Here is a 144,179-nt window from a genome sequence, read left to right as displayed (position 1 = left end):
TGTGTCTGTGGCACCACTGCCACCGCCTCATAGACGCCACATTATTTGTAATGTCTGAGAAAATCAAGTATCCAAAATGCACTGTCTCTCTGCACTTTCTCTGTGAAGAAGACATTTGGGCCAACAGATTGTGTCCCCAATGGAACCCTACTCCTTTTACCAGTGGGTCCCAACTTCGCTCCTCAAGTACCCCGGACAAACATACGTGATTCAACTCATGAGGGCTTGATGATTAGTTGGTCAATTGAATCAGATGTGCTTGTCCAGGGCCACAATCAGAATGTGTACTGTTGGGGAACTGGAGTTGGTAACCACTGCCCTATGTATGAACTACTTTTGACCAGAGCTCTATGGCCCTATGGGCGCTGGTCAGAAGTAGTGCACTACATAGGGAGTAGGGTGCCATTTGGGACACAGAAGGTTTTCTGTTTATGTCAGCCAGTCAGCCAGGCAGAACCACAGTGATGTAACATGAGGACGCCACCATTGTGCAGCGATTGGGTGACGTTTGGAAGGGCTTCATCATTTTTCTTAGGGTCATTGGAATGGGTTTTTCCTGTGACGTCATCGTGGTCACAATGCCATCACACCCCGCAGACACATGCATGCACACACACACCCTGCCATCATACACAGTCTCAGGCCTGTCATCCCTGTCTTTTCATCTTTCATCAGGAATCACTTTCTGTTCCTCTCTTTTTGTCTTCTTTTCTTTCTTGTGTATTTCACAAGCTTTAGAATAAACAATAACAATAACAATACATTTCATTTGGAAGAACACCTGAAGCACTTTTCTCAGACCCAAGGCGGATTATAATATATATATATATTTTAATAATAATTAAAAACAATCCAAAACACAAAACATAGCAGCCCTAATAGTGTCTGGAAGAGACTCTGCAGCCCTAATAGTGTCTGGAGGAGACTCTGCAGCCCTAATAGTGTCTGGAGGAGACTCTGCAGCCCTAGTAGTGTCTGGAAGAGACTCTGCAGCCCTAATAGTGTCTGGAAGAGACTCTGCAGCCCTAGTAGTGTCTGGAGGAGACTCTGCAGCCCTAGTAGTGTCTGGAAGAGACTCTGCAGCCCTAATAGTGTCTGGAGGAGACTCTGCAGCCCTAGTAGTGTCTGGAGGAGACTCTGCAGCCCTAGTAGTGTCTGGAAGAGACTCTGCAGCCCTAATAGTGTCTGGAAGAGACTCTGCAGCCCTAATAGTGTCTGGAAGAGACTCTGCAGCCCTAGTAGTGTCTGGAAGAGACTCTGCAGCCCTAATAGTGTCTGGAAGAGACTCTGCAGCCCTAGTAGTGTCTGGAAGAGACTCTGCAGCCCTAGTAGTGTCTGGAAGAGACTCTGCAGCCCTAATAGTGTCTGGAGGAGACTCTGCAGCCCTAATAGTGTCTGGAAGAGACTCTGCAGCCCTAGTAGTGTCTGGAAGAGACTCTGCAGCCCTAATAGTGTCTGGAGGAGACTCTGCAGCCCTAGTAGTGTCTGGAAGAGACTCTGCAGCCCTAATAGTGTCTGGAGGAGACTCTGCAGCCCTAATAGTGTCTGGAAGAGACTCTGCAGCCCTAATAGTGTCTGGAAGAGACTCTGCAGCCCTAATAGTGTCTGGAGGAGACTCTGCAGCCCTAATAGTGTCTGGAAGAGACTCTGCAGCCCTAGTAGTGTCTGGAAGAGACTCTGCAGCCCTAATAGTGTCTGGAAGAGACTCTGCAGCCCTAGTAGTGTCTGGAAGAGACTCTGCAGCCCTAGTAGTGTCTGGAAGAGACTCTGCAGCCCTAGTAGTGTCTGGAAGAGACTCTGCAGCCCTAGTAGTGTCTGGAAGAGACTCTGCAGCCCTAATAGTGTCTGGAGGAGACTTGCAGCCCTAGTAGTGTCTGGAAGAGACTCTGCAGCCCTAGTACTGTCTGGAAGAGACTCTGCAGCCCTAGTAGTGTCTGGAAGAGACTCTGCAGCCCTAATAGTGTCTGGAATAGACTCTGCAGCCTAGTAGTGTCTGGAGGAGACTCTGCAGCCCTAGTAGTGTCTGGAAGAGACTCTGCAGCCCTAGTACTGTCTGGAAGAGACTCTGTCAGCCCTAGTGTCTGGAAGAGACTCTGCAGCCCTAATAGTGTCTGGAGGAGACTCTGCAGCCCTAGTAGTGTCTGGAAGAGACTCTGCAGCCCTAATAGTGTCTGGAGGAGACTCTGCAGCCCTAGTAGTGTCTGGAAGAGACTCTGCAGCCCTAATAGTGTCTGGAGGAGACTCTGCACCCTAGTAGTGGCTGGAAGAGACTCTGCAGCCCTAGTAGTGTCTGGAAGAGAGACTTTGCAGCCCTAGTAGTGTCTGTAAGAGACTCTGCAGCCTAATAGTGTCCTGGAAGAGACTCTGCAGTCCATAGTTTTTAGTCTGCTGTGGGGCTGCTGGAGGGAGATGGACATGGAGGAGAAAAGGCTGCTGGAGGGAGATGGACCTGGAGGAGAGAAGGCTGCTGAAGGGAGATGGACCTGGAGGAGAGAAGGCTGCTGGAGGGAGATGGACATGGAGGAGGAGAAGGCTGCTGAAGGGAGAAGGACATGGAGGGAGAAAGGCTGCTGAGGGAGATGGACCTGGAGAGGAGAATGGCTGCTGAAGGAGATAGACAGGGAGGACTCACTTCTGACTCACTGTTGCTGGATTATGTATTAATGTGATTGTGTGTGTTGTGGTGTGTGTGTACGCTTACTGTAGCGGGGAAGGTTTTAGCTGAATAGGCTCCAGAGCAGTAATAACAGCTGTGCCAACTGGGATGAGAGGTGTGTGTGTGTGTGTGTGTGTGTGTGTGTGTGTGTGTGTGTGTGGGTGTGTGTGGTGTGATGGTGTGTGTGTGTGTGTGTGTGTGTGATGTGTGTTGTGTAGTGTGTGTGTGTGTGTGTGTGTGTGGTGTGTGTGTTGTGTTGTGTGTGTGTGTGTGTGTGTGTGTGTGTGTGTGTGCACTATGCCATGAGTCAAACATTAACAGAACCCATCTTGTTCGGGCAAACACATCGGCACAATCATTCCGTTGAGTCAAGTCACATATTGGATTTGGTATGGAGTCACATAGCATTAGCAATACCGTTGTAATTTTGTTATGATAATGTAATCCTGTAATAATTCTGTTACAGTCCTGTCTGGTTTGCAACATTAAAAGCTGACGGTTGTTATGATCATACAGTATATACGGGAGCCTTTAATAGACATGGTGGGGAGATGGGGAAGAGATTCCTCTTGGAGAGAGCTGAGCCTGTTGTGCGTCATCAGAGAGGGCTTTGGAAGAGTCATGCAGTTCATTCTATTGACAGGGACTGTGGAATGAAACACACACACACACATTTGTTTTACTATCCTTGTGGGGACCCAAAATGTATTCCCATTTATTCTCCATTTTTTTCCTAACCCCTAACCCTAAACCTAACCCTAACCCTAACCCCAAAGCCCTAATCCCTAACTCCTAAACCTAACTGTAAAACTAAACCTAGCCCCTAAACTTAAACCCTAACCCTAATTGTAACCCTAATCCTTAAACCTAACCCTAAACCTAAAATATAATTTTTCCTTGTGGGGACCTGGTCCCCACTTGTCAAAATGATTCTTGCTTTACTATCCTTGTGAGGACTTCTGGTCGCCACAAGGATAATAAAACCAAACCACACACATACATGCATGCACGCAGGCACCCACACCCACACATCTCTTGTGCATGCAGGTGCAGGCACAATATACTACCTGGCACAATATACTACCGTACGGACATATACTACCAATATACTACATACGACAATATACTACCATACGCCAAATATACTACCATACGGACAATATACTACCATACGGACAATATACTACCATACGGACAATATACTACCATACGGACAATATACTACCAATATACTACCGTAAGGACAATATACTACCATACGGACATATACTACCAATATATTACCATATGGACATATACTACAATACAGACAATATACTACCATATGGACAATATACTACCAATATACTACCGTAAGGACATATACTACCATACGGACAATATACTACCAATATACTACCGTACGGACAGTATACTACATACGGACATTATACTACCATACGGACAATATACTACCAATATACTACCGTAAGGACAATACTACCATATGGACAATATACTACCAATATACTACCGTAAGGACAATATACTACATATGGACAATATACTACCATATTACTACCGTAAGGACAATATATTACCATATGGACAATATACTACAATACAGACAATATACTACCATATGGACAATATAACTACCAATATACTACCCGTACGGACAATATACTACCATATGGACAATATACTACCAATATACTACCGTACGGACAATATACTACATACAGACAATATACTACGACAATATACTACAATACACTAGCTATATACTACCATACTGCCAATATACTACGGACAATATACTACAATACACTAGCTATATACTACCATACTGACAATATACTACGGACAATATACTACCAATACACTAGCTATATACTACCATACTGACAATATACTACCATACGGACAATATACTACCATATACTACCATACGGACAATATACTACAATACAGACAATATACTACCAATATACTACCATACGGACAATATACTATTGTATGGACAATATACTACCAATATACTATCGTACGGACAATATACTATCAATATACTACCATACAGACAATATACTACCATATGGACAATATATAATACCAGTACACTACCATACGGACAATATACTACCATACAGACAATATACTACCATATGGACAATATACTACCAATATACTATCCATACGGACAATATACTACAATACAGACAATATACTACCAATATACTACCATACGGCCAATATACTACCATACGGCAATATACTACCAATATACTACCATACGGGCAATATACTACCATATGGACAATATACTACCATACGGACAATATACTAACATACGGACAATATACTACCAATATACTACCATACGGGACAATATACTACCAATATACTACCATACGGACAATATACTACCAATATACTACCATACGGACAATATACTACCAATATACTACCATACGGACAATATACTACCAATATACTACCATACGGACAATATACTACCAATATACTACCATATGGACAATATACTACCATACGGACAATATACTACCAATATACTACCATATGACAATATACTACAATACACTAGCTATATGCTACCATACGGACAATATATTACCATACGGACAATATACTACCAATATACTACCATACGGACAATATACTACAATACAGACAATATACTACCAATATACTACCAAACGGGACAATATACTACCATACAGACAATATACTACCAATATACTACCAAACGGACAATATACTACCATACAGGCAATATACTACCAATATACGACCATACGGGCAATATACTACCATATGGACAATATACTACCAGTATACTACCATATGGACAATATACTACCAATATACTACCATATGGACAATATACTACCATACGGACAATATACTACCATACGGACAATATGCTACATTACGCAAGCAAGGAACTCAAAATAGACATATTTCATACTGTTGTTTTATCCATCCCCTGAGGTTCTGGAGGTGAGTTATCATCCCCTTTCTCTTCCCCCAGGAGAGCCCCAGGTAAAGATCCCCCAGTTGGATTGACTCATCCAGCTGGGTTGACTCATCAGAAGGCCATGGGGGGCATGGTTCCTGGTTCATGCCTGGGAGTGTTAATGCAGGTAGACTTGCTGACATAGATCATGTCAGGTGAATTGGGTAGAGAAGGAAAGAGTTCCTGTAATTACAGGGAGTGTTAAAACAGGAAGATGTTACTGACACAGATAGCATCTTCACAGGTGAATTAGAATACGGATAGATTTCCAGTTAAAGGGGTGTGGTCTATAGAGGCAATGGCAGGGTACTTAAGCTGATTACAAAAAATGTTACCAGCAATGATATTGTTATCAGATTACAGATACTTTTGAAAAACTAGATGATTACTTCTTGGATTACTTTTAAATTCAGAAAGGATGTTTGCAAGAAAAAAATATCCATTATGACAAATTTCTGTTTTCTCAATGACATTCAATTCAGCATTGACAAAAGGTACAAGTTTATCCTTTATGGGATCGGTGTGTCCCCCCCCCCCCGCGGGACGGTTGAGCTAACGTAGGCTAATGTGATTAGCATGAGGTTGTAAATAACACAAAAAAATCCCAGGACATATACATATCTGATATGGGCAGAAAGCTTAAATGATTGTTCATCTAACTGCACTGTCCAATTTACAGTAGCTATTACAGTGAAAGAATACAATGCTATTGTTTGAGGAGAGTGCACAATTATGAACTTGAAAATATATTAATAAACCAATTAGGCACAATTGGGGCAGTCTTAATACAACATTTTGAACAGATATGCAATGGTTCATTGGATCAGTCTAAAACGTTGTTGCTATCTAGTGGGCAAAATCTAAATTGCGCCTGGGCTGGAATAATACATTATGGCCTTTCGCTTGCATTTCAAGACGATGGTATAAAAAAAAGCATGTTTTTTCTCTGTATTATCTTTTACCAGATCTAATGTGTTATATTCTCCTACATTCCTTCAAAGTGTTTCCTTTCAAATGGTATCAAGAATATGCATATCCTTGCTTCAGGTCCTGAGCTACAGGCAGTTAGATTTGGGTATGTCATTTTAGGTGAAAATTGAAAAAAAGGGTCAGATCTTTAAGTTTGTTCCAGCTGAATGAGTCTAACCACAAGTCAGAAACCACTATGATGACACACCACATGTGTTTGATGGATCATTTTTGTCTTCTTCTAATGTCTCTTAAGGGGAAAGTAACTGAAAGTAATCAGATTACGTAACTGAGTTTGGGCAATCCAAAAGTTACGTTACTGATTACAATTTTGGCCAGGTAGCTAGCAACTACGGATTACATTTAGAAAGTAACCTACCCAACCCGGATTGTTGACCAATGACACGCAGAAGTATGGTGGCTTAGTTGACCACAACAACAAGAAAGTCTGTCCACAGAATGTGGGTTGCAAAGATCAGTCCCTGATCCAAGTGAAGTGGTTTAGATTGTGCAAGCCTGCTTTGGACCCATATCCACCCAGGCCCACTTCTCTTCTCCACTGTGCCCCACCAGAGTGTCTCGAGGCTGGGGGAAGGAAGCCAGAGCTGGTAGTTCCATGGCCAGGAGCTCTGTGTGTGTGTGTGTGTGTGTGTGTGTGTGTGTGTGTGTGTGTGTGTGTGTGTGTGTGTGTGTGTGTGTGTGTGTGTGTGTGTGCCACTATGCCATGAGTCAAACGTTAGACAGAACCACCATCTTGTTCAGGCAAAACACATCAAACACAATCAATCCCATTGAGTCAAGTCACATATCAGAACAGAGTCACAGTGATCAAATTTGCAGCATGGCGTTGGCAATGTTATAAATGTGAAATAATAACGCAATAATGGTATAACAACATTGTAATGCCTTTGTCGTGTCTGGCTGACAACATTAAAAGCTGACAGTGTTCTGCCCATATTGGACGCGCGCACACACACACACACACACACACACACACACACACACACACACACACACACACACACACACACACACACACACACACACACACACACACACACACACACACACACACACACACACATTATCCTGTCTGGTTAACAACACTAAAACCTGACAGTGTTATGATCATATTACAGAAGAGTTCATTGGCCTCAACGGTCATCACCTACACACACACACACACGCACGCACACATATATGAGGGGCTCTTAATAAATAAGGCAGGGAGATGAGGAAGAGGTATATTACAGAGCTGAGCCTGTTGAGATGTGCGTCATCAGAGAGGGCTTTGGAGGAGTCATGCTGTCATATATTGGAGACCGCGGAATGACACACACACACATGGAAGATCACCTGTGTGAACACACAGGCGAAACCATGCAAACACACACACACATACTCTTGTGCATGCAGGTGCATTGTAGTGAATTAACTATTGTACATTGTGGATGTTACGGCCCAACCTCTTCCACCCAGCGTTCATTTTCACACTCTTCTTTAGATTTCGTCTAGTGCTAGTCATTTTGACATCTTAGTTACATTTTTGTCATTCAAATATTGATTTAGCTATTGTCAAAATGACAAAAACAGTAGGCCATTTTAGTCAACTAAATGCCCTTTCATTTGAGAGAGAGAAGCACAATCCCCAGATGGTGCTGTAAAGTATTGGCAGTAGTATGGGTTGCACCTCTGTCACTCAGTGTTGTCATTACCATTGTTATCAACGTTCCAGACCACGGCTCAGGCTAAGACCCAGAATGCAGACACAGGAGGTGGATAGTATGAGTCTCAGAGTTTATTATAGAACAAGGGCCAGGCAAAAGGGAAGTCAAGGCAGCCAAAGAGACGTAATCCAAGTCAGAGACAGGCAGGTACAGGACGGCAGGCAGGATCAGGACACGCAGAAAGGTCAGAACTGGGAAGACTAGGACAAACAGAAACTAGAGCAAAGGGACCAAAGGAACGCGCTGGTAGGACTTGATGGGACAAGACGAACTGGCAACAGACTAACAGAAAAAATTGGTATAAATAAACAGGAGATAATGGGGACAAATGGGAGACACCTGGTGGGGGGTGGAGACAAGCACAAGACAGGTGAAACAAATCAGGGTGTGACACCACAGCCGCAAGTAGTACGGGGATAATGACTTTGAATGGGAGATAAGAGATGCCTGTTTCGCCCAGTGATGTGGTCGAGGGTCCACATGAACTCAAAATAAAGTTATTTACCCAGCCAGATACATTGTAGTGGCAAGAGGAATTTAGTCAATAAATTGTTTCCTATCCATTGTCCTTTCTTTCTGTGCCGCCAAATGTCTGTATATAGGGTACTGGTAATGTTATGGCAACGTTCAGGTGCAAAACGTTCTTGAACGTTGCAGATAGAAATTCCATGAATTTCACGTTATCCCTCATTCAACATGTCAGAGAGTCATGTTAGTTCTACATAGGATATTTCTATCTGAATGTTCCAAAACGTTTTGCCAGGATGTTAGCTATAGCCAGCTAATGAGGTAACATGACTGAACAAGGTGTAGCCTAAACAAATGATTAACGGTCCGGTCAGCAAGTAACCTTGTTTTAGAACAGCCTGCGATGTGCTTTATGAACGCAAGATGTGGCCAACCAACGCACGATAGAAACAAACAAACGTAGCGCCGGTATTATGGGTCATATCTTTTGAACAGTAATGGCTAGAATCAAGCCGTTTTCCCTGAGAAAAGAAGGAAACCTGGCTAGTGTGTTGGCTACAGAACCTGGTAATGAAACGCAGTGGAGAAAGTGCGAGGGTTTAGCGAGACTACAAATTGCCAAACTTTTTTATACTCAAGGAAGAGAAAAATATAGCTAAACTGATGTTTTGCCATTAAACTTAATGCTGCTATTGTTTTTAATTCATTTGGTAAAGCAGCTTGTGTTTCTTAACCAGGTAACGGGTTTCTAGAAGGCTGGTGGTGACTGGTTAGCTACTGGGAAGCCAAATATCAAATCAAACTTTATTTGTCACATGCCCCGAATACAACAAGTATAGACTTTACTGTGAAATTCTTACTTACAAGCCCTTAATCAACAGTGCAGTTCAAGAAGAAGAAAATATTTACCAAGTAGACCAAAATAAAAAGTAATAACAAAAAGTAACACAATAAGAATAACAATAACGAGGCTATATACAGGGGGCACCGGTACAGTCAGTGTGGAGGCTATATACAGGGGGCACCGGTACCCAGTCAGTGTGGAGGCTATATACAGGGGGCACCGGTACCCAGTCAGTGTGGAGGCTATATACAGGGGGCACCGGTACAGTCAGTGTGGAGGCTATATACAGGGGGCACCGGTACCCAGTCAGTGTGGAGGCTATATACAGGGGGCACCGGTACCCAGTCAGTGTGGAGGCTATATACAGGGGGCACCGGTACAGTCAGTGTGGAGGCTATATACAGGGGGCACCGGTACCCAGTCAGTGTGGAGGCTATATACAGGGGGCACCGGTACCCAGTCAGTGTGGAGGCTATATACAGGGGGCACCGGTACCCAGTCAGTGTGGAGGCTATATACAGGGGGCACCGGTACCCAGTCAGTGTGGAGGCTATATACAGGGGGCACTGGTACCCAGTCAGTGTGGAGGCTATATACAGGGGGCACCGGTACCCAGTCAGTGTGCGGGGGTACAGGCTAATTGAGGTAGTCTGTATATGTAGGTAGGGGAGAAGTGACTATTCATAGGTAACAAACAAACAGCGAGTAACAGCAGTGTACAAAAGGGAGGGGGTCAATGTAAATTGTCCGGTGGCGACCTTATGGTTTGGGAGTAGAAGCTGTTGAGCCTTTTCGTTCTAGACTTGGCGCTCCGGTACCGCTTGCCGTGCGGTAGCAGAGAAAACAGTCTTTAACTTGGGTGACTGGAGTCTCTGACAATTTTATGGGCTTTCCTCTGACACCACCTGGTATAGAGGTCCTGGATGGCTTGACCCTAGTGATGTACTGGGCCGTATGCACTACCCTCTGAAGCGCCTTACGGTCAGATGCCGAGCAGTTGCCATATCGGAGCCAAAGTGGAGCCTGTCTGTCTGCCTGGTGCCTGTCTGTCTGGTGCCTGTCTGCCTGTCTGCCAACACTCATCACTTGCTCCCCCGCAGTTCACAAGCGGATGTAGACTAGGCTGTGTTCCGGGTGTGGTGCATCCTTCCCACTGCTGAACAGAACTGCACTGTGCTGCTAATTTTAATTGTGCTAATCACTGAAAAGCTCTCATTCTCTTGTCCAGTGCACTTAGTAGTCAGATTTGAGTCTCGTTTTAGTCAACTGAAATGAAAATCATTTTTGTTTAGTTATATGTTTTTCTGGGTCTATTTAGTCAGTTTTAGTCTTGTTAATTGGCACTGAAAAATAGGTCGTTGACAAATATTTGAGTCACCATTTTTGCTATCAGAAATGAACCCTTCTTCCACCTTCCCTGCCCAAAGCTACACAACCATAACCATTACACACACAGGAAGCTGGAAACAGCCCCTTATCTCTCTCAATGGCCCCATCATACTTCTCTATCATACTTCTCTTTTACACATCGCTGAGGGTTTGGAAATTCTCCAGGAGAGCCCAAGGTCACCAAGACGTCTCCCCCAGTTAGAGGCATCCGTCTCTGGGTTGACTCATCAGCAGGCCTGCGGGTATGGTTTGTGGATCCTGCCTGGGAATGTTAAGGCAGGTAGATGTTCTTACACATACAGCATTATCTCAGGTGAATAAATATTAAGAGAGATCTCCAGTGAAAGCGTTGTGGTCTACAGAGGCGTTGGCCAATGACACACAGAGGTAAGGCGGTTTAGTCACAGCTCTTGATTGACCACACCCACAAACAAGTCTGTCCTCGTCGTTATCCTTGCTATTGTTATCATGAATACCGGTAAGAAAACAGCCATCCAAAATGTCAGCCAGAGCACTCATTCTAATATGATTGCATGGTTTTCTCCCTGTATTTTATTCAACTACAAGTCTCTACACTGTACTTCAAATCAGCACTTTATATCCGGAGTGTTAATACACACTCCCACTTCTTCATTGTCACCCCCCCCCGTTACAGCCAAAACTCTTTCATCACATCTAGCTAACAGCCAGGCATGCTGACTGCATATGTGGCATCCTCTTCCTGCGTAACTCTCTGTTTCAGGCCAAGATATAGCCTGGTGCCAGATCTGTAGGAGCTTCAGCCAAACCCTGCCATGACACTGATAGTCAGAGCTGTTGGCTAAATCATACAGATCTGGGACCAGGCTAAATCAAACATATTATACCATTGTATGGCATGATGGTGGTCAGTTAGTTGGCTAAAGTATATAGAGATCTTGGACCAGGCTAGCTCTTGGCATGGCAACGTTGGCTAGAGCATATACTGATCTGGGACCAGGCTATATGATAGCATGAAAGGAGTTGGCTGAAACATACACAGATCTAGGACCAGGCTAACTTATTGCATGACAACGATAGCAGTTGACAACAGCACATACAGATCTGGGACCAGCCAAGCCCTGCCATGACACTCATTGTCAGAGTAGTTGACTAAAACATACAGATCTGGGACCAGCCAAACCCTGCCATGACACTGATAGCCAGAGCCATTGTATGGCGTGACGGTAGCCAGTTAGTTGACTAAAGTATATCCTGATCTGGGACCAGCCAGAACCAGGCATGACTACGTTGGCTGTAGCACAAATAGATCTGGGACCAGACTGGTTCTTGGCGTGACATTGATAGACAGAGACGGCTCAAGCAAAGGCAGATCTGGGACCAGCCAGTGCCAGGCTGATTCTTGGCAGGGCTGGGTGGCGAGTGGTAGAGCAGACGCCAAGCGACCGGGGAAACAGAACAGATTGGGGGCAGATTATTCACTGTTGGCAGCAGTCAGCAGGCAGGATGTTATTACATAAACATGGAGCTCCTGGCCCTGGACCCACCCGCTACGGCTTCCTTCCCCTAGCCTCGAGACACTCTGGTGGGGCATGGTGGAGAGAAGATGGGGACCTTGGTGGATGTGGGACATGGGACCAAAGTAGGCCTGCACAGTTTCAGACCCTTCAGTTAGATCAGGGACTGAACTACGTCACCTAAATTGAGTTTGTCCAAAGCTTCAAACGACAATATCTCTGAAGGTAAGAATGTGGTAGTCACTCATATAATATGTGTTATAGCCATTCAGGTTCAGCCAGAATTGAATAGTAGTCATATAGAATTGTCCTTAGGCGTTGATACTGAATCCCTCAGACAGTAGCACAAGGTCATAGTTAGTTATCATTTACATATGGAAATGATTTGATGTTCTACTTTGAATAAAATGCAAGTGATGGGAACTGGGAAGTCACACTCCTTCCCATTACTGAGGATATGCCTTAGCCTCAGGCCCAATACCATGATTATTCCTCATCGTAAAATCAGCATGTGTAGGCTTGTAGTCTCTCACTACTGCAGAAATAAGGGTTTCACAACACACACACAACACGCGCACACACACACAAATACCCCCTCCCCCCTCCTCTCCCCCCCACACACAACATGCGCACACACACACAAATACCTCTCCCCCCCACACACACACACACACTAAACACCACATTTGTGTCAAAGTTGCCTTACACCCCGCTTATTTCCTAAACACTTGCGTATTTCCTTTGCGCACATGAGACACACACCCCACCCAGCCCAGATATGTGAGCTTCGTGCTTTGACAAAAGCCTGTTTCGCTGCTGTGGTTTCACTCTCACTACAACCTTGGCGGATTCCACCCCTGCAGTATGCAGAAAGGGGGCTGTCCTCACACCCTACCACTCACTGACAGGCCTAATACGTGAAGATGACTCATCTTCCAGTACTTCTACATAACGTGTGTAAAGAAATATTCCAGCTATTTTGTTATGGTTTATTTTTAACCTTCTCACCTTACATCTGTAGATACAACCTGTAGAATGCAACCAGAACTATGTAGGTCAATGTACGGGCTAACTAGAATAACATGCTATATTCAAAGCTGAAATTGGCCTGAAGGACCCTGATCTAGAGGCCCAGTTGTAACGTATATGCAGGGAGTCAGGAAGCAGGTGCAGAAAGTGAGTTTCATAATAATAAACACAAAGAAAATACAAAACAGGAGAAGCGTACTGAATGTAACCAAAACCAATACTGCCTGATGACTGAGGCTTATTGAGGGCTACCATCAGGGTGGTGATGACATCCAGATGTGCTAAACGATGGGGAGCAGGTGTGCGCAATGATGGTTGCCAGGACTGGTGGTTAGCAGGAGTAGGCATAGCACCAGTTGAGTTTAAAGTATCTGCACCACAAGGTAATGTATAGAAACATACATAGACTTCAGAATGAAACAGGCCTTGAGGGGCCTTTGTCTAAACTCTAAAGGCACAGTTTAGTTTAGGTCCAGTATGTTCCAGAGGCCCAAGGCACCACAGGCTTCTCCCAGCCATTTCCTGTCCTACAGGAAGTGCTGTTGTCACTCAGCATTGCTAGGACAGGAAGTGAACAGGAAGTGTGTCCTGGGCCAACAGGAAGCAGTTTCCTCCCGCATGCCAAACATTGTCCTCTTCTTCTACAGTCGGGGAAACTGATGTTTGGACAACCTCTCTTATCACAGCCAGCGAGTTTTAGTGCTGAATCCACATTTTGTGTTGTTTTGTGTGGATTGGAAAATGTATTTAGAGTTACAGTTGGTTTCTGAGACTCCTTTTCATGGCTGGTTACGTATGGGTTGTGAAATGTATTGAGAGTGACAGTGGGTTTATAAGACATTTCTAATGTCATGCTGGTTGCACAACTTACTCAGTTTGTAGTCACTGTGATGGAAAACACCTTTCCTATAAAATGCTCTTTAACACGAACCGGCACGAACCGGCTCAAAGCCCGTAACAAAGGGAGACAACGTGGAGATAAGGAGTAACAAAATATATATTTATTAACTAAAGCAACTAAGGAAAATATACAATGGTGTGTGTAATCAGTAGTCAGTAGTGTAAGTGAGTGTTTTGCATGCATGAATGTGTTGAAAGGTGCCAAAGCAAACAAGCAAACAAACAAACAAACAAACAAACAAACAAACAAACAAACAAACAAACAAACAAACAAACAAAAGGCCACCAAGAACCACAACACAATCTACAAAGGTGTCTGCATGGAGAGAGTCTCCTCCATGAATGTGGAAGAGGTCTATTTATCCTGGGAGACACCTGGCCCGGGTGTTTCCCATGAAGCTGACGACCCTCTCAACTCCGCCCACCGGCATCCTAATAAGGAAACAAGAACAAAGACATAATACGGCAGACAGAGTGGGAGGGTCGTCACAGGAAACAACTCCAAAAAAAGAAAATCACTGTGTATGTTTCATACGGGAAGTTTAACAGGTGATCTAACCTCCCACAGAAACTAAATGTCTCTGTGTCACTTTGCATCTCAATAAAGGGGAAACACTTGTATTTTTCTCATTGGTTAACATTTTAAAGCACTGTTGAGACAAAGTAGCTTCTTAGACTACCAGCTGGTATCTTCTGCTTTCCGCCCGGTTACACCACATTAGAATCTCTCACCCTTTCACTCTCCATCCAACCAGCCTACGTGTGTTTCAGCCTGAGAAGAGGATCTCAGTAAAAAACTGCACCAGCTCAGTTCTGGTCAATTTGACCTAAAATGGGCATCGCCACTGAGGTCATCAACTTCCTCCTGATGATGGCAGCTGCTAATAAGTGTGTGTGTGTGTGTGTGTATGAGTGTGTGTGTGCGTACTTGTTTGTGCGTGCCTGTGTGCGTGCCTGCGTATGTACATGCGTGTATGTGTACTAGAGTGTGTGAATGGCTGGAAGGCCAGTGAGTCACCGCGTAAAGCCCTGGCCTGGCCAAACAAGACGTTAATGAGCCCGGCTGCTGAGGGCTGCTAACATACGCATCTCAACATTATATGGGATTGGCTGACCAAAGTTAATAGGAGGTGGGCGGGTCATGGGGAGGATAGTGGGGAGACTATCAGTAACATTTCAATTAACTATCTACTAACCCTAACCTTAACCATTATACTAACTCTAACCTTAACCATTATACTAACTCTAACCTTAACCACTATACTAACCCTAACCTTAACCATTATACTAACCCTAACCTTAACCATTATACTAACCCTAACCTTAACCATTATACTAACTCTAACCTTAACCACTATACTAACCCTAACCTTAACCATTATACTAACCCTAACCTTCACCATTATACTAACCCTAACCTTAACCATTATACTAACCCTAACCTTAACCATTATACTAACCCTAAACTGAACCCTTATACTAACCCTAACCTTAGCCATTATACTAACCCTAACCTTAACCATTATACTAACCCTAAACTGAACCATTATACTAACCCTAACCTTAACCATTATACTAACTCTAACCTTAACCACTATACTAACCCTAACCTTAACCATTATACTAACCCTAACCTTAACCATTATACTAACCCTAACCTTAACCATTATACTAACCCTAACCTTAACCATTATACTAACCCTAAACTGAACCCTTATACTAACCCTAACCTTAACCATTATACTAACCCTAACCTTAACCATTATACTAACCCTAACCTTAACCATTATACTAACCCTAAACTGAACCATTATACTAACCCTAACCTTAACCATTATACTAACCCTAACCTTAACCACTATACCTAACCTTAACCCTTAACCCTTAACCATTATACTAACCCTAACCTTAACCATTATACTAACCCTAACCTTAACCATTATACTAACCCTAAACTGAACCATTATACTAACCCTAACCTTAACCATTATACTAACTCTAACCTTAACCACTATACTAACCCTAACCTTAACCATTATACTAACCCTAACCTTAACCATTATACTAACCCTAATCTTAACCATTATACTAACCCTAACCTTAACCATTATACTAACCCTAAACTGAACCCTTATACTAACCCTAACCTTAACCATTATACTAACCCTAACCTTAACCATTATACTAACCCTAACCTTAACCATTATACTAACCCTAAACTGAACCATTATACTAACCCTAACCTTAACCATTATACTAACCCTAACCTTAACCACTATACTAACCCTAACCTTAACCCTTATACTAACCCTAACCTTAACCATTATACTAACCCTAACCTTAACCCTTACCCTAACCTTAACACTTACCCTAACCTTAACCCTTACCCTAACCTTAACACTTACCCTAACCTTAACCCTTATACTAACCCTAATACTAACCCTAATCTTAACCCTTACCCTAACCTTAACACTTATACTAACCCTCATCTTAACACTTACCCTAACCTTAACACTTGCCCTAACCTTAAACCTTACAATAACCTTAACCCTTACCCTAACCTTAACCCTTACAATAACCTTAACCCTTACCCTAAACTTAACCCTTACCTTAACCTTAGCCGTTATACTAACCCTAAACTTAACCCTTACCCTAATCTTAACCCTTACCCTAAACTTAACCCTTACCCTAAACGTAACACTTACCCTAAACTTAACACTTACCCTAACCTTAACTCTTACCCTAACCTTAACCCTTACACTAACCCTAAACTTAACCCTTATTCTAAACCTAACCGTAACCTTAGCAAGCAGTTGCTTATCAACAGATAGTTTGTTGATAGTATGACCAGAGCATCTACAAGGGAACGTTCCAGACAATCCAAATAGTGTAAGTGTAACCGCCAAGTCAATTTCAAGCCAATGAGGGATAAGAGAGCCATAACATTCAAGTCATGCAGGCAGAGTGTCCTCTTTGCTCTTGAAATTAGTTGATTCTTTAACCTTTTAGCAATGTGTAATGCTAATGCTAATAAAAATGTATCTTGCTAACCTGTTGCAGTACTTTCCAAGGTAACACTCAACCCTACCCGTGTCTTCTGAGTGAGAGAAGTCTAGCCCCTCTAATCAGCAGCCAGGGTACTTCTGAGTGAGAGAAGTCTAGCCCCTCTAATCAGCAGCCAGGGTACTTCTGAGTGAGAGAAGTCTAGCCCCTCTAATCAGCAGCCAGGGTACTTCTGAGTGAGAGAAGTCTAGCCCCTCTAATCAGCAGCCAGGGTACTTCTGAGTGAGAGAAGTCTAGCCCCTCTAATCAGCAGCCAGGGTACTTCTGAGTGAGAGAAGTCTAGCCCCTCTAATCAGCAGCCAGGGTACTTCTGAGTGAGAGAAGTCTAGCCCCTCTAATCAGCAGCCAGGGTACTTCTGAGTGAGAGAAGTCTAGCCCCTCTAATCAGCAGCCAGGGTATTTCTGAGTGAGAGAAGTCTAGCCCCTCTAATCAGCAGCCAGGGTACTTCTGAGTGAGAGAAGTCTAGCCCCTCTAATCAGCAGCCAGGGTACTTCTGAGTGAGAGAAGTCTAGCCCCTCTAATCAGCAGCCAGGGTACTTCTGAGTGAGAGAAGTCTAGCCCCTCTAATCAGCAGCCAGGGTACTTCTGAGTGAGAGAAGTCTAGCCCCTCTAATCAGCAGCCAGGGTACTTCTGAGTGAGAGAAGTCTAGCCCCTCTAATCAGCAGCCAGGGTACTTCTGAGTGAAGAGGTTTTGATGCAAAAGCAGCATTCATCTTCCTTGGTTGTAAAGACAAATAGGGCCTTTTAAGGTCAATGCTGTGAGATTTGCATATAGGAAAATACTTTATATTGGATATATACATTGCCGACTCCATCACATAATTCAGAAAACAAATGAGACATCTGTACATTCCAACACCATTCTTTAAGGGGCAAAGTTCAGACCCAGAGATTTTCCCAATCAGCTTTAGGAAAGGCCCTAATTATATGAATGAGAAACCGCTACTGTTTCTACACCTTAATGTCAGAGAAGGCAATCATCTTTACAGTAACAAAGGAACCAATCAGATGATATTCTCTGAATCAGTAGAGCACGTCGGCTAGAAACATCCGTGATTGCTCAGGGGATATTGCAGAAGCTTTCTGTGGACTTCCTCCAGACAGACCTATTGTTACATATATGATTCAGGTTTTTCAGGTTTGAAATACAGTTTGAGGTGGTTGAGTTGGTTGAGTCATACTGTTTCATTTTGATAATCTGTCATAAAAATAGCGGGTTGAAAGAAAGGACAGCTCTGTTGTTCTCGGTCTGGGAGGCAGAAAGGATTTTATTGAACTGATGCTTTGAGTAACTGTAGAAACCTTGACAGCTGATCTGATTCCATGAGGTCCACTTATGCTTGTATTTGTACTACAGTTTTGGTGCATCCTTCAGATAGCCAAAATTAGACTCGCATAGCATTCTAATTGTGATTCAATGGTTCAGACTTCCACAGATTTACAATGTGCACTACTGCTCCATTGGTGTATTTTAGCTCAGGCTCTCTCTCCCAGCCCGTCTGACCCACATGTGTCTAACACTGTCTGCTACCCTCCTACCCTGCCGATTAATGGTACTTTCTCACAGATGATAGCGCACAGGCTTAGTGGTGTAAGGGTACACACACACATGCACATATACACACAACCTTGCACTCGCACACACAGTCGCACAAACAAACACACGCACACACATATGCGTCCTCTGCCTCTGATTTGTCTCTGCCTCCCTGACAAATCCATGAGTCACCAACGGAACAGATTACAGATGTAAGATCTTAATTTGATCACTCTTTTGTGGCTGAGAATTTTGAGATACAAAAAGGCTTCTGCCGTTTCAAATATTCACTTTAATATGTCAGAATTGATTTCCCCTAACAAATAAATGTCTCAACTGCTACAAAAAAATTTCCATTATTTATAATCCACATAACAATTCACATTTCCTGTGAATTATATGTGATCAGAGAAAAAGCGAGACACTCTTATAATGGTATTTTTTTCTGTTGTGATTTCTGCTGCCATAGTTTCCATTATATGATGATTATGCTAGTAAAGCACCGGTAACTGAGAGGTTGAGACTAGAAAAGGAAAGACTGTCTGGGAGAGTTTTGGCCTGTTTGAATACTGCCTGCTTCGTAATGCATAGGGCTTTAGCTCAGCAGGCTAACAAAGTCTTGTGATGTGCATGAAACCTGGATTTGAACCCAGAAGGTTATACTATAAGCAATCACGACCAACAAACGGCACCCATGGTAAAAATAGGGGTCCTGAAAATTCAGATTTCCATTATTTATCCTCCTCATTATGATTCATAATTTAAAGAGGAGTTTAGATAACTACCTCTCTATCTCCTCCTGAGGTTTAAAGAGGAGTTTAGATAACTACCTCTCTTTCTCCTGAGGTTTAAAGAGGAGTTTAGATAGCTACCTCTCTATCTCCTGAGGTTTAACGAGGAGTTTAGATAACTACCACTCTATCTCCTGTGGTTTAAAGAGGAGTTTAGATAACTACCTCTCTATCTCCTCCTGAGGTTTAAAGAGGAGTTTAGATAACTACCTCTCTATCTCCTGAGGTTTAAAGAGGAGTTTAGATAACTACCTCTCTATCTCCTCCTGAGGTTTAAAGAGGAGTTTAGATAACTACCTCTCTATCTCCTGAGGTTTAAAGAGGAGTTTAGATAACTACCTCTCTATCTCCTGAGGTTTAAAGAGGAGTTTAGATAACTACCTCTCTATCTCCTCCTGAGGTTTAAAGAGGAGTTTAGATAACTACCTCTCTATCTCCTCCTGAGGTTTAAAGAGGAGTTTAGATAACTACCTCTCTATGTCCTGAGGTTTAAAGAGGAGTTTAGATAACTACCTCTCTATCTCCTCCTGAGGTTTAAAGAGGAGTTTAGATAGCTACCTCTCTATCTCCTGATCTTTAAAGAGGAGTTTAGATAACTACCTCTCTATCTCCTCCTGAGGTTTAAAGAGGAGTTTAGATAACTACCTCTCTATCTCCTGAGGTTTAAAGAGGAGTTTAGATAGCTACCTCTCTATCTCCTCCTGAGGTTTAAAGAGGAGTTTAGATAACTACCTCTCTATCTCCTCCTGAGGTTTAAAGAGGAGTTTAGATAGCTACCTCTCTATCTCCTGAGGTTTAAAGAGGAGTTTAGATAACTACCTCTCTATCTCCTGAGGTTTAAAGAGGAGTTTAGATAACTACCTCTCTATCTCCTGAGGTTTAAAGAGGAGTTTAGATAACTACCTCTCTATCTCCTGAGGTTTAAAGAGGAGTTTAGATAACTACCTCTCTATCTCCTCCTGAGGTTTAAAGAGGAGTTTAGATAACTACCTCTCTATCTCCTCCTGAGGTTTAAAGAGGGGTTTAGATAACTACCTCTCTATGTCCTGAGGTTTAAAGAGGAGTTTAGATAACTACCTCTCTATCTCCTCCTGAGGTTTAAAGAGGAGTTTAGATAACTACCTCTCCATCTCCTGAGGTTTAAAGAGGAGTTTAGATAGCTACCTCTCTATCTCCTCCTTAGGTTTAAAGAGGAGTTTAGATAACTACCTCTCTATCTCCTGAGGTTTAAAGAGGAGTTTAGATAACTACCTCTCTATCTCCTCTTGAGGTTTAAGGAGGAGTTTAGATAGCTACCTCTCTATCTCCTGAGGTTTAAAGAGGAGTTTAGATAACTACCTCTCTATCTCCTGAGGTTTAAAGAGGAGTTTAGATAACTACCTCTCTATCTCCTCCTGAGGTTTAAAGAGGAGTTTAGATAACTACCTCTCTATCTCCTCCTGAGGTTTAAAGAGGAGTTTAGATAGCTACCTCTCTATCTCCTGAGGTTTAAAGAGGAGTTTAGATAACTACCTCTCTATCTCCTGAGGTTTAAAGAGGAGTTTAGATAACTACCTCTCTATCTCCTGAGGTTTAAAGAGGAGTTTAGATAACTACCTCTCTATCTCCTGAGGTTTAAAGAGGAGTTTAGATAACTACCTCTCTATCTCCTCCTGAGGTTTAAAGAGGAGTTTAGATAACTACCTCTCTATCTCCTCTTGAGGTTTAAGGAGGAGTTTAGATAGCTACCTCTCTATCTCCTGAGGTTTAAAGAGGAGTTTAGATAACTACCTCTCTATCTCCTGAGGTTTAAAGAGGAGTTTAGATAACTACCTCTCTATCTCCTCCTGAGGTTTAAAGAGGAGTTTAGATAACTACCTCTCTATCTCCTCCTGAGGTTTAAAGAGGAGTTTAGATAGCTACCTCTCTATCTCCTCCTGAGGTTTAAAGAGGAGTTTAGATAACTACCTCTCTATCTCCTGAGGTTTAAAGAGGAGTTTAGATAACTACCTCTCTATCTCCTGAGGTTTAAAGAGGAGTTTAGATAACTACCTCTTTATCTCCTCCTGAGGTTTAAAGAGGAGTTTAGATAACTACCTCTCTATCTCCTGAGGTTTAAAGAGGAGTTTAGATAACTACCTCTCTATCTCCTCCTGAGGTTTAAAGAGGAGTTTAGATAACTACCTCTCTATCTCCTGAGGTTTAAAGAGGAGTTTAGATAACTACATCTCTATCGCCTGAGGTTTAAAGAGGAGTTTAGATAGCTACCTCTCTATGTCCTGAGGTTTAAAGAGGAGTTTAGATAACTACCTCTCTATCTCCTCCTGAGGTTTAAAGAGGAGTTTAGATAACTACCTCTCCATCTCCTGAGGTTTAAAGAGGAGTTTAGATAGCTACCTCTCTATCTCCTCCTGAGGTTTAAAGAGGGGTTTAGATAACTACCTTTCTATCTCCTCCTGAGGTTTAAAGAGGAGTTTAGATAACTACCTCTCTATCTCCTCTTGAGGTTTAAGGAGGAGTTTAGATAGCTACCTCTCTATCTCCTGAGGTTTAAAGAGGAGTTTAGATAGCTACCTCTCTATCTCCTCCTGAGGTTTAAAGAGGAGTTTAGATAACTACCTCTCTATCTCCTCCTGAGGTTTAAAGAGGAGTTTAGATAACTACCTCTCTATCTCCTCCTGAGGTTTAAAGAGGAGTTTAGATAACTACCTCTCTATGTCCTGAGGTTTAAAGAGGAGTTTAGATAACTACCTCTCTATCTCCTCCTGAGGTTTAAAGAGGAGTTTAGATAACTACCTCTCTATCTCCTCCTGAGGTTTAAAGAGGAGTTTAGATAACTACCTCTCTATGTCCTGAGGTTTAAAGAGGAGTTTAGATAACTACCTCTCTATCTCCTCCTGAGGTTTAAAGAGGAGTTTAGATAACTACCTCTCTATCTCCTGAGGTTTAAAGAGGAGTTTAGATAGCTACCTCTCTATCTCCTCCTGAGGTTTAAAGAGGAGTTTAGATAACTACCTCTCTATCTCCTCCTGAGGTTTAAAGAGGAGTTTAGATAGCTACCTCTCTATCTCCTGAGGTTTAAAGAGGAGTTTAGATAACTACCTCTCTATCTCCTGAGGTTTAAAGAGGAGTTTAGATAACTACCTCTTTATCTCCTCCTGAGGTTTAAAGAGGAGTTTAGATAACTACCTCTCTATCTCCTGAGGTTTAAAGAGGAGTTTAGATAACTACCTCTCTATCTCCTCCTGAGGTTTAAAGAGGAGTTTAGATAACTACCTCTCTATCTCCTGAGGTTTAAAGAGGAGTTTAGATAACTACATCTCTATCGCCTGAGGTTTAAAGAGGAGTTTAGATAGCTACCTCTCTATCTCCTGATCTTTAAAGAGGAGTTTAGATAACTACCTCTCTATCTCCTCCTGAGGTTTAAAGAGGAGTTTAGATAACTACCTCTCTATCTCCTGAGGTTTAAAGAGGAGTTTAGATAGCTACCTCTCTATCTCCTCCTGAGGTTTAAAGAGGAGTTTAGATAACTACCTCTCTATCTCCTCCTGAGGTTTAAAGAGGAGTTTAGATAGCTACCTCTCTATCTCCTGAGGTTTAAAGAGGAGTTTAGATAACTACATCTCTATCTCCTGAGGTTTAAAGAGGAGTTTAGATAACTACCTCTCTATCTCCTGAGGTTTAAAGAGGAGTTTAGATAACTACCTCTCTATCTCCTGAGGTTTAAAGAGGAGTTTAGATAACTACCTCTCTATCTCCTCCTGAGGTTTAAAGAGGAGTTTAGATAACTACCTCTCTATCTCCTCCTGAGGTTTAAAGAGGAGTTTAGATAACTACCTCTCTATGTCCTGAGGTTTAAAGAGGAGTTTAGATAACTACCTCTCTATCTCCTCCTGAGGTTTAAAGAGGAGTTTAGATAACTACCTCTCCATCTCCTGAGGTTTAAAGAGGAGTTTAGATAGCTACCTCTCTATCTCCTCCTGAGGTTTAAAGAGGAGTTTAGATAACTACCTCTCTATCTCCTCCTGAGGTTTAAAGAGGAGTTTAGATAACTACCTCTCTATCTCCTCTTGAGGTTTAAGGAGGAGTTTAGATAGCTACCTCTCTATCTCCTGAGGTTTAAAGAGGAGTTTAGATAACTACCTCTCTATCTCCTGAGGTTTAAAGAGGAGTTTAGATAGCTACCTCTCTATCTCCTCCTGAGGTTTAAAGAGGAGTTTAGATAACTACCTCTCTATCTCCTCCTGAGGTTTAAAGAGGAGTTTAGATAACTACCTCTCTATCTCCTCCTGAGGTTTAAAGAGGAGTTTAGATAGCTACCTCTCTATCTCCTGAGGTTTAAAGAGGAGTTTAGATAACTACCTCTCTATCTCCTGAGGTTTAAAGAGGAGTTTAGATAACTACCTCTTTATCTCCTCCTGAGGTTTAAAGAGGAGTTTAGATAACTACCTCTCTATCTCCTGAGGTTTAAAGAGGAGTTTAGATAACTACCTCTCTATCTCCTCCTGAGGTTTAAAGAGGAGTTTAGATAACTACCTCTCTATCTCCTGAGGTTTAAAGAGGAGTTTAGATAACTACATCTCTATCGCCTGAGGTTTAAAGAGGAGTTTAGATAGCTACCTCTCTATCTCCTGATCTTTAAAGAGGAGTTTAGATAACTACCTCTCTATCTCCTCCTGAGGTTTAAAGAGGAGTTTAGATAACTACCTCTCTATCTCCTGAGGTTTAAAGAGGAGTTTAGATAGCTACCTCTCTATCTCCTGAGGTTTAAAGAGGAGTTTAGATAACTACCTCTCTATCTCCTGAGGTTTAAAGAGGAGTTTAGATAACTACCTCTCTATCTCCTGAGGTTTAAAGAGGAGTTTAGATAACTACCTCTCTATCTCCTGAGGTTTAAAGAGGAGTTTAGATAACTACCTCTCTATCTCCTCCTGAGGTTTAAAGAGGAGTTTAGATAACTACCTCTCTATCTCCTCCTGAGGTTTAAAGAGGAGTTTAGATAACTACCTCTCTATGTCCTGAGGTTTAAAGAGGAGTTTAGATAACTACCTCTCTATCTCCTCCTGAGGTTTAAAGAGGAGTTTAGATAACTACCTCTCCATCTCCTGAGGTTTAAAGAGGAGTTTAGATAGCTACCTCTCTATCTCCTCCTGAGGTTTAAAGAGGAGTTTAGATAACTACCTCTCTATCTCCTCCTGAGGTTTAAAGAGGAGTTTAGATAACTACCTCTCTATCTCCTCTTGAGGTTTAAGGAGGAGTTTAGATAGCTACCTCTCTATCTCCTGAGGTTTAAAGAGGAGTTTAGATAACTACCTCTCTATCTCCTGAGGTTTAAAGAGGAGTTTAGATAGCTACCTCTCTATCTCCTCCTGAGGTTTAAAGAGGAGTTTAGATAACTACCTCTCTATCTCCTCCTGAGGTTTAAAGAGGAGTTTAGATAACTACCTCTCTATCTCCTCCTGAGGTTTAAAGAGGAGTTTAGATAACTACCTCTCTATCTCCTCCTGAGGTTTAAAGAGGAGTTTAGATAGCTACCTCTCTATCTCCTGAGGTTTAAAGAGGAGTTTAGATAACTACCTCTCTATCTCCTGAGGTTTAAAGAGGAGTTTAGATAACTACCTCTCTATCTCCTGAGGTTTAAAGAGGAGTTTAGATAACTACCTCTTTATCTCCTCCTGAGGTTTAAAGAGGAGTTTAGATAACTACCTCTCTATCTCCTGAGGTTTAAAGAGGAGTTTAGATAACTACCTCTCTATCTCCTCCTGAGGTTTAAAGAGGAGTTTAGATAACTACCTCTCTATCTCCTGAGGTTTAAAGAGGAGTTTAGATAACTACATCTCTATCGCCTGAGGTTTAAAGAGGAGTTTAGATAGCTACCTCTCTATCTCCTGAGGTTTAAAGAGGAGTTTAGATAGCTACCTCTCTATCTCCTCCTGAGGTTTAAAGAGGAGTTTAGATAACTACCTCTCTATCTCCTGAGGTTTAAAGAGGAGTTTAGATAGCTACCTCTCTATCTCCTCCTGAGGTTTAAAGAGGAGTTTAGATAACTACCTCTCTATCTCCTCCTGAGGTTTAAAGAGGAGTTTAGATAGCTACCTCTCTATCTCCTGAGGTTTAAAGAGGAGTTTAGATAACTACCTCTCTATCTCCTGAGGTTTAAAGAGGAGTTTAGATAACTACCTCTCTATCTCCTGAGGTTTAAAGAGGAGTTTAGATAACTACCTCTCTATCTCCTGAGGTTTAAAGAGGAGTTTAGATAACTACCTCTCTATCTCCTCCTGAGGTTTAAAGAGGAGTTTAGATAACTACCTCTCTATCTCCTCCTGAGGTTTAAAGAGGAGTTTAGATAACTACCTCTCTATGTCCTGAGGTTTAAAGAGGAGTTTAGATAACTACCTCTCTATCTCCTCCTGAGGTTTAAAGAGGAGTTTAGATAACTACCTCTCTATCTCCTGAGGTTTAAAGAGGAGTTTAGATAGCTACCTCTCTATCTCCTCCTGAGGTTTAAAGAGGAGTTTAGATAACTACCTCTCTATCTCCTCCTGAGGTTTAAAGAGGAGTTTAGATAGCTACCTCTCTATCTCCTCTTGAGGTTTAAGGAGGAGTTTAGATAACTACCTCTCTATCTCCTGAGGTTTAAAGAGGAGTTTAGATAACTACCTCTTTATCTCCTCCTGAGGTTTAAAGAGGAGTTTAGATAACTACCTCTCTATCTCCTGAGGTTTAAAGAGGAGTTTAGATAACTACCTCTCTATCTCCTCCTGAGGTTTAAAGAGGAGTTTAGATAACTACCTCTCTATCTCCTGAGGTTTAAAGAGGAGTTTAGATAACTACATCTCTATCGCCTGAGGTTTAAAGAGGAGTTTAGATAGCTACCTCTCTATCTCCTGATCTTTAAAGAGGAGTTTAGATAACTACCTCTCTATCTCCTCCTGAGGTTTAAAGAGGAGTTTAGATAACTACCTCTCTATCTCCTGAGGTTTAAAGAGGAGTTTAGATAGCTACCTCTCTATCTCCTCCTGAGGTTTAAAGAGGAGTTTAGATAACTACCTCTCTATCTCCTCCTGAGGTTTAAAGAGGAGTTTAGATAACTACCTCTCTATGTCCTGAGGTTTAAAGAGGAGTTTAGATAACTACCTCTCTATCTCCTCCTGAGGTTTAAAGAGGAGTTTAGATAACTACCTCTCCATCTCCTGAGGTTTAAAGAGGAGTTTAGATAGCTACCTCTCTATCTCCTCCTGAGGTTTAAAGAGGAGTTTAGATAACTACCTCTCTATCTCCTCCTGAGGTTTAAAGAGGAGTTTAGATAACTACCTCTCTATCTCCTCTTGAGGTTTAAGGAGGAGTTTAGATAGCTACCTCTCTATCTCCTGAGGTTTAAAGAGGAGTTTAGATAACTACCTCTCTATCTCCTGAGGTTTAAAGAGGAGTTTAGATAGCTACCTCTCTATCTCCTCCTGAGGTTTAAAGAGGAGTTTAGATAACTACCTCTCTATCTCCTCCTGAGGTTTAAAGAGGAGTTTAGATAACTACCTCTCTATCTCCTCCTGAGGTTTAAAGAGGAGTTTAGATAACTACCTCTCTATCTCCTCCTGAGGTTTAAAGAGGAGTTTAGATAGCTACCTCTCTATCTCCTGAGGTTTAAAGAGGAGTTTAGATAACTACCTCTCTATCTCCTGAGGTTTAAAGAGGAGTTTAGATAACTACCTCTCTATCTCCTGAGGTTTAAAGAGGAGTTTAGATAACTACCTCTCTATCTCCTCCTGAGGTTTAAAGAGGAGTTTAGATAACTACCTCTCTATCTCCTGAGGTTTAAAGAGGAGTTTAGATAACTACATCTCTATCGCCTGAGGTTTAAAGAGGAGTTTAGATAGCTACCTCTCTATCTCCTGAGGTTTAAAGAGGAGTTTAGATAGCTACCTCTCTATCTCCTCCTGAGGTTTAAAGAGGAGTTTAGATAACTACCTCTCTATCTCCTGAGGTTTAAAGAGGAGTTTAGATAGCTACCTCTCTATCTCCTCCTGAGGTTTAAAGAGGAGTTTAGATAACTACCTCTCTATCTCCTCCTGAGGTTTAAAGAGGAGTTTAGATAGCTACCTCTCTATCTCCTGAGGTTTAAAGAGGAGTTTAGATAACTACCTCTCTATCTCCTGAGGTTTAAAGAGGAGTTTAGATAACTACCTCTCTATCTCCTGAGGTTTAAAGAGGAGTTTAGATAACTACCTCTCTATCTCCTGAGGTTTAAAGAGGAGTTTAGATAACTACCTCTCTATCTCCTGAGGTTTAAAGAGGAGTTTAGATAACTACCTCTCTATCTCCTCCTGAGGTTTAAAGAGGAGTTTAGATAACTACCTCTCTATCTCCTGAGGTTTAAAGAGGAGTTTAGATAACTACATCTCTATCGCCTGAGGTTTAAAGAGGAGTTTAGATAGCTACCTCTCTATCTCCTGAGGTTTAAAGAGGAGTTTAGATAGCTACCTCTCTATCTCCTCCTGAGGTTTAAAGAGGAGTTTAGATAACTACCTCTCTATCTCCTGAGGTTTAAAGAGGAGTTTAGATAGCTACCTCTCTATCTCCTCCTGAGGTTTAAAGAGGAGTTTAGATAACTACCTCTCTATCTCCTCCTGAGGTTTAAAGAGGAGTTTAGATAGCTACCTCTCTATCTCCTGAGGTTTAAAGAGGAGTTTAGATAACTACCTCTCTATCTCCTGAGGTTTAAAGAGGAGTTTAGATAACTACCTCTCTATCTCCTGAGGTTTAAAGAGGAGTTTAGATAACTACCTCTCTATCTCCTGAGGTTTAAAGAGGAGTTTAGATAACTACCTCTCTATCTCCTCCTGAGGTTTAAAGAGGAGTTTAGATAACTACCTCTCTATCTCCTCCTGAGGTTTAAAGAGGAGTTTAGATAACTACCTCTCTATGTCCTGAGGTTTAAAGAGGAGTTTAGATAACTACCTCTCTATCTCCTCCTGAGGTTTAAAGAGGAGTTTAGATAACTACCTCTCCATCTCCTGAGGTTTAAAGAGGAGTTTAGATAGCTACCTCTCTATCTCCTCCTGAGGTTTAAAGAGGAGTTTAGATAACTACCTCTCTATCTCCTCCTGAGGTTTAAAGAGGAGTTTAGATAACTACCTCTCTATCTCCTCTTGAGGTTTAAGGAGGAGTTTAGATAGCTACCTCTCTATCTCCTGAGGTTTAAAGAGGAGTTTAGATAACTACCTCTCTATCTCCTGAGGTTTAAAGAGGAGTTTAGATAGCTACCTCTCTATCTCCTCCTGAGGTTTAAAGAGGAGTTTAGATAACTACCTCTCTATCTCCTCCTGAGGTTTAAAGAGGAGTTTAGATAACTACCTCTCTATCTCCTCTTGAGGTTTAAGGAGGAGTTTAGATAGCTACCTCTCTATCTCCTGAGGTTTAAAGAGGAGTTTAGATAGCTACCTCTCTATCTCCTCCTGAGGTTTAAAGAGGAGTTTAGATAACTACCTCTCTATCTCCTCCTGAGGTTTAAAGAGGAGTTTAGATAACTACCTCTCTATCTCCTCCTGAGGTTTAAAGAGGAGTTTAGATAACTACCTCTCTATGTCCTGAGGTTTAAAGAGGAGTTTAGATAACTACCTCTCTATCTCCTCCTGAGGTTTAAAGAGGAGTTTAGATAACTACCTCTCTATCTCCTCCTGAGGTTTAAAGAGGAGTTTAGATAACTACCTCTCTATGTCCTGAGGTTTAAAGAGGAGTTTAGATAACTACCTCTCTATCTCCTCCTGAGGTTTAAAGAGGAGTTTAGATAACTACCTCTCTATCTCCTGAGGTTTAAAGAGGAGTTTAGATAGCTACCTCTCTATCTCATCCTGAGGTTTAAAGAGGAGTTTAGATAACTACCTCTCTATCTCCTCCTGAGGTTTAAAGAGGAGTTTAGATAGCTACCTCTCTATCTCCTGAGGTTTAAAGAGGAGTTTAGATAACTACCTCTCTATCTCCTGAGGTTTAAAGAGGAGTTTAGATAACTACCTCTTTATCTCCTCCTGAGGTTTAAAGAGGAGTTTAGATAACTACCTCTCTATCTCCTGAGGTTTAAAGAGGAGTTTAGATAACTACCTCTCTATCTCCTCCTGAGGTTTAAAGAGGAGTTTAGATAACTACCTCTCTATCTCCTGAGGTTTAAAGAGGAGTTTAGATAACTACATCTCTATCGCCTGAGGTTTAAAGAGGAGTTTAGATAGCTACCTCTCTATCTCCTGATCTTTAAAGAGGAGTTTAGATAACTACCTCTCTATCTCCTCCTGAGGTTTAAAGAGGAGTTTAGATAACTACCTCTCTATCTCCTGAGGTTTAAAGAGGAGTTTAGATAGCTACCTCTCTATCTCCTCCTGAGGTTTAAAGAGGAGTTTAGATAACTACCTCTCTATCTCCTCCTGAGGTTTAAAGAGGAGTTTAGATAGCTACCTCTCTATCTCCTGAGGTTTAAAGAGGAGTTTAGATAACTACCTCTCTATCTCCTGAGGTTTAAAGAGGAGTTTAGATAACTACCTCTCTATCTCCTGAGGTTTAAAGAGGAGTTTAGATAACTACCTCTCTATCTCCTCCTGAGGTTTAAAGAGGAGTTTAGATAACTACCTCTCTATGTCCTGAGGTTTAAAGAGGAGTTTAGATAACTACCTCTCTATCTCCTCCTGAGGTTTAAAGAGGAGTTTAGATAACTACCTCTCCATCTCCTGAGGTTTAAAGAGGAGTTTAGATAGCTACCTCTCTATCTCCTCCTGAGGTTTAAAGAGGAGTTTAGATAACTACCTCTCTATCTCCTCCTGAGGTTTAAAGAGGAGTTTAGATAACTACCTCTCTATCTCCTCTTGAGGTTTAAGGAGGAGTTTAGATAGCTACCTCTCTATCTCCTGAGGTTTAAAGAGGAGTTTAGATAACTACCTCTCTATCTCCTGAGGTTTAAAGAGGAGTTTAGATAGCTACCTCTCTATCTCCTCCTGAGGTTTAAAGAGGAGTTTAGATAACTACCTCTCTATCTCCTCCTGAGGTTTAAAGAGGAGTTTAGATAACTACCTCTCTATCTCCTCCTGAGGTTTAAAGAGGAGTTTAGATAACTACCTCTCTATCTCCTCCTGAGGTTTAAAGAGGAGTTTAGATAGCTACCTCTCTATCTCCTGAGGTTTAAAGAGGAGTTTAGATAACTACCTCTCTATCTCCTGAGGTTTAAAGAGGAGTTTAGATAACTACCTCTCTATCTCCTGAGGTTTAAAGAGGAGTTTAGATAACTACCTCTTTATCTCCTCCTGAGGTTTAAAGAGGAGTTTAGATAACTACCTCTCTATCTCCTGAGGTTTAAAGAGGAGTTTAGATAACTACCTCTCTATCTCCTCCTGAGGTTTAAAGAGGAGTTTAGATAACTACCTCTCTATCTCCTGAGGTTTAAAGAGGAGTTTAGATAACTACATCTCTATCGCCTGAGGTTTAAAGAGGAGTTTAGATAGCTACCTCTCTATCTCCTGAGGTTTAAAGAGGAGTTTAGATAGCTACCTCTCTATCTCCTCCTGAGGTTTAAAGAGGAGTTTAGATAACTACCTCTCTATCTCCTGAGGTTTAAAGAGGAGTTTAGATAGCTACCTCTCTATCTCCTCCTGAGGTTTAAAGAGGAGTTTAGATAACTACCTCTCTATCTCCTCCTGAGGTTTAAAGAGGAGTTTAGATAGCTACCTCTCTATCTCCTGAGGTTTAAAGAGGAGTTTAGATAACTACCTCTCTATCTCCTGAGGTTTAAAGAGGAGTTTAGATAACTACCTCTCTATCTCCTGAGGTTTAAAGAGGAGTTTAGATAACTACCTCTCTATCTCCTGAGGTTTAAAGAGGAGTTTAGATAACTACCTCTCTATCTCCTCCTGAGGTTTAAAGAGGAGTTTAGATAACTACCTCTCTATCTCCTCCTGAGGTTTAAAGAGGAGTTTAGATAACTACCTCTCTATGTCCTGAGGTTTAAAGAGGAGTTTAGATAACTACCTCTCTATCTCCTCCTGAGGTTTAAAGAGGAGTTTAGATAACTACCTCTCCATCTCCTGAGGTTTAAAGAGGAGTTTAGATAGCTACCTCTCTATCTCCTCCTGAGGTTTAAAGAGGAGTTTAGATAACTACCTCTCTATCTCCTCCTGAGGTTTAAAGAGGAGTTTAGATAACTACCTCTCTATCTCCTCTTGAGGTTTAAGGAGGAGTTTAGATAGCTACCTCTCTATCTCCTGAGGTTTAAAGAGGAGTTTAGATAACTACCTCTCTATCTCCTGAGGTTTAAAGAGGAGTTTAGATAGCTACCTCTCTATCTCCTCCTGAGGTTTAAAGAGGAGTTTAGATAACTACCTCTCTATCTCCTCCTGAGGTTTAAAGAGGAGTTTAGATAACTACCTCTCTATCTCCTCCTGAGGTTTAAAGAGGACTTTAGATAACTACCTCTCTATGTCCTGAGGTTTAAAGAGGAGTTTAGATAACTACCTCTCTATCTCCTCCTGAGGTTTAAAGAGGAGTTTAGATAACTACCTCTCTATCTCCTGAGGTTTAAAGAGGAGTTTAGATAGCTACCTCTCTATCTCCTCCTGAGGTTTAAAGAGGAGTTTAGATAACTACCTCTCTATCTCCTCCTGAGGTTTAAAGAGGAGTTTAGATAACTACCTCTCTATCTCCTGAGGTTTAAAGAGGAGTTTAGATAACTACATCTCTATCGCCTGAGGTTTAAAGAGGAGTTTAGATAGCTACCTCTCTATCTCCTGATCTTTAAAGAGGAGTTTAGATAACTACCTCTCTATCTCCTCCTGAGGTTTAAAGAGGAGTTTAGATAGCTACCTCTCTATCTCCTCCTGAGGTTTAAAGAGGAGTTTAGATAGCTACCTCTCTATCTCCTGATCTTTAAAGAGGAGTTTAGATAACTACCTCTCTATCTCCTGAGGTTTAAAGAGGAGTTTAGATAACTACCTCTCTATCTCCTGAGGTTTAAAGAGGAGTTTAGATAACTACCTCTCTATCTCCTGAGATTTAAAGAGGAGTTTAAATAACTACAAAAGAGCAGAAGAAAACACAAAAACAAACATGGGGATGAGGTAGGTAGTTGGATGGGCTATTTACAGATGGTCTGTGTACAGCTGCAGCGATCAGTAAGCTGCTCTGACAGCCGATGCTTGAAGTTAGTGAGGGAGATATAAGTCTCCAACTTCAGTGATTTTGTTGGCCGGGGTTGGGGTCGTCAGGTGGAAAGCGTGGCCAGCCATAGAGAAATGCTATTGAAATTCTCGGTGGTGACAGTGTTTCCTAGCCTCAGTGCAGTGGGCAGCTGGGAGGAGGTGCTCTTATTCTCCATGGACTTTACAGTGTCCCAAAATTTGGGGGAATTAGTGCTGCAGGATGCAAATTTCTGTTTGAAAAAGCTAGCCTTTGCTTTCCTAACTGACTGTGTATATTGGTGCCTGACTTCCCTGAAAAGTTGCATATCGTGGGGACTATTCGAAGCTAGTGAGGCGCACCACAGGATGTTTTTGTGCTGGTCAAGGGCAGTCAAGTCTGGAGTGAACCAAGAGCTATATCTGTTCTTAGTTCTCCATTTTTTGAAAGGGGCATGCTTATTTAAGATGGTGAGGAAGGCACTTTAAAAGAACAACCAGGCATCCTCTACTGACGGGATGAGGTCAATATCCTTCCAGGATACCCGGGCCAGGTTGATTAGAAAGGCTAAAGTGTTTTAGGGAGCGTTTGACAGTGATGAGGGGTGGTCATTTTACCGCGGACCCATAACGGACGCAGGCAATGAGGCAGTGATCGCTGAGATCCTGGTTGAAAACAGCAGAGGTGTATTTAGAAGGCTAATCGGTCAGGATGATATCTATGAGGGTGCCCATGTTTACGGATTTGGGGTTGTACCTGGTAGGTTCCTTGATAATTTGTGTGAGATTGAGGGTATCTAGTTTAGATTGTGTTAAGCATATCCTAGTTTAGGTCACCAAACAGTACGAACTCTGATGATAGATGGGGGGCAATTATTTCACATATGGTGTCCAGGGCACAGCTGGAAGCTGAGGGGGGTCCATAACAAGCGGCAACAGTGAGAGACTTATTTCTGGAGATGGATTTTTAAAAGTAGAAGCTCGAATGTTTGAGCATAGACCTGGATAGTAGGACAGAACTCTGCAGGCTATCTCTACAGTAGATTGCAACTCCGATGCCTCGAAGCTATAGGATGTGTCACCTTCCTCCCTCCTCCACAACTGTCCCACCACAGCCCTCCCTCACATATTTCTCTCCCTACCCAATGGGGAAGAGGAAAAGACAGTCACACCTTCGCTTACGCACACTTACACACACACACACACATGCACACACACTCATACACACACATATACACAAAAAAATGGAAGTTAGATGGTGACTACAGACAGTATGAGTCACTCACTTCGGCTCCATCGCCAGCCTCAAGAGACAATGTTAAAGGAAGGATGGTATAGAAGAGAGAGAGAGAGAGGAAGAGAGGAAGAGAGAGAGAGGAAGAGAGGAAGAGAGGAAGAGAGAGAGAGAGAGAGAGAGAGAGAGAGAGAGAGAGAGAGAGAGAGAGAGAGAGAGAGGAAGAGCGAGAGAGAGAGAGAGAGGAAGAGCGAGAGAGCGAGAGAGAAAGAGCGAGAGAGCGAGAGATAGAGAGAGAGAGAGAGAGAGAGAGAGAGAGGAAGAGCGAGAGGAAGAGCGAGAGAGCGAGAGAGAGAGGAAGAGCGAGAGAGAGAGAGAGAGAGGGAGAGAGAAAGAGAGAGAGAGAGAGAGAATGTCAAAACCCACAGCTGTCTGCCAACCCACCTGCCAACTCATCCCCTAGACAGCCAACTGTAGGCCTATGTCTAATTTAAAACTCCCACAGTGGCAGCTACATGTAATTGTTCAAGACTTACTGTATGTGGTGTATAGCACTTTGCTGACTGCATACTTCTTCACCCTCTGATAGTTACACGGCCTAACCATTGTGGTGGTGTCTTACGTAAATTGGAAACAGTGTTACTTCTGAGTCAGATTAGACAGAAGGTTTGTTGTGGTGGTTTCAGTAGGGGGGCATCAATTCCATTCTGTCTGTGTGACATCCTACTTCAGATAAATCCCCCCAAAACTCATTACTTCTGTCTGTAAGAATATCAAGTGTAATTTGACTTGACTGTTATGATTAAGCAATAAGGCCCGAGGAGGTGCTGTATATCTCTGCGTTGTGTCTTGCCTAAGAACAGCCCTTAGCTGTGGTATATTGGCCATATATCACAAACCCCAGAGGTGCCTTATTGCTATTATAAACTGGTTAACAACATAATTAGAGCAGTAAAAATAAACGTTTTGTCATACCCGTGGTATAGAGTCTAATTTCCCATGGCTTCCAGCCATTTAGCATTCAGGGCTCAAACCACCCAGTTTATAATGGAATTTTAAATATAGCATTGAAGCTACTGTACACCCCCCACAAAAACCTATCGATTAAAACACTAATGGAAACCCTTTACTGTTCTGGTTCCTCTTTAAAAGCAGAAGGGTAGAGAGAACACAAATATATGTTTCTATGACGTAGTGGCAGTACTGTAGGTGTTACCCAGATAGGATCTGTCTTTGTGTTTATCTCATGCTATGTCAAGCCTGCCACAAATGACAAATCCATTTCTCGGACACTCCAACACCTGCTCCTGATGACAATAGAGAGAGAGAGAGTGTGTGTGTGTGTGTGTGTGTGTGTGTGTGTGTGTGTGTGTGTGTGTGTGTGTGTGTGTGTGTGTGTGTGTGTGTGTGTGCGTGCGTGTGGGTGGGGGTCAGGAGAAACTCTTCCTATGACGTGGATGTACTCTAGCCCCCCACCTCCACCTCCCCTCCATCCCTCCCTCCCTGCTCTAGGTGAGTGGAGCTGTCTGTCTATGTGTGATTAGGGAGGTAGGAGTAGACCGGTGCAATCTGTGGTCCTGCTGCCTTTAATTCCGGCTGAGTGGATTTGGCTTTCTGCCTCCCACACAGGTGAAGAGAGGGAGGGGGGAGGGAGGGAGGGGCAGAGCTGCAGGGATGGAAGAGGGGTAGAGGGGGATGAAACAGAGAGTAGAGTGATAGAGTCAGAGAGAGCGATGGCAGGAGAAGAGAGAGGGATAAGGCAGAGGGAATGACACATCCATCCCTCCCTGACACAGGATAGAGAGAGAGAGAGAGAGAGAGAGAGAGAGGGAGAGGGAGAGGGAGAGAGAGAGAGAGAGAGAGAGAGAGAGAGAGAGAGAGAGAGAGAGAGAGAGAGAGGGAGGGAGAGAGAGAGAGAGAGGGAGAGATTATTTTATTCCGATTCTTTAATAGAACTTCTTTATCTCTGTTGCATCTGTGGGGTTGGTGATCTCTGACATGGTTTCCCTCCACTGGACCCTGTGGTTCCTTCTAGCGTCGGCCATTTTGTATTAATAATAGCTTCTGTTGTTGTGAAGTCGTGTGGAAGGAGGGCTTAGGTACAGGTAAAATCCCTTTCTTTACTTTCCTTATTTTCCCTAAGACGCTTACAGAGGTTCTTGCAGTCAACAAATTATTTATAGTTCATATTCAATCCTCTCCCCCTCTGTACACACTTTCACACATCACACACAGTCGCATGGCACAACACAAATGTCCAATTGTTTCGTGGAATGTTTTTGAGCTGGTAAGGGAATGTACTTCCTCCAACAACAAAGGCTAGCTCGCCCTTCTTTCCAATCTTCAGGAAATGTTCCAGAAAAGTTGGTTGTTATTTTCGGCGGCTGACCGCTTTTCACACCAAGGTTTCTGTGAGATGATGGACGTCGCTAACTAAAGAAATAGGTCACAACAACAACAACAACAACATAAAGGATACTCTTGGTGCAAGTTGTGTTCTATTGAAAACATCTAGGATCAGAATGAAACATTCTCTCATCCTGTCAAACCTTTAAAAATCACTAGCCTACAGCAGACCCCTTTATTGCAATAGATGGTCTGTATAATAACAAACGTCAGTATTTGAATGACTTTTTCACAATGTCACTCACTGCTTCCACTAAGTTTGCCCTCCATCCTTTCCTTGGTAGCTAACTGAAACCCAGTTCTTTCAGATACTGTCTCTATATTACATATAGTCTTCCTCAATGCAGGCACGGATGACATTATTTGCACTGTGCTCTGAAGTTTATGAGCCTAGCTCGTCTGACTCATACTAGGGACTTGCAACTCAATTCATAATTCCTCCTTGATGTAGCATTTGTAGAAAGAGGGCCGTAGCTCTGGAGGAGTAATATTGTTCTGTATATTGGAGAGGATGTATTGTTCTGTATATTGGAGAGGATGTATTGTTCTGTATATTGGAGAGGATGTATTGTTCTGTATATTGGAGAGGATATATTGTTCTGTATATTGGAGAGGATGTATTGATCTGTATATTGGAGAGGATGTATTGTTCTGTATATTGGAGAGGATGTATTGTTCTGTATATTGGAGAGGATGTATTGTTCTGTATATTGGAGAGGATGTATTGTTCTGTATATTGGAGAGGATATATTGTTCTGTATATTGGAGAGGATGTATTGTTCTGTATATTGGAGAGGATGTATTGAGATGTGGCAGCAAGACAAAGGGTGATGGTTCAGACAGTTTCCAATGTCTGTCAAGTCTTTGTAGAATTCTCACAGCCCGGAGTGGTTTCCAAATTACCCCTCAGTTTGCCCTGTAAAGTCTGAAATGGCACCCTATTCCCTATATAGTGCACATCCCATAGGGCTCTGATTAAAAGTAGTGCACTATATAGGGAATAGGATATAATTTAGAACTCAGCCTCTGACTAAAAGCGGAAATTGACAGATATCTGACTAAGCACCAAAGTAGCAGTGTCAGTGATGCCTCTGTTGTGGTTATGGCACTAGTACACCACAAAGATACACAACATAGTGTAGAGAACTACCAAAGTGTTTACTTTCTATTCTGATCAAAGAGGAAATAGGGACAGGGTATTTCAATCCATCAATACCACGCGGTCACTTTTCTTTGGGTAATTTAAGGTTACCGTCGTTATTAACAGATGTCCTGGAGAGCTGAGTCTGCTGCACTGCAAAAGGCAGAGACACAATGATTTTTAATTAGCTGATAATGTTGACAGAAGATAATGATGCACCGGCTGATAATGTTGACAGAAGATAATGATGCATCGGCTGATAATGTTGACAGAAGATCTGTCGCCACCTAAGGCCCCTGCTATTTCTATTTTCACAGAGCAGACTTTCTCTCTGAGGTCTCTGAACAACAGAGGTGGATAAAGATGAGCTTTTCTTTTCTTCTTCTCCTCTATCCCCCATCTCTCTCTCTCTCTCTCTCCCTAGTTGTCTCTCTCTCTCTCTCCCTCTCTAGTTCTCTCTCTCTCTCTCTCTCTCTCTCTCTCTCCCTAGTTGTCTCTCTCTCTCTCTCCCTCTCTAGTTGTCTCTCTCTCTCTCTCTCTCTCTCTCTCTCTCTCTCTCTAGTTGTCTCTCTCTCTCTCTCTCTCTCTCCCTAGTTGTCTCTCTCTCTCTCTCCCTCTCTAGTTGTCTCTCTCTCTCTCTCTCTCTCTCTCTCTCTAGTTGTCTCTCTCTCCTCTATCCCACATCTCTCTCTCTCTCCCTCTCTAGTTGTCTCTCTCTCTCTCTCTCTCTCTCTCTCTCTAGTTGTCTCTCTCTCCTCTATCCCACATCTCTCTCTCTCTCCCTCTCTAGTTGTCTCTCTCTCCTCTATCCCACATCTCTCTCCCTCTCCCTCTCTAGTTGTCTCTCTCTCCTCTATCCCACATCTCTCTCCCTCTCCCTCTCTAGTTGTCTCTCTCTCCTCTATCCCCAATCTCTCTCTCTCTAGTTGTCTCTCTCTCCTCTATCCCCCACATCTCTCTCCCTCTCTAGTTGTCTCTCTCTCCTCTATCCCACATCTCTCTCCCTCTCTAGTTGTCTCTCTCTCCTCTATCCCCCATCTCTCTCTCTCTAGTTGTCTCTCTCTCTCCTCTATCCCACATCTCTCTCCCTCTCTAGTTGTCTCTCTCTCCTCTATCCCACATCTCTCTCCCTCTCTAGTTGTCTCTCTCTCCTCTATCCCCCATCTCTCTCCCTCTCTAGTTGTCTCTCTCTCCTCTATCCCCCATCTCTCTCTCTCTCTCTCTCTCGTTGTCTCTCTCTCCTCTATCCCCCATCTCTCTCTCTCTCCCTCTCTAGTTGTCTCTCTCTCCTCTATCCCCCATCTCTCTCTCTCTCTCTCTAGTTGTCTCTCTCTCCCTCTCTAGTTGTCTCTCTCTCCTCTGTGAGTGCCTCTTATGACACAGGAGGAGCAGTGGGTGGAACCTAGGGTGAGTCAGTCAAGTCTCTGGAGTGTGTGTGTGTGTGTGTGTTTGTGTGTGTGTGTGTGTGTTCATCTGTTATGATATCTTGTATGTTCTTCTTTCATTTCCAGTTGGTTGTGCTATTCTGAGCCAGGGTCTTCACCCTGTAGTTACTCATAAGAGTGACTCCCTTTCTTGGGTAGCAAACCATCCCTTTATAAAGTATACAATGCTTCATTCCATGGTAGTATTATTATCAGAAATGTTAGTTATTGACAAATTCCCACTATAAACATTGCATTATTAGCTCAGAAAGGGTCAGTTTGAACATATCGTACAACAGTCGATGTCTCCATACTAGTTACTGTAGTCGTAAAAAGGGCTCCTCATTAACCCACATTGTTGGTCGCGACCATCCCCTCTTAAAGAATGTATACAAACGTTCCTTGGAACTACTACCAACATTCCTTAGAATAGCTATGGAACCCAGGAAGAATAGCTATGGAACCCAGGAAGAATAGCTATGGAACCCAGGAAGAATAGCTATGGAACCCAGGAAGAATAGCTATGGAACCCAGGAAGAATAGCTATTGTTAGAAGGCATCCAAATCAAGATAAAGAGAAAATTACCGGAATTCCTTGGGACCACTACCAGACTGGGAAGAAATTCCTTGTTATGATTGTGAAATCCCCAACATCACAATACATGACCATTTTTGGAAGGATTCATTTGGAACACAAATTGTACAACAGTCAGTGTCTGTGTCCCAAATTGCACTCTGTTCATTTTATTGTAAGGTTGTATTATTAGACATACATACACAAACAACAACAACATCACACCTGCCCAGACCCACCTGCTCACACACCCATCTCCAGCGCCCGCATCGCTCTCCGCCACATGACCTCAAACTGCACCATTTTGTTTCTCTCCGTCACCTCACCTACTTTCAACATTTGGATAATAAAGCATGTGACCTTTCCATTGTGTTAACGACAGAGGATTAGTTGACTTCCTGTTTTTAAGTTTATGTTTTTTCAAGATGATTGACAAGAAATGTATTGTCCAACCCATCGGGTATCTCACTGCACCCTCATACACCATGTCTTGAAAAACGCAGACAGACGCTGGCTTCGTCCCAAATGGCACCCTATTCCCTTTGGGCCCTGGTCAAAAGCAGTGCACATTAATGGGAATAGGGTGCTATTTGGGATGATACCATTGTCTTCATAACTGTAGTTATGACATATAACATGACATGACATAGACTCACACTCCCTTTGTTCTCTCTTCGTTGTACGTCACTGCCCACTGTGCAAAAACTGGTTGAATCGACATTGTTTCCACGCCAATTCTACCGAATCAACGTGGAAATCAAATGTAATCAATCAGTCATCAACGTGAGGGCATTTCGTCTTTTTTTCACCCAACTTTTAACCTAAGTCTGATGAGATGGTGAAATGTTATGGTGATTTAACGTTGCATTTGAGTTGGTTGACAACAGTGGAGCTGAAGGAGGAAGAGCTTGTTGTAATGGCCGGAATAGTATCAATGGAACAGAGTCAAACGTGGTTTCCATATGTTTGATACCGTTCCATTTATTCCATTCCAGCCATTACAATGAGCCCTTCCTCCTATAGTGTCTCCCACCAGTAAATCAAACCTAGACGTTGAACTGATGTCTGTGCCCAGTGTGTGACCATTAACCCCCACTGCTAAAGTATGTAACCAACATTCCTCTTAATTACTACCAGTATTCCTGGGAATGAGAAATTGAGTTATTGAGAGGAATTTAGGTGTTATGATTGTGACATGGACGGAATGGGTCAGAAATTGGGCCGGACATTTCTAATACATCCCCCCCTCAGGTCCCACGTTATTAGACAAATTACAGATGTAGGATCTTAATTTGAGCCAGTTTTCTACCGCAGGAAAATAATCATGCAGCAACAGGAAATGTGGATTATAATTAATGGACATTTTTTGTAGGGTTTGATAAATTTTTCATTAGGGTAAATCAAGTCTGATATTTTAAAGTGGAAACTACAAACTTAGTAGTAGCCTTTTTAAACCTTGAATACACTAGAAGTTTTCCAATTAAAATCCTACATCTGTATGATAGTTTTTTTAAACAAATAAATCCCACATAGACAGCCCAAATGGACCAGCCCATCTGACCTTTGCCCAAACTGCCCTATGACCAGTCGGCCCCTGGATTGTGAAATCCCCAACATCAGCAACACATTACCATTTTGGGAACAATCCTTTAGAACACACATTGTCCAACAGTCAGCTGAGGTGAGTAATCGTGTGTTCTTATTGGGGGAAATGGTGTTTTGCCATAGGAATTTGATGGGTTGTCAGAGAACCAGGAAGCACCTGTGTGTTGCACAGGGACCTGTCTATGTGGCGGCCATTGTGTGGGAATCTTTTTATAAACCCCATGATGGGAGTATCTATAGTTCTTCTTGAAAGAGGAAGCTACTGGATGCGTAGGCTACATACCACCACTGTGTATGTAAGTGTGTGAGCGTGCGTGCGTGTGTGTAAATATATGTGTGTGTGGCTATATTCTTTCAGGAAGTCACTCGTAGGCTACACATACTACCACTCCAGAGAGAGAAGTGATTGTTTACTATCCTGTAAATAAATAAACATCCGTAGCTTGAACAAATTCAGAGGAAGAGAGACCATGTGAGATGAATGATTTGGTTACATTGATTGAAATCTCAACCAAGTTACCCAGAAACCCAGTGCATTTTCATGGAATATTGACATTGACGTGTCATTGAGCCTGTCTGGAGTGACAATGCTCCATGCAGGCATGCCTCATCAAACAAAGCCCAAGTGTCAGAGAAAACAAATACTATTTGATCTGCTTCCTGTATGTCCTGACATATGTGTGTACATAAGTGAAGTATGTCCTGTGTCCTGTGTTTTGTGTATGTGTGTGCCAGGAGCTGCAGTATGTTTCCAGAAAAATGACAGCTAAAGGGACAATAAAGTATTCAATCAATAATTACCACTAGGCCTAAACGGTCCTTATCACTGTCAGACTGTCTGTAGCTTCAGTACAGTATATTTAGTGTATCAGTCATTCACAAAAGACCTCCCTGTAAAGAAGGATTAAGGCCTTCACAGTCTGCAGACAACATCCTAAACATATTAGCTGTAACACTGCACTGAGGCATGAATGAAACCAAGGCAATCCATATTAGCTACAGAATGTGCACTGAGGCGTGTGTGTGTGTGTGTGTGTGTGTGTGTGTGTGTGTGTGTGTGTGTGTGTGTGTGTGTGTGTGTGTGTGTGTGTGTGTGTGTGTGTGTGTGTGTGTGTGTGTGTGTGTGTGTGTGTGTGTGTGTGTGTGTGTGTGTGTGTGAAAGACAAGAGAAACGGATGGTGGATGGTGTGAGTGCTTCCCACTCCTCAGTAAGTGATGTCACGGCCCCAGATTAAGCAAATACTGCCTTACTGCCTGCTGTCTGGTCTGCTACTAATACTGCCTTACTGCCTGCTGTCTGTTCTGCTACTAATACTGCCTTACTGCCTGCTGTCTGTTCTGCTACTAATACTGCCTGCTGTCTGGTCTGCTACTAATACTGCCTTACTGCCTGCTGTCTGGTCTGCTACTAATACTGCATTACTGCCTGCTGTCTTGTTCTGCTACTAATACTGCCTTACTGCCTGCTGTCTTTTCTGCTACTAATACTGCCTTACTATCTGCTGTCTGGTCTGCTACTAATACTGCCTTACTGCCTGCTGTCTGTTCTGCTACAAATACTGCCTGCTGTCTGGTCTGCTACTAATACTGCCTGCTGTCTGGTCTACTACTAATACTGCCTGCTGCCTGCTGTCTGGTCTGCTACTAATACTTCCTTACTGCCTGCTGTCTGGTCTGCTACTAATACTGCCTTACTGCCTGCTGTCTGGTCTGCTACTAATACTGCCTTACTGCCTGCTGTCTGGTCTGCTACTAATACTGCCTGCTGTCTGTTCTGCTACTAATACTGCCTGCTGTCTGTTCTGCTACTAATACTGCCTACTGTCTGTTCTGCTACTAATAGTGCCTTACTGCCTACTGTCTGTTCTGCTACTAATACTGCCTTACTGCCTGCTGTCTGTTCTGCTACTAATACTGCCTGCTGTCTGTTCTGCTACTAATACTGCCTACTGTCTGTTCTGCTACTAATACTGCCTTACTGCCTACTGTCTGTTCTGCTACTAATACTGCCTTACTGCCTGCTGTCTGTTCTGCTACTAATACTGCCTTACTGCCTGCTGTCTGTTCTGCTACTAATACTGCCTTACTGCCTGCTGTCTGTTCTGCTACTAATACTGCCTTACTGCCTGCTGTCTGTTCTGCTACTAATACTGCCTTACTGCCTGCTGTCTGTTCTGCTACTAATACTGCCTTACTGCCTGCTGTCTGGTCTGCTACTAATACTGCCTTACTGCCTGCTGTCTGGTCTGCTACTAATACTGCCTTACTGCCTGCTGTCTGTTCTGGTACTAATACTGCCTTACTGCCTTACTGCCTGCTGTCTGTTCTGCTACTAATACTGCCTTACTGCCTGCTGTCTGTTCTGCTACTAATACTGCCTTACTGCCTGCTGTCTGTTCTGCTACTAATACTGCCTTACTGCCTGCTGTCTGTTCTGCTACTAATACTGCCTTACTGCCTGCTGTCTGGTCTGCTACTAATACTGCCTTACTGCCTGCTGTCTGGTCTGCTACTAATACTGCCTTACTGCCTGCTGTCTGTTCTGCTACTAATACTGCCTTACTGCCTGCTGTCTGTTCTGCTACTAATACTGCCTTACTGCCTGCTGTCTGTTCTGCTACTAATACTGCCTTACTGCCTGCTGTCTGGTCTGCTACTAATACTGCCTTACTGCCTGCTGTCTGTTCTGCTACTAATACTGCCTTACTGCCTGCTGTCTGGTCTGCTACTAATACTGCCTTACTGCCTGCTGTCTGGTCTGCTACTAATACTGCCTTACTGCCTGCTGTCTGTTCTGCTACTAATACTGCCTTACTGCCTTACTGCCTGCTGTCTGGTCTGCTACTAATACTGCCTTACTGCCTGCTGTCTGTTCTGCTACTAATACTGCCTTACTGCCTGCTGTCTGGTCTGCTACTAATACTGCCTTACTGCCTGCTGTCTGGTCTGCTACTAATCCACTGGCATCCACCTTCTTTCCTTCCTGTCATCCTGGCACCATGGATCCCTGTTTCACTTATGTCAAGCTCACGTTTTGGACTAGCTAAGGAGCAGAGAAGATTGAAGTATTTTTTCTCTCATTCTTTCTCTGTTTGTTTTTGTTTATTCTCTCTCTCTCTCTCTCTCTCACACACACACACACACACACACACACACACACACACACACACACACACACACACACACACACACACACACACACACACACTGTCTCTGTGTGTGTCTGACAGAGAGAAAAATAGGCAGGCTACAAAGGAAGAGAGAGTAAAAGAGAGAGAGACTCTCACTGTCTTGCTTATCTTGTAGCATTATTCACATCTATCCATTCCCATTCTAAGACACATACACAATGGCATAGTCTATCTAACTGTTGTCTATAGCCTAACATACAGTATTGCATGAGTCCAGTAGCATGACATTTAAGCCCCATTAGCCCATAATGAGATTACAACCAGCAGATATTGCCTAAAACAGCCGGCTAAACATGGAATAACAGACTGAAGTTTACCTTGCTTTAGTCAATAGGCTACATAGTCCAATAGAGTCCTCTCTCTTTCTCTGACTATTCTGTCAATCATTGATTTAGTTTCCTGATTCATAGACCTATAGGCTATCAGTGGGCTGGTGGTGGTGAGGTCAGGTGTATAGAGTATAGAAATCGAATCTAAATTATATTTCTATTGTATAGAGTCAATAGTCTACCTTTACTCTATTGGGGCAGGGGGCATTTCAGATATTGTTAGTTCATGGTAACACGGATAATATTCTAATGTCTACTCAAATATGAGAGGCATTCATAGTATTTCCTTGAAGAATCCTGTTGTTGTGGTTCCTAGAATGGGCCGTATAAACATGAGAACGAAACGTTTGGATAGCCATGAGTAATAGTTAAGTCAAACTGAGAGCATAAATTCACTTCCCCCCAGACAGAGCGGGGTTAGAACGGTTAGAACGTAGTCAATACTCCGGTGTGGGCAGGCTCTCTTTTGATCATACTTGTCGGTGTCCATATATGGTTCGTGATGTCACGAGCCGGAGGTTCCGTCGATATAAAACCGATCCGACGGTATCCCCTTGGAGGAAATCTAAGTAACTACCAGGTTCACTAGGGCGCGTTCAGTTTCCTCGTCTCTGGCGGCCCGTATACAGTAATTGCTTATAAAATAAGGCACCCTTTTAGAGGCAATCATGAAAGTCTCAAGCATAGATTGCCGTCGCCTCAAGAAGATTATCAGGAAGGAATGTGGAACCTCTCTCATTGTGGATTGTCGACCTTATTTTTCGTTCTCGAACTCTAATATCAAAGGCTCTGTCAATGCCAACCTGAACTCAGTTGTTGTCCGGAGATCCAGAGGAGGGCCGGTACCTCTTCAGTTTGTGATCCCGGATGAGAAAGCCCTGTTACGGCTGCGAGAGGGGAGCATATCGACAGTGGTGGTTCTTGATGACCGAGCTCCTCACTGGCAGAAACTGAAAAAGGACAGTATCGCACAGATAGTGATTAATACACTCAATAATCTGGCGAGTGGGACAAACATCTGTTTCCTAAAAGGTGAGAATTGTTACAAATTCTGAAATCATTGAACTATAAAACTCTAAATCCATTATAAGTTTGTCTGGGTAACTTTTTCACTAAGTGTCCTGGGCTAATTCACTGTCTGAATCCACTTGAACACAATGTTTATTATAACCGATTGGCTACGCTAATAAATGATGCTATTATAAAAGCTATATTTTGGAGATAATAACATGAAATGGTTGACATTCAATATGCCTTATAACATCCCCCCGTTTTGTTTAGAAAACTATGTGTGTGACCCATATCCCCATATCTTCAAATCAACAAAAAAAAACATTTTAAAGGCCTTGGTATTGTTTTCCATGGACTGACCTATGACGCAAAGTCATTGTTTTATTTGACCGTGTTCTAGCAACCCTCCCATTTGAGCAATACACTTCTCAGGTCGAGCTCTCGGGGGAGATAAATGTGTGCGTCAAAGTGGTCCAGATGAGTCAGTGCGCGAAAGGCTTGTGAGAACTCGAGAACATCATGACTGGTTGTTCTGAGAATGTTCTGTGTGTGAATGTTCACAAGGAAAGCATACATTTCCTATCATTCGTTTCGAACATTTATACATACCTCTTCCTTTCGACTATGTGTCAGATCCATTCATTTAAAGTCTGTCAGATTGTCACCTTGTACTCATAGACCTAAATGGATTATTTGAATTGAAATGCAGATTAATTACGACGTTATAATAAGGTTATATTTCGTTATAATCCATTATAAACACGTATTTTTCACGGCCTGGTATGAGGCCTAAATCTAGAAGGCAAATGCCAACATTCATGACGCAAAAATAAACATTTTATCATTTTTTCAATGTTTTATTTAACCTTTATTTAACTAGGCAAGTCAGACAAAGCTGTCTTGGGTGTATGATTTCTTTTAAAATTCCCCCTGATGGAATACATTCAATTATAGACTATTGAATTTCAGTTGTAAAGGTATTTTGTTTTGTTCTGTGTATTTACCAGGGGGGTTTGAGAACTTCCAAGGCCAGTACCCGGAACTTTGCACTGAGGTCGTGAAGCCCGTCGACCAGAACAACGGAACCGAAACCGGGAAATGCAGGCCGAGCATCACCCTATTCTGTGAGAAACTGGGCTCCAACCTCAAACCAGATTACGATCAGGTATGGAAACGAAAACAACTTCCTTTTTTAGCCTGCTGCCTATTCTTTCAGGGTTAGGTGGCTAGCCACTTCCCCTAGGTTGGGCTGGGGTTTAGGGTTGAGGCGGTGGCTGCAGGGTTTTTGACTGAGTGGAATATCCCTGTTAGATAAGAATGACTGTTCTGTACTGGTTTAGTCATACTGTCTTCTTGGCAATTCAAAATAGATTTATACAGCCGAATGTACTGTATGTTCAGAGATATTTGTGGACTTGATAGAGCACATTTAGTTTCATTCAAGGAAAGACATCAAATTTTAAAAAGCCTACTCATAGGATTATAAAAGGTACATATTGTCATTGTCAGCTGATCTTAAATGTACAGCTGTACATTCATAATGCTAATATTTTGTCTATGGTGCCAGATACATTACTGACCATTCTCAAAACAGTGGCCTTCACCATTCAACATTCTCTCTGTCACACGCTTGATATTAGCTTTGACCTTCACTGCATCCCAGTCATCAAGAGAAGATGGCCACTAGTCAGAGACCCCCAGCTGACATCAGAAGTCCTTTTATAGCCCTTTCATCCCTGACCTTTTCCCGACCTTTTACACCATCATGATAGGCTAACACAATCTGTTTACGGTACAGAATATGTACTATTGCGTCTTGCACCGTACATACCTCTCAGTATCTCCATTGATGTATGTACTAAAGGTGTAGGATCTTAATTTGATCACTCTGTTGCAGAATAACTTTGTAGTGTATTTGAGGTTTTAAAATGGTTTCTGAAGTTTGAAATTTCCACTTTGAAATTTCAAACTTGATTTCCCCTTATGAAAAATGTATCAACCCCTACAAAAAAAGTCAATTTATAATAATCCACATTTCCTGTTGCTGTGCAGGATTATTTTCCTGCTGTAGAAAACTGGCTCAAATTAAGATCCTACATCTGTATTTGATCTCTACCCCCTCCCCTCCCCATTGTTGTGTCTTTAGGAAAACCCTGTGTTTCATGTACTGTATCTCTGCCACACTCTGTCTCTACCGCCCACGGATTTAATATCACTTTGTTGTGTCTCCCCTCTATGGTGGCTCACACACTGCGGTTCTTATGTCTAATATCTCCCCCCCCCTTTATTATCTACCCTCTCTCTTCAGGGCAAGCCGGTGGAGATCCTTCCTTTCCTGTACCTGGGCAGTGCCTACCATGCCTCCAGGCAGGACTATCTGAGTGACCTTGGAGTCACAGCCCTGCTGAACGTCTCCAGGAGGGACACCAGGCCCTCCAAAGGCCACTACGACTACAAGTGGATCCCGGTGGAGGACAACGTCACAGCAGATATCAGCTCACATTTCCAAGAGGCCTTCCAGTTCATTGGTGAGTGTCGTGGCCCGGACATTTTGTTCTCTCTTTTTTTCCTGCTCTCTTCTTCTTTTTTTCTGATTTATTCTCTGCTCTTTTCTTTTCTCCTTTCTTCTTCTCTCATGGAAAAGATAGGATTCCAAGTCCATTAACAGAGGGGATGGAGCAACTCAATTAAAATAGTTAATGGCTTCACCCCCCCCCCCCCCCCCCCCCCCCCCCCACTGCCAATCTGAAAGGAGGACAGGCAACAACCTCTCACTAATCTGTTAGCCTCATCTGCCTTCCTTCCATTTCTCGCTCTCTCTCTCCTTTCACAAATCGCCAGGTTGGCTTCATTCAGAGAACAGATTCTGTGTTCTCCCTCCCTCCCCTACCACTCCCTCCCTACCCCTCCCTTCACCTCTCTCTCATCCTCCCCCATTTTAAGTTTAAAAAGAGATTCTCTGCAATGCCGTCATTGCCTCCCGGCTCACAGTTAATCTCGGCTAGTGGCTTATTGCGGGTTATTACCGGGTGTGGTCAGTTCACTCAGTCAGTTTGTCAGTGTGACAAATGTTGTTACTAGCCCTACTCACTAATGGTGGGTGGAGGGTTTTTGAAGGAGGGAGGCTGTGTCCACAGACACAAAAGGTACACAAAGGTTGTTTAGTTATTGTTTATCTGGGTCAGGGCAAACCGTAGCGAAATGTTTCGCAACAGAAAATGAAAACAAGCATTTATTGGTCAACTTCAGGTAGTCACGCCCTACCTGTTTCAGTTGTTTTTCTTCTGTTTGGTACCAAAGTAACTCAACTATGGTGCATGTGTTCAGAGACAGAGCCTTAAGGGAACAGAGAGTGAATGTGTGATAGAAAGAGGCTTGAAGTGTTGGATAATAGCGCTCACAAAGATGTTGAGCAGCCTGCACTTCTATTTATAAACGTAATATCCAGGCACAGCCGAGGACAAGCTTGAATCTCATTCTCACCCACCATGGAAGCCTCACCTGACCTGTATCAATGGTGGAGGTGTTGCTGCTGTTCTTTGTTTTAAGCCCCCACATTTAAGCGTCTTTGCCTAAAGCCTGTAAGCATTACGTAAGACAAAGAGGTGTCCTTCTCAGCCCAGAGCTGAATCTTAACAAGAGGATGTCTCCTTGAAAAAAAACATCTTCAATTAAATAAAATCCAACTGGATTTATCACATGGGCCAAATACAATTGGTGTATACTGTACGGTGAAATGCTTGCTTACGAACCTTTCCCAACGACGCAGAGTTTGAAAAAGAATTATACAAAATTAAATAGTAACTAACACAAGAGGAATACAAATAAAATACACAAGAATGGAGCTATATACAGGGAGTGTTCAGATATTCACTCATTGCATCCACATCTAAAACAATGGGCTTGTTTCTCTTTATGAAGAAGACATCCCTATTCCCAATTCCCCGAACCTCTGGATGAATTCAATGTGGTGGAGGTGGAATATTCTTCTGTCAACCAACCATTTAGCTGGAAATAGAGGATAACAACAGCAGTCAAGAAGATCTTTAGGCACCCTATTCCCTATATAGTGCACTACATTTAACCAGAACCATATGGGTCCCAGTCAAAGTAGTGCAATATGTAGAGAATAGGGTGCCATTAGCCAGAGGATGGGTCATTAAAACACCCACAGGCTCTCTAGCTGCCTCTCAGAAAGCCTCCCAGCACTCCAGATGGGAGCAGCTTAATGATTCATTCATTTGGTTTTCACAGGATCGGAGCTGTCAGAAACCATCGCTGGCTGTTCCCCCCTGTGGCTCATACATGTGTGTGTGTGTCAGATAGTGTGGAGGAAGTGCATGTAATACTGAAGTAGAATAAGTTCCCTCCTCTCCCAGCCGTGGTGAACTTAGTATAGTACTGCTCAGCTCCCCCACAGGCACGTAGGAGAGAGACATGGTCTCGTGTGCAGCTGTGCAGGGTGAGTCAGTCAGCCCTGCCACAGTGTGTGTTTCTAATGGGAGAGTGGTGACTGAGTGGCAGCAGGGCTCTTATAGGTTATGTGTGGGTGAGAAGAGAGGAAGAACGAAGGGGTGGGGAGGCAGGTGATGATTACACTGAAGAACGGGATTCAATCTCTGCGTTCACAAACTAAAATAGCTTTGACAGCACTCGTTTCCTGTGAGAATTTAGCCAGAGTGGTTCTATTCTAGGATGCAGTTATCCTATTAAATTCTTCTATATTTGAGTTACACAGTGTAAGTGGCTACGTGGCCATACTCCATATCTGACCAAATGTAGCAATGTATTATAGCTCATGCTTATCATGTCATTAACGTAAATGTTACCGTTTTGTCTCCTCTCCAGATGGTGTGAAGCAGACAGGGGGTAGAGTCTTGGTGCACTGTGAGGCGGGCATCTCCCGCTCCCCGACCATCTGTCTGGCCTATATCATGAGTACCAAGCGGCTACAGCTCGAAGAGGCCTTCGACATCATCAAACAGCGCCGCTCCCTCATCTCGCCCAACTTCAGCTTCATGGGCCAGCTGCTGCAGTTCGAGTCTGAGGTCCTGTCTTCGACACCTATTACCGCGGCAACGACCCCCGAAACCGCCACTGAACCCGCCACGCCCTGTTGCATCGGTAAAGAGACGGTCTCCTTCTTTGGGAATTCGAAAGAGTGCACATTCAACAACAATAACTTTGACTTTGAACCTTCCACAGTTTTCGCCCCCCTCCCTACCTCCTTCCTCACCCCCATGCCTCTTCAGACTCCTCCACTCCGCCATTTTAAATTGAGCCCTATAACTGCACTGCCTTAAGATGTGACTGTTTAGTAGGTCTCAGATTACTTGAAAAATAACAATAACAAAATAGAAATAAAATGCTCTATTTGTTTGTCTGGTGCTGGCACAAGCCAGTAACGAAGTGGAACGACTGGCTATACAGAAACAAAGACTGAGAGAAGATATTGCGTTGAATTTTTCATTCAAGTTGAGAAAAGTCCCTGAAATTCAGACTACAGTCTTTGTTTGAACTTTGAGTGTGAAACCATAAAGACTACTGCAATACATGCCTTAGGTTGATAATGTGATGTTTTGCCTATTCACATGCCGCATCAAGGCATTTTAACCTAATTTATTTGATACATCTTGTTCGTCTGATTGTCTGTGTTTTTTCTAAATACAAATGTGGATGCCAATAAATGTTTCCACCAAAAAGTACCTTTGTGTTCATGTTCTCTTTTTCTCAAATATGAACCTCATAAGAATACAATTGTGATATAAATATGAGGCCCTATAAAACCATGTTTTATATATATATATGACAGGGAAACATTGGAGGAGGCTGGTGAGAGGAGTTATAGAAGGACAGGCTCATTGTAAAGGATATGGAAACCAGGTGTGACTCTGTTCCATTCCAGCCATTACAATGAGCCTGTCAAATCAAATCAAAGATAATTAGTCATGTGAGCTGAATACAACAGGCGGGACGCAATGCATAGTCCGGGTAGCCATTTGATTAGCTGTTCAGGGGTCTTATGGCTTGGGAGTAAAAGCTGTCGAGAAGCCTTTTGGTACTGGACTTGGTGCTCGGATACCGTTTGCCATGCGGTAGCAGAGAGAACAGTCTATGACTGGGGTGGATGGAGTCTTTGACAATTTTTAGGGCCTTCCTCTGACACCGCCTGGTATAGAGGTCCTGGATGGCAGGCAACTTAGCCCCAGTGATGTACTGGGCCTTTTCCTGTAGTCCACAATCATCTCCTTTGTCTTGATTACGTTGAGGGATAGGTTGTTATTCTGGCACCACCCGACCAGAACTCTGACCTCCTCCCTATAGGCTGTCTCGTCGTTGTCAGTGATCAGGCTGTTGTGTCATCTGCAAACTTAATGATGGTGTTAAGTCGTGCCTGGCCATGCAGTTGTGGGTGAACAGGGAGTACAGGAGGGGACTGAGCACACACCCCTGAGGGGCTCCAGTTTTGAGGATCAGCGTGGCAGATGTGTTGTTACCTACCCTTATCACCTGGGGTGGCCCGTCAGGAAGTCCAGGATCTAGTTGCAGAGGGAGGTGTTTAGTCCTCCTATAGCTCCTTCCACAATCCTCCACAGGGCAACATGTGCTACTACTTACATTAAGCCTTTCTTAGTCCCAGGTGGGACATATAGGCCACAACAATCTTCTGCCACCGGAATCTGTCTTTGGCCACAACAACATGCACAACACAACATATAACATAAAATATTGCCAATCAATAAACTGTCCCTAGGAGGGGTGCGTCACTTGAGTGGGTTGAGTCACTGACGTGATCTTCCTGTCCGGGTTGGCACCCCCCTTGGGTTGTGCCGTGACGGAGATCTTTGTGGGCTATACTCGCCCTTGTCTCAGGATGGTAAGTTGGTGGTTGAAGATATCCCTCTAGTGGTGTGAGGGCTGTATTTTGGCAAAGTGGGTGGGGTTATATCCTGCCTGTTTGGACCTGTCCGTGGGTATCGTCGGACGGTGCGACAGTGTCTCCTGACCCCTCGTGTCTCAGCCTCCAGTATTTATGCTGCAGTTGTTTGTGTCGGGGGGCTAGGGTCAGTCTGTTATATCTGGACCATTTCTCCTGTCTTATCCAGTGTCATGTGTGAATTTAAGTATGCTCTCTCTAATTCTCTCTCCCTTTCTCTCTCTCGGAGGACCATGCCTCAGGACTACCTGGCCTGATGACTCCTTACTGTCCCCAGTCCACCTGGCCCTGCTGCTGCTTGAGTTTCAACTGTTCTGCCTGCAGCTATGGAACCCTGACCTGTTCACCGGACGTGCTACCTGTCCCAGGCCTGCTGTTTTTCATTCTCTAGAGACAGGAGCGGTAGAGATACTCTGAAGGATTGGCTATGAAAAGCCAACTGACATTTACTCCTGAGGTGCTGACCTGTTGCACCCTCGACAACCACTGTGATTATTATTATTTGACCCTGCTGGTCATCTATGAACATTTGAACATCTTGGTTATAATCTCCACCCAGCACAGCCAGAAGAGGACTGGCCACCCCTCATAGCCTGGTTCCCCTCTAGGTTTCCTCCTAGGTTCTGGCCTTTCTAGGGAGCTTTTCCTAGCCACCGTGCTTCTACACCTGCATTGCTTGCTGTTTGGGGTTTTAGGCTGGGTTTCTGTACAACACTTTGTGACATCAGCTGATGTAAGAAGGGCTTTATAAATAAATGTGATTGATTGATCGATCACAATCATTATTTGAACCGTATTTCAAACGCAGTAACAAAGTAATCAGTGGAAGTTGGTGGGAGGAGTTATAGGAGGACAGGCTCATTTTAAAGACTGGAATTGAATAAATGGGTTCAAACATGTTGATACCCTTCCTTTGATTTAATTCCAGCCATTAAAATGAGCCCATCCTCCTACTGCTATGCTTTATCTTGGCCAGGTCGCAGTTGCAAATGAGAACTTGTTCTCAACTAGCCTACCTGGTTAAATAAAGGTGAAATAAAATAAAACCTCCTTCCACCAGCCTCTTCTGAAACATATGCATATATGCATAATTAGGATAATGTATACATAACCATACAGTAGTAGGCTAGGCCAAGAGATTAGCATTAGGCAACAGTGACACCTGCAGCGACCTAAAAAAGAGATATCCAAACTAGAACACTCCACTGGCCACTGACTTTGAAATGCATGCACTCCCACAAAGGTAGTCTATGATGACTACATTGTAGCAATTTTGAGTTTATTAATGATACAGAAGCATTGTTGACCATACATGCTTAGACTTGCCTAGTTAAAAAAAAAAATATATATATATATATATATATACTAAGTGGAAATCATAGAACATCATTCAGTGTCACATTTAGGAAACGATTATAAGAATGGGTAACCTGTTTCGTCTCTCTCGTGTTTAAATATCCCTCCCCCAGTCCTTCGTTTGACGAATAAAATACAGTTTTTCAAAATACAGTATTTCAGTTTTAAATACTGTACCAAAATATACTTTCTCTGTCAGCTCTTTGGCGCCCAACAATCGCACGCATGAGGACCATACCAAGTAAAAATAATGGGGATGTGATAAAACTGAATGCTAATAATAAACATGTTGTATGTACTTGTATGAATCAAATTCACATTCATACATATCCTTAGTATATCTATATTTTAACGGGTAAACGAGTAACATGTTATATTTCGATTGTATCTAATATTCACTAATCAAAATATCTATGCTCCCCCTCTTTTCTCATTATTGACTGTTCCATTTCATCCCGCTCGTGACGCCATTTTCCTTGTTGTTTCTCTTTCGCCAGGATATTTCAACAAACTTGGATACATGCATTTTAAACAAATATTCACAATAATCACTTTAAAGGCCCACCTTCCCTTTATTGAAGGAGAAGGGGTATTTATTGAAGTTGTTTGTTTCGCTTTCTGAGGAAAGTTCCTGATTAGGCGACCATGTACATCAAACAGGTAAACTAACGGCGCGAGCTCCATGTCGACGACCCGCTCTCTGAAAATTATGCTTGCGGCCTAGCCAGATAGCTAGCTTTAGCTAAGAAGTATTGTAAATAAATTAACATTTACACGTAGCTAGCTAGCTAGATTTAGTCTACAATACTGCCCTTAGAAAAGTTATCTACAAAAATTGTCATGTGCCGGATTGCAAACAATTCTGGATCACGTCTGTCAGTAGGCTAGTTAGCTGAGGTACTAGTAGTAGTGATGCTAGTCGCTAGCTAATGTTATAGTAGCTAGCAATCTGTGGTAACTTTCTTCAATCCAGCTAACGTAACTAGTTAGTGCAGATAAGTTAACTATCTTGCCAGTTAGCTATCAAGACAAGCCATTCATAAAGTAGTCACATTAGCTAGCTATTAAGATAACGTTGTTCGTTATTAGCTAAGCTAGCTCGGAAGATACTGCCCCATCCAGCTTGCATAACATTAGTTTGCCTTTTGACATAGCTAAGAAGTTAGCTGGCTAGCAATTGTTGGCAGCTAATTTCATCATCCTGTGAAAATAAACTATTGGTGGATGTCTGAATCGTTTATTCAATGCAATGGTGCTGTAACTAGCAAGCGTGGATCATTTAAGATGTGTGATAGCAGTTGCACTTCCCTTATCCTCTCAGGTCATCATTCAGGGGTTCCGAAGTTACAGGGACCAGACTGTGGTGGATCCTTTCAGTCCAAAGTCCAATGTCATCGGTGAGATTCTGCAAAGTTTACTCTCTCCCAAAACCTCTAGCTATCTTTAGTCATAAACAACACCTCACGGTGTAGGTAGAGGAAACAATGGGCTGCTGCCTTTCCATCCATTGATTGATTGACTGACATTTCCCTCCCTGTATGTTGTTTTCTCACAGTGGGAAGAAATGGATCGGGAAAAAGTAACTTTTTCTACGGTATGTGTGCGCTTTCCCCTTCTGATGTTTTCTACCATATGGAATTAGAAGAATATAAAAAATGGTGATGCATTTATTTTCTGTATATAATAAAAACAAATGTTTGTTTTTCTTTCAGCCATTCAGTTTGTGCTCAGCGATGAATTCAGCCATCTTCGCCCCGAACAGCGCCTGGCCTTGCTCCATGTAAGTAGTGGAAGTTATACTAACATTAATGGATATTATATAATCCTCAGTCTGTTGTTCAAATCAAAATCAAATGTATTTGTCACATACACATGGTTAGCAGATGTTAATGCGAGTGTAGCGAAATGCTTGTGCTTCTAGTTCCGACAATGCAGTAGTAACCAATGCAGTAGTAACCAATGCAGTAGTAACCTAACAATTCCATAACTACTACCTTGTACACACAAGTGTAAAGGGATAAAGAATATCTATGTAGGTGTCCTGGAGAGCAGGTAGTTTGCCCCCGGTGATGCATTGTGCAGACCTCACTACCCTCTGGAGAGCCTTACGGTTGTGGGCGGAGCAGTTGCCGTACCAGGCGGTGATACAGCCCGACAGGATGCTCTCGATTGGGCATCTGTCAAAGTTTGAATGCTTTTGGTGACAAGCTGAATTTCTTCAGCCTCCTGAGGTTGAAGAGGCGCTGCTGTGCCTTCTTCACAACGCTGTCTGTGTGGGTGGACCAATTCAGTTTGTCCGTGATGTGTACCACAAGGAACTTAAAACTTACTACCCTTACTACCCTCTCCACTACTGTCCAATCCTCAGTCTGTTGTTAACCCCATAACACTGTTATAACAATGTTATTCCCTGTCACTGCAGGAGGGAACTGGTCCTCGTGTCATCTCAGCTTTTGTGGAGATTATATTTGACAATTCTGACAACAGGTTGCCGGTAAGTTTCTCACCAAACACGATTGTCACCTTTGACTATTTAGTCAGTCATGTTTAGTTTGATATCTCTCTGTTTGTTGGTCAATAAATTCACTCTCCCTCCAGATCGACAAAGAGGAGGTATCCCTCCGCCGTGTCATCGGCGCCAAGAAGGACCAGTACTTCTTAGACAAGAAGATGGTGACGTAAGTGTCTGTTGACTACACGTCTGTTGTGACTGAGCAAAGATCGAAAATTGCCTCTCTGTTTGAATATGTAACCATCATGTAATCAGCAATCACGTATGTTGATTTTGTTCCAGTAAAAATGACGTCATGAACCTCTTGGAGAGTGCTGGTTTCTCCCGTAGTAACCCCTACTACATCGTCAAGCAGGGGAAGGTAAGACGGCACTATGAACATATGCTCTAAACAGGCTCCGTTGTGCAACATTCATTTGTTATTTGCTGCAAACATGTTTCTTTGCACCACTGTGCTGACTATATATCTGTTCATATAACCCAACGTCTCATACAATGATATCTTAAGTAACATGTTTTCCCTTGTTTGTAATTTGTGTCCAGAACAACCATATATCTTTCTACATAAATTATACAAAGGATAACTTTAATATGTTTTGTCTCTCTAATGGCTACCCAGACTATTTGCGCCCCCCATCTTTATGCTGCTGCTACTCTGTTATTAACTCTACCTACATGTACATATTACCTCGACTAACCGGTTCCCCCGCACATTGACTCCTGTACCCGTACCCCCCTGTATATAGCCTCGCTATTGTTATTTTACTGCTGCTCTTGAATTATTTGTTACTTTTATTTCTTGTTTTTTAGGTATTTTTCTTAACTGCATTGTTGGTTAAGGCCTTGTAAGTAAGCATTTCACTGTAAGGGCTACACCTGATGTATTCGGCGCATGTGACAAATAAAATTTGATTCATCATGTATCCAGATCAACCATATAACTTTATACATAGGATACCTTTCATATGTTTCCTCTCTTTATCCTGTATCCAGATCACTTTATACGTAAGTTTATATATGGGTATCGTTCATGTGTGTTTCCTCTCTTTATCATGTATCCAGATTAACCAGATGGCTACAGCCCCTGATTCCCAGCGTCTGAAGCTGCTGCGTGAGGTTGCAGGAACCAGGGTGTACGACGAGCGCAAGGAGGAGTCCATCTCCCTCATGAAGGAAACGGGTACAGTATAAGAACCAAAGTCTCTCTATATGTCTACGATGACACCATCTAAGACTCTGTTCACATGCATTCAGTCACCAGATCTAAGCAGAGGTATTCTGACTCACTACCTAAGATTGGTTTTGATTTAGACAATTTCAAAGCGTGCAGTTATCTATGGGAAAAAACAGTCGACTTTCAGACGTATCGCACAAACTTTTAAAATAAATGCTGCTCTTTCAATTTCCAAATAATTTTCCAAGGAAAGGCTATATAATTTAGTTCCCAGAATAAGCATCTCCCTTTCCTATTACAAATGGCCCTTGGTTGGGCCACCACAGCTGTAGATATAACTGTAGACCTAAATAACATACTGGTGCTCTGTTTTTGTGTTTCCCCCAGAGGGTAAGAGAGAGAAGATCAATGAGCTGCTGAAGTACATTGAGGAGCGTCTCCAGACCCTGGAGGATGAGAAGGAGGAGCTGGCTCAGTACCAGAAGTGGGACAAGATGAGGAGGGCTCTTGAGTACACTATCTATAACCAGGAGCTCAACGAGACACGTGCCAAGCTGGACGAGGTAACAAGAATTTTAAAAAATCAACTAAATGTGTTTATGGAGTTTGGGTTGAAAAATAAATATCTGTCAAATCAAATTGTATTCATCATGGGCACAAGATGTCTAACAAAAAGTAACTTTCAGTTGGTAGGGGTTTGCTTTTGTTGTCTGACCTTTCAAATTCTTCATTTTTAAATGGCATTTGATATTTTTGATTGCATAGTTAACTGTTCTTTAAATGTTGTTTCCTCTTTCAGTTGTCCTCCAAGAGAGAGACCTGTGGAGACAAGTCCAGACATCTGAGAGATGCCCAGCAGGATGCCAGAGACAAAGTAGAGGTAAGTGATTCTGCATACAGTATTTGCACAGAATGGCTTGGAGTGTTTATGGATCTGATCAGCTTTTCACATTACTGAGCCAAGCTGTACTGAGCTGGCATGGTTACGCATCCATCCACCACAGTTCCTGTAACCGTGCTGAAAAGGACTAGGGGAGGGTTTGATCAGGGGGGGGCTCATCGCGCCCTAGCGACTCCTTGTGGCGGGCCGGGCGCCTGCAGGCTGATTTTGGTCATCAGTTGAATGTTGTTTCCTCCGACACACGACACAAGCGGGTTAAGCGGGCTGGTGTTAAGAAGCGCGGTTTGGCGGGTCATGTTTCAAGTGCATGACTAGACCTTCGCCTCTCCCGAGCCCGTTGGGGAGTTGCAGCAACGAGACAAGATTGTAATTGGATATCACAAAATTGAAGAGAAAAGGGGGGTAAAACAAAAAGAGGTTTCTATCTTAGGGCTCTTGTGTATGCAAACCTAACCCTAATTTCCTCTACAGTCAGTGTCCATCTAGTCTACGTATTATTCCTCTCATTGCCTCTTCTCCTCTTCCTCCCATTGTAGGAGACAGAGCGTGTGGTGCGTGAGAAGAAGTCTAAGATCAGTGCCATGAAGGAGGAGAAGGAGCAGCTGAGCTCAGAGAGACAGGAGCAGATTAAACAGAGGACCAAGCTGGAGCTCAAATCCAAAGACCTGCAGGAGGAGCTGGCCGGCAACAGCGAACAGAAGGTAGGGGAGCACAGTGGTGGGGTGGAGGGCGGGGTGAGTGTGTGCGTGTTTGAGATAGAGAGGGCTGTGTGTGTGTGTAGTTGAGATAGAGAGTGGTGTGTGTGCGTGTTTGAGATAGAGAGGGGTGTGTGTGTGTGTAGTTAGAGAGTGGTGTGTGTGCGTGTTTGAGATAGAGAGGGGTGTGTGTGTGTGTAGTTGAGATAGAGAGTGGTGTGTTTGAGATAGAGAGGGGTGTGTGTGTGCGTGTTTGAGATAGAGAGTGGTGTGTGTAGTTGAGATAGAGAGGGGTGTGTGTGTGTGTAGTTGAGATAGAGAGGGGGGTGTGTGTGTGTGTAGTTGAGATAGAGAGGGGTGTGTGTGTGCGTGTTTGAGATAGAGAGGGGTGTGTGTGTAGTTGGCAACAGTGAACCGAAGAAACGGGGCTGTCAGAAACCTCCTCATCTGCGTCACTGTGTGGGTTTAGATGTGTGTGTGAGACCCCCCATCCTTACCTACTACGTACCTACCTCTCCATCCTCGAACGGGAGCCTCTTCATCTGCGTCAGTGATGATCCCCCCCCCAACACCCCCTACCTCTTCTTTTCTCCATCCATCCCTCCCCCCTTCTTTTTCTCAGAGGGTAAGGACAGAAGCCTCTCCATCTGCGTCACTGATTCACCACACACCTTCATCTCTCTCCCCCTACTGCTAGTCTTAACCTCTCTCTCTCTCCCTGCATCCCTTCATTCTGGGCAGTGGCCCAAGGGAAGAGATCTGGCCCCAATCCCTGTGTGTGTTGCAGATTAGACAGCAGCATCTCAGCGAGGTTGGATTAGGCCCACCTGGCCGGGAGAATGTTGCAACAGCTTTCTTGTTAGCTTTGTTTTGTTCGGATGGTTGGAGGGGGGCAGGAAGAGGGAAGTAGGGAGAAAGCAGGTGGATGTACCTGCGTCATCTGCCTTTCTGACTGCTGGGAGTCACATGATCCTATCTGAGTGATATGGATCAAAGCAGACTTTAGGAAGCACAACAATGCATTCAACTGAAATGTGTCTTCTTCATTTAACCCAACCCCTCTGAAGAAGAGAGGTGCCGGGAGCTGCCTTCACCGGGCGGCGACGACATCGGTGAAGGCAGCTCCCGGCACCTCTCTTCTTCAGAGGGGTTGGGTTAAATGAAGAAGACACATTTCAGTTGAATGCATTGTTGTGCAACTGACTAGGTATCCCCCTTTCCCTTATGGTTGACATATCTAGAGTAATCACGTGTGTAGACAAAATGTTATCTGCTGGCGTTTGAACTTATTTCAGTGATGACCCCACACACGTATGAGTATCCTCAAATGCCTCTTGAGTGTCACCCGTTGTCACTATGTTTCTATTTAATAATAATGAATTCCTCTTCCAGAAACGTCTGCTGAAGGAGCGGCAGAAGCTGCTAGAGAAGATAGAGGAGAAGCAGAAGGAGCTGCAGGAGACTGAGCCCAAGTTCAACACTGTGAAGGAGAGGGAGGAGAGGGGCATCGCCAGGTCTGTAGGAAAACCCTACACTGCTCAAGGCTCAACAATCAATTAATCGTTTGTAATCGGCAACAACTTTTCAATGTATTAGTAAAAGGATATTTACTCATTTTCCCCCCATGTAATGTTAGTGACACCTGATGTTGAGCCACTAGAAAGTGAATGAAGTTGGTTCTCTTGTAATCCTCATTGGTGAAAGACTGGAGAGTGTCCAACATGGCACCTAAATAGTAGTAGGCCACTAAATAAGGAATAAGCTCCCCTTCAGAATTGTTTTCTGAACTTCCCTATGTACCTTTTAACACCTCCTGTCATTCCTCGCTCCACCCAGACTGGCCCAGGCCACCCAGGAGAGAACAGACCTGTACGCCAAGCAGGGCCGTGGCAGCCAGTTTACTTCTAAAGAGGAGAGGGACAAGTGGATCAAGAAGGAACTCAAGTCCCTAGACCAGGCCATCAATGACAAGAAGAGGCAGATTGCTGCCATTCATAAAGACCTGGAGGACACTGAGACCAACAAGGAGAAGAACCTGGAACAGTATAGTGTATAGAACCTAACTCATGACTCATTAACAGTTCAATTGGAACTATTATGGTTGATTATAATGCCTTATAAGAATGATTTTGTTTAAATAGAATGTTTGATTCTGTTCTAGATTTCACTCTGTTCTATAATTCTTGGGATAAAGTTTGTATTTGACTGGTCTGTTTTTCCCCTGTAGAAACTGGACCAGGACCTGAATGAGGTGAAGACCAGGGTGGAAGAGCTGGACAAGAAATACTACGAAGTCAAGAATAAGAAGGACGAGCTGCAGAGCGAGAGAAAGTAAGATCATGATCTATATCTTAATCATTTGTTTTGCTCCGTCTTGTTTCTTGGGTTGAGTCATTGTACTGTTAGGCAAAGATATTGATTTGAACCTGTAAATCTTCACTTCGTCTTCTCGCTTTTCTTTTACTGCTTTTTCGTCAATGTTCGTTGAGTCATCATTTGCGCTTTTATATATTGATTCTATCTTATAAATCGTACATTTCTTTTATTTTTTACATGTGTTTGCACTTTAAATCTTTATTTACTTAGAAAATATGTATTTACTTTGTCTGGAATACAAGACGAAGGCCTATAAGCCCTGACTCGATCTCCACCGTGTTAAAGGTTGGATGGTTGTTCCCCTTAAGACTTACATTCAGCTTCCGCCTGGCAACCTTTATTTCCTTACCAGACTGGTCTGCTCTGCTGTGAATGTCAGCATGCCTTTCCCCTCTCCTCTCCTTAACAATGGAGAGGTATTTATAACCCTGTGAGATGGATGCTGCCTGGTGCTTTGCACTGTGTGCTGTAGAGAAGGGCCTTGAGATACTGAGTTGTGTGAGGAGGAGGGAGAAGACCAGAGACGATTAATAGAATATGACATATGGGTCATTAATGTTTACAATAGAGCTGCTCTCAAAATTAAGGCATTTTCCTGGAAATGATTCAACAAAATTAGCATCTACAATATTTGCCCTGGCTGCATAATTTGGTACAATGTCTTTTGGACTGAATGACAAGTTAATGCATTAAACTAGCAGTGTGTTTGTCTGTGTGCCTCCAACAGCTATCTGTGGCGGGAGGAGAACGCTGAGCAGCAGGCCCTGGCAGCCAAACGAGAGGAGCTGGAGAAGAAACAACAGCTCCTTAGAGCAGCCACCGGCAAGGTCAGTGTGACCTCCTACCCAACGAAACACACACACACACTCGCACCTTAGCATGCATCGTCATATCATGCATATCATCATACTGCCACCTGTAAGGTCAAAATAACCTCCTCCCCCCTATCGTGTTAGATTGACCTATGAGTCATATTAATTATGGAAGACCCACCTTCACCTCCACATGAATGTCTATGTAATCCATATCATCCTACTAGCCTTATGCTAAACCATGTGTGGTAGTTCCATTTATCTATGAATCAATGCCAGATTAGATAGGACACACACCTTCCCCTTTACACGTGATCATACTAGTCTTGTGGTAAATCTTCTGAGATTACAAAGGTCACACCTTCACATACACCCATCCATTTATATACTCCCTGCCCCACGGCCAAGGAGAAAGAATACACACACCTTCACACGGACACTCATTTCCACACATTTACTGTTTACTCCCAGTCATGTCATGGGCCTGGTGTTACAGATGAATTACTAAGTCCACACCATGAAATAAAGGCTACACACACACGCCGTGGCACTACCTACTCAACCGATGGTCGGTGGCTCGGCTTTAGCAACGATGAGTCACTGATGAAAGCAATCCCACCTGAACACTGAAGATTCGCTTTGTGACTCCATTATTGGGGAAAGAGAGCGAGGTAGTGATTTTGTGACTCAACCAATTATTAGGGAAAGAAATTGCGTAGAGGTAAAGACAGTCTAACAAAGAATCAGCCCACCCCTTTCTCTCCACTCTCCTAGAAATCTACAGTGTATGTCTATGACTCAGCTGCTTATTACTTTTTCAGTCACACTCTAATCAGTCCTTTCTTCAATCAAAATCTCCTCAAAATGACGTTCTATCAAAATTCCAGGTGGTTAGCGTGGTGATTGCCGTCTTTACTTGCTTGAGTGGTCCGGTCGAAGCTGACTTATACCCGGGACATCACAGAGAGTACTTATCTTTTGGACTACAGAATGTGGAAAATCACTATTTTCACCTACGTAGACTAGTGATGGGCACTATTATTATAAATATCCAAACGGACGTTAGTTTTCAATGACTTCCGAGAGTACATACAAAGATAGACCATGACATTTGAATAAAACAACAGTTTGGCCGTTTTTATGACTGGGCCCCATAACAAACAAATAAAGAGGTGCCAGTAGCCTACACACTTTTCACGCATGTGGCTTATTGTGGGTCAATCAAAGCTTCACTACCATCAAAGGCTCCATGTGTAACAAGTGAAGTGGGAGATTTCTAATCAATGCTAAATGGATTTAGAATTATGGAATTAAATTGGCTAAATTATGAGGATTAGGCTACAATGAGCAACCAACAGGTAGGCTGTTTTAATATGAATTGTGTTGTAGACAAGGACGTGGGGATCAAAACAAGTGCTTTCTTTAAAACGCATCTATTTCAACTGTCCGAATATCTAAAAAATATTTCAGGATATTATTTGAAATCTTTTCAAATGCCCATCCCTAATGAAGACGCTTGTATGACGCCACAGATAAATATGCATTTAAAAAGTGTTGAAATGTTAAGGTAATCTTGCTGTTTTTGTCCACACTAGGCCATTCTGAACGGTATTGACAGCATCAACAAGGTGCTGGAGCATTTCCGCAGAAAGGGGATCAACCAGCACGTCATCAACGGTTACCATGGCATCGTCATGAACAACTTTGAGTGTGAGCCCGCCTTTTACACCTGTGTGGAGGTCACCGCGGGAACCAGGTGAGTGACGGGCTCTTTTTCAATAGTATTTTTTTTATGTCATTTTTTTATGTCGTTTCTTTTCTCCTGGATTGGAGGACACATTGGAGGAGAAGATCTGAGTTTGTTCCTCTCTGACCTCCGGGGTGTTTTGAGACGGGGAGAGGGGACACAGTGAATCGTGGAAAGACCATTGAGAAAGCCAGAGAGAAGCTTGTTTCCTCAATATAAAAGTAACTGTTACTCAAACTTGTTGGCTCATACTCCTTCATGTCCCCCTCCCGACCAGGTTGTTTTACCACATAGTGGAGACAGACGAGGTGAGCACCAAGATCCTGACGGAGTTCAACAAGATGAACCTGCCTGGAGAGGTCACCTTCCTGCCCCTCAGCAAGCTGGACGTCAGGGACACCGCCTACCCTGAGACCAACGTAAGGGAATATTCTTGAATGGAATCGTCCTAAAAGTGTAACCAAGCAAGAAAATCTACCATACCTCAAATACCGTACTATGTATTTGACCCAGGCCTGCTATGACTTAGGCTCATCAAAGAGCGTTAAACTGACCTATATTTCCTCTCTCTCTCCTTTAGGATGCCATCCCCATGATCAGCAAGCTGCGCTACAGCCAGCAGTTTGACAAGGCCTTCAAGCACGTGTTTGGAAAGACACTGATCTGTCGTAGCATGGAAGTGTCCACCCAGCTGGCCAGGGCATTCACCATGGACTGTATAACACTGGAGGGTAGGTATCGACTAACGTGATCAAGATGACAATGAATGTAAATGACAGCAATTCTGGTCTGCCTTTTACAGTCTATGTTCAAGTAACTAGAGGTTTCTTGGTGTAGATTTTGAAGTATTTAGATTTTTGTTGTTGTGTTTGTGAGTTGAGATCACGGGTGTTTTTCTGCTGCAGAGGTGACCAGCACAGTACCATACCAGTTAGTGTGCTGTGGGAGAGTTTAGTTATTTAGTTCATTGTAATTTAAATAAAACAATTCTGGTGTGTGATTTTGTTATTTATATACATTTTTAGTTATTTTTTTGGTTTTGTTACTGTCTCTCAGGTGACCAGGTGTCCCACCGCGGAGCGCTGACAGGGGGTTACTATGACACCAGGAAGTCACGTCTGGAGCTGCAGAAGGACATGAGGAAGGCTGAGGAGGAGCTGGGAGAGCTAGAGGCCAAACTCAACGAAAACCTCCGCAGGAACATCGAACATATCTTTTAACTCCATTGTTAGTTTGTTGGTTCATTCATTCATACAGATCTTCCTAGTCCTCTAAATTAAAGACCCAAACTGATTTTTTTGTAGGGCCTTATAAAATTAGATTGTTTTTGTCTAATATCCGCTTTGTTTCTCCCCAAATTCCGTTTTCTCCATTTTGTTTTTCCAGGTTTCTGTTTTCCTCTGTTTCTTCAGGTTTTCGTTCTCAAAATCACACACACAAAAAAAAAGGAAAAACAACTTAATTGGAAATGTGTGTTTTGGGATGTAGTTACCCTTTTCATTCTAGTGCACACCAAGCACTTGGCTGTTGTTTAAATCAAATCAAATTGTATTAGTCACATGCGCCGAATACAGCAGGTGTAGACCTTACAGTGAAATGCTTACTTACGAGTCCCTAACCAACAATGTTTTAAGAAGTAAAAAAAAAATATATATATATATATATATATATATATATATATTTTTTTTTACTTCTTAAAACATTGGGGGTGCCGGTACAGAGTCAATGTGCAGGGGCACCATTTAGTTGAGGTAGTATGTACATAGAGTAGAGTTAATTTGTGTTTTGTAGAGATTGCAAAACACATACTGGTGCAAATAACCATGTCATTCTGCCAGGTAAGCATTAGGCTACTTTGTAGTTAACATTTAAATGGAAAGGTTTTCGGGAAAGCCCTTTCCATCTAACAAGACTTTTCATTAGCATCATCTCGAATGGCTACAACAAGGTGGTACGAATAACTAATGCATTCTGTTAATTTATTATGATAAACTTTGGCAAATTAATATTCAATACATTTAGTTGATTCCCTACTAAGTTCAATGCGTTTTAAAAATATTGAATTCTGTTTTAATATCTGGATTCCATGATTCTGTCTGCGTTTTCCGCATTGGGGATTTTATAGGCACTGTTTTTGTTTCTGATTAGTCAGGAATACAGGCATGTATTGATTTGTGATTTGACCCATTTACCATGGTCCTGTCTCAGTCTAGCTTGTCGTACACTAACTCAACTCCCTACCCTACAGTGGACCTGAAGTGAGCCAGACACCAGAGATACTAATATGCCATTTTAGTCCTAAATACAGGGGCTCAATAGGTGATGGTGTGTTGTCATCTCTCTCGTGCTAAGTTGGGAGGAGATTTAATGTGTAAAAGATGAACCGGTTTCGTATTGAAATGGGTGGGATAGTGTGTGTGGTGTTTCATGTCATTTAGTTGTAAAACATGGGGATTAAGCAGGTAATGGAGTGTCTCATGTTTTCCTCTCCCTGGTTCTCAGGAGGTTGTGTGTGATTGGCTGGTTGGAGGGTATTTCATGCCTCCAGGTTACGTCTTGAACCCAGCAGGAGGGAGGAGGTGTGTGTAGGTGGATGTTGGAGGATTACATGTATAATATGAGTGTGTGTGATGGCGAGCCAAAGAGGATTAGCTAGAGTGTGAGAGAAAGAGGGAGAGCAAGAGCATTGCCCTCAGACCTCTTTCTCTGTGAGTCACTGGTAGCAGGCAACACCACGCTGTGTGTGTGTGTGTGTGTGTGTGTGTGTGTGTGTGTGTGTGTGTGTGTGTGTGTGTGTGTGTGTGTGTGTGTGCGTGCACTTGAGTTGATTGTTGACATGGCATCACTCCTGTAAGCCCCCAGCAATGAGTCAGAGGTTCAATCAATGATTTTAAAAGGATGTTTATTTATATAGCTATATTTGTTTATCTACACCACCTCTGGCCCTTAGGTAAGCTTGCCATTGCCTGTCTGTTTTATTTTAAATCAGTCTTTAAAGGGGCAATCTGTCATTGCTACATCATTTTTGGACTTATTAATTATGATATGGACCCATTGAATCAAATTTAGAAATGCCTGATGAGCTTAGTTCACCTGTCATACCCCCCAAAAATAGGCCAATGTTTGTAAACAAAGTAAATGTAAACAAACACTATATAGACTCAAAACATGGTTAAAACTATAATTTTGATATCATGGACGGTCAGTCCTATGCATTTGAGAGCGGTTACATTTCTCCAGCCCTGTCCCTCAGCTTTTAACCCAAACGGGCAAGGAGTCCAATTTTGTATTGTTTAAATTGCTGATGGCCACTTCAATTGTATGGAAAACGAATGATCTAGTTTTGGATGATTTGAGTTTAACCAGTACAATGTTACATGTTTGAGCCTCTCCAAAAGTGTTATAAATCCCAAAAACCAACCAATCAATCAATTGAACAATGATATCCATCATGTATGAAGTATGTTCCTTAACCCTCCCCTGTATGTATCAACAATAAGATCTATAGGTCCTACTTGTTTATAAAGTATGTTCCTTAACCCTGCATCACGTATCAACAATGAGATCGACCAGCTGATGAACCAGATGCAACAGATTGAGACCCAGCAGAGGAAGTTCAAGGCCTCCAGAGACTCCATCCTGTCTGAGATGAAGATGCTCAAGGAGAAGAGGCAGCAGTCCGAGAAGACGTTCATGCCGAAGGTGAGGTTGATTTGGACTTCAATGTGTCTCTTGGTTTCTATCGGACCCTATTCAAGGGAATCATGAATAAAATGTAGCCGTAGTTGACTGAATCAGACCGTGATCCAGTTCAGCGTTATGACAAAAAATCTCATTGTTTTGAGATTCAGAAAAGTACCGTACACATCCAGGAGGATGCTAAGAAGGGTGTATTTTTATACCCTACAAATGTCAGTATTATGCTGCCATGACAAGCACCCCTGCCTTTTTACATTTGAGAAAATGCTGCACTCTGAGAAGGCATTCATGCCTCAGGTAGCCTACAGTTATATAGCTAACTTTATGATTGTCCACCAGTTGAACACATGAACACATTGCTGCACTGTTGTAGCATAAACTGTGCCTGCTGCTTGCAAACCAAATGTCATCTTTTGGGCATTGATAAAGTAATTTCAACCCATTTAATCTCTCCTCACAGCATTGCTCTCTCCAGTCTAGAGGCCAGTCTCCATTCCATGGAGTCTACCCTGTAACTCTTCCTCTCTTCAACTATCTCTCCTTTGTTCTCTCCTCACAGCAACGTTCACTGCAGTCTCTAGAGGCCAGTCTCCATGCCATGGAGTCCACCAGGGAGTCTCTGAAGGCTGAGCTGGGGACAGACCTGCTCTCTCAGCTCAGTCTGGAGGACCAGAGACGTGTGGATGACCTCAACGACGAGATCAGACAGCTGCAGCAGGTAAGGAGACAGTTAATGAAAGACTACAGGGGGAACAAGTTTAAACGGGGGCACTGTGTGGATATATGGTTGTATGTGGTGTTTGAATGGCTGGATAGCTGGATGTTTTTACCTACTGTTAAGACCTTGATGTCGAAATCAGACCACTCCAACATGTAAACATTACAGCTAGAGACAGGAAACACGTTTAAATGGGGCACCGACTATATCTAGAATGAATGAATTACATTTTTATTTTTGTCATCACGAATTGGCAACACATCCCTTGTGGATTAATAGACACATAAACAAACATTGCAATACCACAGTGAATTATTGTAATGATCATTCTTCTTCCGTTCTCTGCATTACGCATCGCATAAAGAGTGAAACAAGTTCAATCAATACATAATAGTAAATAAGGTTATCCAAACAGTAATTATATTCCTAGAGCAGTAAAATCATGCATGCATATACAGATAAATAAATACATATTAAACAGAAGGCATTTAAACCCAGTCTGGCACAAAGAGAAGATTCATTTGGGAGACAAGCCTATACACAATCTATATACACACGTACAATTTACCACCATATAAGGTAAATATTTTTTACAATGTAATTATAGGTAGCCCTTTTCTTTTACTCCAGGCTTTATCTAAATTTTCCACAAATGGAAATACACAATGGACCAATTATTTTATTTTTTTCTCCTCATCGCTCAGCCACATAATGCCAGGGTTTATCTGGTGTGCTTTCTGGAATAAGAGCAAGCGTATATCGTGGTAGGAAGGGCAATGGAGGATAAAATTGGTTTTATTCTCCATTTCTTCGAGGTCATAATAGTTACATAGTCTTTCCTCTTCCATTTCACCACAATACCGACCTGTTTCAATACGCAGAAATATCACTGATCTTACCTGTGCCAATAGCGATCTCTTGCTTTTAGGTAGGTTATACATAATATATATCTCACACACAAATTCACCCTTAATCAAACAAAAGGTTTTCAATTTGGGTTTATGATTAATCTCCACCCATTTTTTTCCCCCAAATGGCATCAACAGTTGTTTTTTAATCATATCTATGTCTCCCTTAATTTAAAAGCCCGGTGGATATATGTGAATGAGATGAGGAGACAACAAGGCCCGGTGGATATATGTGAATGAGCTGAGGAGACAACAAGGCCCGTGGATATATGTGAATGATCTGAGGAGACAACAAGACTCGGGGATATATGTGAATAAGCTGAGGAGACAACAAGGCCCGGTGGATTATATGTGATGAGCTGAGGAGACAACAAGGCCCGGTGGATATATGTGAAATGCGTGAGGAGACAACAAGGCCCGGTCGATATATATGAATGAGCTGAGGAGACAACAAGGCCCGGTGGATATATGTGACTGAGCTGAGGAGACAACAAGGCCCGGTGGTGGATATATGTGACTGAGCTGAGGAGAGAGACAAACAAGGCGCCCGGTGGATATATGTGAATGAGCTTGAGGAGACAACAAGGCCCGGTGGATATATGTGAAAGCTGAGGAAGACAACAAGGCCCGGTGGATATATGTGAATGAGCTGAGAAGACAACAAGCCCGGTGGATATATGTGACTGAGCTGAGGAGACAACAAGGCCCCATGGATATATGTGAATGAGCTGAGGAGAACAAGGCCCGGTGGATATATGTGAATAAGCTGAGGAGACAACAAGGCCCGGTGGATATATGTGAATGAGCTGAGAAGACAACAAGGCCGGTGGATATATGTGAACTGAGCTGAGGAGACAACAAGGCCCCATGGATATGTGAATGAGCTGAGGAGACAACAAGGCCCGGTGGATATATGTGACTGAGCTGAGAAGACAACAAGGCCTGGTGGATATATGTGACTGAGCTGAGGATACAACAAGGCCCGGATGATATATGGGTTACTGAGATGAGGAGAGGGACAACAAGGCCCGGGTTGATATATGCGGACTGAGCTGAGGAGACAACAAGGCCCGGTGGATATATGTGACTGAGCTGAGGAGACAACAAGGCCCGGTGGATATATGTGACTGAGCTGAGGAGACAACAAGGCCCGGGGTGGATATATGTGAATGAGCTGAGGAGCCAACAAGGCCCGGTGGATATATGTGAATGAGGCTGAGAGAGACAACAAGGCCGGTGGATATATGTGAATGAGCTGAGGAGACAACAAGGCCCGGTGGATATATGTGACTGAGCTGAGGAGAGAGACAACAAGGCCCGTGGATATATGGTGAGCTGAGGAGAGAGAGACAACAAGGCCGGTGGATATATGTGACTGAGCTGAGGAGACAACAAGGCCCGGTGGATATATGTGAATGAGCTGAGGAGACAACAAGGCCCGGTGGATTATGTGAATGAGCTGAGGAGACAACAAGGCCCGGTGGATATATTGAATGAGCTGAGGAGACAACAAGGCCCGGTGGATATATATGAATGAGCTGAGGAGACAACAAGGCCCGGTGGATATATGTGAATGAGCTGATAAGACAACAAGGCCCGGTGGATATATATGTGAATGAGCTGAGGAGACAACAAGGCCCGGTGGATATATGTGAACTGAGCTGAGGATACAACAAGGCCCGGTGAATATATGTGACTGAGCTGAGGAGAGGGACAACAAGGCCCGGGTGGATATATGCGACTGAGCTGAGGAGACAACAAGGCCCGTGGATATATGTGACTGAGGAGGAGACAACAAGGCCCGGTGGATATATGTGACTGAGCTGAGGAGACAACAAGCCCGGTGGATATATTGTGAATGAGCTGAGGAGCCAACAAGGCCGGTGGATATATGTGAATGAGCTGAAGAGAGAGACAACAAGGCCCGGTGGATATATGTGAATGAGCTGAGGAGACAACAAGGCCCGGTGGATATATGTGACTGAGCTGAGGAGAGAGACAACAAGGCCCAGTGGATATATGTGACTGAGCTGAGGAGAGAGACAACAAGGCCCGGTGGATATATGTGACTGAGCTGAGGAGACAACAAGGCCCGGTGGATATATGTGAATGAGCTGAGGAGACAACAAGGCCCGGTGGATATATGTGAATGAGCTGAGGAGACAACAAGGCCCGGTGGATATATTGAATGAGCTGAGGAGACAACAAGGCCCGGTGGATATATATGAATGAGCTGAGGAGACAACAAGGCCCGGTGGATATATGTGAATGAGCTGATAAGACAACAAGGCCCGGTGGATATATGTGAATGAGCTGAGGAGGACAACAAGGCCCGGTGGATATATGTGACTGAGCTGAGAAGACAACAAGGCCCGGTGGATATATGTGACTGAGCTGAGGATACAACAAGGCCCGGTGAATATATGTGACTGAGCTGAGGAGAGGGACAACAAGGCCGGTGGTATATGTGAACTGAGAGCTGAGGAGACAACAAGGCCCGGTGGATATGTGAATGAGCTGAGGAGACAACAAGGCCGGTTGATATATGTGAATGAGCTGAGGAGACAACAAGGCCCGGTGGATATATGTGAATGAGCTGAGGAGACAACAAGGCCCGGTGGATATATGTGAATGAGCTGAGGAGACAAACAAGGCCCGGTGGATATATGTGAATGAGCTGAGGAGACAACATGGCCCGGTGGATATATGTGACTGAGCTGAGCTGAGGAGACAACAAGGCCCGGTGGATATATGTGAATGAGCTGAGGAGAGAGGACAACAAGGCCCGGTGGATATATGTGAATGAGCTGAGGAGACAACAAGGCCCGGTGGATATATGTGAATGAGCTGAGGAGAGAGACAACAAGGCCCGGTGGATATATGTGAATGAGCTGAGGAGACAACAAGGCCCGGTGGATATATGTGACTGAGCTGAGGAGAGAGACAACAAGGCCCGGTGGATATATGTGACTGAGCTGAGGAGAGAGACAACAAGGCCCAGTGGATATATGTGACTGAGCTGAGGAGACAACAAGGCCCGCGTGGATATATGTGAATGAGCTGAGGAGACAACAAGGCCCGGTGGATATATGTGAATGAGCTGAGGAGACAACAAGGCCCGTGGATATATGTGAATGAGCTGAGGAGACAACAAGGCCATGTGGATATATGTGAATGATCTGAGGAGACAACAAGGCCCGGTGATATATGTGAATAAGCTGAGGAGACAACAGGCCCGGTGGATATATGTGAATGAGCTGAGGAGACAACACAAGGCCGGTGGATGTATGTGAATGAGCTGAGGAGACAACAAGGCCGGTGGATATATGTGAATGAGCTGAGGAGACAACAAGGCCCGGTGGATATATGTGAATGAGCTGATAAGACAACAAGGCCCGGTGGATATATGTGACTGAGCTGAGAAGACAACAAGGCCCGGTGGATATATGTGAATGAGCTGAGGAGACAACAAGGCCCGGTGGATATATGTGAATGAGCTGAGGAGAGAAACAAGGCCCGGTGGATATATGTGAATGAGCTGAGGAGAGACAAACAAGGCCCGGTGGATATATGTGAATGAGCTGAGAAGACAACAAGGCCCAGTGGATATATGTGACTGAGCTGAGGAGACAACAAGGCCGGTGGATATATGTGAATGAGCTGAGGGACAACAAGGCCCGGTGGATATATGTGACTGAGCTGAGAAGACAACAAGGCCCGGTGGATATATGTGACTGAGCTGAGGAGAGGGACAACAAGGCCCGGTGGATATATGTGACTGAGCTGAGGAGAGGACAACAAGGCCCGGTGGATATATGTGACTGAGCTGAGGAGAGAGACAACAAGGCCGGGGATATATGTGAATGAGCTGAGGAGACAACAAGGCCCGGTGGATATATGTGAATGAGCTGAGGAGAGAGACAACAAGGCCCGGTGGATATATGTGAATGAGCTGAGGAGACAACAAGGCCCGGTGGATATATGTGACTGAGCTGAGGAGAGAGAGACACAACAAGGCCCGGTGGATATATGTGACTGAGCTGAGGAGACAACAAGGCCCGGTGGATATATGTGAATGAGCTGAGGAGAAACAAGGCCCGGTGGATATATGTGAATGAGCTGAGGAGACAACAAGGCCCGGTGGATATATGTGAATGAGCTGAGGAGACAACAAGGCCCGGTGGATATATGTGAATGAGCTGAGGAGACAACAAGGCCCGGTGGATATATGTGAATGAGCTGAGGAGACAACAAGGCCCGGTGGATATATGTGAATGAGCTGAGGGAGGTGAAGGAGCCCCCGTGAGGAGGAGACAACAAGGCCCGGTGGATATATGTGACTGAGCTGAGGAGACAACAAGGCCCGGTGGTGGATATATGTGACTGAGCTGAGGAGAGAGACAACAAAGGCCGGTGGATATATGTGAATGAGCTGAGAAGACAACAAGGCCCGGTGGATATATGTGAATGAGCTGAGGAGAGAGACAACAAGGCCCGGTGGATATATGTGAATGAGCTGAGAAGACAACAAGGCCCGGTGGATATATGTGAATGAGCTGAGGAGAGAGACAACAAGGCCCGGTGGATATATGTGAATGAGCTGAGGAGAGAGACAACAAGTCCCGGTGGATATATGTGAATGAGCTGAGAGAGAGAGAGACAACAAGGCCGGTGGATATATGTGAATGAGCTGAGAAGACAACAAGGCCCGGTGGATATATGTGAATGAGCTTAGGAGAGAGACAACAAGGCCCGGTGGATATATGTGAATGAGCTGAGGAGAGAGACAACAAGGCCCGGTGGATATATGTGAATGAGCTGAGGAGAGTAATGTTATTTTTTTAGAGTACTACATTTATATCTACAGCTTTGGTGGCCCCAACCAAGATGGCCATTTGTAATAGGAAAGTCGAGATGCTTTTCGGGAAATAATCTAGTATAGCCTTTCCTTGGAAAATTATTTGAAATTGAAAGGCAAGGCAGCATTTATTTTAAAAGTTCTGTGCCCGATACGTCTGAAAGTCGACTGTTTTTCCCATAGATAACTGCACCGCTTTGAAATTGTCCTAAATCAAAACCAATCTTAGGTAGTGAGTCAGAATACCTTGCTTAGATCTGGTGACTGAATGCATTGTGAACAGAGTCTTAGATGGTGTCCATCGTAGACATATAGAGAGACTTGGTTCTTATACTGTACCCCGTTTCCTTCAGAGGGAGATGGACTCCTCCTTGCGCTCGTCGTACACCCTGGTTCCTGCAACCTCAAGCAGCAGCTTCAGACGCTGGGAATCAGGGGCTGTAGCCATCTGGTTAATCTGGATACATGATAAAGAGAGGAACACACACTGAACGATACCCATATATAAACTTACGTATAAAGTGATCTGGATACAGGCTAAGAGAGGAAACATATGAAAGGTATCCTATGTATAAAGTTATATGGTTGATCTGGATACCATGATGAATCAAATTTTATTTGTCACATGCCGCCGAATACATCAGGTGTAGCCCTTACAGTGAAATGCTTACTTACAAGGCCTTAACCAACAATGCAGTAAGAAAAATACCTAAAAACAGAAATAAAAGTAACAAATAATTCAAGAGCAGCAGTAAAATAACAATAGCGAGGCATATACAGGGGGGTACGGGTACAGGAGTCAATGTGCGGGGGAACCGGTTAGTCGAGGTAATATGTACATGTAGGTAGAGTTAATAACAGAGTAGCAGCAGCATAAGATGGGGGGCGCAAATAGTCTGGGTAGCCATTAGAGAGACAAAACATATTAAAGTTATCCTTTGTATAATTTATGTAGAAAGATATATGGTTGTTCTGGACACAAATTACAAACAAGGGAAAACATGTTACTTAAGATATCATTTATGAGACGTTGGGTTATATGAACAGATATATAGTCAGCACAGTGGTGCAAAGAAACATGTTTGCAGCAAATAACAAATGAATGTTGCACAACGGAGCCTGTTTAGAGCATATGTTCATAGTGCCGTCTTACCTTCCCCTGCTTGACGATGTAGTAGGGGTTACTACGGGAGAAACCAGCACTCTCCAAGAGGTTCATGACGTCATTTTTACTGGAACAAAATCAACATACGTGATTGCTGATTACATGATGGTTACATATTCAAACAGAGAGGCAATTTCGATCTTGCTCAGTCACAACAGACGTGTAGTCAACAGACACTTACGTCACCATCTTCTTGTCTAAGAAGTACTGGTCCTTCTTGGCGCCGATGACACGGCGGAGGGATACCTCCTCTTTGTCGATCTGGAGGGAGAGTGAATTTATTGACCAACAAACAGAGAGATATCAAACTAAACATGACTGACTAAATAGTCAAAGGTGACAATCGTGTTTGGTGAGAAACTTACCGGCAACCTGTTGTCAGAATTGTCAAATATAATCTCCACAAAAGCTGAGATGACACGAGGACCAGTTCCCTCCTGCAGTGACAGGGAATAACATTGTTATAACAGTGTTATGGGGTTAACAACAGACTGAGGATTGGACAGTAGTGGAGAGGGTAGTAAGGGTAGTAAGTTTTAAGTTCCTTGTGGTACACATCACGGACAAAACTGAATTGGTCCACCCACACAGACAGCGTTGTGAAGAAGGCACAGCAGCGCCTCTTCAACCTCAGGAGGCTGAAGAAATTCAGCTTGTCACCAAAAGCATTCAAACTTTGACAGATGCCCAATCGAGAGCATCCTGTCGGGCTGTATCACCGCCTGGTACGGCAACTGCTCCGCCCACAACCGTAAGGCTCTCCAGAGGGTAGTGAGGTCTGCACAATGCATCACCGGGGGCAAACTACCTGCTCTCCAGGACACCTACATAGATATTCTTTATCCCTTTACACTTGTGTGTACAAGGTAGTAGTTATGGAATTGTTAGGTTACTACTGCATTGGTTACTACTGCATTGGTTACTACTGCATTGTCGGAACTAGAAGCACAAGCATTTCGCTACACTCGCATTAACATCTGCTAACCATGTGTATGTGACAAATACATTTGATTTTGATTTGAACAACAGACTGAGGATTATATAATATCCATTAATGTTAGTATAACTTCCACTACTTACATGGAGCAAGGCCAGGCGCTGTTCGGGGCGAAGATGGCTGAATTCATCGCTGAGCACAAACTGAATGGCTGAAAGAAAAACAAACATTTGTTTTTATTATATACAGAAAATAATGCATCACCATTTTTTATATTCTTCTAATTCCATATGGTAGAAAACATCAGAAGGGGAAAGCGCACACATACCGTAGAAAAAGTTACTTTTTCCCGATCCATTTCTTCCCACTGTGAGAAAACAACATACAGGGAGGGAAATGTCAGTCAATCAATCAATGGATGGAAAGGCAGCAGCCCATTGTTTCCTCTACCTACACCGTGAGGTGTTGTTTATGACTAAAGATAGCTAGAGGTTTTGGGAGAGAGTAAACTTTGCAGAATCTCACCGATGACATTGGACTTGGACTGAAAGGATCCACCACAGTCTGGTCCCTGTAACTTCGGAACCCCTGAATGATGACCTGAGAGGATAAGGGAAGTGCAACTGCTATCACACATCTTAAATGATCCACGCTTGCTAGTTACAGCACCATTGCATTGAATAAACGATTCAGACATCCACCAATAGTTTATTTTCACAGGATGATGAAATTAGCTGCCAACAATTGCTAGCCAGCTAACTTCTTAGCTATGTCAAAAGGCAAACTAATGTTATGCAAGCTGGATGGGGCAGTATCTTCCGAGCTAGCTTAGCTAATAACGAACAACGTTATCTTAATAGCTAGCTAATGTGACTACTTTATGAATGGCTTGTCTTGATAGCTAACTGGCAAGATAGTTAACTTATCTGCACTAACTAGTTACGTTAGCTGGATTGAAGAAAGTTACCACAGATTGCTAGCTACTATAACATTAGCTAGCGACTAGCATCACTACTACTAGTACCTCAGCTAACTAGCCTACTGACAGACGTGATCCAGAATTGTTTGCAATCCGGCACATGACAATTTTTGTAGATAACTTTTCTAAGGGCAGTATTGTAGACTAAATCTAGCTAGCTAGCTACGTGTAAATGTTAATTTATTTACAATACTTCTTAGCTAAAGCTAGCTATCTGGCTAGGCCGCAAGCATAATTTTCAGAGAGCGGGTCGTCGACATGGAGCTCGCGCCGTTAGTTTACCTGTTTGATGTACATGGTCGCCTAATCAGGAACTTTCCTCAGAAAGCGAAACAAACAACTTCAATAAATACCCCTTCTCCTTCAATAAAGGGAAGGTGGGCCTTTAAAGTGATTATTGTGAATATTTGTTTAAAATGCATGTATCCAAGTTTGTTGAAATATCCTGGCGAAAGAGAAACAACAAGGAAAATGGCGTCACGAGCGGGATGAAATGGAACAGTCAATAATGAGAAAAGAGGGGGAGCATAGATATTTTGATTAGTGAATATTAGATACAATCGAAATATAACATGTTACTCGTTTACCCGTTAAAATATAGATATACTAAGGATATGTATGAATGTGAATTTGATTCATACAAGTACATACAACATGTTTATTATTAGCATTCAGTTTTATCACATCCCCATTATTTTTACTTGGTATGGTCCTCATGCGTGCGATTGTTGGGCGCCAAAGAGCTGACAGAGAAAGTATATTTTGGTACAGTATTTAAAACTGAAATACTGTATTTTGAAAAACTGTATTTTATTCGTCAAACGAAGGACTGGGGGAGGGATATTTAAACACGAGAGAGACGAAACAGGTTACCCATTCTTATAATCGTTTCCTAAATGTGACACTGAATGATGTTCTATGATTTCCACTTAGTATATATATATATATATATATATATTTTTTTTTTAACTAGGCAAGTCTAAGCATGTATGGTCAACAATGCTTCTGTATCATTAATAAACTCAAAATTGCTACAATGTAGTCATCATAGACTACCTTTGTGGGAGTGCATGCATTTCAAAGTCAGTGGCCAGTGGAGTGTTCTAGTTTGGATATCTCTTTTTTAGGTCGCTGCAGGTGTCACTGTTGCCTAATGCTAATCTCTTGGCCTAGCCTACTACTGTATGGTTATGTATACATTATCCTAATTATGCATATATGCATATGTTTCAGAAGAGGCTGGTGGAAGGAGGTTTTATTTTATTTCACCTTTATTTAACCAGGTAGGCTAGTTGAGAACAAGTTCTCATTTGCAACTGCGACCTGGCCAAGATAAAGCATAGCAGTAGGAGGATGGGCTCATTTTAATGGCTGGAATTAAATCAAAGGAAGGGTATCAACATGTTTGAACCCATTTATTCAATTCCAGTCTTTAAAATGAGCCTGTCCTCCTATAACTCCTCCCACCAACTTCCACTGATTACTTTGTTACTGCGTTTGAAATACGGTTCAAATAATGATTGTGATCGATCAATCAATCACATTTATTTATAAAGCCCTTCTTACATCAGCTGATGTCACAAAGTGTTGTACAGAAACCCAGCCTAAAACCCCAAACAGCAAGCAATGCAGGTGTAGAAGCACGGTGGCTAGGAAAAGCTCCCTAGAAAGGCCAGAACCTAGGAGGAAACCTAGAGGGGAACCAGGCTATGAGGGGTGGCCAGTCCTCTTCTGGCTGTGCTGGGTGGAGATTATAACCAAGATGTTCAAATGTTCATAGATGACCAGCAGGGTCAAATAATAATAATCACAGTGGTTGTCGAGGGTGCAACAGGTCAGCACCTCAGGAGTAAATGTCAGTTGGCTTTTCATAGCCAATCCTTCAGAGTATCTCTACCGCTCCTGTCTCTAGAGAATGAAAAACAGCAGGCCTGGGACAGGTAGCACGTCCGGTGAACAGGTCAGGGTTCCATAGCTGCAGGCAGAACAGTTGAAACTCAAGCAGCAGCAGGGCCAGGTGGACTGGGGACAGTAAGGAGTCATCAGGCCAGGTAGTCCTGAGGCATGGTCCTCCGAGAGAGAGAAAGGGAGAGAGAATTAGAGAGAGCATACTTAAATTCACACATGACACTGGATAAGACAGGAGAAATGGTCCAGATATAACAGACTGACCCTAGCCCCCCGACACAAACAACTGCAGCATAAATACTGGAGGCTGAGACACGAGGGGTCAGGAGACACTGTCGCACCGTCCGACGATACCCACGGACAGGTCCAAACAGGCAGGATATAACCCCACCCACTTTGCCAAAATACAGCCCTCACACCACTAGAGGGATATCTTCAACCACCAACTTACCATCCTGAGACAAGGGCGAGTATAGCCCACAAAGATCTCCGTCACGGCACAACCCAAGGGGGGTGCCAACCCGGACAGGAAGATCACGTCAGTGACTCAACCCACTCAAGTGACGCACCCCTCCTAGGGACAGTTTATTGATTGGCAATATTTTATGTTATATGTTGTGTTGTGCATGTTGTTGTGGCCAAAGACAGATTCCGGTGGCAGAAGATTGTTGTGGCCTATATGTCCCACCTGGGACTAAGAAAGGCTTAATGTAAGTAGTAGCACATGTTGCCCTGTGGAGGATTGTGGAAGGAGCTATAGGAGGACTAAACACCTCCCTCTGCAACTAGATCCTGGACTTCCTGACGGGCCACCCCAGGTGATAAGGGTAGGTAACAACACATCTGCCACGCTGATCCTCAAAACTGGAGCCCCTCAGGGGTGTGTGCTCAGTCCCCTCCTGTACTCCCTGTTCACCCACAACTGCATGGCCAGGCACGACTTAACACCATCATTAAGTTTGCAGATGACACAACAGCCTGATCACTGACAACGACGAGACAGCCTATAGGGAGGAGGTCAGAGTTCTGGTCGGGTGGTGCCAGAATAACAACCTATCCCTCAACGTAATCAAGACAAAGGAGATGATTGTGGACTACAGGAAAAGGCCCAGTACATCACTGGGGCTAAGTTGCCTGCCATCCAGGACCTCTATACCAGGCGGTGTCAGAGGAAGGCCCTAAAAATTGTCAAAGACTCCATCCACCCCAGTCATAGACTGTTCTCTCTGCTACCGCATGGCAAACGGTATCCGAGCACCAAGTCCAGTACCAAAAGGCTTCTCGACAGCTTTTACTCCCAAGCCATAAGACCCCTGAACAGCTAATCAAATGGCTACCCGGACTATGCATTGCGTCCCGCCTGTTGTATTCAGCTCACATGACTAATTATCTTTGATTTGATTTGACAGGCTCATTGTAATGGCTGGAATGGAACAGAGTCACACCTGGTTTCCATATCCTTTACAATGAGCCTGTCCTTCTATAACTCCTCTCACCAGCCTCCTCCAATGTTTCCCTGTCATATATATATATAAAACATGGTTTTATAGGGCCTCATATTTATATCACAATTGTATTCTTATGAGGTTCATATTTGAGAAAAAGAGAACATGAACACAAAGGTACTTTTTGGTGGAAACATTTATTGGCATCCACATTTGTATTTAGAAAAAACACAGACAATCAGACGAACAAGATGTATCAAATAAATTAGGTTAAAATGCCTTGATGCGGCATGTGAATAGGCAAAACATCACATTATCAACCTAAGGCATGTATTGCAGTAGTCTTTATGGTTTCACACTCAAAGTTCAAACAAAGACTGTAGTCTGAATTTCAGGGACTTTTCTCAACTTGAATGAAAAATTCCATATAGACGATCAACGCAATATCTTCTCTCAGTCTTTGTTTCTGTATAGCCAGTCGTTCCACTTCGTTACTGGCTTGTGCCAGCACCAGACAAACAAATAGAGCATTTTATTTCTATTTTGTTATTGTTATTTTTCAAGTAATCTGAGACCTACTAAACAGTCACATCTTAAGGCAGTGCAGTTATAGGGCTCAATTTAAAATGGCGGAGTGGAGGAGTCTGAAGAGGCATGGGGGTGAGGAAGGAGGTAGGGAGGGGGGCGAAAACTGTGGAAGGTTCAAAGTCAAAGTTATTGTTGTTGAATGTGCACTCTTTCGAATTCCCAAAGAAGGAGACCGTCTCTTTACCGATGCAACAGGGCGTGGCGGGTTCAGTGGCGGTTTCGGGGGTCGTTGCCGCGGTAATAGGTGTCGAAGACAGGACCTCAGACTCGAACTGCAGCAGCTGGCCCATGAAGCTGAAGTTGGGCGAGATGAGGGAGCGGCGCTGTTTGATGATGTCGAAGGCCTCTTCGAGCTGTAGCCGCTTGGTACTCATGATATAGGCCAGACAGATGGTCGGGGAGCGGGAGATGCCCGCCTCACAGTGCACCAAGACTCTACCCCCTGTCTGCTTCACACCATCTGGAGAGGAGACAAAACGGTAACATTTACGTTAATGACATGATAAGCATGAGCTATAATACATTGCTACATTTGGTCAGATATGGAGTATGGCCACGTAGCCACTTACACTGTGTAACTCAAATATAGAAGAATTTAATAGGATAACTGCATCCTAGAATAGAACCACTCTGGCTAAATTCTCACAGGAAACGAGTGCTGTCAAAGCTATTTTAGTTTGTGAACGCAGAGATTGAATCCCGTTCTTCAGTGTAATCATCACCTGCCTCCCCACCCCTTCGTTCTTCCTCTCTTCTCACCCACACATAACCTATAAGAGCCCTGCTGCCACTCAGTCACCACTCTCCCATTAGAAACACACACTGTGGCAGGGCTGACTGACTCACCCTGCACAGCTGCACACGAGACCATGTCTCTCTCCTACGTGCCTGTGGGGGAGCTGAGCAGTACTATACTAAGTTCACCACGGCTGGGAGAGGAGGGAACTTATTCTACTTCAGTATTACATGCACTTCCTCCACACTATCTGACACACACACACATGTATGAGCCACAGGGGGGAACAGCCAGCGATGGTTTCTGACAGCTCCGATCCTGTGAAAACCAAATGAATGAATCATTAAGCTGCTCCCATCTGGAGTGCTGGGAGGCTTTCTGAGAGGCAGCTAGAGAGCCTGTGGGTGTTTTAATGACCCATCCTCTGGCTAATGGCACCCTATTCTCTACATATTGCACTACTTTGACTGGGACCCATATGGTTCTGGTTAAATGTAGTGCACTATATAGGGAATAGGGTGCCTAAAGATCTTCTTGACTGCTGTTGTTATCCTCTATTTCCAGCTAAATGGTTGGTTGACAGAAGAATATTCCACTTCCACCACATTGAATTCATCCAGAGGTTCGGGGAATTGGGAATAGGGATGTCTTCTTCATAAAGAGAAACAAGCCCATTGTTTTAGATGTGGATGCAATGAGTGAATATCTGAACACTCCCTGTATATAGCTCCATTCTTGTGTATTTTATTTGTATTCCTCTTGTGTTAGTTACTATTTAATTTTGTATAATTCTTTTTCAAACTCTGCGTCGTTGGGAAAGGTTCGTAAGCAAGCATTTCACCGTACAGTATACACCAATTGTATTTGGCCCATGTGATAAATCCAGTTGGATTTTATTTAATTGAAGATGTTTTTTTTCAAGGAGACATCCTCTTGTTAAGATTCAGCTCTGGGCTGAGAAGGACACCTCTTTGTCTTACGTAATGCTTACAGGCTTTAGGCAAAGACGCTTAAATGTGGGGGCTTAAAACAAAGAACAGCAGCAACACCTCCACCATTGATACAGGTCAGGTGAGGCTTCCATGGTGGGTGAGAATGAGATTCAAGCTTGTCCTCGGCTGTGCCTGGATATTACGTTTATAAATAGAAGTGCAGGCTGCTCAACATCTTTGTGAGCGCTATTATCCAACACTTCAAGCCTCTTTCTATCACACATTCACTCTCTGTTCCCTTAAGGCTCTGTCTCTGAACACATGCACCATAGTTGAGTTACTTTGGTACCAAACAGAAGAAAAACAACTGAAACAGGTAGGGCGTGACTACCTGAAGTTGACCAATAAATGCTTGTTTTCATTTTCTGTTGCGAAACATTTCGCTACGGTTTGCCCTGACCCAGATAAACAATAACTAAACAACCTTTGTGTACCTTTTGTGTCTGTGGACACAGCCTCCCTCCTTCAAAAACCCTCCACCCACCATTAGTGAGTAGGGCTAGTAACAACATTTGTCACACTGACAAACTGACTGAGTGAACTGACCACACCCGGTAATAACCCGCAATAAGCCACTAGCCGAGATTAACTGTGAGCCGGGAGGCAATGACGGCATTGCAGAGAATCTCTTTTTAAACTTAAAATGGGGGAGGATGAGAGAGAGGTGAAGGGAGGGGTAGGGAGGGAGTGGTAGGGGAGGGAGGGAGAACACAGAATCTGTTCTCTGAATGAAGCCAACCTGGCGATTTGTGAAAGGAGAGAGAGAGCGAGAAATGGAAGGAAGGCAGATGAGGCTAACAGATTAGTGAGAGGTTGTTGCCTGTCCTCCTTTCAGATTGGCAGTGGGGGGGGGGGGGGGGGGGGGGGGGGGGGTGAAGCCATTAACTATTTTAATTGAGTTGCTCCATCCCCTCTGTTAATGGACTTGGAATCCTATCTTTTCCATGAGAGAAGAAGAAAGGAGAAAAGAAAAGAGCAGAGAATAAATCAGAAAAAAAGAAGAAGAGAGCAGGAAAAAAAGAGAGAACAAAATGTCCGGGCCACGACACTCACCAATGAACTGGAAGGCCTCTTGGAAATGTGAGCTGATATCTGCTGTGACGTTGTCCTCCACCGGGATCCACTTGTAGTCGTAGTGGCCTTTGGAGGGCCTGGTGTCCCTCCTGGAGACGTTCAGCAGGGCTGTGACTCCAAGGTCACTCAGATAGTCCTGCCTGGAGGCATGGTAGGCACTGCCCAGGTACAGGAAAGGAAGGATCTCCACCGGCTTGCCCTGAAGAGAGAGGGTAGATAATAAAGGGGGGGGGAGATATTAGACATAAGAACCGCAGTGTGTGAGCCACCATAGAGGGGAGACACAACAAAGTGATATTAAATCCGTGGGCGGTAGAGACAGAGTGTGGCAGAGATACAGTACATGAAACACAGGGTTTTCCTAAAGACACAACAATGGGGAGGGGAGGGGGTAGAGATCAAATACAGATGTAGGATCTTAATTTGAGCCAGTTTTCTACAGCAGGAAAATAATCCTGCACAGCAACAGGAAATGTGGATTATTATAAATTGACTTTTTTTGTAGGGGTTGATACATTTTTCATAAGGGGAAATCAAGTTTGAAATTTCAAAGTGGAAATTTCAAACTTCAGAAACCATTTTAAAACCTCAAATACACTACAAAGTTATTCTGCAACAGAGTGATCAAATTAAGATCCTACACCTTTAGTACATACATCAATGGAGATACTGAGAGGTATGTACGGTGCAAGACGCAATAGTACATATTCTGTACCGTAAACAGATTGTGTTAGCCTATCATGATGGTGTAAAAGGTCGGGAAAAGGTCAGGGATGAAAGGGCTATAAAAGGACTTCTGATGTCAGCTGGGGGTCTCTGACTAGTGGCCATCTTCTCTTGATGACTGGGATGCAGTGAAGGTCAAAGCTAATATCAAGCGTGTGACAGAGAGAATGTTGAATGGTGAAGGCCACTGTTTTGAGAATGGTCAGTAATGTATCTGGCACCATAGACAAAATATTATCATTATGAATGTACAGCTGTACATTTAAGATCAGCTGACAATGACAATATGTACCTTTTATAATCCTATGAGTAGGCTTTTTAAAATTTGATGTCTTTCCTTGAATGAAACTAAATGTGCTCTATCAAGTCCACAAATATCTCTGAACATACAGTACATTCGGCTGTATAAATCTATTTTGAATTGCCAAGAAGACAGTATGACTAAACCAGTACAGAACAGTCATTCTTATCTAACAGGGATATTCCACTCAGTCAAAAACCCTGCAGCCACCGCCTCAACCCTAAACCCCAGCCCAACCTAGGGGAAGTGGCTAGCCACCTAACCCTGAAAGAATAGGCAGCAGGCTAAAAAAGGAAGTTGTTTTCGTTTCCATACCTGATCGTAATCTGGTTTGAGGTTGGAGCCCAGTTTCTCACAGAATAGGGTGATGCTCGGCCTGCATTTCCCGGTTTCGGTTCCGTTGTTCTGGTCGACGGGCTTCACGACCTCAGTGCAAAGTTCCGGGTACTGGCCTTGGAAGTTCTCAAACCCCCCTGGTAAATACACAGAACAAAACAAAATACCTTTACAACTGAAATTCAATAGTCTATAATTGAATGTATTCCATCAGGGGGAATTTTAAAAGAAATGATACACCCAAGACAGCTTTGTCTGACTTGCCTAGTTAAATAAAGGTTAAATAAAACATTGAAAAAATGATAAAATGTTTATTTTTGCGTCATGAATGTTAGCATTTGCCAACTAGATTTAGGCCTCATACCAGGCCGTGAAAAATGTGTTTATAATGGATTATAACGAAATATAACCTTATTATAACGTCGTAATTAATCTGCATTTCAATTCAAATAATCCATTTAGGTCTATGAGTACAAGGTGACAATCTGACAGACTTTAAATGAATGGATCTGACACATAGTCGAAAGGAAGAGGTATGTATAAATGTTCGAAACGAATGATAGGAAATGTATGCTTTCCTTGTGAACATTCACACACAGAACATTCTCAGAACAACCAGTCATGATGTTCTCGAGTTCTCACAAGCCTTTCGCGCACTGACTCATCTGGACCACTTTGACGCACACATTTATCTCCCCCGAGAGCTCGACCTGAGAAGTGTATTGCTCAAATGGGAGGGTTGCTAGAACACGGTCAAATAAAACAATGACTTTGCGTCATAGGTCAGTCCATGGAAAACAATACCAAGGCCTTTAAAATGTTTTTTTTTGTTGATTTGAAGATATGGGGATATGGGTCACACACATAGTTTTCTAAACAAAACGGGGGGATGTTATAAGGCATATTGAATGTCAACCATTTCATGTTATTATCTCCAAAATATAGCTTTTATAATAGCATAATTTATTAGCGTAGCCAATCGGTTATAATAAACATTGTGTTCAAGTGGCTTCAGACAGTGAATTAGCCCAGGACACTTAGTGAAAAAGTTACCCAGACAAACTTATAATGGATTTAGAGTTTTATAGTTCAATGATTTCAGAATTTGTAACAATTCTCACCTTTTAGGAAACAGATGTTTGTCCCACTCGCCAGATTATTGAGTGTATTAATCACTATCTGTGCGATACTGTCCTTTTTCAGTTTCTGCCAGTGAGGAGCTCGGTCATCAAGAACCACCACTGTCGATATGCTCCCCTCTCGCAGCCGTAACAGGGCTTTCTCATCCGGGATCACAAACTGAAGAGGTACCGGCCCTCCTCTGGATCTCCGGACAACAACTGAGTTCAGGTTGGCATTGACAGAGCCTTTGATATTAGAGTTCGAGAACGAAAAATAAGGTCGACAATCCACAATGAGAGAGGTTCCACATTCCTTCCTGATAATCTTCTTGAGGCGACGGCAATCTATGCTTGAGACTTTCATGATTGCCTCTAAAAGGGTGCCTTATTTTATAAGCAATTACTGTATACGGGCCGCCAGAGACGAGGAAACTGAACGCGCCCTAGTGAACCTGGTAGTTACTTAGAGGGGATACCGTCGGATCGGTTTTATATCGACGGAACCTCCGGCTCGTGACATCACGAACCATATATGGACACCGACAAGTATGATCAAAAGAGAGCCTGCCCACACCGGAGTATTGACTACGTTCTAACCGTTCTAACCCCGCTCTGTCTGGGGGGAAGTGAATTTATGCTCTCAGTTTGACTTAACTATTACTCATGGCTATCCAAACGTTTCGTTCTCATGTTTATACGGCCCATTCTAGGAACCACAACAACAGGATTCTTCAAGGAAATACTATGAATGCCTCTCATATTTGAGTAGACATTAGAATATTATCCGTGTTACCATGAACTAACAATATCTGAAATGCCCCCTGCCCCAATAGAGTAAACAAACGTTTCGTTCTCATGTTTATACGGCCCATTCTAGGAACCACAACAACAGGATTCTTCAAGGAAATACTATGAATGCCTCTCATATTTGAGTAGACATTAGAATATTATCCGTGTTACCATGAACTAACAATATCTGAAATGCCCCCTGCCACAATAGAAATATAATTTAGATTCGATTTCTATACTCTATACACCTGACCTCACCACCACCAGCCCACTGATAGCCTATAGGTCTATGAATCAGGAAACTAAATCAATGATTGACAGAATAGTCAGAGAAAGAGAGAGGACTCTATTGGACTATGTAGCCTATTGACTAAAGCAAGGTAAACTTCAGTCTGTTATTCCATGTTTAGCCGGCTGTTTTAGGCAATATCTGCTGGTTGTAATCTCATTATGGGCTAATGGGGCTTAAATGTCATGCTACTGGACTCATGCAATACTGTATGTTAGGCTATAGACAACAGTTAGATAGACTATGCCATTGTGTATGTGTCTTAGAATGGGAATGGATAGATGTGAATAATGCTACAAGATAAGCAAGACAGTGAGAGTCTCTCTCTCTTTTACTCTCTCTTCCTTTGTAGCCTGCCTATTTTTCTCTCTGTCAGACACACACAGAGACAGTGTGTGTGTGTGTGTGTTTGAGAGAGAGAGAGAGAGAGAGAGAGAGAGAGAGAGAGAGAGAGAGAGAGAGAGAGAATAAACAAAAACAAACAGAGAAAGAATGAGAGAAAAATACTTCAATCTTCTCTGCTCCTTAGCTAGTCCAAAACGTGAACTTGACATAAGTGAAACAGGGATCCATGGTGCCAGGATGACAGGAAGGAAAGAAGGTGGATGCCAGTGGATTAGTAGCAGACCAGACAGCAGGCAGTAAGGCAGTATTAGTAGCAGACCAGACAGCAGGCAGTAAGGCAGTATTAGTAGCAGAACAGACAGCAGGCAGTAAGGCAGTATTAGTAGCAGACCAGACAGCAGGCAGTAAGGCAGTAAGGCAGTATTAGTAGCAGAACAGACAGCAGGCAGTAAGGCAGTATTAGTAGCAGACCAGACAGCAGGCAGTAAGGCAGTATTAGTAGCAGACCAGACAGCAGGCAGTAAGGCAGTATTAGTAGCAGAACAGACAGCAGGCAGTAAGGCAGTATTAGTAGCAGAACAGACAGCAGGCAGTAAGGCAGTATTAGTAGCAGAACAGACAGCAGGCAGTAAGGCAGTAAGGCAGTATTAGTAGCAGAACAGACAGCAGGCAGTAAGGCAGTATTAGTAGCAGACCAGACAGCAGGCAGTAAGGCAGTATTAGTAGCAGAACAGACAGCAGGCAGTAAGGCAGTATTAGTAGCAGAACAGACAGCAGGCAGTAAGGCAGTATTAGTAGCAGAACAGACAGCAGGCAGTAAGGCAGTATTAGTAGCAGAACAGACAGCAGGCAGTAAGGCAGTATTAGTAGCAGAACAGACAGCAGGCAGTAAGGCAGTAAGGCAGTATTAGTAGCAGAACAGACAGCAGGCAGTAAGGCAGTATTAGTAGCAGACCAGACAGCAGGCAGTAAGGCAGTATTAGTAGCAGACCAGACAGCAGGCAGTAAGGCAGTATTAGTAGCAGAACAGACAGCAGGCAGTAAGGCAGTATTAGTAGCAGAACAGACAGTAGGCAGTAAGGCAGTATTAGTAGCAGAACAGACAGCAGGCAGTAAGGCAGTATTAGTAGCAGAACAGACAGCAGGCAGTAAGGCAGTATTAGTAGCAGAACAGACAGCAGGCAGTAAGGCAGTATTAGTAGCAGAACAGACAGTAGGCAGTAAGGCAGTATTAGTAGCAGAACAGACAGTAGGCAGTATTAGTAGCAGAACAGACAGCAGGCAGTATTAGTAGCAGAACAGACAGCAGGCAGTTTTAGTAGCAGACCAGACAGCAGGCAGTAAGGCAGTATTAGTAGCAGACCAGACAGCAGGCAGTAAGGCAGTATTAGTAGCAGACCAGACAGCAGGCAGTAAGGCAGTATTTGTAGCAGAACAGACAGCAGGCAGTAAGGCAGTATTAGTAGCAGAACAGACAGCAGGCAGTAACGCAGTATTAGTAGCAGGCCAGACAGCAGGCAGTATTAGTAGCAGAACAGACAGCAGGCAGTAAGGCAGTATTAGTAGCAGAACAGACAGCAGGCAGTAAGGCAGTATTAGTAGCAGAACAGACAGCAGGCAGTAAGGCAGTAAGGCAGTATTAGTAGCAGAACAGACAGCAGGCAGTAAGGCAGTATTAGTAGCAGACCAGACAGCAGGCAGTAAGGCAGTATTAGTAGCAGACCAGACAGCAGGCAGTATTAGTAGCAGAACAGACAGCAGGCAGTAAGGCAGTATTAGTAGCAGAACAGACAGCAGGCAGTAAGGCAGTATTAGTAGCAGACCAGACAGCAGGCAGTAAGGCAGTATTTGCTTAATCTGGGGCCGTGACATCACTTACTGAGGAGTGGGAAGCACTCACACCATCCACCATCCGTTTCTCTTGTCTTTGACACGCACACACACACACACACACACACACACACACACACACACACACACACACACACACACACACACACACACACACACACACACACACACACACACACACACACACACACACACACACACACACACACACACACACACGCCTCAGTGCACGTTCTGTAGCTAATATGGATTGCCTTGGTTTCATTCATGCCTCAGTGCAGTGTTACAGCTAATATGTTTAGGATGTTGTCTGCAGACTGTGAAGGCCTTAATCCTTCTTTTACAGGGAGGTCTTTTGTGAATGACTGATACACTAAATATACTGTACTGAAGCTACAGACAGTCTGACAGTGATAAGGACCGTTTAGGCCTAGTGGTAATTATTGATTGAATACTTTATTGTCCCTTTAGCTGTCATTTTTCTGGAAACATACTGCAGCTCCTGGCACACACATACACAAAACACAGGACACAGGACATACTTCACTTATGTACACACATATGTCAGGACATACAGGAAGCAGATCAAATAGTATTTGTTTTCTCTGACACTTGGGCTTTGTTTGATGAGGCATGCCTGCATGGAGCATTGTCACTCCAGACAGGCTCAATGACATGTCAATGTCAATATTCCATGAAAATGCACTGGGTTTCTGGGTAACTTGGTTGAGATTTCAATCAATGTAACCAAATCATTCATCTCACATGGTCTCTCTTCCTCTGAATTTGTTCAAGCTACGGATGTTTATTTATTTACAGGATAGTAAACAATCACTTCTCTCTCTGGAGTGGTAGTATGTGTAGCCTACGAGTGACTTCCTGAAAGAATATAGCCACACACACATACATTTACACACACGCACGCACGCTCACACACTTACATACACAGTGGTGGTATGTAGCCTACGCATCCAGTAGCTTCCTCTTTCAAGAAGAACTATAGATACTCCCATCATGGGGTTTATAAAAAGATTCCCACACAATGGCCGCCACATAGACAGGTCCCTGTGCAACACACAGGTGCTTCCTGGTTCTCTGACAACCCATCAAATTCCTATGGCAAAACACCATTTCCCCCAATAAGAACACACGATTACTCACCTCAGCTGACTGTTGGACAATGTGTGTTCTAAAGGATTGTTCCCAAAATGGTAATGTGTTGCTGATGTTGGGGATTTCACAATCCAGGGGCCGACTGGTCATAGGGCAGTTTGGGCAAAGGTCAGATGGGCTGGTCCATTTGGGCTGTCTATGTGGGATTTATTTGTTTAAAAAAACTATCATACAGATGTAGGATTTTAATTGGAAAACTTCTAGTGTATTCAAGGTTTAAAAAGGCTACTACTAAGTTTGTAGTTTCCACTTTAAAATATCAGACTTGATTTACCCTAATGAAAAATGTATCAAACCCTACAAAAAATGTCCATTAATTATAATCCACATTTCCTGTTGCTGCATGATTATTTTCCTGCGGTAGAAAACTGGCTCAAATTAAGATCCTACATCTGTAATTTGTCTAATAACGTGGGACCTGAGGGGGGGGATGTTATAGAAATGTCCGGCCCAATTTCTGACCCATTCCGTCCATGTCACAATCATAACACCTAAATTCCTCTCAATAACTCAATTTCTCATTCCCAGGAATACTGGTAGTAATTCAGAGGAATGTTGGTTACATACTTTAGCAGTGGGGGTTAATGGTCACACACTGGGCACAGACATCAGTTCAACGTCTAGGTTTGATTTACTGGTGGGAGACACTATAGGAGGAAGGGCTCATTGTAATGGCTGGAATGGAATAAATGGAACGGTATCAAACATATGGAAACCACGTTTGACTCTGTTCCATTGATACTATTCCGGCCATTACAACAAGCTCTTCCTCCTTCAGCTCCACTGTTGTCAACCAACTCAAATGCAACGTTAAATCACCATAACATTTCACCATCTCATCAGACTTAGGTTAAAAGTTGGGTGAAAAAAAGACGAAATGCCCTCACGTTGATGACTGATTGATTACATTTGATTTCCACGTTGATTCGGTAGAATTGACGTGGAAACAATGTCGATTCAACCAGTTTTTGCACAGTGGGCAGTGACGTACAACGAAGAGAGAACAAAGGGAGTGTGAGTCTATGTCATGTCATGTTATATGTCATAACTACAGTTATGAAGACAATGGTATCATCCCAAATAGCACCCTATTCCCATTAATGTGCACTGCTTTTGACCAGGGCCCAAAGGGAATAGGGTGCCATTTGGGACGAAGCCAGCGTCTGTCTGCGTTTTTCAAGACATGGTGTATGAGGGTGCAGTGAGATACCCGATGGGTTGGACAATACATTTCTTGTCAATCATCTTGAAAAAACATAAACTTAAAAACAGGAAGTCAACTAATCCTCTGTCGTTAACACAATGGAAAGGTCACATGCTTTATTATCTAAATGTTGAAAGTAGGTGAGGTGACAGAGAGAAACAACATGGTGCAGTTTGAGGTCATGTGGCGGAGAGCGATGCGGGCGCTGGAGATGGGAGTGTGAGCAGGTGGGTCTGGGCAGGTGTGATGTTGTTGTTGTTTGTGTATGTATGTCTAATAATACAACCTTACAATAAAATGAACAGAGTGCAATTTGGGACACAGACACTGACTGTTGTACAATTTGTGTTCCAAATGAATCCTTCCAAAAATGGTCATGTATTGTGATGTTGGGGATTTCACAATCATAACAAGGAATTTCTTCCCAGTCTGGTAGTGGTCCCAAGGAATTCCGGTAATTTTCTCTTTATCTTGATTTGGATGCCTTCTAACAATAGCTATTCTTCCTGGGTTCCATAGCTATTCTTCCTGGGTTCCATAGCTATTCTTCCTGGGTTCCATAGCTATTCTTCCTGGGTTCCATAGCTATTCTAAGGAATGTTGGTAGTAGTTCCAAGGAACGTTTGTATACATTCTTTAAGAGGGGATGGTCGCGACCAACAATGTGGGTTAATGAGGAGCCCTTTTTACGACTACAGTAACTAGTATGGAGACATCGACTGTTGTACGATATGTTCAAACTGACCCTTTCTGAGCTAATAATGCAATGTTTATAGTGGGAATTTGTCAATAACTAACATTTCTGATAATAATACTACCATGGAATGAAGCATTGTATACTTTATAAAGGGATGGTTTGCTACCCAAGAAAGGGAGTCACTCTTATGAGTAACTACAGGGTGAAGACCCTGGCTCAGAATAGCACAACCAACTGGAAATGAAAGAAGAACATACAAGATATCATAACAGATGAACACACACACACACACACAAACACACACACACACACACACACACTCCAGAGACTTGACTGACTCACCCTAGGTTCCACCCACTGCTCCTCCTGTGTCATAAGAGGCACTCACAGAGGAGAGAGAGACAACTAGAGAGGGAGAGAGAGACAACTAGAGAGAGAGAGAGAGAGAGATGGGGGATAGAGGAGAGAGAGACAACTAGAGAGGGAGAGAGAGAGAGAGATGGGGGATAGAGGAGAGAGAGACAACGAGAGAGAGAGAGAGAGAGATGGGGGATAGAGGAGAGAGAGACAACTAGAGAGGGAGAGAGATGGGGGGATAGAGGAGAGAGAGACAACTAGAGAGGGAGAGAGATGTGGGATAGAGGAGAGAGAGACAACTAGAGAGGGAGAGAGATGTGGGATAGAGGAGAGAGAGAGACAACTAGAGAGAGAGAGATGGGGGATAGAGGAGAGAGAGACAACTAGAGAGGGAGAGAGATGTGGGATAGAGGAGAGAGAGACAACTAGAGAGGGAGAGAGATGTGGGGGATAGAGGAGAGAGAGACAACTAGAGAGAGAGAGATTGGGGATAGAGGAGAGAGAGACAACTAGAGAGGGAGAGGGAGAGAGATGTGGGATAGAGGAGAGAGAGACAACTAGAGAGGGAGAGAGAGAGATGTGGGATAGAGGAGAGAGAGACAACTAGAGAGAGAGAGAGAGAGAGAGAGAGACAACTAGAGAGGGAGAGAGAGAGAGATGTGGGATAGAGGAGAGAGAGACAACTAGAGAGAGAGAGAGAGAGAGAGAGAGAGAGAGAGAGAGAGAGAGAGAGAGAGAGAGAGACAACTAGAGAGGGAGAGAGAGAGAGAGAGACAACTAGGGAGAGAGAGAGAGAGAGAGAGACAACTAGAGAGAGAGAGAGAGAGAGAGAGAGAGAGAGAGAGAGACAACTAGAGAGGGAGAGAGAGAGAGAGACAACTAGGGAGAGAGAGAGAGAGAGAGACAACTAGAGAGGGAGAGAGAGAGAGAGACAACTAGGGAGAGAGAGAGAGAGAGAGATGGGGGATAGAGGAGAAGAAGAAAAGAAAAGCTCATCTTTATCCACCTCTGTTGTTCAGAGACCTCAGAGAGAAAGTCTGCTCTGTGAAAATAGAAATAGCAGGGGCCTTAGGTGGCGACAGATCTTCTGTCAACATTATCAGCCGATGCATCATTATCTTCTGTCAACATTATCAGCCGGTGCATCATTATCTTCTGTCAACATTATCAGCTAATTAAAAATCATTGTGTCTCTGCCTTTTGCAGTGCAGCAGACTCAGCTCTCCAGGACATCTGTTAATAACGACGGTAGCCTTAAATTACCCAAAGAAAAGTGACCGCGTGGTATTGATGGATTGAAATACCCTGTCCCTATTTCCTCTTTGATCAGAATAGAAAGTAAACACTTTGGTAGTTCTCTACACTATGTTGTGTATCTTTGTGGTGTACTAGTGCCATAACCACAACAGAGGCATCACTGACACTGCTACTTTGGTGCTTAGTCAGATATCTGTCAATTTCCGCTTTTAGTCAGAGGCTGAGTTCTAAATTATATCCTATTCCCTATATAGTGCACTACTTTTAATCAGAGCCCTATGGGATGTGCACTATATAGGGAATAGGGTGCCATTTCAGACTTTACAGGGCAAACTGAGGGGAAATTTGGAAACCACTCCGGGCTGTGAGAATTCTACAAAGACTTGACAGACATTGGAAACTGTCTGAACCATCACCCTTTGTCTTGCTGCCACATCTCAATACAACCTCTCCAATATACAGAACAATATATCCTCTCCAATATACATAACAATATATCCTCTCCAATATACAGAACAATATATCCTCTCCAATATACAGAACAATATATCCTCTCCAATATACAGAACAATACATCCTCTCCAATATACAGAACAATACATACTCTCCAATATACAGAACAATATCCTCTCCAATATACAGAACAATACATCCTCTCCAATATACAGAACAATATCCTCTCCAATATACAGAACAATATATCCTCTCCAATATACAGAACAATATATCCTCTCCAATATACAGAACAATACATCCTCTCCAATATACAGAACAATACATCCTCTCCAATATACAGAACAATATATCCTCTCCAATATACAGAACAATACATCCTCTCCAATATACAGAACAATACATCCTCTCCAATATACAGAACAATACATCCTCTCCAATATACAGAACAATACATCCTCTCCAATATACAGATCAATACATCCTCTCCAATATACAGAACAATAGATCCTCTCCAATATACAGAACAATACATCCTCTCCAATATACAGAACAATACATCCTCTCCAATATACAGAACAATATTACTCCTCCAGAGCTACGGCCCTCTTTCTACAAAGTGTGTGTATATGTCAGTGTATATTGTATATATATGTATATATGCTGTCTGTACATGAATACAAAGTATAAAACATTATGAATACAGAGTAAAAAAACTCCCCCCTGAAAGCATGTCTTCCACCCCTTCCCACCCCACTAGCAACTAGGGTTGCTTGTCAGTCACCCCCCCCCCCCCCCCCCTCCAATCCCCCACATCTCTATCTGCCCGCCCATCACCTAAACTCCCAGAAGTATATAAGTCGTCTGACAGCAAAAGGAGGGAGACAGATAGATAGACTTGGTGAGTGGATGGAGCAGAGTGGTGAGGCGCTAGCCGAGATTGAGTTTGCCTCATACTGAAGTCCTCAATGCAGCTTCTAGGAGGAAATCAATATAGGTTTAAGCTCCATGGTATAAGTCAGGCTGGATCTATGTCCTAAATGATATCCTTTTCCCTATATAGTGCACTGCTTTTGACTGTGGGCCCTGGGAGAAAGTAGTGCACTACATAAGGAATAGGGTGCCATTTGGCACTCAAGCCTATGGATCATAATGGACTGTCAGCCCCTGCATCCATAGCTCCATCCATGAATTTTACAGTGGCTGGTAGTTCAAGTCTTATCCCCATCTTTCAGCTTTATTGGGCTGTCATTTTGTTCAAATAACGGAGTGGGCCTTTAATGCTACATCAAGGAGGAATTATGAATTGAGTTGCAAGTCCCTAGTATGAGTCAGACGAGCTAGGCTCATAAACTTCAGAGCACAGTGCAAATAATGTCATCCGTGCCTGCATTGAGGAAGACTATATGTAATATAGAGACAGTATCTGAAAGAACTGGGTTTCAGTTAGCTACCAAGGAAAGGATGGAGGGCAAACTTAGTGGAAGCAGTGAGTGACATTGTGAAAAAGTCATTCAAATACTGACGTTTGTTATTATACAGACCATCTATTGCAATAAAGGGGTCTGCTGTAGGCTAGTGATTTTTAAAGGTTTGACAGGATGAGAGAATGTTTCATTCTGATCCTAGATGTTTTCAATAGAACACAACTTGCACCAAGAGTATCCTTTATGTTGTTGTTGTTGTTGTTGTGACCTATTTCTTTAGTTAGCGACGTCCATCATCTCACAGAAACCTTGGTGTGAAAAGCGGTCAGCCGCCGAAAATAACAACCAACTTTTCTGGAACATTTCCTGAAGATTGGAAAGAAGGGCGAGCTAGCCTTTGTTGTTGGAGGAAGTACATTCCCTTACCAGCTCAAAAACATTCCACGAAACAATTGGACATTTGTGTTGTGCCATGCGACTGTGTGTGATGTGTGAAAGTGTGTACAGAGGGGGAGAGGATTGAATATGAACTATAAATAATTTGTTGACTGCAAGAACCTCTGTAAGCGTCTTAGGGAAAATAAGGAAAGTAAAGAAAGGGATTTTACCTGTACCTAAGCCCTCCTTCCACACGACTTCACAACAACAGAAGCTATTATTAATACAAAATGGCCGACGCTAGAAGGAACCACAGGGTCCAGTGGAGGGAAACCATGTCAGAGATCACCAACCCCACAGATGCAACAGAGATAAAGAAGTTCTATTAAAGAATCGGAACAAAATAATCTCTCCCTCTCTCTCTCTCTCTCCCTCCCTCTCTCTCTCTCTCTCTCTCCCTCTCCCTCTCCCTCTCTCTCTCTCTCTCTCTCTCTCTCTCTCTCTCTCTCTCTCTCTCTCTCTCTCTCTCTCTCTCTCTCTCTCTCTCTCTCTCTCTCTCTCTATCCTGTGTCAGGGAGGGATGGATGTGTCATTCCCTCTGCCTTATCCCTCTCTCTTCTCCTGCCATCGCTCTCTCTGACTCTATCACTCTACTCTCTGTGTCATCCCCCTCTACCCCTCTTCCATCCCTGCAGCTCTGCCCCTCCCTCCCTCCCCCCTCCCTCTCTTCACCTGTGTGGGAGGCAGAAAGCCAAATCCACTCAGCCGGAATTAAAGGCAGCAGGACCACAGATTGCACCGGTCTACTCCTACCTCCCTAATCACACATAGACAGACAGCTCCACTCACCTAGAGCAGGGAGGGAGGGATGGAGGGGAGGTGGAGGTGGGGGGCTGGAGTACATCCACGTCATAGGAAGAGTTTCTCCTGACCCCCACCCACACGCACGCACACACACACACACACACACACACACACACACACACACACACACACACACACACACACACACACACACACACACACACACACACACACACACACACACACACACACACACACACTCTCTCTCTATTGTCATCAGGAGCAGGTGTTGGAGTGTCCGAGAAATGGATTTGTCATTTGTGGCAGGCTTGACATAGCATGAGACAAACACAAAGACAGATCCTATCTGGGTAACACCTACAGTACTGCCACTACGTCATAGAAACATATATTTGTGTTCTCTCTACCCTTCTGCTTTTAAAGAGGAACCAGAACAGTAAAGGGTTTCCATTAGTGTTTTAATCGATAGGTTTTTGTGGGGGGTGTACAGTAGCTTCAATGCTATATTTAAAATTCCATTATAAACTGGGTGGTTTGAGCCCTGAATGCTAAGTGGCTGGAAGCCATGTGAAATTAGACTGTATACCACGGGTATGACAAAACATTTATTTTTACTGCTCTAATTATGTTGTTAACCAGTTTATAATAGCAATAAGGCACCTCTGGGGTTTGTGATATATGGCCAATATACCACAGCTAAGGGCTGTTCTTAGGCAAGACACAACGCAGAGATATACAGCACCTCCTCGGGCCTTATTGCTTAATCATAACAGTCAAGTCAAATTACACTTGATATTCTTACAGACAGAAGTAATGAGTTTTGGGGGGATTTATCTGAAGTAGGATGTCACACAGACAGAATGGAATTGATGCCCCCCTACTGAAACCACCACAACAAACCTTCTGTCTAATCTGACTCAGAAGTAACACTGTTTCCAATTTACGTAAGACACCACCACAATGGTTAGGCCGTGTAACTATCAGAGGGTGAAGAAGTATGCAATCATCAAAGTGCTATACACCACATACAGTAAGTCTTGAACAATTACATGTAGCTGCCACTGTGGGAGTTTTAAATTAGACATAGGCCTACAGTTGGCTGTCTAGGGGATGAGTTGGCAGGTGGGTTGGCAGACAGCTGTGGGTTTTGACATTCTCTCTCTCTCTCTCTCTCTCTCTCCCTCTCTCTCTCTCTCTCTCTCTCGCTCTTCCTCTCTCTCTCGCTCTCTCGCTCTTCCTCTCGCTCTTCCTCTCTCTCTCTCTCTCTCTCTCTCTATCTCTCGCTCTCTCGCTCTTTCTCTCTCGCTCTCTCGCTCTTCCTCTCTCTCTCTCTCTCTCTCGCTCTTCCTCTCTCTCTCTCTCTCTCTCTCTCTCTCTCTCTCTCTTCCTCTCTTCCTCTCTTCCTCTCTCTCTCTTCCTCTCTTCCTCTCTCTCTCTCTCTTCTATACCATCCTTCCTTTAACATTGTCTCTTGAGGCTGGCGATGGAGCCGAAGTGAGTGACTCATACTGTCTGTAGTCACCATCTAACTTCCATTTTTTTGTGTATATGTGTGTGTATGAGTGTGTGTGCATGTGTGTGTGTGTGTGTAAGTGTGCGTAAGCGAAGGTGTGACTGTCTTTTCCTCTTCCCCATTGGGTAGGGAGAGAAATATGTGAGGGAGGGCTGTGGTGGGACAGTTGTGGAGGAGGGAGGAAGGTGACACATCCTATAGCTTCGAGGCATCGGAGTTGCAATCTACTGTAGAGATAGCCTGCAGAGTTCTGTCCTACTATCCAGGTCTATGCTCAAACATTCGAGCTTCTACTTTTAAAAATCCATCTCCAGAAATAAGTCTCTCACTGTTGCCGCTTGTTATAGACCCCCCTCAGCTCCCAGCTGTGCCCTGGACACCATATGTGAAATAATTGCCCCCCATCTATCATCAGAGTTCGTACTGTTTGGTGACCTAAACTAGGATATGCTTAACACAATCTAAACTAGATACCCTCAATCTCACACAAATTATCAAGGAACCTACCAGGTACAACCCCAAATCCGTAAACATGGGCACCCTCATAGATATCATCCTGACCGATTAGCCTTCTAAATACACCTCTGCTGTTTTCAACCAGGATCTCAGCGATCACTACCTCATTGCCTGCGTCCGTTATGGGTCCGCGGTAAAATGACCACCCCTCATCACTGTCAAACGCTCCCTAAAACACTTTAGCCTTTCTAATCAACCTGGCCCGGGTATCCTGGAAGGATATTGACCTCATCCCGTCAGTAGAGGATGCCTGGTTGTTCTTTTAAAGTGCCTTCCTCACCATCTTAAATAAGCATGCCCCTTTCAAAAAATGGAGAACTAAGAACAGATATAGCTCTTGGTTCACTCCAGACTTGACTGCCCTTGACCAGCACAAAAACATCCTGTGGTGCGCCTCACTAGCTTCGAATAGTCCCCACGATATGCAACTTTTCAGGGAAGTCAGGCACCAATATACACAGTCAGTTAGGAAAGCAAAGGCTAGCTTTTTCAAACAGAAATTTGCATCCTGCAGCACTAATTCCCCCAAATTTTGGGACACTGTAAAGTCCATGGAGAATAAGAGCACCTCCTCCCAGCTGCCCACTGCACTGAGGCTAGGAAACACTGTCACCACCGAGAATTTCAATAGCATTTCTCTATGGCTGGCCACGCTTTCCACCTGACGACCCCAACCCCGGCCAACAAAATCACTGAAGTTGGAGACTTATATCTCCCTCACTAACTTCAAGCATCGGCTGTCAGAGCAGCTTACTGATCGCTGCAGCTGTACACAGACCATCTGTAAATAGCCCATCCAACTACCTACCTCATCCCCATGTTTGTTTTTGTGTTTTCTTCTGCTCTTTTGTAGTTATTTAAACTCCTCTTTAAATCTCAGGAGATAGAGAGGTAGTTATCTAAACTCCTCTTTAAACCTCAGGAGATAGAGAGGTAGTTATCTAAACTCCTCTATAAACCTCAGGAAATAGAGAGGTAGTTAACTAAACTCCTCTTTAAAGATCAGGAGATAGAGAGGTAGCTATCTAAACTCCTCTTTAAACCTCAGGAGGAGATAGAGAGGTAGCTATCTAAACTCCTCTTTAAACCTCAGGAGGAGATAGAGAGGTAGTTATCTAAACTCCTCTTTAAAGATCAGGAGATAGAGAGGTAGCTATCTAAACTCCTCTTTAAACCTCAGGAGATAGAGAGGTAGTTATCTAAACTCCTCTTTAAACCTCAGGAGGAGATAAAGAGGTAGTTATCTAAACTCCTCTTTAAACCTCAGGAGATAGAGAGGTAGTTATCTAAACTCCTCTTTAAACCTCAGGAGATAGAGAGGTAGTTATCTAAACTCCTCTTTAAACCTCAGGAGGAGATAGAGAGGTAGTTATCTAAACTCCTCTTTAAACCTCAGGAGGAGATAGAGAGGTAGCTATCTAAACTCCTCTTTAAACCTCAGGAGATAGAGAGGTAGTTATCTAAACTCCTCTTTAAACCTTAGGAGGAGATAGAGAGGTAGTTATCTAAACTCCTCTTTAAACCTCAGGACATAGAGAGGTAGTTATCTAAACTCCTCTTTAAACCTCAGGAGGAGATAGAGAGGTAGTTATCTAAACTCCTCTTTAAACCTCAGGAGGAGATAGAGAGGTAGTTATCTAAACTCCTCTTTAAACCTCAGGAGGAGATAGAGAGGTAGCTATCTAAACTCCTCTTTAAACCTCAGGAGATAGAGAGGTAGTTATCTAAACTCCTCTTTAAACCTCAGGAGATAGAGAGGTAGCTATCTAAACTCCTCCTTAAACCTCAGGAGGAGATAGAGAGGTAGTTATCTAAACTCCTCTTTAAACCTCAGGAGGAGATAGAGAGGTAGCTATCTAAACTCCTCTTTAAACCTCAGGAGATGGAGAGGTAGTTATCTAAACTCCTCTTTAAACCTCAGGAGGAGATAGAGAGGTAGTTATCTAAACTCCTCTTTAAACCTCAGGACATAGAGAGGTAGTTATCTAAACTCCTCTTTAAACCTCAGGAGGAGATAGAGAGGTAGTTATCTAAACTCCTCTTTAAACCTCAGGAGGAGATAGAGAGGTAGTTATCTAAACTCCTCTTTAAACCTCAGGAGATAGAGAGGTAGTTATCTAAACTCCTCTTTAAACCTCAGGAGATAGAGAGGTAGTTATCTAAACTCCTCTTTAAAGATCAGGAGATAGAGAGGTAGCTATCTAAACTCCTCTTTAAACCTCAGGAGATAGAGAGGTAGTTATCTAAACTCCTCTTTAAACCTCAGGAGGAGATAGAGAGGTAGTTATCTAAACTCCTCTTTAAACCTCATGAGATAGAGAGGTAGTTATCTAAACTCCTCTTTAAACCTCAGGAGGAGATAAAGAGGTAGTTATCTAAACTCCTCTTTAAACCTCAGGAGATAGAGAGGTAGTTATCTAAACTCCTCTTTAAACCTCAGGAGATAGAGAGGTAGCTATCTAAACTCCTCTTTAAACCTCAGGAGATAGAGAGGTAGTTATCTAAACTCCTCTTTAAACCTCAGGAGGAGATAGAGAGGTAGTTATCTAAACTCCTCTTTAAACCTCAGGACATAGAGAGGTAGTTATCTAAACTCCTCTTTAAACCTCAGGAGGAGATAGAGAGGTAGTTATCTAAACTCCTCTTTAAACCTCAGGAGGAGATAGAGAGGTAGTTATCTAAACTCCTCTTTAAACCTCAGGAGATAGAGAGGTAGTTATCTAAACTCCTCTTTAAACCTCAGGAGATAGAGAGGTAGTTATCTAAACTCCTCTTTAAACCTCAGGAGGAGATAGAGAGGTAGTTATCTAAACTCCTCTTTAAACCTCAGGAGATAGAGAGGTAGTTATCTAAACTCCTCTTTAAACCTCAGGAGGAGATAGAGAGGTAGTTATCTAAACTCCTCTTTAAACCACAGGAGAAAGAGAGGTAGTTATCTAAACTCCTCTTTAAACCTCAGGAGGAGATAGAGAGGTAGTTATCTAAACTCCTCTTTAAATTATGAATCATAATGAGGAGGATAAATAATGGAAATCTGAATTTTCAGGACCCCTATTTTTACCATGGGTGCCGTTTGTTGGTCGTGATTGCTTATAGTATAACCTTCTGGGTTCAAATCCAGGTTTCATGCACATCACAAGACTTTGTTAGCCTGCTGAGCTAAAGCCCTATGCATTACGAAGCAGGCAGTATTCAAACAGGCCAAAACTCTCCCAGACAGTCTTTCCTTTTCTAGTCTCAACCTCTCAGTTACCGGTGCTTTACTAGCATAATCATCATATAATGGAAACTATGGCAGCAGAAATCACAACAGAAAAAAATACCATTATAAGAGTGTCTCGCTTTTTCTCTGATCACATATAATTCACAGGAAATGTGAATTGTTATGTGGATTATAAATAATGGACATTTTTTTGTAGCAGTTGAGACATTTATTTGTTAGGGGAAATCAATTCTGACATATTAAAGTGAATATTTGAAACGACAGAAGCCTTTTTGTATCTCAAAATTCTCAGCCACAAAAGAGTGATCAAATTAAGATCTTACATCTGTAATCTGTTCCGTTGATGACTCATGGATTTGTCAGGGAGGCAGAGACAAATCAGAGGCAGAGGACGCATATGTGTGTGCGTGTGTTTGTTTGTGCGACTGTGTGTGCGAGTGCAAGGTTGTGTGTATATGTGCATGTGTGTGTGTACCCTTACACCACTAAGCCTGTGCGCTATCATCTGTGAGAAAGTACCATTAATCGGCAGGGTAGGAGGGTAGCAGACAGTGTTAGACACATGTGGGTCAGACGGGCTGGGAGAGAGAGCCTGAGCTAAAATACACCAATGGAGCAGTAGTGCACATTGTACATCTGTGGAAGTCTGAACCATTGAATCACAATTAGAATGCTATGCGAGTCTAATTTTGGCTATCTGAAGGATGCACCAAAACTGTAGTACAAATACAAGCATAAGTGGACCTCATGGAATCAGATCAGCTGTCAAGGTTTCTACAGTTACTCAAAGCATCAGTTCAATAAAATCCTTTCTGCCTCCCAGACCGAGAACAACAGAGCTGTCCTTTCTTTCAACCTGCTATTTTTATGACAGATTATCAAAATGAAACAGTATGACTCAACCAACTCAACCACCTCAAACTGTATTTCAAACCTGAAAAACCTGAATCATATATGTAACAATAGGTCTGTCTGGAGGAAGTCCACAGAAAGCTTCTGCAATATCCCCTGAGCAATCACGGATGTTTCTAGCCGACGTGCTCTACTGATTCAGAGAATATCATCTGATTGGTTCCTTTGTTACTGTAAAGATGATTGCCTTCTCTGACATTAAGGTGTAGAAACAGTAGCGGTTTCTCATTCATATAATTAGGGCCTTTCCTAAAGCTGATTGGGAAAATCTCTGGGTCTGAACTTTGCCCCTTAAAGAATGGTGTTGGAATGTACAGATGTCTCATTTGTTTTCTGAATTATGTGATGGAGTCGGCAATGTATATATCCAATATAAAGTATTTTCCTATATGCAAATCTCACAGCATTGACCTTAAAAGGCCCTATTTGTCTTTAGAACCAAGGAAGATGAATGCTACTTTTGCATCAAAACCTCTTCACTCAGAAGTACCCTGACTGCTGATTAGAGGGGCTAGACTTCTCTCACTCAGAAGTACCCTGGCTGCTGATTAGAGGGGCTAGACTTCTCTCACTCAGAAGTACCCTGGCTGCTGATTAGAGGGGCTAGACTTCTCTCACTCAGAAGTACCCTGGCTGCTGATTAGAGGGGCTAGACTTCTCTCACTCAGAAGTACCCTGGCTGCTGATTAGAGGGGCTAGACTTCTCTCACTCAGAAGTACCCTGGCTGCTGATTAGAGGGGCTAGACTTCTCTCACTCAGAAGTACCCTGGCTGCTGATTAGAGGGGCTAGACTTCTCTCACTCAGAAGTACCCTGGCTGCTGATTAGAGGGGCTAGACTTCTCTCACTCAGAAGTACCCTGGCTGCTGATTAGAGGGGCTAGACTTCTCTCACTCAGAAGTACCCTGGCTGCTGATTAGAGGGGCTAGACTTCTCTCACTCAGAAGTACCCTGGCTGCTGATTAGAGGGGCTAGACTTCTCTCACTCAGAAGTACCCTGGCTGCTGATTAGAGGGGCTAGACTTCTCTCACTCAGAAGTACCCTGGCTGCTGATTAGAGGGGCTAGACTTCTCTCACTCAGAAGTACCCTGGCTGCTGATTAGAGGGGCTAGACTTCTCTCACTCAGAAGACACGGGTAGGGTTGAGTGTTACCTTGGAAAGTACTGCAACAGACCACAGGTTAGCAAAAGAGCATATTACAAGATACATTTTTATTAGCATTAGCATTACACATTGCTAAAAGGTTAAAGAATCAACTAATTTCAAGAGCAAAGAGGACACTCTGCCTGCATGACTTGAATATTATGGCTCTCTTATCCCTCATTGGCTTGAAATTGACTTGGCGGTTACACTTACACTATTTGGATTGTCTGGAACGTTCCCTTAGATAGATGCTCTGGTCATACTATCAACAAACTATCTGTTGATAAGCAACTGCTTGCTAAGGTTACGGTTAGGTTTAGAATAAGGGTTACGTTTAGGGTTAGTGTAAGGGTTAAGGTTAGGGTAAGAGTTAAGGTTAGGGTAAGTGTTAAGTTTAGGGTAAGTGTTAAGTTTAGGGTAAGGGTTAAGTTTAGGGTAAGGGTTAAGATTAGGGTAAGGGTTAAGTTTAGGGTTAGTATAACGGCTAAGGTTAAGGTAAGGGTTAAGTTTAGGGTAAGGGTTAAGGTTATTGTAAGGGTTAAGGTTAGGGTAAGGGTTAAGGTTATTGTAAGGTTTAAGGTTAGGGCAAGTGTTAAGGTTAGGGTAAGTGTTAAGATGAGGGTTAGTATAAGTGTTAAGGTTAGGGTAAGGGTTAAGATTAGGGTTAGTATAAGGGTTAAGGTTAGGGTAAGTGTTAAGGTTAGGGTAAGGGTTAAGGTTAGAGTAAGTGTTAAGGTTAGGGTAAGGGTTAAGGTTAGGGTTAGTATAATGGTTAAGGTTAGGGTTAGTATAAGGGTTAAGGTTAGGGTTAGTATAGTGGTTAAGGTTAGGGTTAGTATAATGGTTAAGGTTAGGGTTAGTATAATGGTTCAGTTTAGGGTTAGTATAATGGTTAAGGTTAGGGTTAGTATAATGGTTAAGGTTAGGGTTAGTATAATGGTTAAGGTTAGGGTTAGTATAAGGGTTCAGTTTAGGGTTAGTATAATGGTTAAGGTTAGGGTTAGTATAATGGTTAAGGTTAGGGTTAGTATAATGGTTAAGGTTAGGGTTAGTATAATGGTTAAGGTTAGGGTTAGTATAGTGGTTAAGGTTAGAGTTAGTATAATGGTTAAGGTTAGGGTTAGTATAATGGTTAAGGTTAGGGTTAGTATAATGGTTAAGGTTAGGGTTAGTATAGTGGTTAAGGTTAGAGTTAGTATAATGGTTAAGGTTAGAGTTAGTATAATGGTTAAGGTTAGGGTTAGTAGATAGTTAATTGAAATGTTACTGATAGTCTCCCCACTATCCTCCCCATGACCCGCCCACCTCCTATTAACTTTGGTCAGCCAATCCCATATAATGTGGAGATGCGTATGTTAGCAGCCCTCAGCAGCCGGGTTCATTAACGTCTTGTTTGGCCAGGCCAGGGCTTTACGCGGTGACTCACTGGCCTTCCAGCCATTCACACACTCTAGTACACATACACGCATGTACATACGCAGGCACACACACAGGCACGCACAAACAAGTACGCACACACACACTCATACACACACACACACACACACTTATTAGCAGCTGCCATCATCAGGAGGAAGTTGATGACCTCAGTGGCGATGCCCATTTTAGGTCAAATTGACCAGAACTGAGCTGGTGCAGTTTTTTACTGAGATCCTCTTCTCAGGCTGAAACACACGTAGGCTGGTTGGATGGAGAGTGAAAGGGTGAGAGATTCTAATGTGGTGTAACCGGGGGGAAAGCAGAAGATACCAGCTGGTAGTCTAAGAAGCTACTTTGTCTCAACAGTGCTTTAAAATGTTAACCAATGAGAAAAATACAAGTGTTTCCCCTTTATTGAGATGCAAAGTGACACAGAGACATTTAGTTTCTGTGGGAGGTTAGATCACCTGTTAAACTTCCCGTATGAAACATACACAGTGATTTTCTTTTTTTGGAGTTGTTTCCTGTGACGACCCTCCCACTCTGTCTGCCGTATTATGTCTTTGTTCTTGTTTCCTTATTAGGATGCCGGTGGGCGGAGTTGAGAGGGTCGTCAGCTTCATGGGAAACACCCGGGCCAGGTGTCTCCCAGGATAAATAGACCTCTTCCACATTCATGGAGGAGACTCTCTCCATGCAGACACCTTTGTAGATTGTGTTGTGGTTCTTGGTGGCCTTTTGTTTGTTTGTTTGTTTGTTTGTTTGTTTGTTTGTTTGTTTGCTTGTTTGCTTTGGCACCTTTCAACACATTCATGCATGCAAAACACTCACTTACACTACTGACTACTGATTACACACACCATTGTATATTTTCCTTAGTTGCTTTAGTTAATAAATATATATTTTGTTACTCCTTATCTCCACGTTGTCTCCCTTTGTTACGGGCTTTGAGCCGGTTCGTGCCGGTTCGTGTTAAAGAGCATTTTATAGGAAAGGTGTTTTCCATCACAGTGACTACAAACTGAGTAAGTTGTGCAACCAGCATGACATTAGAAATGTCTTATAAACCCACTGTCACTCTCAATACATTCCACAACCCATACGTAACCAGCCATGAAAAGGAGTCTCAGAAACCAACTGTAACTCTAAATACATTTTCCAATCCACACAAAACAACACAAAATGTGGATTCAGCACTAAAACTCGCTGGCTGTGATAAGAGAGGTTGTCCAAACATCAGTTTCTCCGACTGTAGAAGAAGAGGACAATGTTTGGCATGCGGGAGGAAACTGCTTCCTGTTGGCCCAGGACACACTTCCTGTTCACTTCCTGTCCTAGCAATGCTGAGTGACAACAGCACTTCCTGTAGGACAGGAAATGGCTGGGAGAAGCCTGTGGTGCCTTGGGCCTCTGGAACATACTGGACCTAAACTAAACTGTGCCTTTAGAGTTTAGACAAAGGCCCCTCAAGGCCTGTTTCATTCTGAAGTCTATGTATGTTTCTATACATTACCTTGTGGTGCAGATACTTTAAACTCAACTGGTGCTATGCCTACTCCTGCTAACCACCAGTCCTGGCAACCATCATTGCGCACACCTGCTCCCCATCGTTTAGCACATCTGGATGTCATCACCACCCTGATGGTAGCCCTCAATAAGCCTCAGTCATCAGGCAGTATTGGTTTTGGTTACATTCAGTACGCTTCTCCTGTTTTGTATTTTCTTTGTGTTTATTATTATGAAACTCACTTTCTGCACCTGCTTCCTGACTCCCTGCATATACGTTACAACTGGGCCTCTAGATCAGGGTCCTTCAGGCCAATTTCAGCTTTGAATATAGCATGTTATTCTAGTTAGCCCGTACATTGACCTACATAGTTCTGGTTGCATTCTACAGGTTGTATCTACAGATGTAAGGTGAGAAGGTTAAAAATAAACCATAACAAAATAGCTGGAATATTTCTTTACACACGTTATGTAGAAGTACTGGAAGATGAGTCATCTTCACGTATTAGGCCTGTCAGTGAGTGGTAGGGTGTGAGGACAGCCCCCTTTCTGCATACTGCAGGGGTGGAATCCGCCAAGGTTGTAGTGAGAGTGAAACCACAGCAGCGAAACAGGCTTTTGTCAAAGCACGAAGCTCACATATCTGGGCTGGGTGGGGTGTGTGTCTCATGTGCGCAAAGGAAATACGCAAGTGTTTAGGAAATAAGCGGGGTGTAAGGCAACTTTGACACAAATGTGGTGTTTAGTGTGTGTGTGTGTGTGGGGGGGAGAGGTATTTGTGTGTGTGTGCGCATGTTGTGTGTGGGGGGGAGAGGAGGGGGGAGGGGGTATTTGTGTGTGTGTGCGCGTGTTGTGTGTGTGTTGTGAAACCCTTATTTCTGCAGTAGTGAGAGACTACAAGCCTACACATGCTGATTTTACGATGAGGAATAATCATGGTATTGGGCCTGAGGCTAAGGCATATCCTCAGTAATGGGAAGGAGTGTGACTTCCCAGTTCCCATCACTTGCATTTTATTCAAAGTAGAACATCAAATCATTTCCATATGTAAATGATAACTAACTATGACCTTGTGCTACTGTCTGAGGGATTCAGTATCAACGCCTAAGGACAATTCTATATGACTACTATTCAATTCTGGCTGAACCTGAATGGCTATAACACATATTATATGAGTGACTACCACATTCTTACCTTCAGAGATATTGTCGTTTGAAGCTTTGGACAAACTCAATTTAGGTGACGTAGTTCAGTCCCTGATCTAACTGAAGGGTCTGAAACTGTGCAGGCCTACTTTGGTCCCATGTCCCACATCCACCAAGGTCCCCATCTTCTCTCCACCATGCCCCACCAGAGTGTCTCGAGGCTAGGGGAAGGAAGCCGTAGCGGGTGGGTCCAGGGCCAGGAGCTCCATGTTTATGTAATAACATCCTGCCTGCTGACTGCTGCCAACAGTGAATAATCTGCCCCCAATCTGTTCTGTTTCCCCGGTCGCTTGGCGTCTGCTCTACCACTCGCCAAGAATCAGCCTGGCACTGGCTGGTCCCAGATCTGCCTTTGCTTGAGCCGTCTCTGTCTATCAATGTCACGCCAAGAACCAGTCTGGTCCCAGATCTATTTGTGCTACAGCCAACGTAGTCATGCCTGGTTCTGGCTGGTCCCAGATCAGGATATACTTTAGTCAACTAACTGGCTACCGTCACGCCATACAATGGCTCTGGCTATCAGTGTCATGGCAGGGTTTGGCTGGTCCCAGATCTGTATGTTTTAGCCAACTGCTCTGACAATGAGTGTCATGGCAGGGCTTGGCTGGTCCCAGATCTGTATGTGCTGTTGTCAACTGCTATTTGCTATCTTTCATGCTATCATATAGCCTGGTCCCAGATCAGTATATGCTCTAGCCAACGTTGCCATGCCAAGAGCTAGCCTGGTCCAAGATCTCTATATACTTTAGCCAACTAACTGACCACCATCATGCCATACAATGGTATAATATGTTTGATTTAGCCTGGTCCCAGATCTGTATGATTTAGCCAACAGCTCTGACTATCAGTGTCATGGCAGGGTTTGGCTGAAGCTCCTACAGATCTGGCACCAGGCTATATCTTGGCCTGAAACAGAGAGTTACGCAGGAAGAGGATGCCACACATGCAGTCAGCATACCTGGCTGTTAGCTAGATGTGATGAAAGAGTCTTGGCTGTAACGGGGGGGGGGGGGGGGGGGGGGGGTGACAATGAAGAAGTGGGAGTGTGTATTAACACTCCGGATATAAAGTGCTGATTTGAAGTACAGTGTAGAGACTTGTAGTTGAATAAAATACAGGGAGAAAACCATGCAATCATATTAGAATGAGTGCTCTGGCTGACATTTTGGATGGCTGTTTTCTTACCGGTATTCATGATAACAATAGCAAGGATAACGACGAGGACAGACTTGTTTGTGGGTGTGGTCAATCAAGAGCTGTGACTAAACCGCCTTACCTCTGTGTGTCATTGGCCAACGCCTCCGTAGACCACAACGCTTTCACTGGAGATCTCTCTTAATATTTATTCACCTGAGATAATGCTGTATGTGTAAGAACATCTACCTGCCTTAACATTCCCAGGCAGGATCCACAAACCATACCCGCAGGCCTGCTGATGAGTCAACCCAGAGACGGATGCCTCTAACTGGGGGAGACGTCTTGGTGACCTTGGGCTCTCCTGGAGAATTTCCAAACCCTCAGCGATGTGTAAAAGAGAAGTATGATAGAGAAGTATGATGGGGCCATTGAGAGAGATAAGGGGCTGTTTCCAGCTTCCTGTGTGTGTAATGGTTATGGTTGTGTAGCTTTGGGCAGGGAAGGTGGAAGAAGGGTTCATTTCTGATAGCAAAAATGGTGACTCAAATATTTGTCAACGACCTATTTTTCAGTGCCAATTAACAAGACTAAAACTGACTAAATAGACCCAGAAAAACATATAACTAAACAAAAATGATTTTCATTTCAGTTGACTAAAACGAGACTCAAATCTGACTACTAAGTGCACTGGACAAGAGAATGAGAGCTTTTCAGTGATTAGCACAATTAAAATTAGCAGCACAGTGCAGTTCTGTTCAGCAGTGGGAAGGATGCACCACACCCGGAACACAGCCTAGTCTACATCCGCTTGTGAACTGCGGGGGAGCAAGTGATGAGTGTTGGCAGACAGGCAGACAGGCACCAGACAGACAGGCACCAGGCACACAGACAGGCTCCACTTTGGCTCCGATATGGCAACTGCTCGGCATCTGACCGTAAGGCGCTTCAGAGGGTAGTGCGTACGGCCCAGTACATCACTAGGGTCAAGCCATCCAGGACCTCTATACCAGGTGGTGTCAGAGGAAAGCCCATAAAATTGTCAGAGACTCCAGTCACCCAAGTTAAAGACTGTTTTCTCTGCTACCGCACGGCAAGCGGTACCGGAGCGCCAAGTCTAGAACGAAAAGGCTCAACAGCTTCTACTCCCAAACCATAAGGTCGCCACCGGACAATTTACATTGACCCCCTCCCTTTTGAACACTGCTGTTACTCGCTGTTTGTTTGTTACCTATGAATAGTCACTTCTCCCCTACCTACATATACAGACTACCTCAATTAGCCTGTACCCCCGCACACTGACTGGGTACCGGTGCCCCCTGTATATAGCCTCCACACTGACTGGGTACCGGTGCCCCCTGTATATAGCCTCCACACTGACTGGGTACCGGTGCCCCCTGTATATAGCCTCCACACTGACTGGGTACCGGTGCCCCCTGTATATAGCCTCCACACTGACTGGGTACCGGTGCCCCCTGTATATAGCCTCCACACTGACTGGGTACCGGTGCCCCCTGTATATAGCCTCCACACTGACTGGGTACCGGTGCCCCCTGTATATAGCCTCGTTATTGTTATTCTTATTGTGTTACTTTTTGTTATTACTTTTTATTTTGGTCTACTTGGTAAATATTTTCTTCTTCTTGAACTGCACAGTTGATTAAGGGCTTGTAAGTAAGAATTTCACAGTAAAGTCTATACTTGTTGTATTCGGGGCATGTGACAAATAAAGTTTGATTTGATATTTGGCTTCCCAGTAGCTAACCAGTCACCACCAGCCTTCTAGAAACCCGTTACCTGGTTAAGAAACACAAGCTGCTTTACCAAATGAATTAAAAACAATAGCAGCATTAAGTTTAATGGCAAAACATCAGTTTAGCTATATTTTTCTCTTCCTTGAGTATAAAAAAGTTTGGCAATTTGTAGTCTCGCTAAACCCTCGCACTTTCCCCACTGCGTTTCATTACCAGGTTCTGTAGCCAACACACTAGCCAGGTTTCCTTCTTTTTCTCAGGGAAAACGGCTTGATTCTAGCCATTACTGTTCAAAAGATATGACCCATAATACCGGCGCTACGTTTGTTTGTTTCTATCGTGCGTTGGTTGGCCACATCTTGCGTTCATAAAGCACATCGCAGGCTGTTCTAAAACAAGGTTACTTGCTGACCGGACCGTTAATCATTTGTTTAGGCTACACCTTGTTCAGTCATGTTACCTCATTAGCTGGCTATAGCTAACATCCTGGCAAAACGTTTTGGAACATTCAGATAGAAATATCCTATGTAGAACTAACATGACTCTCTGACATGTTGAATGAGGGATAACGTGAAATTCATGGAATTTCTATCTGCAACGTTCAAGAACGTTTTGCACCTGAACGTTGCCATAACATTACCAGTACCCTATATACAGACATTTGGCGGCACAGAAAGAAAGGACAATGGATAGGAAACAATTTATTGACTAAATTCCTCTTGCCACTACAATGTATCTGGCTGGGTAAATAACTTTATTTTGAGTTCATGTGGACCCTCGACCACATCACTGGGCGAAACAGGCATCTCTTATCTCCCATTCAAAGTCATTATCCCCGTACTACTTGCGGCTGTGGTGTCACACCCTGATTTGTTTCACCTGTCTTGTGCTTGTCTCCACCCCCCACCAGGTGTCTCCCATTTGTCCCCATTATCTCCTGTTTATTTATACACATTTTTTTTTTCAAGTCCTATCAGCGCGTTCCTGTGGTCCCTTTGCTCTAGTTTCTGTTTGTCCTAGTCTTCCCAGTTCTGACCTTTCTGCGTGTCCTGATCCTGCCTGCCGTCCTGTACCTGCCTGTCTCTGACTTGGATTACGTCTCTTTGGCTGCCTTGACTTCCCTTTTGCCTGGCCCTTGTTCTATAATAAACTCTGAGACTCATACTATCCACCTCCTGTGTCTGCATTCTGGGTCTTAGCCTGAGCCGTGGTCTGGAACGTTGATAACAATGGTAATGACAACACTGAGTGACAGAGGTGCAACCCATACTACTGCCAATACTTTACAGCACCATCTGGGGATTGTGCTTCTCTCTCTCAAATGAAAGGGCATTTAGTTGACTAAAATGGCCTACTGTTTTTGTCATTTTGACAATAGCTAAATCAATATTTGAATGACAAAAATGTAACTAAGATGTCAAAATGACTAGCACTAGACGAAATCTAAAGAAGAGTGTGAAAATGAACGCTGGGTGGAAGAGGTTGGGCCGTAACATCCACAATGTACAATAGTTAATTCACTACAATGCACCTGCATGCACAAGAGTATGTGTGTGTGTGTTTGCATGGTTTCGCCTGTGTGTTCACACAGGTGATCTTCCATGTGTGTGTGTGTCATTCCGCGGTCTCCAATATATGACAGCATGACTCCTCCAAAGCCCTCTCTGATGACGCACATCTCAACAGGCTCAGCTCTGTAATATACCTCTTCCTCATCTCCCTGCCTTATTTATTAAGAGCCCCTCATATATGTGTGCGTGCGTGTGTGTGTAGGTGATGACCGTTGAGGCCAATGAACTCTTCTGTAATATGATCATAACACTGTCAGGTTTTAGTGTTGTTAACCAGACAGGATAATTAGTGTGTGTGTGTGTGTGTGTGTGTGTGTGTGTGTGTGTGTGTGTGTGTGTGTGTGTGTGTGTGTGTGTGTGTGTGTGTGTGTGTGTGTGTGTGTGTGTGTGTGTGTGTGTGTGTGTGTGTGTGTGTGTGTGTGTGTGTCCAATATGGGCAGAACACTGTCAGCTTTTAATGTTGTCAGCCAGACACGACAAAGGCATTACAATGTTGTTATACCATTATTGCGTTATTATTTCACATTTATAACATTGACAACGCCATGCTGCAAATTTGATCACTGTGACTCTGTTCTGATATGTGACTTGACTCAATGGAAATGATTGTGTTTGATGTGTTTTGCCTGAACAAGATGGTGGTTCTGTCTAACGTTTGACTCATGGCATAGTGGCACACACACACACACACACACACACACACACACACACACACACACACACACACACACACACACACACACACACACACACACACACACACACACACACACACACACACACACACACACACACACACTCACACACACACACACAGAGCTCCTGGCCATGGAACTACCAGCTCTGGCTTCCTTCCCCCAGCCTCGAGACACTCTGGTGGGGCACAGTGGAGAAGAGAAGTGGGCCTGGGTGGATATGGGTCCAAAGCAGGCTTGCACAATCTAAACCACTTCACTTGGATCAGGGACTGATCTTTGCAACCCACATTCTGTGGACAGACTTTCTTGTTGTTGTGGTCAACTAAGCCACCATACTTCTGCGTGTCATTGGTCAACAATCTGGGTTGGGTAGGTTACTTTCTAAATGTAATCCGTAGTTGCTAGTTACCTGGCCAAAATTGTAATCAGTAACGTAACTTTGGATTGCCCAAACTCAGTTACGTAATCTGATTACTTTCAGTTACTTTCCCCTTAAGAGACATTAGAAGAAGACAAAAATGATCCATCAAACACATGTGGTGTGTCATCATAGTGGTTTCTGACTTGTGGTTAGACTCATTCAGCTGGAACAAACTTAAAGATCTGACCCTTTTTTTCAATTTTCACCTAAAATGACATACCCAAATCTAACTGCCTGTAGCTCAGGACCTGAAGCAAGGATATGCATATTCTTGATACCATTTGAAAGGAAACACTTTGAAGGAATGTAGGAGAATATAACACATTAGATCTGGTAAAAGATAATACAGAGAAAAAACATGCTTTTTTTATACCATCATCTTTGAAATGCAAGAGAAAGGCCATAATGTATTATTCCAGCCCAGGCGCAATTTAGTTTTTGGTCACTAGATGGCAGCAGTGTATGTACAACGTTTTAGACTGATCCAATGAACCATTGCATATCTGTTCAAAATGTTGTATTAAGACTGCCCAAATGTGCCTAATTGGTTTATTAATATATTTTCAAGTTCATAATTGTGCACTCTCCTCAAACAATAGCATGGTATTCTTTCACTGTAATAGCTACTGTAAATTGGACAGTGCAGTTAGATGAACAATCATTTAAGCTTTCTGCCCATATCAGATATGTATATGTCCTGGGATTTTTTTATGTTATTTACAACCTCATGCTAATCACATTAGCCTACGTTAGCTCAACCGTCCCGCGGGGGGGGGGACACACCGATCCCATAAAGGATAAACTTGTACCTTTTGTCAATGCTGAATTGAATGTCATTGAGAAAACAGAAATTTGTCATAATGGATATTTTTTTCTTGCAAACATCCTTTCTGAATTTAAAAGTAATCCAAGAAGTAATCATCTAGTTTTTCAAAAGTATCTGTAATCTGCTAACAATATCATTGCTGGTAACATTTTTTGTAATCAGCTTAAGTACCCTGCCATTGCCTCTATAGACCACACCCCTTTAACTGGAAATCTATCCGTATTCTAATTCACCTGTGAAGATGCTATCTGTGTCAGTAACATCTTCCTGTTTTAACACTCCCTTTAAATTACAGGAACTCTTTCCTTTCTCTACCAATTCACCTGACATGATCTATGTCAGCAAGTCTACCTGCATTAACACTCCCAGGCATGAACCAGGAACCATGCCCCCCAGGGCCTTCTGATGAGTCAACCCAGCTGGATGAGTCAATCCAACTGGGGGATCTTTACCTGGGGCTCTCCTGGGGGAAGAGAAAGGGGATGATAACTCACCTCCAGAACCTCAGGGATGGATAAAACAACAGTATGAAATATGTCTATTTTGAGTTCCTTGCTTGCGTAATGTAGCATATTGTCCGTATGGTAGTATATTGTCCGTATGGTAGTATATTGTCCATATGGTAGTATATTGGTAGTATATTGTCCATATGGTAGTATACTGGTAGTATATTGTCCATATGGTAGTATATTGCCCGTATGGTAGTATATTGGTAGTATATTGCCTGTATGGTAGTATATTGTCCGTATGGTAGTATATTGGTAGTATATTGTCTGTTATGTAGTATATTGTCCGTATGGTAGTATATTGTCTGTATTGTAGTATATTGTCCGTATGGTAGTATATTGTCCGTATGGTAGTATATTGTCCATATGGTAGTATATTGGTAGTATATTGTCCGTATGGTAGTATATTGTCCATATGGTAGTATATTGGTAGTATATTGTCCGTATGGTAGTATATTGGTAGTATATTGTCCGTATGGTAGTATATTGGTAGTATATTGTCCGTATGGTAGTATATTGGTAGTATATTGTCCGTATGGTAGTATATTGGTAGTATATTGTCCGTATGGTAGTATATTGGTAGTATATTGTCCGTATGTTAGTATATTGTCCGTATGGTAGTATATTGTCCATATGGTAGTATATTGCCCGTATGGTAGTATATTGGTAGTATATTGCCTGTATGGTAGTATATTGTCCGTATGGTAGTATATTGGTAGTATATTGTCTGTATTGTAGTATATAGGGATTAGGGCTTTGGGGTTAGGGTTAGGGTTAGGTTTAGGGTTAGGGGTTAGGAAAAAAATGGAGAATAAATGGGAATACATTTTTGGGTCCCCACAAGGATAGTAAAACAAATGTGTGTGTGTGTGTTTCATTCCACAGTCCCTGTCAATAGATGAACTGCATGACTCTTCCAAAGCCCTATCTGATGACGCACAACAGGCTCAGCTCTCTCCAAGAGGAATCTCTTCCCCATCTCCCCACCATGTCTATTAAAGGCTCCGTATATACTGTATGATCATAACACCGTCAGCTTTTAATGTTGCAAACCAGACAGGACTGTAACAGAATTATTACAGGATTACATTATCATAACAAAATTACAACGGTATTGCTAATGCTATGTGACTCCATACCAAATCCAATATGTGACTTGACTCAACGGAAATGATTGTGCTCGATGTGTTTTGCACGAACAAGATGGGTTCTGTTTAATGTTTGACTCACACATTAGAGACAGACAGACAGACACAGACACACACACACACACACACACACACACACACACACACACACACACACACACACACACACACACACACACACACACACACACACACACACACACACACACACACACACACACACACACACACACACACACACACACACACACACACACACACCTCTCAGCCCAGTTGGCACAGCTTGTTATTACTGCTCTGGAGCCTATTCAGCCTAAAACCTTCCCCCGCTACAGTAAGCGTACACACACACACACAATCACATTAATACATAATCCAGCAACAGTGAGTCAGAAGTGAGTCCTCCATGTCTATCTCCCTTCAGCAGCCTTCTCTCCTCCAGGTCCATCTCCCTCCAGCAGCCTTCTCTCCTCCATGTCCTTCTCCCTTCAGCAGCCTTCTCTCCTCCATGTCCATCTCCCTCCAGCAGCCTTCTCTCCTCCAGGTCCATCTCCCTTCAGCAGCCTTCTCTCCTCCAGGTCCATCTCCCTCCAGCAGCCTTTTCTCCTCCATGTCCATCTCCCTCCAGCAGCCCCACAGCAGACTAAAAACTATGGGACTGCAGAGTCTCTTCCAGACACTATTAGGGCTGCAGAGTCTCTTCCAGACACTACTAGGGCTGCAGAGTCTCTTCCAGACACTACTAGGGCTGCAGAGTCTCTTCCAGACACTACTAGGGCTGCAGAGTCTCCTCCAGACACTATTAGGGCTGCAGAGTCTCTTCCAGACACTACTAGGGCTGCAGAGTCTCCTCCAGACACTATTAGGGCTGCAGAGTCTCTTCCAGACACTACTAGGGCTGCAGAGTCTCCTCCAGACACTATTAGGGCTGCAGAGTCTCTTCCAGACACTACTAGGGCTGCAGAGTCTCTTCCAGACAGTACTAGGGCTGCAGAGTCTCTTCCAGACACTACTAGGGCTGCAGAGTCTCCTCCAGACACTATTAGGGCTGCAGAGTCTCTTCCAGACACTATTAGGGCTGCAGAGTCTCTTCCAGACACTACTAGGGCTGCAGAGTCTCTTCCAGACAGTACTAGGGCTGCAGAGTCTCTTCCAGACACTACTAGGGCTGCAGAGTCTCTTCCAGACACTACTAGGGCTGCAGAGTCTCTTCCAGACACTACTAGGGCTGCAGAGTCTCTTCCAGACACTACTAGGGCTGCAGAGTCTCTTCCAGACACTATTAGGGCTGCAGAGTCTCTTCCAGACACTACTAGGGCTGCAGAGTCTCTTCCAGACACTACTAGGGCTGCAGAGTCTCTTCCAGACACTACTAGGGCTGCAGAGTCTCTTCCAGACACTATCAGGGCTGCAGAGTCTCTTCCAGACACTACTAGGGCTGCAGAGTCTCTTCCAGACACTACTAGGGCTGCAGAGTCTCTTCCAGACACTACTAGGGCTGCAGAGTCTCTTCCAGACACTACTAGGGCTGCAGAGTCTCTTCCAGACACTACTAGGGCTGCAGAGTCTCTTCCAGACACTACTAGGGCTGCAGAGTCTCTTCCAGACACTACTAGGGCTGCAGAGTCTCTTCCAGACACTATCAGGGCTGCAGAGTCTCTTCCAGACACTACTAGGGCTGCAGAGTCTCTTCCAGACACTACTAGGGCTGCAGAGTCTCTTCCAGACACTACTAGGGCTGCAGAGTCTCTTCCAGACACTACTAGGGCTGCAGAGTCTCCTCCAGACACTATTAGGGCTGCAGAGTCTCTTCCAGACACTATTAGGGCTGCTATGTTTTGTGTTTTGGATTGTTTTTAATTATTATAAAAAATATATATATATATTATAATCCGCCTTGGGTCTGAGAAAAGTGCTTCAGGTGTTCTTCCAAATGAAATGTATTGTTATTGTTATTGTTATTCTAAAGCTTGTGAAATACACAAGAAAGAAAAGAAGACAAAAAAAGAGGGAACAGAAAGTGATTCCTGATGAAAGATGAAAAGACAGGGATGACAGGCCTGAGACTGTGTATGATGGCAGGGTGTGTGTGTGCATGCATGTGTCTGCGGGGTGTGATGGCATTGTGACCACGATGACGTCACAGGAAATGACCCATTCCAATGACCCTAAGAAAAATGATGAAGCCCTTCCAAACGTCACCCAATCGCTGCACAATGGTGGCGTCATCATGTTACATCACTGTGGTTCTGCCTGGCTGACTGGCTGACATAAACAGAAAAACTGTCTGTGTCCCAAATGACACCCTACTCCCTATGTAGTGCACTACTTCTGACCAGCGCCCATAGGGCCATAGAGCTCTGGTCAAAAGTAGTTCATACATAGGGCAGTGGTTACCAACTCCAGTTCCCCAACAGTACACATTCTGATTGTGGCCCTGGACAAGCACATCTGATTCAATTGACCAACTAATCATCAAGCCCTCAATGAGTTGAATCACGTATGTTTGTCCGGGGTACTTGAGGAGCGAAGTTGGGACCCACTGGTAAAGGAGAGTAGGGTTCCATTGGGGACACAATCTGTTGGCCCAAATGTCTTCTTCACAGAGAAAGTGCAGAGAGACAGTGCATTTTGGATACTTGATTTTCTCAGACATTACAAATAATGTGGCGTCTATGAGGCGGTGGCAGTGGTGCCACAGACACAGACAGACACAGAAACACACACACACACACAACTCACACCACAGAGTGAGTCACCCTGCATTTCCGGTTGGTCATGTAAACGGAGTCACAGAGATCAAAGTGCAGAGATCAAAGCTAGAGTGTGTGTGTGTGTGTGTGTGTGTGTGTGTGTGTGTGTGTGTGTGTGTGTGTGTGTGTGTGTGTGTGTGTGTGTGTGTGTGTGTGTGTGTGTGTGTGTGTGTGTGTGTGTGTGTGTGTGTGTGTGTGTGTGTGTGAAGCAGAGATGTCACATCACATGATTTCTCACCCAACTCATTTGTCATTATTGGGCCTGAAAGATGATGTGGATGACGATACTGTAGATGTCTGTCACAAGATGAAAACATCGGAACAACATTCAACCAGAGCAGCTTCCGATGTTTGGAGATCTTCTTGTTTTTATATGATATGGTTCAGGGATTTACAAGGAGTGTTTAGAATGGAGCGACTGACAAATGACTGCCTTTAAATCCCTTCCTCTCTGCAGGGGGCAGTAATAATCACACTCCCACAGTGTAATAATAATCACACTACCACAGTGTAATAATAATCACACTACCACAGTGTAATAATAATCACACTACCACAGTGTAGTAATAATCACACTACCACAGTGTAATAATAATCACACTACCACAGTGTAATAATAATCACACTACCACAGTGTAATAATAATCACACTACCACAGTGTAAGGGCAGATCCTCAAGAATTCAGAGTACAGCAGAAGATTAGTCATCCTAGTCTGTCCGTCATTATCCTAATCTCACTGTAGCCAGCTGTACAGATATCTTAATTGGTAGGCAGGTTTATAGCTACAGACACCTGTACCAATAAGGCTAAGCTAAGACCAGTGGAACGATTCATTTTATTTTATTAAGCAGTAGAGACTTAGCAAGTTTGCAAGTTCACATTAATTAGGGTTAGATAAAAAAAAAAGGTACAGTCTCAAAACCTCTCAAAACTCTCAAAACCTCTACAATAACTGTGGTGGAGTGAAAAGGCTTTTACCAGCAGAACAATTCAGCTCCACAGTAGGATGAATGTGGCCTACAGTATAGTCACACTTCACCTATTCAGTTGGTAGATAAGAGTGTGTGTGTGTGTATGTGTGTTGGTAGATAAGTGTGTGTGTGTGTGTGTGTGTGTGTGTGTGTGTGTGTGTGTGTGTGTGTGTGTGTGTGTGTGTGTGTGTGTGTGTGTGTGTGTGTGTGTGTGTGTGTGTGTGTGTGTGTGTGTGTGTGTGTAGAGATTGCTCAGGAGATATGTGAAATGTCACTGTAATGGTTGTTAACAATGACTGGTGGTTAAGTAATAGGGGTTGGTGTTGAGAGGTCAAACGATGAAGGAAAGACACACACACACACACACACACACACATTAGTCATACTTCGCTGTGGCCTATGGGTTGAAACTCTGTAGGAGGTAGTGATCACGTGAACTGACATATATGTCAGTGTGTCAACCTGAAGATTAGCCTTAATGAGATATTCAGTTGGTAGATACGTGTGTGTGTGTGTGTGTGTGTGTGTAGTGTGTGTGTGTGTGACCCACAAGACAATTTTAAACAACAGGGCTAGAGGTGCTGCCCAAAACACTGTACTGTATATGCCATATGATACAGTTTGAACTACAGTCTTGGCCGGGATTCAATCCCATCGTGCTTTTAGGCAATGTGGGTATTAAAGGTAATGTTAATGTATTCATGAAAACGGAAAATTATATTTTAATGTCAAGTGCTCTATAACACTTACTCTTTAAAAATACCAGGCTACTTAGGTTCCGGTGACAAAACAAGGATTGATTGTCAGGCTGTTGTCCTCCCCTGCCTTGTGGTGATGCCTCAGAACCCAGGTCAGGGCTGAACTTGTTGTTCAAAGGGATGTGTTGACTCTATATTAGTATATCCTGTCATGTGCTCTACCACTAATGGTGAATCATCTCTCTCTCTCTCTCTCTCTCTCTCTCTCTCTCTCTCTCTCTCTCTCTCTCTCTCTCTCTCTCTCTCATAATATATATATATATGCCAGCCCCTTTGACAAATAAAGCCTGCTATTCAATGAACTGTGTGGGTTTGACTCAACCTCTAAGTATGAATGACAGTCATCAGAGTCATATCCAGCTGCTGTTGTGACTTGTATGGCTTTCTAGTTCCCACCCACCATGTTCCCTCTTTCTGATATGACTGTAAGGACACACCCCTGCCATCCACACCTATACACCCCTGCCATCCACACCTATACCCAAACTTAAGGAGAGTTTTAAATATGTACAGATTCAGTGAGCATAGCCTTGCTATTGAGAAATAGGCAGACCTGGCTCTTAAGAGAAGATATAAAATTAGGTGGAAACTGAGCTGCACTTCCTGACCTCCTGCCAAATGAATGACCATATTAGAGACACATATTTCCCTCAGATTACACAGATCCACAATCTGTGGATCCACAAACATTTCGATCATCTCCAATATCTACTCTGTGAAATACTACAGTGTGCCATCACAGCACCATTGTAAATACCATTGTAAATACCATTGTAAATACCATTGTAAATACCATTGTAAATACCAAATACCATTGTAAATACCATTGTAAATACCATTGTAAATACCATTGTAAATACCATTGTAAATACCAAATACCATTGTAAATACAACCCATGCCAATAAAGCCCTTGAATTGAATTGAATTGAGAGCGAAAGAGAAAGAGAGCGAGGGAGATAAAAAGCGGGAGAGGGAGAACGATCAAATGCACACAACTGATCTTCACTCTGTTTCATAGATAATAAATAAAAGTGAAATAAACAATCAAAAATGAACAGTAAACATGACACTCAAAAGTTTCAAAGGAATAGACACATATCTAATGTTATATTACGGCTATATACAGTATTATAATGACGTACAAATAGTCTCTCTCTCTCGCACTACCTCTTATCTCGCTTCCATCACCCATCTCCGCTCTCTCCTTCCCTCCTTCCTCTACCTCTCCACTTATTTCATAGTCAATAACAACCCCAACCAATATCAATATCTCATATTTCATCCACCTCACCAATCCCTGGCAGGATAATAAGGCTGACTGCTGGATATTTATTTTGATACGTTTTCTCATATCGAGCTCGTAGGGAATTGCTTTTCCTCGTCACACACACAAGTCTGTTGATGTCAACGCTGCGTCTGTGTGTATGAGTCATGAGGTCATCAGTGGGACTACCCTCCCTGCAGGTCTCAATGGGGGATCCGTGTGCATTCATTATATCACAGTGTGTGTGTGTTTGTGTGTGTGTATGTGTGTGTGTGTGTATATGTGTGTGTGTGTGTGGTTGTGCGTGTGTGTGTGTGTATATATGTGTGTGTGTGTGTGTGTGGTTGTGCGTGTGTGTGTGTGTGTGTGTGTGTGTGTGTGTGTGTGTGTGTGTGTGTGTGTGTGTGTGTGTGTGTGTGTGTGTGTGTGTGTGTGTGTGTGTGTGTGTGTGTGTGTGTGTGTGTGCTCCACTCTCAGGCCTATCAGTCTTATAATTGGTCCTATTGGTTTGCTGCTGGAACGGTAAATACGGAAGAAGAGGAGTCTCAGATAATGAGTCATAGGGAGAAGGAATTCAACTGGAGTGTGTGTGTGTGTGTGTGTGTGTGTGTGTCTGTGTTTGTGTGTGTCTGTGTTTGCTGCTAGAATGGTAAACAGTGAAGAAGATGAGTGTCAGAGAATGAGTCATAGGGAGTGGAGAGAGAGAGAGAATCGTGTGACATTTCACATATGGATCTCATCTTGTTATGACATTAATTAGTCGTCAGACCACGCATTCTAACATAGCTCATTAGATACATGTCATTTGAGATTAGAGATATGCAGTGGTAGAGATATACAATAGCTACCTGTATTCCAATGAATTCAGAATTTTATTGGGCTATGGATATGCCTTGATTAAGTCAAAACCAATCAAACCATGTTGTTTGAGAGGCAATGATCCAGGTGTTTATTTTATTGTGGATCAGTGTTTAATTGTTGATTACCTTGGTCTTGAGAATACAGGTGTGTTGTCTGTAACTAAAAGCTGGTCCTTGACATTTTACAGTTCTGCTCAGGTAATCAATGAATCACCATCAAATTCAAATGTTGAAATCAAAAGATAATTGTCGTTTACAGAAGTAGCAAATTAATTGTGATGATGTAAACTAATTATGATGTGTGCACAGAGATAGTGGGAGACTCAGAGCAGGCGTTTGGCCATTAGGGAGAATATCAACTGGAATCTGGATGCAATCAGTGGTGTAGGCAAACTCAGTTTACTTTGGGACAACAGTTTACCAACCTTGAAAAATGCATATAAAGACTATGGAGCATAAATTTGAGACCAGCGATCAGTTTACTTGATGCAATGTAGTAGAGCCAGTATTTAAGGCTTTTGCGCCATCTACTGGTATAAATAGGGATGTGCTTTCAAGTTCGAGTGGGTTTGTTGACATGCAGTGCATTCGGAAAGTATTCAGCCCACTTGACTTCTTCCACATTTTGTTAAATTACAAACTTATTCTAAAATGCATCAAATTATTTCCCCCCCTCATCAATCTACACACAATACCCCATAACAACAAAGCAAAAACAGATTTTTTAATATTTTTAGCACATTTATTTAAAATAAAAAATATACTTTTACGTAAGTATTAAGATCCTTTACTCTGTACTTTGTTGAAACACCTTTGGCAGCGATTACAGCCTCGAGTCTTCTTGGGTATGACGCTACAAGCTTGGCACACCTGTATTTGGGGAGTTTCTCCCATTCTTCTCTGCAGATCATCTACCACTCCAGTGTTTAATTGCTATATCGTAATTACCTCGCCACTATGGCCTATTTTATTGCCTTACCTCTCTTATCTTACCTCATTTGCACACACTGTATATATATACTTCTTTTTTTTCTACTGTATTATTGACTGTATGTCTGTTTACTCAATTGGGTAACTCTGTGTTGTTGTATGTGTCTAACTGCTTTGCTTTATCTTGTCCAGGTCGCTGTTGTAAATGAGAACTTGTTAAATAAAGGTGAAATAAAACATTTCATAAAAAGATCCTCTCCAGCTCTGTTGGATGGGGGGAGTCGCTGCACAGCTATTTTCAGGTCTCTTCAGAGATGTCTGATCAGGTTGAAGTCCAGGCTCTGGCTGGGCCACTCAAAGACATTCAGAGACATGTCCTGTAGCCACGCCTGTGTTGTCTTGGCTGTGTGCTTAGGGTCGTTATCCTGTTGGAAGGGGAACCTTCGCACCAGTCTGAGGTCCTGAGTGGTCTGGAGCAGATTTTCATCAAGGATCTCTTTGTACTTTGCTCCGTTCATCGTTCCCTCCATCCTGACTAGTCTCCCAGTCCCTGGCGCTGAAAAACATCCCCACAGCATGATGTTGCCACCACCATGCTTCACCGTAGGGATGGTGCCAGGTTTCCTCCAGATGTGGCGCTTGGCATTAAGGCCAAAGAGTAAAATCTTGGTTTCATCAGACCAGAGAATCTTGTTTCTCATGTTCTGAGAGTCTTTAGGTGCCTTTTGGCAAACCCCAAGCGGGCTGTCATGTGCCTTTTCCTGAGGAGTGGCTTCCCTCTAGCCACTCTACCATAAAGGCCTGATTGGTGGAGTGCTGCAGAGATGGTTGTTCTAGGGCCGCAGGAGTGGCGCAGCGAAATAAAGGAACTGCATTGCAATCTTAAGTCTTCATTATAAACCACAGTTTGATCCCAGGCTGTGTTGCAGCCGGCTGCGACCGGGAGACCCATGAGGCGACGCACACAATTGGCCCAGCGTCATCCGGGTTAGGGGAGGGTTTGACCAGCCGGGATGTCCTTTTCCCAACTCCTTGTGGCATGTCAGGTGAATGCACGCTGACTTCGGTCGCCAGTTGTACGGTGTTTTCCCCAAACACATTGGTGTGGCTGGCTTCCAGCCCAGCTATTTGTCACCACACTATGGGACTCCCAATCACAGCCAGTTGTGATACAGCCTGGAATCAAACCAGGGTCTGTAGTGACGCCTCTAGCACTGAGATGCAGTGCCTTAGACTGCTGCGCCACTCAGGAGCCCTGAGCAGTGTGTCAAGAAGCAGTGTGGATTGGCAGGGTCGTACTTCGGAGGACGCATGGCTCTCGACCTTGGCCTTTCCCGAGTCCATACGGGAGTTGCAGCGACGGGACAAGACTGTAAATTCCAATTGTGGAGAAAAAGGGGTGTAAAAAATCAAAAATAAGAGATGGTTGTCCATCTGGAAGGTTCTCCCCTCCCACAGAGGAACTCCGGAGTTCTGTCATCGGGTTCTGCCATCAGGTTCTTGATCACCTCCATGACCAATGCCCATTTCTCAGTTTGGTTGGGCAGCTAGCTCTAGGACGAGTCTTGGTGGTTCCAAACTTCTTCCATTTAAGAATGATGTGTTAATTTGACAATTATGTTTTCACTGTTCTTGTGGACCTTCAATGCTGCAGACATTTTTGAGTACACTTCCCCAGATCTGTGCCTCGACACAATCCTGTCTCAGAGCTCTATGGACAATTCCTTCGAACTCATGGCTTGGTTTTTGCTCTGAAATGCATTGTCAACCGTGGGATTTAAACATAGACAGGTGTGTGCCTTTTCAAATCATGTACAATCAATTGAATTTACTACAGGTGGACCAATCAATTTGTAGAAACATCTCAAGGATGATCAATGTAAACGGGATGCACCTGAGCTGGATTTCAAGTCTCATAGCAAAGGGTCTGAATACTTATGTACATTTGTAATACATTTTAAAATGTCAAAAATCTAAAAACTAGTTTTTGCTTTGTCATTATGGGGTCTTGTGTGTAGATTGAAACTATTTAATCAATTTTAGACTTAAGCTGTAACGTAACAATGTGGAAAAAGTCAAGGGGTCTGAATACTTTCCAAATGCACTGTATAAATGAGAGGTTCACAACTACATTCAACCACTAGGGGGAGCACCTCTTTAAGTATGGTACATGTGAGGATTTACACAGCACAACAGCCTGCTGTTACAATAAACAAAATGATTCTTAATGTTGATGTCCATAATCAAATCCAATGCTATTCGTCACATGCTTCATAAACAACAGGTGTAGACTAACAGTGAAATGCTTACTTACGGCCCTTCCCAACAATGCAGAGAGAAAGAAAATGGACAAACAAAAGTAAAACGTAATAATAAAAGTAATAATAGTGTAGATACACAATGAGTAGCGATAATGTGTCTATATACACAGGTACTAGTGCCGAGTCCATGTGCAGGGGGTACGAGGTAATTGAGGAAAATACAGTTGAAGTCAGAAGTTTACATACACTTAGGTTGGAATCGTTAAAAATCATTTTTCAACCACGCCACAAATTTCTTGTTAACAAACTATAGTTTTGGCAAGTTGGTTAGGACATCTATTTTGTGCATGACACAAGTCATTTTCCCAACAATTGTTACAGACAGATTATTTCACTTATAATTCACTGTATCACAATTCCAGTGGGTCAAAAGTTTACATACACTAAGTTGACTGTGCCTTTAAACAGCTTGGAAAATTCTAGAAATTATGTCATGCTTTAGAAGCTTCTGATAGGCTAATTGACATAATTTGAGTCAATTGGAGGTGTACCTGTGGATGTATTGTAACGCTCGTCGTTGGGAGAAAGAGAGGAGGACCAAGGTGCAGCGTGGTAAATGTTCATCTTGTTTTAATAAGAAATACTGAACACTAAACAAAACAATAAAATGACAAAACAAACAGTCCTGAACGGTGAAACAAAACACAGAAAATAAACACACACCAAACACAGGTGGAAAAAGGCTACCTAAGTATGATTCTGTAAGGGTTCTCGTCCTCCTCTTCTGAGGAGGAGTAGCGAGAAGGATCGGAGGACCAATGCGCAGCGTGGTAAGTGTCCATAATGTTTGTTTAATAAAGACAATAGAACACTCGAACAAAACAACAAACGATGACGTGAATATACAAAACCGAAAACAGTACCGTGTGGACCAAACACTCACACGGAAAACAAACACCCACAACCCAAAAGTGAAACCCAGGCTACCTAAGTATGATTCTCAATCAGGGACAACAATTGACAGCTGCCTCTGATTGAGAACCATACTAGGCCAAACTCAAAAACCAACATAGAAAAACAAACATAGACTGCCCAGCCAACTCACGCCCTGACCATACTAAAACAAAGATATAGTAACAGAACTAAGGTCAGAACGTGACATGTATTTCAAGGCCTACCTTCAAACTCAGTGCCTCTTTGCTTGACATCATGGGAAAATCAAAAGAAATCAGCCAAGACCTCAGAAAAAAATGTGTAGACCTCCACAAGTCTGGTTATTCTTTGGGAGCAATTTCCAAATGCCTGAAAGTACCACGTTCATCTGAACAAACAATAGTACGCAAGTATTAACACCATGGGACCACGCAGCCGTCATACCTGTAACATTCGTCCTCTTCTTCTGACGAGGAGTAAGAGATATCGGACCAATTTGCAGCGTGGTAAGTGTCCATTTTAATATGTAAAACTGAACACTACAAAATACAAAATAACAAAGTGAAAGAACAAACGAAAATCGAAACAGACCCGTATGGAGCAAACACAGACACAGGAAACAATCATCCACAACTCAAAAGTGAAACCAGGCTACCTAAGTATGGTTCTCAATCAGGGACGACGATTGACAGCTGCCTCCGATTGAGAACCATACCAGGCCAAACACAGAAATCCCAAAACATAGAAAAAGGAACATAGACAATCCACCCAACTCACGCCCTGACCATACTAAAACAAAGACATAACAAAAGAACTAAGGTCAGAACGCGACAGTACCCCCCCCCCCCCCCCAAAGGTGCGGACTCCGGCCGCAAGACCTGAACCTATAGGGGAGGGTCTGGATGGGTGTCTGTTCGCGAATGGACAGGAGATTCCAGCAGCACCAGACGGACGGGAGACTCCAGGAGCACCGGACAGGCGGGAGACTCCAGGAGCACCGGACAGGCGGGAGACTCCAGGAGCACCGGACAGGCGGGAGACTCCAAGAGCACCGGACAGGCGGGAGACTCCAGGAGCACCGGAGTGAAGGGCGATTCCAGCAGCGACGGCGTGACGGGCGGCTCTGGCAGCTCCTGGCTGACGGACAGCTCCTGGCTGACGGACAGCTCTGGCAGCTCCTGGCTGACGGACAGCTCTGGCAGCTCCTGACTGACGAGCAGCTCTGGCAGCTCAGGACAGACGGGCGGCTCTGGCAGCTCAGGACAGACGGGAGCACCTGTAGGGAGGAGACGGAGAGACAGCCTGGTGCAAGGGGCTGCCACCGGAGGGCTGGTGCGTGGATGTGGCACCGGATAGACCGAACCGTGGAGCCTGCCCAACCCTACCTGGTTGAATGCTCCCTGTAGCCAGGCCAGTGCGGCGAGGTGGAATAGCCCGCACTGGGCTGTGCTGGCGAACCGGGGACACCATGCGTAAGGCTGGTACCATGTATGCCGGCCCGAGGAGACGCACTGGAGACCAGATGCGCTTCATGGCACCTGGCTCGATGCCACTCTAGGTGCTGCTATGGTGCTGCTACGAGGTGCTGCTGTGTACCGCACCAGGCTATGCCTGCGCACCGGGGACACCGTGCGCCTCACGGCATAACACGGTGCCTGCCCGGTCCCTCTCTCTCCACGATAAGCATGGGGAGTTGGCTCAGGTCTCCTACCTGACTTAGCCACACACCAATACATTTTTGGGGCTGCCTCCCGGGCTTCCAACCGCGCTGCCGTGCTGCCTCCTCATACCACCGCCTCTCGGCTTTCCCTGCCTCCAACTCTGCCTTGGGGCGGCGATACTCTCCAGCCTGTGCCCAGGGTCCCTTGCCGTCCAGAATCTCCTCCCATGTCCAGGAGTCCTGAGATCGCTGCTGCTGCCCGTTACCACGCTGCTTGGTCCTTTGGTGATGGGTGATTCTGTAACACTCGTCTGTGGTGGAAGAAGGTGAGGACCAATGCGCAGCGTGGTAAGTGTCCATATTGATAATTTATTATCACGAGAATACTAAACAAAATAACAAAGGAGAACGAACAAAACAAAACAGTCCTGTCTGGTATAGACACAAAACAGAAAACAATCACCCACAACTCAAAAGTGAAACCAGGCTACCTAAGTATGGTTCTCAATCAGGGACAACGATTGACAGCTGCCTCTGATTGAGAACCATACCAGGCCAAACACAGAAATTCCAAAACATAGAAAAAGGAACATAGACAACCCACCCAACTCACGCCCTGACCATACTAAAACAAAGACATAACAAAAGAACTAAGGTCAGAATGTGACAATACCCCTCAGGAAGGAGACGAGTTCTGTCTCCTAGAGATGAATGTACTTTGGTGCGATAAGTGCAAATCAATCCCAGAACAACAGCAAAGGACCTTGTGAAGATGCTGGAGGAAACAGGTCCAAAAGTATCTATATCCACAGTAAAACGAGTCCTATATCGACATAACCTGAAAGGCCACTCAGCAAGGAAGAAGCCACTGCTCCAAAACCACCATAAAAAAGACAGACTATGGTTTTCAACTGCACATGGGGACAAAGATCGTACTTTTTGGAGAAATGTCCTCTTGTCTGATGAAGCAAAAATAGAACTGTTTGGCCATAATGACCATCGTTATGTTTGGAGGAAAAAGGGGGAGGCTTGCAAGCCGAAAAACACCCTCCCAACCGTGAAGCACAGGGGTGACAGCATCATGTTGTGGGGGTGCTTTGCTGCAGGAGAGACTGGTGCACTTCACAAAATAGATAGCATCATGAGGGAAGACAATTATGTGGATATATTGAAGCAACATCTCAAGACATCAGTCAGGAAGTTAAAGCTTGGTCTCAAATGGGTCTTCCAAATGGACAATGGCCACCACAAGGCCCTGACCTCAATCCTATAGAAAATGTGTGGGCAGAACTGAAAAAGCGTGTGTGGGGAAGGAGGCCTTACAAACCTGACTCAGTTACACCAGCTCTGTCAGGAGGAATGGGCCAAAATTCACCCAACTTATTGTGGGAAGCTTGTGGAAGGCTACCCAAAACGTTTGACCCAAGGTAAACAATTTAAAGGCAATGCTACCAAATACTAATTGAGTGTATGTAAACTTCTGACCCACTGGGAATGTGATGAAAGAAATAAAAGCTGAAATAAATCATTCTCTCTACTATTATTCTGACATTTCACATTCTTAAAATAAAGTGGTGATCCTAACTGACCGAAGACAGGGGATTTTTACTAGGATTAAATGTCAGGAATTGTGAATAACTGAGTTTAAATGTATTTGGCTGAGGTGTATGTAAACCTCCGACTTCAACTGTATGTACATACAACTAGGAATAAAGCGACAGATAGCAGCAGCAGCGTATGTGACGAGTAAAAAAAGTTCCTGCAAAACAAGGGTCAATGCCAATAGTCCTGGTAGCTATTTGGTTAACTATCTAAGAGTCTTATGGCTTGGGACAGATATTACTACTGATAGGAACACATGATCCATATAGGTAGGGGCAGATATTACTACTGATAGGAACACATGATCCATATAGGTAGGGACAGATATTACTACTGATAGGAACACATGATCCATATAGGTAGGGGCAGATATTACTAGTGATAGGAACACATGATCCATATAGGTAGGGCCAGGAATGTTAACACTGAGTTTTGGGGTCCAGTGAGGTGGCCAGAGGAGAATTCCAGGATCTCGGCCGACAACATAGGGGATTGTTTACGAAACAGCCACCATATGTTCTCCATATTCATGTCCCAAAAAAACAAAATATCACTTTGTAAAGAATTATGCCCAGCTGAAAGGAACATCTCAATTTGTTATTTTATGGTTCAGCTCTTCTTGGGAGGTTTGGGTCTTCCTAGCCATGTTTCACATGACCACTTCAATATGGTGTAGTAGCAGTGCATCATGTTCATGTGGTTTGTTCATGTGGTTTGTATTGCCTTCTAACCCTCCCCACAAGCCATGTGAACCTCATGGCACAAGTGGCTGAACTAAATCTCTAGCTACGCTATAATATAAAGTGAATGAAAGTACATGGAGTACATACATTTGAGCGATATTATGATATACACTACATATACACTATACACTACATGACCAAAAGTATGTGAACACCTGCTCGTCGAACATCTCATTCCAAAATCATGGGCATTAATATGGAGTTAGTACCCCCTTTGCAGCTATAACAGCCTCCACTCTTCTGGGAAGGTTTTCCACTAGATGTTGGAACATTGCTGCGGGGACTTGCTCCCATTCAGCCACAAGAGCATTAGTGAGGTCGAGCACTGATGTTGGGCGATTAGGCATGGCTTGCAGTCGGTGTTCCAATTCATCCCAAGGTGTTCGATGGGGTTGAGGTCAGGGCTCTGTGCAGGCCAGTCAAAGTTCTTCCACACCGACCTCAACAAACCATTTCTGTGTTGACATCGCTTTGTGCACGGGGGCATTGTCATGCTGAAACAGGAAAGGGCCTTCTCCAAACTGTTGCCACAACATTGGAAGCACAGAATCGTCTAGAATGTCTTTGTATTCTGTAGCGTTAAGATTTCCCTTCACTGGAATTTAGGAGCCTGAACCATGAAAAACCTCCCCAGACCATTATTTCTCCTCTACCAAATTTTACAGTTGGCACTATGCTTTCGGGCAGGTAACGTTCTCCTGGCATCTGCCAAACCCAGATTAGTTCGTTGGACTGCCAGGTGGTGAAGTGTGGTGATTCATTACTCCAGAGAACGCGTTTCCACTGCTCCAGAGTCCAATGGCGGCGAGCTTTACACCACTCAAGCCGACGCTTGGCATTGTGCGTGGTGATCTTAGGCTTGTGTGCGACTGCTCGGCCATGGAAACCCATTTCATTAAGCTTCAGATGAACAGTTCTTGTGCTGATGTTGCTTCCAGAGGCAGTTTGGAACTTGGTAGTGAGAGTTTTAACTGAGTACAGGCTATTTTTACATGCTACATGGTTCAGCACTTGGTGGTCCCATTCTGTGAGCTTGTGTGGCCTACCACTTCATGACTGAGCCATTTCTGTGCCTAGACGTTTCCACTTTCCACAATAACAGCACTTACAGTAGACCAGGGCAGCTATAGCAGGGCAGAAATTTGCCAAAATGACTTGTTGGAAAGGTGGCATCATATGACGGTGCCACGTTGAAATTAAATGAGCTCTTCAGTAAGGCCATTCTACTGACAATGTTTGTCTATGGAGATTGCATGACTGTGTGCTCAATTTTATACACCTATTAGCAATGGGTGTGGCTGAAATAGCTGAATCCACTGATTTGAAGGGGTGTCCACATACTTTTAAATATACACTACTGTTCAAAAGTTTGGTCACTTAGAAATGTCCTTGTTTTCCATGAAAACATACATGAAATGAGTTGCAAATATAAATGTAGTTAAGACTTCGACAAGGTTATAAATAACTTTAATTGAAATAATAATTATGTCCTTAAACTTTGCTATCGTCAAAGAATCCTACATTTGCAGCAATTGCAGCCTTGCAGACCTTTGGCATTCTAGTTGTCAATTTACTGAGATAATCTGAAGAGATTTCACCTCATGCTTCCTGAAGCACCTCCCACAAATTGGATTGGCTTGATGGGCACTTCTTATGTACCATACGGTCAAGCTGCTCCCACAACAGCTCCATAGGGCTGGCCACTCCCTTATAGACAGAATACCAGCTGACTGCTTCTTCCCTAAATAGTTATTGCATAGTTTGGTGCTGTGCTTTGGGTCATTGTCCTGTTGTAGGAGGAAATTGGCTCCAATTAAGCACCGCCCACAGGGTATGACATGGTGTTGCAAAATGGAGTGATAGCCTTCCTTCTTTTACCCTGTACAAATCTCCCACTTTACCACCACCAAAGCACCCCCAGACCATCACATTGCCTCCACCATGCTTGACAGATGGCGTCAAGCACTCCTCCAGCATATTTTCATTTTATCTGTGTCTCACGAATGTTCTTCTTTGTGATCTGAGTACCTCAAACTTAGATTAGTCTGTCCATAACACTTTATTCCAGTCTTCCTCTGTCCAGTGTCTGTGTTCTTTTGTCCATCTTAATCTTTTATTTTTATTGGCCAGTCTGAGATATGGCTTTTTCTTTGCAACTCTGCCTAGAAGGCCAGCATCCTGGAGTCAACTCTTCACTGTTGACATTGACACTGGTGTTTTGCGGGTACTATTTAATGAAGCTGCTAGTTGAGGACTTGTGAGGCGTCTGTTTCTAAAACTAGATACTCTAATGTACATGTTTTCTTGCTCAGTTGTGCACCGGGGCCTCCCATTCCTCTTTCTATTCTGGTTAGAGCCAGTTTGCGCTGTTCTGTGAAGGGAGTAATACACAGGTTTGTATGAGATCTTCAGTTTCTTGGCAATTTCTCGCATGGAATAGCCTTCATTTCTCAAAACAAGAATAGACTGACGAGTTTCAGAAAAAAGTTATTTGTTTCTGGCCATTTTGAGCCTGTAATCCAACCTACAAATGCTGATGCTCCAGATACTCAGCTAGTCTAAAGAAGGACAGTTTAATTGCTTCTTTAATCAGAACAACAGTTTTCAGCTGTGCTAACATAATTGCAAAGGGGTTTTCCAATGATCAATTAGCCTTTTAAAATGATCATCTTGGATTAGCTAACACAACGTGCTATTGTAACAAAGGAGTGATGGTTGCTGATGATGAGCCTCTGTACGCCTATGTAGATATTCCAGTAAAAAAATCTGCCATTTCCAGCTACAATAGTCATTTACAACATTAACAATGTCTACACTGTATTTCTGATCAATTTGATGCTATTTTAATAGACAAAACATTTGCTTTTCGTTCAAAAACAAGGACATTTCTAAGTGACCCCAAACATATATATTTATATACAGTGCCTTGCGAAAGTATTCGGCCCCCTTGAACTTTGCGACCTTTTGCCACATTTCAGGCTTCAAACATAAAGATATAAAACTGTATTTTTTTGTGAAGAATCAACAACAAGTGGGACACAATCATGAAGTGGAACGACATTTATTGGATATTTCAAACTTTTTTAACAAATCAAAAGCTGAAAAATTGGGCGTGCAAAATTATTCAGCCCCTTTACTTTCAGTGCAGCAAACTCTCTCCAGAAGTTCAGTGAGGATCTCTGAATGATCCAATGTTGACCTAAATGACTAATGATGATAAATAGAATCCACCTGTGTGTAATCAAGTCTCCGTATAAATGCACCTGCACTGTGATAGTCTCAGAGGTCCGTTAAAAGCGCAGAGAGCATCATGAAGAACAAGGAACACACTAGGCAGGTCCGAGATACCTTGTTGACTCCAATGCTTCCCACGGTTGTGTCAAGTTGGCTAGTTGTCCTTTGGGTGGTGGACAATTCTTGATACACACAGGAAACTGTTGAGCGTGAAAAACTCAGCAGTGTTGCTGATCTTGACACAAACCTACTACCATACCCTGTTCAAAGGCACTTAAATCTTTTGTCTTGCCCATTCACCCTCTGAATGGCACACGTACACAATCCATGTCTCAATTGTCTCAAGGCTTAAAAATGTGTCTCTAACTTGTCTCCTTCCCTTCATCTACACTGATTGAAGTGGATTTAACAAGTGACATCAATAAGGGATCATAGCTTTCACCTGGATTCACCTGGTCAGTCTATGACATAGAAAGAGCAGGTGTTCATAATGTTTCGTACACTCAAGTGTATCGCTGACTGACAGGAACCCAACCGACAAGAAGTGTCTGACTTCCTCAAATGAACGGAGAATGGATTAAAAACAACCTTGAAAATAACAATATAGATAGGTAGTAGACAAAGTCAACAAGTTCCGGTTTGAAAATCTTGGTGTTTTATTGTAAGTATTGCATTTTCAAACTTACACAGCGAGAATCATCATCATCAGAGAGCATGTTCTACAAAGGATTGATGGCCACAGAGTTCATCTGAACAACAAGGGGACTATAGTCTCTCCTATAGCCTGGTTAAACCAGACTGAATGCTACGCTAACTTGTATCACAGCATTCAGCCTAGTTTAACCCAGGCTAGGTCTGTCCTGTTTGGAGGTGGGAATAGTTGTATCTACTTTTACCCATTCATTCTGCCTTAACCTGGTTCCCAGATCTGTTTGTGCTGTCTTGACCAGAATGACCACAGGAGTTGGAAAGACAGCACAAACAGATCTGGGTCCCAGGCTATTCGTTCCCCCCCTCCGAGTCATTGTCTATAAGACCAATACCTAGCACACTGGAGTGACATTATTCAGGGTGGAGGTCAATTCCATCTAAATTCCATCTGCAAAATGGAATGTGAATTCAGTTTGGATACCAGGTAAGAAATTCCCATCTTGAACTGAACAGATTGGAACTGAGTTAGAATAGACCCCCAAATCTGGATAAAACAACATACTGCTAGCCATACACAGGCAAAAGCAGGTATCACTTATATGGCCGCACTAAGGACACCAGACAACACACACAAAAGAGAGAGGGGATTGGGGAAAAACACCGTTTTTCATTAAATATGGGCCCTTTTTCTCATAGTGCAGGTTCAAAAAACGACAAAAAAAAGCGCTAGAAGATAAAAGTGTAAATGAAGGAGAGTGAAGTAATCTGCCCCCTGTGAAAGAGAAGAGGACACTGTTGGTGTTCTGAGGTCGTTTGGCTTGTTTCTATCGAGAAAGCACCATAGTCAGTGAACCATCCAAATTTGAGGAGATCATGAAATCCCTCAAGATTACACTCTTAACTTTACACCTTGAATGATGTCCTTCGTTGAAACCATAGGTTTTTGATCTCAATAATATTAATCTGAGGCTTTTTGTAAATGTAAGACACATTTTGTTGACTAAAACATAATCTAGTAAAGACTACTACTTGTCTTCCTACTAGAGTGTGGAGTTAGTTAGTTAGCCCCCATTTTGTATAGTAGCTGGCTCAGTATTTGCCCATTAGACTTGGCTATTGTAGGCTGAGTCCAAAATCAACCCCTTGACCCTACACCCCCATCCCCTCCTAGCAAATTCTAGGATTATTGGATAGGTGTAACCGTTAGGACACAAACTCCACCCAGCCTATCAGAGAAGGAGAAGATGACCATACAGCCTGGGGTCAGTTGGAACTCGACCGTGGATGCATGAGAGGCAAGGCCTCAGTACTGGGAGCAGCTTGGGGTCAGTTTGGAACTCGACCGTGGATGCATGAGAGGCAAGGCTCAGTACTGGGAGCAGCTTGGGGTCAGTTTGGAACTCGACGTGGATGCATGAGAGGCAAGGCTCAGTACTGGGAGCAGCTTGGGGACATTTCAAGTGTCCGTCTAACAAAACAACATTAGCCTGGTATGACTTCACTACGATTCACCATGGTCTTGTTTCCTAAATGGCACCCTATTCCCTACTTAGTGCTCTACTTTTGACAGAGTATGGTCAAACGTAGTGCACTATGTAGGGAATAGGGTGGCCCATTTGGGAAACAACAATTGTTTCACTTTTAAACATTAAATCTTAAAATAAGGGAAAAATCATTAAAAAATAGGATAGAGTAATAAGATTAAGACAGAAACCAAATAAGTTAACTTTTTTCATTTTTTTTCTCAATCTGTGTTGTTCTGTGAGGGATGGAGAAATAGGCTAATAAATATATAAACTTCAAAAACTCAAGGGTCAGGGTGGGATTGTTCTTTCATATGAAGAGATATGTGAATACCAGTGGAAAACCAGACTTTTCAAAGTGCAAGTTGGGCTCGCTTCAGTAACAAGGGCTAAGGATGTACATACACAGTCAATGACATCATCATACACCTTGGTGCTGTCACTTCAGACTCGAGTTCCACCACAGCTCACGAGATACCACCAGTGGAATGCCATATAGGAGTTTTCAAAATAAAAGTAAGAAACAAACAAGTTTGAATAAATAAGAGTGCCACACAAACTCTGTATTTATGAACAGAAGATGTCCTGGGGTGGCGGCCATTTTGTATTACAGCCATATAGTTGTTGTTCTCTTGTTGTTGTGTCTTGAACTTGAAGTTAAGTACTATGAAGTGGAACTTCTCTTGGGGTTGATGGGGGACAGCTACAGAATGGTAACCTTTGAACGTTTCTTTGGGTTGATGGGGGACAGCTACAGAATGGTAACCTTTGAACGTTTCTCTTGGGGTTGATGGGGGACAGCTACAGAATGGTAACCTTTGAACGTTTCTCTTGGGGTTGATGGGGGACAGCTACAGAATGGTAACCTTTGAACGTTTCAACCAGCAAAATGAACAAAGCAATTACTGTCAATTCATGCCACGTGGACGACTGACTGACCGCTGCCAGTCACACTGGAGAGAAGTAGAATAAATCTTTTCAANACACATGATCCATATAGGTAGGGGCAGATATTACTACTGATAGGAACACATGATCCATATAGGTAGGCCAGGAATGTTACCACACTGAGTTTTGGGGTCCAGTGAGGTGGCCAGAGGAGATTCCAGGATCTCGGCCGACAACATAGGGGATTGTTTACGAAACAGCCACCATATGTTCTCCATATTCATGTCCAAAAAAAACAAAATATCACTTTGTAAAGAATTATGCCCAGCTGAAAGGAACATCTCAATTTGTTATTTTATGGTTCAGCTCTTCTGGGAGGTTTGGGTCTTCCTAGCCATGTTTCACATGACCACTTCAATATGGTGTAGTAGCAGTGCATCATGTTCATGTGGTTTGTTCATGTGGTTTGTATTGCCTTCTAACCCTCCCCACAAGCCATGTGAACCTCATGGCACAAGTGGCTGAACTAAATCTCTAGCTACGCTATAATATAAAGTGAATGAAAGTACATGGAGTACACATTTGAGCGATATTATGATATACACTACATATACACTATACACTACATGACCAAAGTATGTGAACACCTGCTCGTCGAACATCTCATTCCAAAATCATGGGCATTAATATGGAGTTAGTACCCCCTTTGCAGCTATAACAGCCTCCACTCTTCTCTGGGAAGGTTTTCCACTAGATGTTGGAACATTGCTGCGGGGACTTGCTCCCATTCAGCCACAAGAGCATTAGTGAGGTCGAGCACTGATGTTGGGCGATTAGGCATGGCTTGCAGTCGGTGTTCCAATTCATCCCAAGGTGTTCGATGGGGTTGAGGTCAGGGCTCTGTGCAGGCCAGTCAAAGTTCTTCCACACCGACCTCAACAAACCATTTCTGTGTTGACATCGCTTTGTGCACGGGGCATTGTCATGCTGAAACAGGAAAGGGCCTTCTCCAAACTGTTGCCACAACATTGGAAGCACAGAATCGTCTAGAATGTCTTTGTATTCTGTAGCGTTAAGATTTCCCTTCACTGGAATTTAGGAGCCTGAACCATGAAAAACCTCCCCAGACCATTATTCTCCTCTACCAAATTTTACAGTTGGCACTATGCTTTCGGGCAGGTAACGTTCTCCTGGCATCTGCCAAACCCAGATTAGTTCGTTGGACTGCCAGGTGGTGAAGTGTGGTGATTCATTACTCCAGAGAACGCGTTTCCACTGCTCCAGAGTCCAATGGCGGCGAGCTTTACACCACTCAAGCCGACGCTTGGCATTGTGCGTGGTGATCTTAGGCTTGTGTGCGACTGCTCGGCCATGGAAACCCATTTCATTAAGCTTCAGATGAACAGTTCTTGTGCTGATGTTGCTTCCAGAGGCAGTTTGGAACTTGGTAGTGAGAGTTTTAACTGAGTACAGGCTATTTTTACATGCTACATGGTTCAGCACTTGGTGGTCCCATTCTGTGAGCTTGTGTGGCCTACCACTTCATGACTGAGCCATTTCTGTGCCTAGACGTTTCCACTTTCCACAATAACAGCACTTACAGTAGACCAGGGCAGCTATAGCAGGGCAGAAATTTGCCAAAATGACTTGTTGGAAAGGTGGCAATCATATGACGTGCCACGTTGAAAATTAAATGAGCTCTTCAGTAAGGCCATTCTACTGACAATTTTGTCTATGGAGATTGCATGACTGTGTGCTCAATTTTATACACCTATTAGCAATTGGGTGTGGCTGAAATAGCTGAATCCACTGATTTGAAGGGGTGTCCACATACTTTTAATATACACTACTGTTCAAAAAGTTTGGTCACTTAGAAATGTCCTTGTTTTCCATGAAAACATACATGAAATGAGTTGCAAATATAAATGTAGTTAAGACTTCGACAAGGTTATAAATAACTTTATTGAAATAATAATTATGTCCTTAAACTTTGCTATCGTCAAAGAATCCTACATTTGCAGCAATTGCAGCCTTGCAGACCTTTGGCATTCTAGTTGTCAATTTACTGAGATAATCTGAAGAGATTTCACCTCATGCTTCCTGAAGCACCTCCCACAAATTGGATTGGCTTGATGGGCACTTCTTATGTACCATACGGTCAAGCTGCTCCCACAACAGCTCCATAGGGCTGGCCACTCCCTTATAGACAGAATACCAGCTGACTGCCTTCTTCCCTAAATAGTTATTGCATAGTTTGGTGCTGTGCTTTGGGTCATTGTCCTGTTGTAGGAGGAAATTGGCTCCAATTAAGCACCGCCCACAGGGTATGACATGGTGTTGCAAAATGGAGTGATAGCCTTCCTTCTTTTACCCTGTACAAATCTCCCACTTTACCACCACCAAAGCACCCCCAGACCATCACATTGCCTCCACCATGCTTGACAGATGGCGTCAAGCACTCCTCCAGCATATTTTCATTTTATCTGTGTCTCACGAATGTTCTTCTTTGTGATCTGAGTACCTCAACCTTAGATTAGTCTGTCCATAACACTTTATTCCAGTCTTCCTCTGTCCGTGTCTGTGTTCTTTTGCCCATCTTAATCTTTTATTTTATTGGCCAGTCTGAGATATGGCTTTTTCTTTGCAACTCTGCCTAGAAGGCCAGCATCCCGGAGTCGCCTCTTCACTGTGGACGTTGACACTGGTGTTTGCGGGTACTATTTAATGAGCTGCTAGTTGAGGACTTGTGAGGCGTCTGTTTCTAAAACTAGATACTCTAATGTACATGTTTTCTTGCTCAGTGTGCACCGGGGCCTCCCATTCCTCTTTCTAGTCTGGTTAGAGCCAGTTTGCGCTGTTCTGTGAAGGGAGTAATACACAGGTTTGTATGAGATCTTCAGTTTCTTGGCAATTTCTCGCATGGAATAGCCTTCATTTCTCAAAACAAGAATAGACTGACGAGTTTCAAGAAAAAGTTATTTGTTTCTGGCCATTTTGAGCCTGTAATCCAACCTACAAATGCTGATGCTCCAGATACTCAGCTAGTCTAAAGAAGGACAGTTTAATTGCTTCTTTAATCAGAACAAACAGTTTTCAGCTGTGCTAACATAATTGCAAAGGGGTTTCCAATGATCAATTAGCCTTTTAAAATGATCATCTTGGATTAGCTAACACAACGTGCTATTGTAACAAAGGAGTGATGGTTGCTGATGATGAGCCTCTGTACGCCTATGTAGATATTCCAGTAAAAAATCTGCCATTTCCAGCTACAATAGTCATTTACAACATTAACAATGTCTACACTGTATTTCTGATCAATTTGATGCTATTTTAATAGACAAAACATTTGCTTTTCGTTCAAAAACAAGGACATTTCTAAGTGACCCCCAAACATATATATTTATATACAGTGCCTTGCGAAGTATTCGGCCCCCTTGAACTTTGCGACCTTTTGCCACATTTCAGGCTTCAAACATAAAGATATAAAACTGTATTTTTTTGTGAAGAATCAACAACAAGTGGGACACAATCATGAAGTGGAACGACATTTATTGGATATTTCAAACTTTTTTAACAAATCAAAAGCTGAAAAATTGGGCGTGCAAAATTATTCAGCCCCTTTACTTTCAGTGCAGCAAACTCTCTCCAGAAGTTCAGTGAGGATCTCTGAATGATCCAATGTTGACCTAAATGACTAATGATGATAAATAGAATCCACCTGTGTGTAATCAAGTCTCCGTATAAATGCACCTGCACTGTGATAGTCTCAGAGGTCCGTTAAAAGCGCAGAGAGCATCATGAAGAACAAGGAACACACTAGGCAGGTCCGAGATACCTTGTTGACTCCAATGCTTCCCACGGTTGTGTCAAGTTGGCTAGTTGTCCTTTGGGTGGTGGACAATTCTTGATACACACAGGAAACTGTTGAGCGTGAAAAACTCAGCAGTGTTGCTGATCTTGACACAAACCTACTACCATACCCTGTTCAAAGGCACTTAAATCTTTTGTCTTGCCCATTCACCCTCTGAATGGCACACGTACACAATCCATGTCTCAATTGTCTCAAGGCTTAAAAATGTGTCTCTAACTTGTCTCCTTCCCTTCATCTACACTGATTGAAGTGGATTTAACAAGTGACATCAATAAGGGATCATAGCTTTCACCTGGATTCACCTGGTCAGTCTATGACATAGAAAGAGCAGGTGTTCATAATGTTTCGTACACTCAAGTGTATCGCTGACTGACAGGAACCCAACCGACAAGAAGTGTCTGACTTCCTCAAAATGAACGGAGAATGGATTAAAAACAACCTTGAAAATAACAATATAGATAGGTAGTAGACAAAGTCAACAAGTTCCGGTTTGAAAATCTTGGTGTTTTATTGTAAGTATTGCATTTTCAAACTTACACAGCGAGAATCATCATCATCAGAGAGCATGTTCTACAAAGGATTGATGGCCACAGAGTTCATCTGAACAACAAGGGGACTATAGTCTCTCCTATAGCCTGGTTAAACCAGACTGAATGCTACGCTAACTTGTATCACAGCATTCAGCCTAGTTTAACCCAGGCTAGGTCTGTCCTGTTTGGAGGTGGGAATAGTTGTATCTACTTTTACCCATTCATTCTGCCTTAACCTGGTTCCCAGATCTGTTTGTGCTGTCTTGACCAGAATGACCACAGGAGTTGGAAAGACAGCACAAACAGATCTGGGTCCCAGGCTATTCGTTCCCCCCCTCCGAGTCATTGTCTATAAGACCAATACCTAGCACACTGGAGTGACATTATTCAGGGTGGAGGTCAATTCCATCTAAATTCCATCTGCAAAATGGAATGTGAATTCAGTTTGGATACCAGGTAAGAAATTCCCATCTTGAACTGAACAGATTGGAACTGAGTTAGAATAGACCCCCAAATCTGGATAAAACAACATACTGCTAGCCATACACAGGCAAAAGCAGGTATCACTTATATGGCCGCACTAAGGACACCAGACAACACACACAAAAGAGAGAGGGGATTGGGGAAAAACACCGTTTTTCATTAAATATGGGCCCTTTTTTCTCATAGTGCAGGTTCAAAAAACGACAAAAAAAAGCGCTAGAAGATAAAAGTGTAAATGAAGGAGAGTGAAGTAATCTGCCCCCTGTGAAAGAGAAGAGGACACTGTTGGTGTTCTGAGGTCGTTTGGCTTGTTTCTATCGAGAAAGCACCATAGTCAGTGAACCATCCAAATTTGAGGAGATCATGAAATCCCTCAAGATTACACTCTTAACTTTACACCTTGAATGATGTCCTTCGTTGAAACCATAGGTTTTTGATCTCAATAATATTAATCTGAGGCTTTTTGTAAATGTAAGACACATTTTGTTGACTAAAACATAATCTAGTAAAGACTACTACTTGTCTTCCTACTAGAGTGTGGAGTTAGTTAGTTAGCCCCCATTTTGTATAGTAGCTGGCTCAGTATTTGCCCATTAGACTTGGCTATTGTAGGCTGAGTCCAAAATCAACCCCTTGACCCTACACCCCCATCCCCTCCTAGCAAATTCTAGGATTATTGGATAGGTGTAAACCGTTAGGACAAAAACTCCACCCAGCCTATCAGAGAAGGAGAAGATGACCATACAGCCTGGGGTCAGTTTGGAACTCGACCGTGGATGCATGAGAGGC

The 144,179-nt window shown here is 43.2% G+C and overlaps 4 protein-coding genes across 7 annotated transcripts in view; 2 read left to right on the top strand and 2 right to left on the bottom strand.

Moving 5' to 3' along the window:
- The first annotated feature begins 45,471 nt into the window (after positions 1 to 45,471).
- Positions 45,472 to 51,634, top strand: dusp5 (dual specificity phosphatase 5). Its single transcript, XM_031833030.1, has 4 exons — positions 45,472 to 45,950; positions 46,937 to 47,094; positions 48,238 to 48,457; positions 50,778 to 51,634. Exons 1-4 carry the CDS (start codon positions 45,587 to 45,589, stop codon positions 51,230 to 51,232), a joined length of 1,197 nt encoding a protein of 398 aa, XP_031688890.1. The 5' UTR covers positions 45,472 to 45,586; the 3' UTR covers positions 51,233 to 51,634.
- Positions 51,635 to 54,687: 3,053 nt separating this feature from the next.
- Positions 54,688 to 69,030, top strand: smc3 (structural maintenance of chromosomes 3). Its single transcript, XM_031833020.1, has 21 exons — positions 54,688 to 54,882; positions 55,544 to 55,619; positions 55,778 to 55,816; positions 55,935 to 56,002; positions 56,645 to 56,716; positions 56,821 to 56,900; positions 57,017 to 57,095; positions 57,797 to 57,914; positions 58,296 to 58,471; positions 58,708 to 58,788; positions 59,346 to 59,510; positions 60,897 to 61,018; positions 61,341 to 61,554; positions 61,732 to 61,835; positions 62,608 to 62,707; positions 64,288 to 64,448; positions 64,717 to 64,858; positions 65,020 to 65,170; positions 65,496 to 65,648; positions 67,990 to 68,141; positions 68,698 to 69,030. The coding sequence occupies exons 1-21, from the start codon at positions 54,868 to 54,870 to the stop codon at positions 69,013 to 69,015; spliced, it is 2,586 nt and encodes an 861-aa protein (XP_031688880.1). The 5' UTR covers positions 54,688 to 54,867; the 3' UTR covers positions 69,016 to 69,030.
- Positions 69,031 to 81,234: 12,204 nt separating this feature from the next.
- Positions 81,235 to 87,396, bottom strand: LOC109876575 (dual specificity protein phosphatase 5). The gene is made up of 4 exons (XM_020468980.2): positions 86,931 to 87,396; positions 85,789 to 85,946; positions 84,426 to 84,645; positions 81,235 to 82,104 (listed from the first exon to the last, which is right to left on the bottom strand). The coding sequence occupies exons 1-4, from the start codon at positions 87,292 to 87,294 to the stop codon at positions 81,650 to 81,652; spliced, it is 1,197 nt and encodes a 398-aa protein (XP_020324569.2). The 5' UTR covers positions 87,295 to 87,396; the 3' UTR covers positions 81,235 to 81,649.
- A 55,464-nt stretch (positions 87,397 to 142,860) lies between these two features.
- Positions 142,861 to 144,179, bottom strand: part of mxi1 (max interactor 1, dimerization protein) — a 37,761-nt gene continuing 36,442 nt past the window's right edge. For all 4 annotated transcript variants that reach the window (XR_004211149.1, XR_004211150.1, XM_031832987.1 and 1 more), the window contains one exon: positions 142,861 to 144,179. This exon is cut by the window's right edge. The gene's annotated coding sequence lies outside the window, so the exon portion shown is untranslated.

The sequence above is a fragment of the Oncorhynchus kisutch genome, linkage group LG1 (genome assembly GCF_002021735.2).
Source record: "Oncorhynchus kisutch isolate 150728-3 linkage group LG1, Okis_V2, whole genome shotgun sequence".
In the NCBI taxonomy this organism is placed as follows: Eukaryota; Metazoa; Chordata; class Actinopteri; order Salmoniformes; family Salmonidae; genus Oncorhynchus; species Oncorhynchus kisutch.
The sequence above is the reverse complement of the archived record's forward strand: the minus strand, read 5'-3'. Positions and strand labels throughout refer to the sequence as shown.

What these genes read in the sequence shown, in the direction of transcription:
- dusp5 (XM_031833030.1), top strand. Translation starts at nt 45,587, where the DNA reads ATGAAAGTCTCAAGCATAGATTGCCGTCGCCTCAAGAAGATTATCAGG. An exon ending in AAACATCTGTTTCCTAAAAG is followed by an intron (nt 45,951 to 46,936) that starts GTGAGAATTGTT and finishes TGTATTTACCAG; the next exon opens with GGGGGTTTGAGAACTTCCAA. An exon ending in AGAGGCCTTCCAGTTCATTG is followed by an intron (nt 48,458 to 50,777) that starts GTGAGTGTCGTG and finishes TCTCCTCTCCAG; the next exon opens with ATGGTGTGAAGCAGACAGGG.
- smc3 (XM_031833020.1), top strand. An exon ending in CCGCCTACCCTGAGACCAAC is followed by an intron (nt 64,859 to 65,019) that starts GTAAGGGAATAT and finishes TCTCTCCTTTAG; the next exon opens with GATGCCATCCCCATGATCAG. An exon ending in GGACTGTATAACACTGGAGG is followed by an intron (nt 65,171 to 65,495) that starts GTAGGTATCGAC and finishes ACTGTCTCTCAG; the next exon opens with GTGACCAGGTGTCCCACCGC.
- LOC109876575 (XM_020468980.2), bottom strand. Translation starts at nt 87,294, where the DNA reads ATGAAAGTCTCAAGCATAGATTGCCGTCGCCTCAAGAAGATTATCAGG. An exon ending in TCAAACCAGATTACGATCAG is followed by an intron (nt 84,646 to 85,788) that starts GTATGGAAACGA and finishes CTCTCTCTTCAG; the next exon opens with GGCAAGCCGGTGGAGATCCT. An exon ending in AGAGGCCTTCCAGTTCATTG is followed by an intron (nt 82,105 to 84,425) that starts GTGAGTGTCGTG and finishes TCTCCTCTCCAG; the next exon opens with ATGGTGTGAAGCAGACAGGG.